Raw genomic sequence first — 119,087 nt, forward strand, 5'->3', positions numbered from 1 at the left:
CTTCTCTTTTCTTTTTTCTCGTTTCAGTTTTCATCCCTTCTTCTCATTCTTTCATTTTATTTCTTCCTTTTCTCATTCTTGATTTTTTTCATTCTTCCGTTTTTCATTCTTTCACTTTTTATTTCTCACCTCATTGCTTCTCTTTTTTTTTTTTTTTTTTTTTTTTCTTTTTCTTCTCTCCATTTTCTGTTCTCACTTTTTCATTTTTTTCTTTTTGCATCTTCTTCATGTGTTCTTTCTTTTCTTTTTTCCTCTCTTTTCTTTTATCTTTGCTTTTTTTTCTCTTCATTCCATTCATTCTTTTTTCTTTTCTTCACTTCTATAACTTATGCTTGCTCTACTCTTCCCTTCTGTCACTCTCTCTGTCACTGCTATATAATTATAATTATGTGTTATGATATTTGTTAGTTGTTGATAATCTTATGTTTAGTGCCTTTTTTTGCTCTCTTCTCCCTCCTTCTGTTCACTTTCTCGTTATCCACTCTGATATATGTTGCTCTTGCTGTCCTCGTCACAATCACTTCATCCCATTTTCTTCACTCTATACACCCCACACTCCATGTGGCTCTCTCTCCACCTTCTGTCACTCTCTCTTAGCATCACTAATCGATAAATGTTCTTCTCTCCCTGCTCCTATTCCTCTGTCACTCTATAATCATGTTGCCTCTTCTCCTCCCCTCTGTTCACTTCTACTCTTTTTTCATCTGGATATATGTTGTGCTCCTCCTCTCCCCTCCTCCTGGTCACATCTCCTCCTTTCCACTCTATATATGTTTGCTTCTTCTCAATCGCCATCTGTTTTCACTCTATTATTATGTTGGCCTCCCGTTTTGTTGTTTCATCCCTCTGTCACTCTCTCTTTCACCTTATATATGTTGCTCCTCCCCTCCTTATGTCACTCTTCTACTGGTCCACTCTATAATATGTTGTTTTTTACTCTCTCTCCCTCTGTCACTTCTCACTCCACTTTCCACTTTCACACACCCTCCCTCTCCCTCCTACTTCCCCGCTGTCAACTCTCATCTTTTTTCACTCGCGGATAATATGTTTGTGCTCTCTCTTTCCCTGTCACCTCTCTCGTCACTCTATTATAGTTTGAGCCTTCTTCTCTCGCATCTGTCCACTCCTCCCTCTTTCACCTCTCTATATAATGTTGCTCTCCCTCTTCCCCAGCTGTCAACTCTCGTCTGTCACTATAGATGTTCTTCTCTTCCTCCTCTCCCTCCTTCTGTCACTCTCTCTTTCAACGCTTATATATGATTGCTCACTCTCCTCTGTCACCCCTCTTCACTTCTATATATTTGTTCCTCTACTCTCCCTCTGTCACTCTCTCTTTCACTCTATTTTCCCTCTATTTCACTCTATATATGCTTGCCTCTCTCTTCTCCCTTCTTGTCCACTCTCTTCACTTACTCTATATATGGTGGTTTTGCTCTCTTTCCTCCCTCTGTCCACTTCTCTCTATTTCACTCTATAATATGTTGCTTCTCTTCTCCCTCTATGTCGGTTCACTCTCTCTTTTTCACGATCGATTAATATGTTGCTTCTCCTCTTTCCTCCCCTCTGTCACTCTTCTTGTCACTCGATTATAATTGTTGCCTCATCTCTTGTCTCCCTCTGGGCACTCTCTCTCTTTTCCTTTTTCACATCGATTATCATTTGTTTCATTCATCTCTCTCCCTCTGTCACACCTCTCTTATCACACTGCGTATATATTGTTGCTCCTCTGCTTCTCCCTCTTGTGTCACACCTCTCTCTTTTCACCCGAATACATTCCGATTGTTTGCCTCTCATCTGACCCCTCCATTGTCACCTCCCTCTACTCTCCTTTTCCACTCTCGAATATTATGATTTTTGTTTGCCGCTCGCTTCTCCTCCCCTCGCTCACCATCCTATCCTGACCTCTTTGCCCCGCTCTCTCTTCCAAACTCTCCCACTTTCTTCTGGGGGGGAATAATTTTCAATCTCCTTGCCATCCCCTGTTACCTTCGCTCTATCACGTCGATATATGTTGCCTCTCTCTCCCCCTGTATTAGGCTATTGCAAGACCGATTCTTCTGTTAATTTCACTCCATCTTCACGCGATTATATGTTGCGCTTCTCTCCGCCACCTATCTACGGGTCACTCTCTCTGTCAATACCACTCCTCTTACTATATGTTGCTCGAACCTCTCTCCCTCTCGTGTTCAACTTCTCTCTTTTTTTTTCACCTATATATTGTGTGGCTCCTCTCTCTCTGTTGTCACTCTCCTCTTTTTCACTCAGAGACAGAGACCGGAGACAGGAAGAGGCAGACCGCAAGAGACCGATGAGAGACGCAAGACGAAGTCAGAACGGAAAGAAACGATAAATATATGTCGTTTTGGCCTACTCTCCTCTACCCTCTGGTCTCATATAGCCTGTCACTCTCTTTCACGTCGGAGTAAGTTTTAATGAGCTTGCTCCTATGCCGATCCACGCCTACATCGATCAAACTACTATATTCATGTTGCTACATTTGCCAATCTACCTCCGCGAAATGATCTTCCCCATAATATGATCACTACTCTTCACTTCTTTCACTACTACATAGAATCTAATGGTTCTTGCTCTCTACATACGGCGGTCCACCCTCCCTCTCTTGTCACTGTACTAATATATGTGCTCTCCTCTCCCTCTGGTCACTCTCTCCTTTCACTCTATAGTATGTTGCTTCTAGCCTCGAGCCCTCCCTATCGCTACTGTCACTCTATATATGTTGCTCTTCTCCCTCTGCACCTTCTCTTCTTTCCTCTTCTATATATGTTTATGTTGCTCTCCCTCCCTCTGTCACTCTCTCTGTCACTCTATATATGTGCTCTTCTTCCCTCTGTCACCTCTATATATGTTGTCTCTCTCTCCCTCTGTCACTCTCTCTTTCACTCTATATATGTTCTGCTCTCTCCCTCTCGTCACTCTCTCTTTCACTCGATATATGTTGCTCTCGCTCCCTCTGTCACTCTCTCTTTCACTCTATATATCTTGCTCTCTCTCGCTCTGTCACTCGCCTCTTTCACTCTATATATGTGCTCTCCTCTCCCTCTGTCACTCTCTCTTTCACTCTATATATGTCGCTCTCTCTCCCTCTGTCACTCTCCCTCTGTGTATTCTCCGTTTTGCTGACTCCAGTGTATCACTGACACTTTGGTATTGCTCTGAGGTGTGAGGGGAGGAGGCAGACAGACAGTGTTGGTTGCTATCAGAGTGGTGTTTCCGTTTTGGAACAGCCTGTAAGAGCTATTAGAGCTGTGCAGTCAGACAGAGGCGGCTCAAAGGCATGTGAGTGGCTACTGATGAGAGAGAGAAGAGAGAGAGAAGAGAGAGAGAGAGAGAGAGAGAGAGAGAGAGAGAGAGAGAGAGAGAGAGAGAGAGAGAGAGAGAGAGAGAGAGAGAAGTACCTTGGCCTTCTCGAGCTGTGCCTGAGCCTGCCGCTCTGCCTCTCGTCGCACTGCCTCCTTATCCTCCTCCAGGGAAACATCAGAGTCTGATGGACGGCTGGTGTAGGAGTCCGCCGAACCCTGCAGAGTAGAGGGAAACACACATTAAGGAAAGATACATGACAGATTAACGCATCCGACCTCAATAACACACAACAGAGACTAACTCTTCAGCCCTCAACATCAAACAACATACTTACTCTTCAGCCCTCAACATCACACAACAGACTTACTCTTCAGATCTCAACATCAAACAACAGACTTACTCTTCAGATCTCAACATCAAACAACATACTTACTCTTCAGATCTCAACATCAAACAACATACTTACTCTTCAGATCTCAAAATCAAACAACATACTTACTCTTCAGATCTCAACATCAAATAACAGACTTACTCTTCAGATCTTAACATCAAACAACAGACTTACTCTTCAGCCCTCAACATCACACAAGAGATGAACTCTTCAGACTCACACTCATCAGACACACCAACACTCACTGTCACAGAATCTATACACCATGCCCCTGCTGTCAGTGAGGCATCACAGTTTGAAAGGTCCAGATTTGAAGACAATTCCTGGTAAACTAGTTTCCAATGGACATTGCTGCCTTGTTCAGCAGTGTCTCACTGAAACTCAAGCAGAATACCTATTTTTTTTTGGAGAGGGGTTTCTGTCAAAAACAAAAAAACGAGTAAAAAACACTATGAGACCACAAATAAAGTACTGACCACACTCAACGCCAGAGGTACAATGAATCTTCGGAGAGCATCAGAGCCTAGTTAGTGAACTTAGTGAACAGGCACACACGTCTAAATCACACAATGTTCAAACCCAGAGGGAGGAGAGGCAGAAAGAAATCACAATAGCTAATTGGATGCATGTTTCAAAATGGACATTCCCCTGCTTCTCATAAAGCAGCGGGACACCCACTATCTCACATAGCCTCAGGACACATCAGTAACTATAGTGTACTATAGCTGTAGGTTTGTCTTCCATGACGTGAGCTCCCTCTCTCTCTGTCTCTCTCTCTCTCTCTCTCTCTCTGTCTCTCTCTCTCTCCTCTCTTACTATTTTCTACATTGTAGAATAATATATATAGATATAGTACCAGTCAAAAATGTGGACACACCTACTCATTGAAGGGTTTTCTTTATTTTTACTATTTTCTACATTGTAGAATAATAGTGAAGACATCAAAACTATGAAATAACACATATGGAATCATGTAGTAATCAAGAAAGTGTTAAACAAATCAAAACATATTTTATATTTGAGATTCTTCAAAGTAGCCACCCTTTGCCTTAATGACAGCTTTGCACACTTTTGGCATTTTCTCAACCAGCTTCATGAGGAATGCTTTTCCAATAGTCTTGAAGGAGTTCCCACATATGCTGAGCACTTGTTAGCTGCTTTCCCTTCACTCTGCGTCCAACTCATCACAACCCATCTCAATTGGGATGAGGTCGGGTGATTGTGGAGGCCAGGTCATCTGATGCAGCACTCCGTCACTCTCCTTGAGCCTGGAGGTGTGTTTTGTGTCATTGTCCTGATGAAAAACAAATGATAGTCCCACTAAGCGCAAACCAGATGAGAAGGGGTATTGCTGCAGAATGCTGTGGTAGCCATGCTGGTTAAGTGTGCCTTAAATTCCAAATAAATCACTGACAGTGTCACCAGCAAAGCACACCCACACCATAACACCTCCTCCTCCATGCTTCACAGTCGGAATCACACAATTTATACACACAGGCAGACACAGGCAGGCACAGGCAAGCTGGAACACACGCACACGTTCAGACACACACATACACACACACACTCTGCAAAGCTACAACGCGGGCAGACAGCCCAGTATGTTTATAGCCCTGTTTTGTTATTGTCAGACTCAGAGGGGCTTTTTGAACAGAAGGAAGGGTGATGCATTCTCTTACCTGCACAGAGAGGCATGCCACTGCCAGCCACACAAGATCCTCACTGCACCATTACACTGCTCTCTGTTCTCCTCTGTCTGGGTTCAAAATAAAAAGAAATAACCTCAAACTCTACCAGGCTGATTTAAAACTACCCAAGCATCCCGTAACCCCCACAAAAAAATATCCATGAATTATAATCCACTTAATAATTGACCTTTCCTGTTGCTACAGGATCATTTTACTGCTGTAGCAAACTGGCTCACATCAAGATCCTTCATCTGTAGATGAGACACTGCTCATTAGCTATCCGTGTTTCCTCTCCTGCGTTGTACCTGAGACACCGTCTATAAATAACTCTCTACTCTTTATCTGAGACACTGCTTATGTTTCATGCATTTTGCTTAATGCTTTGGAAATCGGTGTCTTACCTCGTTCGTTAAAGCCTACCTAAAAATACTTTCAGTACCCACACCTCACCATCACAGAAGCTATGCACACACGTGTACACATAGTCGCGCACGTAAGCACGCACGCACGCACGAGCCAACTGCACATGGTTGTGTAGGTTACTTTCCAAATGTAATCCGTTACAGTTACTAGTGACCTATGATTACTCTCACTTACTTATGGATTACTTTCCCCTTCGAAGAAGACAAAAAAGGATCCATCAAACACATGTGGTGTGTCATTAGAGTGGTCTCTGGCTTGTGGTCAGACTCGTTCAGGCGGAACAAACGTTGTGCTTTTTTTCAATGCTGAATTGAATGTCATTGAGAAAACAGAAAGGTGTCACTACATTCGATTTGCAAACATCCTTTCTAAATGTTAAAGTAATCCAAGAAGTAATCTAGTTTTTCTAAAGTACCTGTAATCAGATTACAAAAGATTTGCTGGTAATGTAACTGATTACTGTTATAATTTTTTGGGTAATCAGTTACTCCCCAACCCCTAGTTTTTCAAAAGTATCTGTAATCTCATTACAAAATATGTGCTGGTAATGTAACTGATTAATGTTAGCGTTTTTTAGGTAATCAGTTACTCCCCAACCCTGCGCACACATGCACACAAACACTCGCACACACGCACACGCACACACACATGGACTAGGCTACAGTATAACATACAACCACACCAACCACACCAACCTCATGTATCCTTGTATCCTCATGTGACTGACACTGTTAAATCCATCATTCCCATTATGTCCAGAGTAAAGCAGGGGTCTGACCAAGAGAGTTACAGCACAGTGGGTCAGAGAGAGGTGTTGACATAATGAGGACTCTGACAGTGATGACGGACAGCCCACTAACCCTTGTCATCACTAACGCAGCATGACAATACCACCCCCTGACCCCTATACAGGCACGCACAGGTACATGCCATGATGTACATTCAGTACACACACCCACAGACACACACACAAACGTGCACACACACACAAAAACAGGAGATAAAGGAAGCATGCTTGAATAATCGGCTTACACAGTCATCGGAGCTCTTGACGCGACCTCCCTTGGATCTGCTCAGCAGCCGAATCCAGGTGGCCTTCATTAGTCACACTTGTCATTCAGTGTCCTGGGCCACTGTTAAGTATCCCTACTATGACTAAAGATACCTGGACTGCTATTGTTACGAATACCTCCACAGCTATGGCTACCTGTGCTGTGAAAGCTACCTTTGGTGTGGCTGCCAATACTGCAGCAACAGATGTGCTACCTTTGCTCTTGCTACTGCTGTTGCTACTGTTAGGTCAAAAGCTACTGATACATGTAATGCTCCAACTACCGTTATTGGTGCTGCTACGCTGTCCACATGAGCTCTCCAATCTCAGCAGCTGCCTGCCTTTCCTCTAGCCTAGTCTATCTGCCGGCGTTGGTGCTGAAGCCGCCTGGCGAGTGTGAGCTGGGCGGCCGCGATGCTGCTTCTCTCCCCTGCTTCTCATGCCTCAGTCCCCGAGCCCCAGCTCCAGCCCCAGCCCTGTTGTCCTTCGTCCACAGGCTGGGCTGCCATGCTCCTTCCTCGGGGACAGATAAGAGCACGCCTGCCTGGATCCTGGATGATCAGTGTGAGGATGCTAATTTCAATGCTACTGCTGCTACTTAGGTGGTGCCTGCTGCATGCAATCTCAGCTCTCCTTAGCCTGTAAAGATATATATCCCACACTCTCTCTCAACGGATTTCTTGCATTTTGTTTCTACTTCTGTGGTTCTGCCTGTCTCTCAGTCTCTTCCCCTCTCTCTCTCTCTCTCTCTCTCTCTCTCTCTCTGGCTCCCTTCCGTATCGCTCCCCCTCCCTCCTTGCTTGTTCTCTCATTTTCCCCTGTTCCTCCTCACAGTTCCTTTATCTGTTCGGGTGTCTCCGCTGTGATTATCGCTGCCCAATACAGAGGGCCTGTTTGCGTGCGTGTGTCATGTTTGTAAACTATGCATTGATCTATGCACAGATGCAAACATGAAATGTTGCACAGATATTTCAAATCAAATCAAATTGTATTTGTCACATGTGCCGAATACAACTGGTGTAGACTTTACCATGAAATGCATGCTTACGAGCCCTTCCCAACAATACAGAGTTTAAAAGTAAAATAGCAACACGAGTAATCAAATAAAATACACAAGAATGGCGCTATATACAGTTGAAGTCGGAAGTTTGCATACACTTAGGTTCTAGTCATTAAAACTCGTTTTTCAACCACTCCACAAATGTCTTGTTAACAAACTATAGTTTTGGCAAGTCGGTTAGGACATCTACTTTGTGCATGACAGAAGTAATTTTTCCAACAATTGTTTACAGACAGATTATTTCACTTGTAATTCACTGTATCACAATTCCAGTGGGTCAGAAGTTTACATACACTAAGTTGACTGTGCCTTTAAACAGCTTGGAAAATCCCAGAAAATGATGTCATGGCTTTAGAAGCTTCTGATAGGCTAATTGCTATCATTTGAGTCGATTGTAGGTATACCTGTGGATATATTTCAAGGCCTACCTTCAAACTCAGTGCCTCTTTGCTTGACATCATGGGAAAATCAAAAGAAATCAGCCAAGACCTCAGAAAAAAAATTGTAGACATCCACAAGTCTGGTTCATCCTTGAGATCAATTTCCAAACGCCTGAAGGTACCATGTTCATTTGTACATACAATAGTACGCAAGTATAAACACCATGGGACCACACCAGCCGTCATTCCGCTCAGGGAAGAGACGTGTTCTGTCTCCTAGAGATGAACATACTTTGGTGCGAAAAGTGCAAATCGATCCCAGAATAACAGCAAAGGACCTTGTGAAGATGCTGGAGGAAACAGGTACAAAAGTATCTATATCCACATTAAAACGAGTCCTATATCGACACAACCTGAAAGGCCGCTCAGCAAGGAAGAAGCCACTGCTCCAAAACCGCCATAAAAAAGTCAGACTACAGTTTGCAACTGCACATGGGGACAAAGATCDTACTTTTTGGAGAAATGTCCTCTGGTCTGATGAAACAAAAATAGAACTGTTTGGCCATAATGACCATCGTTATGTTTGGTGGAAAAAGGGGGAGGCTTGCAAGCCGAAGAACACCATCCCAACAGTGAAGCACAGGGGTGGCAGCATCATGTTGTGTGGATGCTTTGCTGCAGGAGGGTCTGGTGCACTTCACAAAATAGATGGCATTATGAGGAAGAAAAAATATGTGGATATATTGAAGCAACATCTCAAGACATCAGTCAGGAAGTTAAAGCTTGGTCGCAAATGGGTCTTCCAAATGGACAATGACCCCCAAGCATACTTCCAAAGCTGTGGCAAAATGGCTTAAGGACAACAAAGTCAAGGTATTGGAGTGGCCACCACAAAGCCCTGACCTCAATTCTATAGAAAATGTGTGGGCAGAACTGAAAAAGTGTGTGCGAGCAAGGAGGCCTACAAACTTCTGACTCACTGGGAATGTGATGAAAGAAATTAAAGCTGAAATAAGTAATTCTCTACTATTATTCTGACATATCACATTCCTAAAATAAAGTGGTGGTCCTAACTGACCTAAGACAGGGAATTATTAACAGGATTAAATGTCAGGAATTGTTAAAAACTGAGTTTAAATGTATTTGGCGAACCGGGAGGTAAACTTCCGACTTCAACTGTACAGGGAGTACCAGTATCATATCACTGTGGAGCTATATACAGGGAGTACCAGTACCAGATCAATCTGGAGCTGTATACAGGGAGTACCAGTACCAGATCAATGTGGAGCTATATACAGAGAGTACCATTACCAGATCACTGTGGAGCTGTATACAGGGAGTACCAGTACCAGATCAATGTGGAGCTATATACAGAGAGTACCATTACCAGATCACTGTGGAGCTATATACAGGGAGTACCAGTACCAGATCAATGTGGAGCTATATACAGAGAGTACCAGTACCAGATCAATCTGGAGCTATATACAGGGAGTACCAGTACCATATCAATGTGCAGAGGTACGAGGTATTTGAAGTAGATATGTACATGAAGGCAGGGTAAAGTCACTAGGCATCAGGATAGATAATAATAAGAGTAAAATAAAGAACAGAGCCCTAGCTTAGAGATGAGTTTGGAGAAGACTATAGTGTTGAATAGCTGTAGTCTATGAACAGCAATCTCACATAGCTATTTCCCCTCTTGTCCAGGTGGAAGAGGGAAGTGTGAAGTGCATTTGAGATTGTGTCATCTGTGAATCTGTTGGGGCAGTATGCGAATTAGAGTGGGTCCAGGGTGCCTGGGATGATGGTGTTGATGTGTGTCATGACCATCCTTTCAAAGCACTTCATAATTACAGATGTGAGTGCTACAGGCTGATAGTCATTTAGGCAGGTTACCTTGGAGCTCTTGGGAACTGAGACAAGGATAGATAAAAAATGTCTGTGAAGACACTTGCCAGCTAGTCTGCGCATGCTTTGAGAACGCGCCCTGGTATTCCGTCTGGCCCGGCGGCCTTGTGGTTATTAACCTGTTTAAACATTTTGCTCACACCGGCCACTGAGAGCGAGATCACACAGTCATCCGGAAAAACAGGGGCTTTCATTCAAGGCACAGTGTTATTTATATGCCTCAAATCGGGCATAGGAGGCATTCAGCTGGTTTGGGAGTTCTGCATCGCTGGGCAACTCATGGCTGGGTTTCCCTTTGCAATCTGTTATCGTCTGCAAGCCCTGTCACATACAACGAGCGTCTGAGCTGGTGTAGTAGGATGCAACCTTCCTCCTATATTGTCCTTTTGCATGTTTGATGTCTCGTCGGAGGTCGTTGCGGGCTTTCTTGTATGCTTCCATGTCAGTGTCCCGTTCCTTGTAAGCAGTAGCTCCAGCCTTTAGCCCAGCGCGGATATCCCAAAACATATCCCAGTCTGTAATAGCAATACAGTCTTGTAGCCTTGCGTCTGCTTCATCCAACCTCTTCCGTATTGAGCGCATCACGGGTACATCCTGTTTGAGCTGTTGTTTATACACAGGACGCAGGAGAATGGAGTCATGGTCAGATTTGCCGAAGAGCGGACGAGGGAGGGCCTTGTATGCGTTTCTGTGGGTAGAATTAAAGTGGTCTAGAGTTTTAGAGCCCCTAGTGGCGCAAGAGACGTGTTGGTTGATGTAAGGTAGGAGGGTTTTACGTCTCCCTGCGTTAAAGTCTCCGCCCACCAGAAACGCTGCCTCTGGGTGAGCGGTTTCTTGTTTCTTTGTGGCCCCATACAGGTCGTTGAGTGCCAGAGTGGTGTTGGCTTGGGGCGTGATGTAGAAAGGGGTGATAATTACGGATGAGATCTCTCTAATGGTAACTGGTTGAGTCAGAGATTGGAACAGTGAAACTGATCCAGGACTAACAGGTCGGCAACCCCATTATAGAGCAGGGTTACACTGTGTAACCTTGAGTGAGGTCAGCAGAGGTCAGGAGAGCAGGAAGAGGTCAGTGGTCCCCCCACCATGCACGTCAGCACTGAGATGGGTTTAGCGGTTTGTCTAATGGCTAGCAGTCATTCCCCTAGGGGACGCTAACCGCTAACCGCACAGCAATGGATATGACACGCGTATCAGTCCTGCTTATCATAACCAATCAATGACATAGTTCCATCTGCCCAGGGGTCACCTCAACCAGCTCTGGGTGTGCGTCCCAAAAAGCACCCTATTCCTTATTAAGTGCACTGCTTTCAACCAGGGCCCATCGTGCTCTGGTCAAAAGTAGTGTACTACAGTATATAGGGAATAGGGTGCTTTTTGGGACGAAGCCTAGTGTTGAAGATGACGTGCTGATTTAGCTGTGTCCTACAAGAAAAGAAAGGCTGGCGGAGAAAATAATATAATTTTAGCTCGTTAAGACCAATTAGCCTGTCGACAAAGGCAATTACCACAGTCATATTCAGATTTGGACAGACACAGATTGGAATGACTATGCAAGTAGCAAGTTTTATGTACAATTACAACATCCATTACAAATTGGCCTACTGTATGGAATACTTTCAAATGTAGCCTGAGTGCCAGTCTGTTTGTGTGATCATGTTTGGCTTGACAATGAGCAATGGCGATGGCAAGAGCACAAACGGATCTGGGACCAGGCTAGTTTAGATGGAGCGAATATAACTTGTAAAAACAGCTGAGAAAATATACAGTTACATGACAACAAAAAATATATAGTTGCCTAACTACACTGCACCTCAAGTGAAACAGGTTCCATGAAAATAAGAGCAGGCAGTACTGTTGCGAAAGCCTCTACCAAATGCTATTGCTGACGCTGAGTGTATCGTCTTAGGTGAAGCGACCTTCCAGGACATTGTGTCTGTCACACATGGCTTGAACATTGTCTAATCGGGGTGAGCTAGTGTGATGGGAAGTGTTCCTCGCCTCCAGAGCGCGGCACAGATGTTTTCCATGTAGAGCTAGGTGCCCACTGCCACTGCCCAGAGTAAGGGGCCCTCAGACCGGGCTTGTGTCAATCTGTGAACACTGGGCACAGTGGCCAGTGAGGGAGGTTGACATGGACTCAGTCTGACAGAGAGAGCCTCTGGCTTCATGACACAGCTGCCCTAAGGTCCTACTCACACACTGAGAATTTAGAGAACAGGGCATGGAGAGTTCACTGTAGCCACCCTGAGGACAGAGAGAGGGTAGGGAGAGAGTGAGGGAGAGAGGGGTGGAGGAAGGGTGGTTTTGTTTTTGTGCGCATACGTGCATCATGTGTGTATGTATGTATGTATGTGCGTGAGTGTGTGTGTGTGTGTATGTGTGTGTGTGTATCGCGATGGAGTCAATGTTGCTTTAGGGTCCCAGTGTGTGTGTGTGGTGTGTGGTGTGTGTGTGTGTGTGTGTGTGTGTGTGTGTGTGTGTGTGTGTGTGTGTGTGTGTGTGTGTGTGTGTGTGTGTGTGTGTGTGTGTGTGTGTGTGTGTGTGTGGGACGGCGGTGCTCCTGTGGTCTGCTGTAATGGACTTATTGATCCCCCTGGGCTGCTCTGCCTGCAAAGCCCCAAACCATCGCTACATATGGCGGTCACATGACGGTCAGCGCATTAGAACAGCACAAATCCCTAAGGCTAATTACATACATCGAACGGCTATTGGGCTGTACAGAGGTAGGTAGTAACCTCAGCCCCAGGGCAACGTCAGCATTCCCTTCAGAAGAGGGCATACACACATCACTGGGGAATCGCAATTGTTTTCTCTATGTTATAAGCATTGGTAGCTATTACCTGGAAAATAGGGGTTATTCTAGAAGGTGTACGCCGTTTAAAAATAGAGTTGAGGTACCATCATGTTACATCAAATGATTGAAAATAAAGCTTTGTTCAATAAAGGATAAATAAAAAATATGTCAAATGATTTAGTCTTCCTAAGCCAGACTGATCATGGTCCACCACTCCTTGTTCACCTCTCCACACACCTTAGCCCCCTCTCTTCCCCTTTCCCTGGCCCTCTGCTAGCACACTCTCTCCACTCTGTCTCTCTCTCTCTCTCACTTAAACTCATCTTCCATTCTCCCTCACATCCCCATCCCACTGCCTCTCTCTCCTCTCTGTCTCCCCCTCCCCTAGTTTCCGCATTCTCCCTCTCTCTCCCTCCAACTTTCCCCCTCTCTCTCCACCTTATAACACCTTCCCATCACAGCACTGCGCTCCCCTCTCCTCTCCTCTCTTGCGGGACAGTCGGTGGCTTTCTAGCCCTCCCAGTATTCCTCAGAAAGAGAAGAGCAGAAGGGAAAAGTGCATCTCTGGCATTTTCTGCTCATTAATACGCTCGGAATAATGTGTCACGCCAGCAGGAATGTATAACAATGCACAGATTTTTTATGGGGTTTCACTTTTAGCATGCATCACTAATGTAGCCTACCTGCAAGGTTAAGAATATAAGAATGCTCTGAGATAAGCTACAACTTATCATCTGCAAAGGTTAGATTGGATGTACGCAAAACAGACAGATGTATTGCAAAAGGAAATAGTAAAATGCTAGTGTACAGGAAAGATGGGTTAGTCTGTGGACATCTAAGAGTTGGAATCAAGATTGGAGTGGTTGATTGGTTGACCGATACACTTGGAGTCCAGTGCGATTAGGAAATAAACTTTATATACTGTATATGGAATTGTAATATTTTCCACCAAGTTCTCCAACCAGGGGAGACGGGGGTAGTGGCATAATAATAAATAAACAAATATATACAGTACCAGTCAAAAGTTTGGGCACACCTACTCATTCAAGGGATTTTCTTTATTTTTACTATTGTCTACATTGTAGAATAATAGTGAAGACATCAAAACTATGAAATAACGCATATGGAATCATGTAGTAAACTAAAAAGTGTTAAACAAATCCAAATATACTTTATATTTGAGATTCTTCAAAGTAGCCTTGATGACAGCTTTGCAAACTCTTGGCATTCCCTCAACCAGCTTCATGAGGTAGTCACCTGGAATGCATTTCAATTAACAGGTGTGTCTTGTTAAACGTTTATTGTAGAATTTCTTTCCTTCTTAATGCATTTGAGCCAATCAGTTGTTGGAACAAGGTATGGGTGGTATACACAAGATAGCCCTATTTGGTAAAAGACCAAGTCCATATTATGGCAAGAACAGCTCTAATAAGCAAAGAGAAATGGAGTTGGTTCCCCATGTGCTGCTAAAACAGCCTCCACTCTTCTGGGAAGGTTTTCCACTAGCTGTTGGAACATTGCTGCAGGGACTTGCATTCATTCAGCCACAAGAGCATTAGTGAGGTCGGGCACTGATGTTGGGGCGATTAGGCCTGGCTCGCAGTCGGCGTTCCAATTCTTCCCAAAGGTGTTCGATGGTGTTGAGGTCAGGGCTCTGTGCAGGCCAGTCAAGTTCTTTCACACCAATCTCGACAAACCATTTCTGTATGGACCTTGCTTTGTGCATTGGCATGCTGAAACAGGAAAGGGCCTACCCAAACTGTTACCACAAAGTTGAAAGCACAGAATCATCTAGAATGTCACTGTGTGCTGTAGCGCTAAGATTTCCCTTCACTGGAACTAAGGGGACTAGCCCGAACCATGAATAACAGCCCCAGACCATTATTCCTCCTCCACCAAAAGATATACTCTATATATACAAAAGTATGTGGACACCCCTTCAAATTAGTGGATTTGGCTATTTCAGACACACCTGTTGCTGACATATAAAATCGAGCACACAGCCATGCAATCTCCAATAACAAATATTGTCAGTAGAATGGCCTTACTGAAGAGCTCATTGACTTTCAACGTGCCACTGTCATAGGATGCCAGCCTTCCAACAAGTCAGTTTCTGCCCTGCTAGAGCGTCCCCGGTATATATATACTGTATATATATACAGTTGAAGTCAGCAGTTTACATACATCTTCGCCAAATACATTTAAACTCAGTTTTTCACAATTCCTAACATTTAATCCTAGTAAAAATTCCCTGTCTTAGGTCAGTTAGGATCACCACTTTTATTTTAAGAATGTGAAATGTCAGAATAATAGTAGAGAGAATGATTTATTACAGCTTTTATTTCTTTCATCACAGTCCCACTGGGTCAGAAGTTTACATACACTAAATTCGTATTTGGTAGCATTTCCTTTAAATAGTTTACCTTGGGTCAAACGTTTCATGTAGCCTTCCACAAGCTTCCCACAATAAGTCGAGTGAATTTTGGCCCGTTCCGTCAGGTTTGTAGGCCAACTTGCTCGCACAAGCTTTTTCAGTTCTGCCTACAAATGTTCTATAGAATTGAGGTCAGGGCTTTGTGATGGCCACCCCAATACCTTAACTTTGTTGTCCTTAAGCCATTTTGCCACAACTTTGGAATTGTGCTTGGGATCATTGTCCATTTGGAAGACACATTTGCGACCAAGCTTTAACTTCCTGACTGATGTCTTGAGATTTTGCTTCAATATATCCACATATTTTTCCTGCCTCATGATGCCATCTACTTTGTGAAGTGCACCAGTCCCTCCTGCAGCAAAGCACCCGCACATGATGCTGCCACCCCCGTGCTTCCCGGTTGGGATGGTGTTCTTCGGCTTGCAAGCCTCCCCCTTTTTCCTCCAAACATAACGATGGTCATTATGGCCAAACAGTTCTATTTTTGTTTCATCAGACCAGAGGACATTTCTCCAAAAAGTAAGATTTTTGTCTCCATGTGCAGTTGCAAACCGTAATCTGACTTTTTTTATGGCGGTTTTGGAGCAGTGGCTTCTTCCTTGCTGAGCGGCCTTTCAGGTAATGTCGATATAGGACTTGTTTTACTGTGGATATAGATACTTTTGTACCGGTTTCCTCCAGCATCTTCACAAGGTCCTTTGCTGTTGTTCTGGGATCGATTTGCACTTTTCGCACCAAAGTACATTCATCTCTAGGAGACAGAACGTGTCTCCTATCTGAGCGCTATGACGGCTGTATAAATCATGGTCCCATGGTGTTTATACTTGCGTACTATTGTTTGTACAAATAAGCGTGGTACCTTCAAGCGTTTGGAAATTGCTCCCAAGGATGAACCAGGTCTTGGCTGATTTCTTTTGATTTTCCCATGTCAAGCAAAGAGGCACTGAGTTTGAAGGTAGGCCTTGAAATACATACACAAGTATACCTCCAATTGACTCAAATTATGTCAATTAGCCTCTCAGAAGCTTCTAAAGCCATGACATCATTTTCTTGGAATTTTCCAAACTTCTTGAGAATACAGGGGGTGCTATTTTCCCATTAGCATAATTTGCTCTACAGATTAAACTGCCTCTTATTCAATTATTGCTCTTACTATATGCATATAAATAATACCATTGGAAAGAAAACAATCTCTAGTTTCTAAAACCGTTTCAATTTTGTCTCTGAGTGATACAGAAGTCATTTGACAGCACTTTCCATGACCAAGAAGAAAAAAGCAAGATGTGTATGCCAGCTTCAACGCTCTGCCTATATATGGTCGTGCCCCCTATGACCCGAAACACACCTCATTGGCCTTCCTCTGGGTGTCAAGAGGACGTCAGAGGAAAAATATCTTGTTTATCTGGGACTGACGTGAAATGAGAGCTAATTCTTTGGCGTGACCGACAACTTCCGCTTCTCTAAATCGTGCGACTTGTAGCTGCGATTGTCTTCTGTTGTGCGGCCATTATGGATGAAAACTATCTCCGTCTCGAAGTTTGTTTGATACATGTGACCAGATCATCGTAATGTATGTTTTTTCAATATAGTTTAATCAGATTATTTGAATTTTTCGGGAGTTTTGTGGTGTTCCGTTGTCTGATTTTATTTACGTTTGAGAGATCCGTGCCACTCGACCAGTACCTGTGCTAAATGGAGTGGGAAAGGAACAATTCTGAACGGAACCAACGACTCATCTTGACAAAGGACACTTTGATCAACATTCTGATGAAAGATCAGCCATAGTAAGACCCAATTTACGATGTTATATCATATCTGTTGTGCATGTGAACTGGCCGTGGGCGCCTAGCCGAATCTGCCTGGTATAGCTATGCTAATTTAGCGCTACATTTTGTTTTCGTTATAAAACATTTAATAAATCTGAAATATTGTTTGGATTCACCAGATGTTGGGCTTTCAATATCTGTACGCTGTGTATTTTTCTGAAATGTTTTAAGATGAGTAATTCGTTATATGACGTTGGTCTCTGTAATTGTTCTGGCTGGGTCAGCACTATTTCAGATTGCAGCTGCAATGTAGAACCTGTCTCTTATACACATCTAGATGTGTATAAGAGACAGGATCAGGGTTGGTGACTCGTGAGAAGTTAAAGGCACAGTCAACTTAGTGTATGTAAACTTCTGACCCACTAGAATTGTGATAGAGTGAATTATAAGTGAAATAATCTGTCTGTAAATATTTGTTGGAAAAATGACTTCTGTCATGCACAAAGTAGATGTCCTAACCGACTTGCCAAAACTATAGTTTGTTAACAAGAAATTTGTGGAGTGGTTGAAAAACAAGTTTTAATGACTCCAACCTAAGTGTATGTAAACTTCAGACTTCAACTGTATATATATTTATATTATTATTTTTATTATTCAGAGCCTGAATCTATGGATTCATGGACAATTTTTTTAGCGGACATAAAATTGGCAGATAAAATTGAAATATTTAAAATACAATTACCTGCATCATTTCTAATCACCTTCTTTTTTAAAATATATATATATCACCTTTTTTTATAAATATATATATATATATATACGGTATATAAAAAAAATATATATATTTTTTAAAGGTGATTAGAAATGATGCAGGTAATTGTATTTTAAATATTTCAATTTTATCTGCCAATTTTATGTCCGCTAAAAAAATTGTCCATTAATCCATAGATTCAGGCTCTGCCGCAGGTGGCCGTGACCGGGAGACCCATGGGGCGGCGCACAATTGGCCCAGCGTCGTCCGGGTTAGGGGAGGGTTTGGAAGGCAGGGATGTCCTTGTCCCATCGAGCTCTAGCGACTCCAGTGGCGGGCCGGGCGCATGCACGCTGACACGGACGCCAGGTGTACGGTGTTTCCTCTGACACGTTGGTGTGGCTGTCTTCCGGGTTAAGCGGGCATTGTGTCAAGAAACAGTGCGGCTTGGTTGGGTCGTGTTTCGTAGGATGCATGGTTCTCGACCTTTGCCTCTCCCGAGTCCGTACGGGAGTTGCAGCGATGAGACAAGACTGTAACTTTCAATTGTATACCAGGAAATTGGGGAGAAAAAGTCAAAAAAAAAAAAAAAGTCAAATCAAATAAACAAAAAATAAATAAAATAATAAAAATCCTATTCCTAGAACCAGTACTATGAAGATGGAAATGACTTTATCTCTGAAATATATTTTCCTGGTCCATTAATCAGATGTCCGTATCTTGGATTGTTGCTTTTTTTTCTAGTCTCCTGTGACAGACTGCAGTGTTGACATTCAGGAATACAGGCCAGCATCCCAAATGGAACCCTATTCCCTACATAGTGCACTACTTTTGACCAGATCCGGGTCAAAAGTAGTGCACTGTACAAGGAATAGGGTGCCATTTGGGATATASCCAGAAAGAAGAGAGCGAGTGGTTTGTTTGTGACTCATCCTGTAACTGTGTTCATTCTTCAGCTGGAACAAAAGGTTGCTGCTTCACAGCCATCTGCCTGTAAATGTCACATCAGTGACAGGAACAGAAAGTCTATCAAATCATCATCCTATACACTATGACTACTTTCTCCTTCTACTGCACAAAGACAATGGCACACAAAGAAAGACATGACAAAAGATGCACTGTTAGAACACTCGAACTGATAATGAAGTCCGGAAGCAGAGAAAAAAGGGGGTGTGTGTAAGAGAGAGGGAGAGAAAATTAGAGATAAAAGGGGAGAGAAAAAAAAGAAAATGTGAGCGGGCAATTGAGAGATTGATAGAGTGAGTGAATGAACATGTGCGCGTGTGTACGTGCGTTCCTGCATGCGCGTGCGTTTCCATAATCCATATGTGTGTCGAAGTGTGAGTGCGCGGGAGAGATCGGTCAGCACTGAAGTAATGGCTTCTCTGGCATGAGGAGCAGGATTTGCTGCTTGGACCTCAAGGTGACACTCAGGGAACAGGGAGGAACAGGGGATTGTGTTTACCCAGCATTCCACGTGCCAAGCGATTTCCTCTTAAATAAGTGCATCATCCCATCCAGGTGTTGGTATCTCCGGCTTTCGATAAAACCACACTGTCTCAGGTAGCAGGACTGTGTCTCAAATAGCACCCTATTCTCTATGTGGTGCATAGGGCTCGGTCAAAAGCAGTGCACTATATAGGCAGTAGGGTGCCATCCCCTGGTCAAAAGTAGTGCACTATGTAGGGAATATACTCTGCCATATCAGTCACTGGACCATGCAGGAACACGGCACTACAGAAAGCATAGAGGGAATAATCAAACCTTAATAGGCAGGAGCTGATGAAGGGATATGGTTTGATGAAGGGAATACGGTTAGGGAGAGACAGGAGGGCCATGGGGGGTGTGCCGCACTCGTTTACAGTGCTTGCATCATCAATATTGTGGCAGGAGCTGGGTGTAGGGGGCAAGCGGTACCTGTGGATGATTGATGAGCGCTGGGCTGGTTATGAGAGGACTCAAGTTCCATCCTCAGAAATGGATTGGGCATAGTGCAGTTTGGGCAAATGTCGGATGGGATGCTCCATCTTTAGCCCAGTGGGCCTGTCTAAATGTGTGTTTTTGTGAAGAATGATCTCTAGTAAGGATGGACAGGGAAGGACTGGGACTAGCAAAACAGCCCGGGCCCATATTTTTTACTCTCTCGGGGCCCCCTGAGAGAGTAAAAAGAGAGTAAAAAATATGGGCCCGGGCTGTTTTCTGGTCCCAGTCCTTCCCTGTCCATCCTTACTAGAGTAGCAGACAACACCAGGACCATTAGAATGACTGCCAGTACTGTGAGTGTCTGTCCTAGCAGTCTGGACAGTGTGAATTACACTCTGTACTCCTGCTGTTTAGGCCCATTCTGCTCCCCCGCAGCCGTGTGTGTTGTAACAACACTGTAATGTAATACGTATCCATATCAGCCATGTGTGTTGTAACAACACTGTAATGTAAAATACGTATCCATATAATGTGTGTTGTAACAACACTGTAATGTGATACGTATCCATATCAGCATGTGTTTGTAACAACATGTAAGTAATACGTATCATATCAGCCATGTGTGTTGTAACAACTGTAATTAATACTATCCATATCAGCCATGTGTGTGTAAACAACTGTAATGTATACGTATCATATCAGCCATGTGGTGTTGTACAAATGTAATGTAATACGTATCCATATCAGCCATGTGTGTTGTAACAACACTGTAATGTGATACGTATCCATATCAGCCATGTGTGTGTTGTAATATGATGTCAATATTGAAGAAGATGTTTTATTGTATGTGTTGTTTTACAGGGTCAAATAAGGTAGTTATCAGAGCTGGCTATTGATTAAGCAAGCTAGGTTAGCGTGAGCTAGCACCTAGCGAACTAACGTTTTACATAATAGTTACATAATAGCTACCAGTATAGTTTAACCAAGACAACTGTAGCTTGCTAGCTCAGTTAACGAGGGGTTAGTAGAGATGGAGGACTTGGAAGACCAGTATGACTGGGAGGGAGTGGCAGAGGAGTGAGAGGCAGGGTGAGAACAGACAGGGAAGGCTTTCACTGGGGAAGATGCCCTTGATTGAGATGGGGTGAGGGGGAGCCAAGAGAGATCAAACTACGAACTAAATAGCCAATATTGGAAACAGCTAATGGCATACTTTGAGACAGTCTATTTGAAATACAGATTTGATTACTTTTGATGACTTTTTAGGGGCTCCCGAGTGGCGCAGCGGTCTAAGGCACTGCATCTCAGTGCTGGAGGCGTCACTACAGACCCTGGTTCGATTCCAGGCAGTATCACAATTGACTCAGTGTCGTCCCGGTTAAGGTTTGGCCTGGGTAAGCCGTCATTGTAAATAAGAATTTGTTCTTAACTGACTTGCCTAGTTAAATAAAGGTTAAGTAAGACACTCTGGCAGTTACAATGAGAGAGAATGACATCTAACCTTCTTCTATGTGGTGAGGAAGTTGTTCTCTGCTTAGTTGATAGAGATAGGAGATACAGGAGTCCATTCTGTTTCAAGTACCTCGGGTCTCTTCTATGCACAGCACCCTGGGGACTTCCTGCAGGTGACCATGACTTCTATCAATTACCCCCGTAACTTAATCGTTGGTGGTACTGAGTTCCTCTAACGGCTTTGATGCTGTATGGAGGCATTGTTATGAGGACATTTGTCACGCAGAGAGGATGACATGTTATTGACTTTGACCAGCTGCTGTCTTTTTGGTTAGAAATATGGTTCTATACAGAGGATGGTTCTATACTGAATGTGTACAAGTAGGTTAGGTAAGGGATGAAGTGAAAACTAATAGGAGGATAGCTCCCCACGACGAGGGTCGGGCATGAAATGAAAGCAGGCTGTTCGATACTGAGCCATACTGACTGACGAGTGGCGTGGATTAATACAGCTTGGCTCAGTCCCACATTGTATGTTATCACTTATTTGGCTAAAATGTTATCCATAGTTGCTTCTTTTAATCCATCTGCAGTCTTAAAATGGATCGTAACCTTGAATGCAACGCTAAGATGTTAAAACTTTTCAACTCCAATTGAACTCTGTCTATTTGTAGTCTCTATCTGTTCCTTACAAAATGAATGGGGAAAAATATATGCCGATAGGTATGCTATTAGCAATAAGTATTATCACCTGCAGCCCATCTGATGCAGTATAGTGGCTATAAATAACTAGGCTGAAGCATGGGGTTGCCTACCTGCGTTTACCATTGTGCTAATCATTAGCTAGATCCCCAATGGGATATTTTAACTAGTTAGCATGTCCAGTGTTGATACATTTTATCTCCCCAAAAAACTTGTATAAATAATATGTAACTTTTTGGGCGACCTGACCAAATTCACATAGAAATGTGTGTTTATAGATCGGACATTGGTATTGAAAGCATGTCTATGTGCGCAATTTCTATGCTCCCCATTATTAAAGCTGCAATATGTTACTTTTTGGGCAACCCGACCAAATTGACATATAAAATGTATGTTATAGACATGACATTCTCATTGAAAGCAAGTCTGAGGGTGTTTTCACATATAGTCCTCTTTAAAAGAACCAAAATAAGTCCTCTTTAAAGTGAACTCTAAGGGTAAAAAAAAAGCGAAAGAACTCGGTTCTCTTTGCATTCACACTGTCCTTGCCTTTGAATGAGGACTCAGACCTCTTGCTGGTTTATTTATCCTCTGTTGAGGTCTCAGTCCTCTTTGCATTCACATTGCCATGATTCATGAGAACTGAGACCATTTACAGATGTGCATTTTGGGTAAGAGATGTGCATTTTGGGAATTCAAATCAAATAACATCTTAAAATGAAGCACATGAATCCGGCTTTACAAGGGGTGTAGAGCCTAACTGGCATACATATGCAGCGGGTGAGTTTCAAGATTGGGGAAGATAATTTAGATTTGCACATAGAAAAAGATGGCAGCCCCTGCTGGATTTGTTGTCCTTTCATCATTGCTTTTTCTATGAATTAAAAGCAGGGACAGGAAGAAGCTAAATCAGACTTCTCACATTCAACCTAAACACAAAATTTGCCTGCACCAACTGAGGAAGAAACAAGGTTGAAGATGGTTTTTGATGAACCAGAACCAAAAACTGTACAGACGTGATGCTGCTAGCAACACTGGCAGCCCAATGCTCTCCAGAAAGGAAGGTTAGCCAAGTAAAAGAGGCTCTCCTGATTAGAGCTTGTTTATTCTTATTAAATTATTTTTTATATTACAAATTACAATATTATTACATTCAATTGTTACATATTATAATGTAATTGCAATTATTAAATTATACCTAATTTCCTTCATGGAATAAAACAAACGAATGTTATTATTGTATATATGAGATATTACGTTTAGCATTCAGAACAGCATTCATGACATTACTTTGCTTACATTGAAAATACATTTACAGTTATATAATGAATATTGCTCTTTCAGATCATGCTGGACTGAAGAATTTGATCCACTATTTGGTGGGAGAGAACGGGCACCTGGATTGACAGACTGGCTGCGAAATGTTAAAATAAGCAGGGACACATTTCTGTACATCTGCAACCAACTGCAACATCACCTTGAAAGAAAGAGTACACGTTCTATTAGCCCGGAAAACACCATTATCAAAAGTGACCATAAATGTGATTACACATGTAATGCTTTTATTATAAAGGTACATTTTTATGGTGAACATTATCTTCCCCAAACTTGAAACTCACACGCTGCGTATGTATGCCAGTTAGGCTCTACACCCCTTGTAAAGCGGATTAATGTGCTTCATTTTAAGACGTTATTTGGCCACTTTAGTTGTGATTACATACCTTTTCAAAACATATAGGCCTATGAGATAGGCAACATAAGGTGTGCGACTATGATTTGAAGAAGTCGCAAAACAAAAGGCATGCACTGTTTCTTGCCTTAAGGATCGGTTTCCCGTCCATGGGACAGTTGAGCTAACGTAGGCTAATGCGATTAGCGTGAGGTTGTAAGTAACAAGAACATTTCCCAGGACATAGACATATCTGATATTGGCAGAAAGCGTACATTCTTGTTAATCTAACTGCACTGTTTAATTAATCTTGTCTTTATACAGTGCATTCGGAAAGTTTTCAGACCCCTTGACTTTTCCCACATTTTGTTATGTTATGCCTGATTTCCTCATCAATCTACACACAATACCCCATAATGACAAAGCAAAAACGAGATTTTAGAAATTTATTACAAAAACCCCCCGGAAAAATTACATTTACATAAGTATTCAGACCCTTTACTCAGTACTTCATTGAAGCACCTAGGGCAGCAATTACAGCCCTGAGTCTTCTTTGTTATGATGCTAAAAGCTTGGCACACCTGTATTTGGGGGGTTTCTCCCATTCTTCTCTGCAGATCCTCTCAAGCTCTGTCAGGTTGGATGGGGAGCGTCGCTGCACAGCTATTTTCCGGTCTCTCCAGAGATGTTCGATCGGGTTCAAGTCCGGGCTCTGGCTGGGCCACTCAAGGAAATTCAGAGACTTGTCCTGAAGCCACTCCTGCGTTGTCTTGGCTGTGTGCTTAGGATGTTTGTCCTGTTCAAGGGTGAACTTTTGCCCCAGTCTGAGTTCCTGGGTGCTCTGGAGCAGGTTTTCATCAAGGATCTCTCTGTATCTTTCCCTCGGTCCTGACTAGTCTCCCAGTCCCTGCCGCTGAAAAACATCCCCACAGCATGATACTGCCACCACCATGATTCCCCATAGGGATGGTGCCAGGTTTCCTCCAGACGTGACGCTTGGCATTCAGGCCATAGAGTTCAATCTTGCTTTCATCAGACCAGAGAATCTTGTTTCTCATGTCCTTTAGGTGTTTTTTGGGCAAACTCCACGCAGGCTGTTGTGTATTTTACTGAGAAGTGGCTTCTGTCTGGCCACTCTCCCATAACCGCCACATTGGTGGAGTGCTGCAGAGATGTTTTTCTGTCTGGAAGGTTCTCCCATCTCCACAGAGGAACTCTGGAGCTCTCTCAGAGTGACCATTGGGTTCTTGGTCACCTCCCTGACCAAGGCCCTTCTCCCCCAATTGCTTAGTTTGGCCGGGCGGCCAGCTCTAGTAAGAGTCTTGGTGGTTCCAAACTTCTTCCATTTAAAAATGATGGAGGCCACTGTGTTCTTGGTTAACCTTCAACGCTGCTGACATTTTTTGGTACCCTTCCTCAGATCTGTGCCTCGACACAATCCTGTCTCGGAGCTCTGCGGACAATTCCTTCGACCTCATGGCTTGGTTTTTGCTCTGACTTGCACTGTCAACTGTGGGCCCTTACAGTGAGGGAAAAAAGTATTTGATCCCCTGCTGATTTTGTTCGTTTGCCCACTGACATTGAAATGATCAGTCTGTAATTTTAATGGTAGGTTTATTTGAACAGTGAGAGACAGAATATCAACCAAAAAATCCAGAAAAACGCATGTCAAAAATTTTATACATTGATTTGCATTTTAATGAGGGAAATAAGTATTTGACCCCTCTGCAAAACATGACTTAGTACTTGGTGGCAAAACCCTTGTTGGCAATCACAGAGGTCAGATGTTTCTTGTAGTTGGCCACCAGGTTTGCACACATCTCAGGAGGGATTTTGTCCCACTCCTCTTTGCAGATCTTCTTCAAGTCATTAAGGTTTCGAGGCTGACGTTTGGCAACTCGAAACTTCAGCTCCCTCCACAGATTTTCTATGGGATTAAGGTCTGGAGACTGGCTAGGCCACGCCAGGACCTTAATGTGCTTTTTCTTGAGCCACTCCTTTGTTGCCTTGGCCGTGTGTTTTGGGTCATTGTCATGCTGGAATACCCATCCACGACCCATTTTCAATACCCTGGCTGAGGGAAGGAGGTTTTCACCCAAGATTTGACGGTACATGGCCCCGTCCATCGTCCCTTTGATGCGGTGAAGTTGTCCTGTCCCCTTAGCAGAAAAACACCCCCAAAGCATAATGTTTCCACCTCCATGTTTGACGGTGGGGATGGTTTCTTGGGGTCATAGGCAGCATTCCTCCTCCTCCAAACACGACAAGTTGAGTTGATGCCAAAGAACTCCATTTTGGTCTCGTCTGACCACAACACGTTCACCCAGTTGTCCTCTGAATCATTCAGATGTTCATTGGCAAACTTCAGACGGGCATGTATATGTGCTTTCTTGAGCAGGGGGACCTTGCGGGCGCTGCAGGATTTCAGTCCTTCACGGCGTAGTGTGTTACCAATTGTTTTCTTGGTGACTATGGTCCCAGCTGCCTTGATATCATTGACAAGATCCTCCTGTGTAGTTCTGGGCTGATTCCTCACCATTCTCATGATCATTGCAACTCCACGAGGTGAGATCTTGCATGGAGCCCTAGGCCAAGGGAGATTGACAGTTCTTTTGTGTTTCTTCCATTTGCGAATAATCGCACCAACTGTTGTCACCTTCTCACCAAGCTGCTTGGCAATGGTCTTGTAGCCCATTCCAGCCTTGTGTAGATCTACAATCTTGTCCCTGACATCCTTGGAGAGCTCTTTGGTCTTGGCCATGGTGGAGAGTTTGGAATCTGATTGATTGATTGCTTCTGTGGACAGGTGTCTTTTATACAGGTAAGAAACTGAGATTAGGAGCACTCCCTTTAAGAGTGTGCTCCTAATCTCAGCTTGTTACCTGTATGAAAGACACCTGGGAGCCAGAAATCTTTCTGATTGAGAGGGGGTCAAATACTTATTTCCCTCATTAAAATGCAAATCAATTTATAACATTTTTGACATGCGTTTTTCAGGATTTTTTTGTTGTTATTCTGTCTCTCACTGTTCAAATAAACCTACCATTAAAATTATAGACTGATCATTTCTTTGTCAGTGGGCAAACGTACAAAATCAGCAGGGGATCAAATACTTCTTTCCCTCACTGTATATGTCCAATCAATTGAATTTACCATATACTATAGGTATACTCCAAGTTGTAGAAATGTCATGCAACAATGGAAACAGCATGCAACTGAGCTTAATTTCAAGTCTCATAGCAAAGGGTCTGAATACTTATGTAAATAAGGTATTTCTGTTTTTGTGTTTTTAATACATTTGCAAAAATTCCAAAACCTGTTTTTGCTTTGTCATTATGGCGTATTGTGTGAAGATTGAGGAAAAATTGTATTTAATTGATTTTAGAATAAGGCTGTAACATAACAAAATGTGGAAAAAGAGGAGAGGTCTGAATACTTTCCGAATGAACTGTACATGTCAAAAAATACATGGTTAATTTTCCAGTGGTTAATTTTCATGCCAGCTAGGTAGGCTATACTCCTGTTGTAAAGAGAAGCAATGTGCTTAATATTAGAAAAGTTGAGAAATAAATAAAGTAGGTCTAGCCTATAGAAAGATGATGGGATCCTCCTCTTTTTAATAGAGGTCATCAAATAACATTTTATTTGTCACATGCGCTGAATACAACAGGTGTAGACCTTACAGTGAATTGCTTACTTATAAGCCCTTATCCAACAATGCTGTTTTAAGAAAAATACCTAAAAAAAAAGAAATAAAAGTAACAAATAATTAAAGAGCAGCAGTAGAATAACAGTAGCGAGGCTATATACAGAGGGTACCGGTACAGAGTCAATGTGCGGGGGAACACCGGTTACTAGAGGTAATTGAGGTAATATGCACATGTAGATAGAGTTATTAAAGTGACTATGCATAGATAATAAACAGAGTAGCAGCAGCGTAAAGGAGGGGGGGCAATGCAAATAGTCTTGGTAGCCATTTGATTAGATGTTCAGGAATCTTATGGCTTGGGGGTAGCTGTTTAGAAGCCTCTTGGACCTAGACTTAGCGCTCCTGTACCGCTTGCTGTGTGGTAATAGAGAGAACTGTATGACTAGAGTGGCTGGAGCCTTTGGCAATTTTTGGGGTCTTCCTCTGACACCGCCTGGTATAGAGGTCCTGGAGAGCAGGAATGTTGCGCAACTCTGTTTTCACTCTGTTTTCTCACGCAATTGCATAGCCTACAGAAATGTTGCACAACATTAGCTCATGGGCTCTCATGAAATGTTTGATTCGATTTTTGATTACATTTGCATTGATGTCAGAGTGATTAGAGGGACAATAGAGTGCTGAGTACCAGGCAGTTAGCAAGTTTGGTTGGCTACTAATGAGAATCAGCAGCACTAGAGCTTGGAGAAGCCTAATTACCATGGAATTTGACTGTGGTCATGACTCGTGACCGCCGGTGTGGCAGTGATAGCACGGTGTTCATATTTTATTAACCCCAATTACACTAACAACTTATTTTCAGTTTATGTCCAGATAGATTAGTTCACATTTTCACATTTATACTTGTTTTGACCCACTGAATACTTGAGTTGATGCACTGTAGACATTGTGTATGCTGACAGCACATGACTTTTATAACTTTTATGTCCGATGCTCGCCGTGTATTAGCACGGAACTGATTTACAAGTCCATGTCAAATAAAATCAGTTCAAGTCGTCATAGAGTTTGTTGAAAAGTTATTTATTCAAACAACTTCAATATTAACAAGACGTCGGGATTTCTTACAACTAAAAACTCGTCGTCTGCCATTTTACTCAAGCAGGACTCCGTTCCACTGCTCTTTCTACCTACAGTACCTATCACGTCAACGTCACAAAAACAACACAAACCAGTTAGCTGATCACAGTTAAACGAATTACAATTGTGTCAGCGATAGAATAACACAAACATTGAAATGCTATGTTGACCAACTTCAACACGAAGATTGAAATATTACGAACTCAAAAGTAATGGCAGTAACATAACATTTAAAACGTGTTCTGGTGGCATACGTTTCCTGACTATGACCTGTTGGCTGGTGCATGGGGGTAAGTCTTCAGTTAGAGAGCTTTGAGGAGGAACCATGTCATTTGGGTATTATGATGAAGTGGGATGAAGTGTGAAGAAACAACGGTGCTCATCACTTGAGTGAGCATCCTCATCGTGGCTGGGACATGTTTATCCTGGTTGCCGCTTTCCTTCCGCTTCCATCTGCATTCGGTACCTCTCTCCAGTTCCATTTCCTGGTGGTGCCTGGCATCTTCTTTGCGCCAAAATTCGTCATGAGTCTTTTCCTCTGTTTCGAAGACCGCTGTGATCATCCCTATGAGTTGTTGAAGATTGTTTTCTTGCCCCTTTTCCCTGCCGTCTTCGTCACTGGAGTCTGGGGGTGGGCTTCCACTGGAAATTTTCTCCCCACTCTCCTCTACAGTAGGCCCTTCACAGGTGCTTGAACTTTCATTGAGACGGCTGCTTTCCATGAGCTCTGAGGAGAGATAATTCAATGACAAGTGTTACAATTAATTCACACACAGCTTTGGATATTGATAGCTATATACAATATTTTGTACAGGTTGTCATGATTGCTAGCTAGTATTGGATCCTATTCACAGTCACACTAGATGGTGTTAGCTGCTAGTAGATCTTTCTCTCTGACACACACACCACACACACAACACCACACACACACAAACAACACACACACACACACACACACACACACACACACACACACACACACACACACACACACACACACACACAGGAACAGGCACCGCTATCCCCCAGAACTCCATTCATCCCCACCAGCTGGCCAGCTAGCTACTACTAGTAGTCCCCTTGACCCTGCAAGTAATTTTAGCATTGGCCCAAAGTTACTTTACCAGTTTGAGCCATGTCGCAGGTTCCTCCCTCGATGATGATTCCTGGGTCGGAGCAAGGACTTGCTCTGAGGATGTCGTGAAGTTTTTGGTAGAAAGGGCACTCATCTTTTACATCACCAGATTTTCCACTGCACCGAAGCATATCACAGGTTTTCATATATAGTTGGCGCATTAAAAAATATATATACAGTATATTGGACATTGGAGTTGGATCCTGTCAAAACCTAGGGCTTTCATTCTGAGTTTTTGAGTTTTTGTGTGTTGTTAAGAGCTGTTGCTTGATATTATCATCCCTCTGAAGGCAAACATGAAATCTGAAATCTGAATGAGGACACCGGTTTCCTCATCCGACCAAACAACCCCTCTTGCAGCCATAACAACTAGCTAGCTACGAATGAACAATTTCACAGTGTTCACTTCTTGTCAGAGCGCACAGCGGCAGCAGAAATGTATGGTAGGCTCAAAAGGTCAAAAGGGGCATAATGCAGTTCTCTTGACAAGTGAACCTGGAGAGCTTGGTGTTCACATTGTGCTAAAAAAGGGAGGCGAGCTGCGGACTTCAAGCGAACCGAACTCAGACCACCTCTTGCTTCGGGGGCTCTTTTGAGTGTTCACACTTGACAAAAATGTAATCAAACCACAGTGAGTTCACAAAAACTGGCTGAAAGGAACCAAGTGTCAAAACACCCTAAGAAGTGGTAGATCTGTTCTATGTGCACTATTTCTATGCCTCCCGTTCTTTAGTTTTGTTTTTGCCTTTACTTTTGGTTTTGTACACCAGCTTCAAACAGCTGAAAATACAATATTTTCGGTTATGGAAAATATATTTCACAGCAGTTTAGATGGTACAATGATTCTCTACACTATACTTGCTTGTTTAGTCACAAACTGAAATTAGGCAAACTATTATAATTTTACCAACCAGGAAATGGAGGAGCGATTTCTGCATAGTGCATCTTTAAGTCATTCCCCCCAAAATATTTTGAGGTAGGATGGCGTTGTATCCGAAGTTACCCTACAATTGACCCATGTTACATTTAGCCCCAATCTCCCCTATGCACTCAAGGCGAATTGCACAGCGGTAACGTGCTTAACCATGCCACTGCTAAAAACTGTGGGTAAAAAATATTTAGGAGTTGAAAAATAAAGTAGGAATGGAAAGCAGGGATCCACCTCTTTTTAACAAATGCCATTAAAACCGTGATTGTTGTGATCAATTGCTGTGTATTGACTGATTGTCAGAATGCATGTTTGTCTCCCTAGTAGGACACTCACAACTTGAATACGCCTTAAGAGGAATATTTGTCTCGCTTAGAATGCACAACAACACGCCGACTAGGTAAATTGATCAACTATTCTACTATGGGATTGTCTGGTTTTTCTAGTCATTGTTAGTTTTGCTTGCAGAGGAAAAGCACATGTGGACTGTTCTTGCATCTTCAAAGCGCACCTGGCAGAAATACTGTTTTGGGCTTGGTGGAAATAACTGCAGCGGAGACACTGTTGTGTTACCCACATGTTATTCATAACAATGGAGTCATTATATTTAGCTATATAAAATGATGTCCGGTAGCTAGTGTACAGTAGGATGAATTAACTTGTTAGATCACAGCCACATTATGTCCATACTACATCTATTATTTAATAACCTGGGGTTAACGCCCTCATATCAAGCAAACACATATCAGACACTTTATGAAAAGGTGAAGAAAAACAATTAGCTACTGGTGGACAATGGTGTTACTTAGCTAGAAGTAGGCTGGACAATAGAACGAGTCAGAATTCACCCAAGGCTGAAAAATGGCAAAAGAACGTTGGCTAAGCTGGAACACTAGCGCAAGCCTATAGCATATGAATGGAATCAAACGTTCACAGAGTCTGTTTAGACTGGAGTGAAGCTTAGAATTCCATTTTGACTAAATGGCACCAAGAAATGTATCCCTTTTTATTTTACCACTACATTCTGTTCTTAGGACGAAACTGAAAAATAACAACTTGTGTAGAAAGGAAACATCAGCACCTCGATGGTGCCGAGGGGGCTTATGTCTGCATAATGAGGAAGTAGGAAATAAATGGCAACTTCTGACCATTTCTAGTCTAGCGTTTGATGAAAACGGAATACAATGCCCAACCATACATAGTTAGAAAGAGGAGATTCTCATGATTAAAATGGTGTCCGACTTAAAAAATTTAAATATACAAATTACGAGATATTTGTCGATTTATACCAGCATACCAGCATAGGAAAACAATGGGTGGAGCTCAGTGTTCTAAGGGCAAAAGGTATTTTGTGGCTAGCGTTTGTTGACAACGGAATACACTGCCCAGACGTACATAATTAGAAAGGGGAGATTCTCATGATTAAAATGGTGTCCAATTTAAAACAAAATCTAAATATACACATTGCGAGATATTTGCCGAAATAGACAGACATACCTATATTTCCCTAAAGGAAACAACGGGACGACCTCAGGAGTTCCATGAGGAATTTGTTGTTGTTGTTTACATTTTATCTACAAACAACGTGGGCAGGTCTCATTGCCAACAATAGCAAAGCGGGCATTGTGACGTAGAACAATAAGCTGGGAATAGAACGTTCGGAAGGCAAGTTGGTGCCACGGTGCTCAATAGAACTAATAGGAGCTGGCAGGGTGAAAAATGCCCTAAAATAAGGTCTGTTTTTTCGCGATTACTTCAAAACTACAGCAAGTAGCTGGGACATATGGTAATATTATGAAACTGGGCTCCACGGTGGATGCAATGAACTAGTTTTTATCCGAAAAAAAGCATTATTAAAAATGTGATGTGTCCAGCCTACTAAATCAAATCAAATCAAATTTTATTAGTCACATACACATGGTTAGCAGATGTTAATGCGAGTGTAGCGAAATGCTTGTGCTTCTAGTTCCGACAATGCAGTAATAACCAACAAGTAATCTAACCTAACAATTCCACAACTACTACCTTATACACACACACAAGTGTAAAGGGATAAAGAATATGTACATAAAGATATATGAATGAGTGGTGGTACAGAACGGCATGGCAAGATGCAGTAGATGGTTATAGAGTACGGTATATCAATATGAGATGAGTACTGTAGGGTATGTAAACATAAAGTGGCATAGTTTAAAGTGGCTAGTGGTACATGTATTACATAAAGATGGCAAGATGCAGTAGATGATATAGAGTACAGTATATACATATGAGATGGGTAATGTAGGGTATGTAAACATTATATTAAGTGGCATTGTTTAAAGTGGCTAGTGGTACATTTTTACATAATTTCCATCAATTCCATTTTTAAAGTGGCTGGAGTTGAGTCAGTATGTTGGCAGCGGCCGCTAAATGTTAGTGGTGGCTGTTTAACAGTCTGATGGCCTTGAGATAGAAGCTGTTTTTCAGTCTCTCGGTCCCTGCTTTGATGCACCTGTACTGACCTCGCCTTCTGGATGATAGCGGGGTGAACAGGCAGTGGCTTGGGTGGTTGTTGTCCTTGTGATCTTTATGGCCTTCCTGTGACATCGGTGGTGTAGGTGTCCTGGAGGGCAGGTAGTTTGCCCCCGGTGGTGCGTTCTGCAGACCTCACTACCCTCTGGAGAGCCTTACGGTTGTGGGCGGAGCAGTTGCCGTACCAGGCGTGATACAGCCCGACAGGATGCTCTCGATTGTGCATCTGTAGAAGTTTGTGAGTGCTTTTGGTGACAAGCCGAATTTCTTCAGCCTCCTGAGGTTGAAGAGGCGCTGCTGCGCCTTCTTCACAACGCTGTCTGTGTGGGTGGACCAATTCAGTTTGTCCGTGATGTGTACACCGAGGAACTTAAAACTTTCCACTTCTCCTACTACTGACCCGTCGATTGGATAGGGGGTGCTCCCTCTGCTGTTTCCTGAAGTCCACAATCATCTCCTTTGTTTTGTTGACGTTGAGTGTGAGGTTATTTTCCTGACACCACACTCCGAGGGCCCTCACCTCCTCCCTGTAGGCCGTCTCGTCGTTGTTGGTAATCAAGCCTACCACTGTAGTGTCATCCGCAAACTTGATGATTGAGTTGGAGGCGTGCATGGCCACGCAGTCGTGGGTGAACAGGGAGTACAGGAGAGGCTCAGAACGCACCCTTGTGGGGCCCCAGTGTTGAGGATCAGCGGGGTGGAGATGTTGTACCTACCCTCACCACCTGGGGGCGGCCCGTCAGGAAGTCCAGGACCCAGTTGCACAGGGCGGGGTCGAGACCCAGGGTCTCGAGCTTGTGACGAGTTTGGAGGGTACTATGGTGTTAAATGCTGAGCTGTAATCGATGACAGCATTCTCACATGAGTATTCCTCTTGTCCAGATGGGTTAGGGCAGTGTGCAGTGTGGTTGCGATTGCGTCGTCTGTGGACCTATTGGGTCGGTAAGCAAATTGGAGTGGGTCTAGGGTGTCCGGAGGGTGGAGGTGATATGGTCCTTGACTAGTCTCTCAAAGCACTTCATGATGACGGAAGTGAGTGCTACGGGGCGGTAGTCGTTTAGCTCAGTTACCTTAGCTTTCTTGGGACAGGAACAATGGTGGCCCTCTTGGAGCATGTGGGAACAGCAGACTGGGATAAGGATTGATTGAATATGTCGTAACACACCAGCAGCTGGTCTGCGCATGCTCTGAGGACGCGGCTGGGAATGCCGTCTGGGCCTGCAGCCTTGCGAGGTTAACACGTTTAAATGTTTTACTCACCTCGGCTGCAGTGAAGGAGAGCCCGCAGGTTTTGGTAGGGGGCCGTGTCAGTGGCACTGTATTGTCCTCAAAGCGGGCAAAAAAGTTGTTTAGCCTGTCTGGGACAAGACATCCTGGTCCGCGACGGGGCTGGTTTTCTTTTTGTAATCCGTGATTGACTGTAGACCCTGCCACATACCTCTTGTGTCTGAGCTGTTGAATTGCGACTCGATTTTGTCTCTGTACTGGGACTTAGCCTGTTTGATTGCCTTGCGGAGAGAATAGCTACACTGTTTGTATTCGGTCATGCTTCCGGTCACCTTGCCCTGGTTAAAAGCAGTGGTTCGCGCTTTCAGTTTCACGCGAATGCTGCGTCAATCCACGGTTTCTGGTTTGGGAATGTTTTAATCGTTGCTGTGGGTACGACATCGTCAATGCACTTCCTAATGAACTCGCTCACCGAATCAGCATATTCGTCAATATTGTTGTTGGACGCAATGCGGAACATATTCCAATCCGCGTGATCGAAGCAGTCTTGAAGCGTGGATTCAGATTGGTCGGACCAGCGTTGAACAGACCTGAGCGCGGGAGCTTTGTTGTTTTAGTTTCTGTTTGTAGGCTGGAATCAACAAAATGGAGTCGTGGTCAGCTTTTCCGAAAGGGGGCGGGGAGGGCCTTATATGCGTCGCGGAAATTAGTATACAATGATCTAGGGTTTTTCCAGCCCTGGTAGCACAATCGATATGCTGATAGAATTTAGGGAGTTTTGTTTTTAGATTAGCCTTGTTAAATCCCCAGCTACGATGAATGCGCCTCAGGGTGTGTGGTTTCCAGTTTACAAGAGTCAGATAAAGTTCGTTCAGGGCCATCGATGTGTCTGCTTGGGGGGAATATATACGGCTGTGATTATGATTGAAGAGAATTCCCTTGGTAGATAATGCGTCGACATTTGATTGTGAGGAGTTCTAGATCAGGTGAACAGAATGACTTGAGTTCCTGTGTGTTGTTATGATGATCACACACGTCTCGTTAATCATAAGGCATACCCCCGCCCCTCTTCTTACAGAAAGATGTTTGTTTCTGTCGGCGCGATGCATGAAGAAACCAGCTGGCTGCACCGACTCCGTTAGCGTCTCTTGAGTTAGCCATGTTTCCGTGAAGCAGAGCACGTTGCAATCCCTGATGTCTCTCTGGAATGCTACCCGTGCTCGGATTTCATCAACCTTATTGTCAAGAGACTGGACATTGGCGAGTAGTATGCTAGGGAGTGGAGCGCGATGTGCCCGTCTCAAGCCTGACCACGAGACCGCCTCGTTTGCCCCTTTTACGGCGTCGCACAGGGTCGCCGGCTGGGATCAGATCCATTGTATTGGGTGGAAGGCAAAACACTGGATCCGTTTCGGGAAAGTCATATTCCTGGTAGGAACGATGATGAGTTGACGTTAATCGTATATTCAGTAGTTCCTCCCGACTGTATGTAATGAAACCTAAGATTACCTGGGGTACCGATGTAAGAAATAACACATAAAAAAACGAAATACTGCATATTTTCCAAGGAACGCGAAGCGAGGCGGCCATCTCTTTTCGGCGCCGGAAGTAGTGCTAATACTAGAGGCGACTGTCCGCTTTTCGTCTTACAGACAAACGTTGCTTGCTAACAAGCAATTAGCTAGCTAACTTACTTTAGCAAGTAGATTCCACTCACCTCAAGGTATAGTATAGCTAATTAATTTATGCTTATGTATGAAGTTGAAGCTGGGTTTCCCAAGTCGCTCGGTGCTTACTGTTCAAGCTGGCTAGCAAGCTAAACAGACAGCTCAGAAGCACATCTGTTTAATTGCATGCACCCAAAAAGACACAACCAATCACAAGATACAACACTGGATTGGCCAACGGTCATGGCTAGAAGGGATACATCTTGTCAAATGAACGTCAAAAATATCATTTTTTCATTTTAGCTCATTCTAACCCTAACCCTTTACCTAACAATAACCTAAATCTCCTATCCTGCAACATTAATTATCCTTACCTGCTGCATAAATTCTCCTAACCTGCTACGAAAAGTCTAATCTGACAAAAGCAGTATGCTATCTAGTCCACACCCTGGCCATGTGCAAGCATCTGTTAGTTCATCCATCACTGCAGTGAAAATGACCAATCTAAGGTTTCTAGACACGCACCTGCCTCTAAGCCCGCCCCCCACCAACCTGAAAAACAATCGAGAAAAAAGAGAACTTAAAACCCAAAGGTGCTAAGACTTGAGAGAGTGCAACTTGACAAATTGCGAGTGAAAAGTAGACAATTTGATGCTTTCACATGTATTTTTTTTTTCACATTTGAACCACGCTTCTTGGCTTGCAGTTCTATATTTTTGGATTCAGACGTTTTTATGTTCTGCTCACGGGACATGCTCTTCTATCTCGGCTAAGTTTCTTTGTGGACCCATCCTCTGCACTCTCGACTATCTGTTCGCTTCATCTTGCACGACAGCGGTATCATGCGCGCAATGGACTCTAGAGGCCGATTTGACGCGATACGTCCCCAGGACACATATTCCACACGGAGGCAGCGGTTCGATCCCCATTCCACCACTCACTTTCTCTGCTATATCCCTCTCATCTGTCCCCCCATCTACATATCTAAAATATGTGTGTCATTGGTATTTGCAGGCCAGTTTGAGTGGAACAGCAAACAGCAGCAGACTGGGAAGAGACAGCTGTTCAGGTACTCCCCTGTCTGTCTCCATCTCTCTCTTACGCCCCAAAGAGTCAACTAGGGAGCAGGAAGATAGACAACAGCATCTGTCACAGACACACACTCCCAGACTCATAAGGACAGACAGAGACAGAGGCACAGACACAGATACAAAACAAAGTAGCACAGAAAGGTAATAGATTTTTAGTGATGATCCAGTGTCAGTAATGCCTTTTAAGGCCAACCTTTCACATGGACAGAGTTAATTAGGAGTGCAGAAGTTGATGACAGCATCCCAAATGGCACCCTATTCCCTATATAGTGAGCCCATAGGGCTCTGGTAAAATGTAGTGCACTAAATAGGGAATAGGCAGACATTTGGGATGCATGATATCTTATGTGAGGCTACTCTTTGCAGTAAGATGGGTTATTAGAGGATAACACATGATAGCAGTGTGTTTATGTGACATGACCCCACACACACACACACACACACACATTCACATTCCTTCACACTCTTCACATACGTTGCTGCTACTCTCTGTTTATTATCTATGCATAGTCGCTATACCCCTAGCTACATGTACATATTACCTCAACTACCTCGACTAACCCCGTACCCCCACACATTGACTCGGAACTGGTACCCCCATGTATATAGCCTCATTATTGTTGTTTTACTGTGTTACTATTTATCCTTCAGTTTATTAAGCACATTTTTTCTAACAAATTGGTTAAGAAAGCATTTCACGGTAATCTTGTTGTATTCGGCGCATGTGACAAATCACATTTGACTTAGTGTCTATTTCTGACTGTCATCAACACACAGAGGGTTCTGCCAGCTTTCAGCACCGTATACTCACACACATCAAACACCATTTAATATATACACAACGCACACGCATGTACTGACATTTCTAAAACACACAAACGTGCACACACACACACGTGCACAGGATTGTGTCGAGGCACAGATCTGGGGAAGGGTACTAATACATTTCTGCTGCATTGAAGGTCCCCAAGAACACAGTGGTCTACATCATTCTTGAATGGAAGAAGTTTGGAACCAACAAGACTCTTCCTAGAGTTGGCCGCCCGGAAAAACTGAGCATGTTTTTCAGCGGTAGGGACTGGGAGACTAGTCAGGATGGAAGGAAAGATGAATGGAGCAAAGTACAGAGAGATCCTTGATGAAAACCTACTCCAGAGCGCTCAGGACCTCAGACTGGGGCGAAGGTTCACCTTCCAACAGGACAACGACCCTAAGCACACAGCCAAGACAACGCATGAGTGGCTTCGGGACAAGTCTCGGAATGTCCAGCCAGAGCCCAGACTTGAACCCCATCGAAATATCTCTGGAGAGACCTGAAAATAGCTGTACAGCGACACTCCTCATCCAACCTGACAGAGCTTGAGAGGATCTGCAGAAAACAATGGGAGAAACTCCCCAAATACTGGTGTGCCAAGCTTGTAGCGTCATACCGAAGAAGACTCAGGGCTGTAATCGCTGCCAAAGGTGCTTCAACAAAGTACTGAGTAAAGGGTCGGAATACATATGTAAATGTGATATTTCCGTTTTTATTTTAAATACATTTTGCAAACATTTCTAAAAACCTGTTTTTGCTTTTCATTATGGGGTATTGTGTGTAGATTGATGAGGAAAACAAACTATTTAATCAGTTTTAGAATAAGGCTGTAATGTAACAAAATGTGGAAAAAGTTAAGGGGTCTGAATACTTTCCGAATGCACTGTAGCTGACTAACTGACGTTCATTCAAGTAAACGGGTTTCAAACAAAGAGTTAGCTTAATGAACTAGAGTGTAAGAAATTCACGACAGAAGTTTTGCATGCACTAAAAGGATGTCAGTAAAGTCTCATCGAATCAAAACTATGTAGTAAACCTCGAAATGGTCCGTTCATGTTTTTTTTAAATCAAATTACTGTAGATGTTGCTTTAATAGTCTCCATGAAAGATATACAGTCAGACTATAATTAATATAATACGGAGATCTTTACAGTGAGACAGACTTGGATGAACAAACCGTATCGCTAGAAAGCAGAGGCAGAGAAACAAAATACAAGGAGTTCTGAACAGCGGCGGTTAAAGAAAGGGGGACTTTTGAAAGGCTTTACGTTCACTAACTAAACAGTCTCTGTAACCGGAGGACCAGGCATGTCCCATGTCCCAGGTGTTTATACACCAGCCATTAATAACTGACTCAGCTTTCCACCTTTGGCTAGTAACGTTGAGATGCAAATTCAGACAAGATGCCCAAACTACCCGCAAAATGACCTCCGTTGCACGCTACATAAGAGCCAGAGTCGCGACACTCTCAAGCAACAAACTGACTTCCAGGAAAAGTTCTAAGGAAACAAAATAGGAAGCCTAACATTACGCCCTTTGGAATTTGGTCTAAAAACAAAACTCTCCAAGATTCCAGAACTCTCCTCCATTGTTCAGAGAGGAGAGTGAGAAAGAACAAGATCAGTATTGCTGAATCTGTGCATCATACAGATTCAGCATATGTAGGCTAAGTATGTTTACAGTACGTGTCTGTGTTGTGAAGACTTTAAAGGACTTACCACGTCGGACTCCTCACTGCCAGAGAGATACATATCTGACCTAACCGGCTCTGCTGTTGCTCTGCTCTCCTCTGCCCAGCTCGGAAGAAAAACCCATCAACTGCTGCCCATCTCCTCCCAGACAGACAAACTCAGTACTCCTTGTCTCCTTTCAGTAAAACCCACTGAAACTACATAGAGGAGAGACCTCTTGCTCTTCCTCTTTCAAACTACAGTCAAGTGAACCACAGAGAGTTGGGAGTTTCAGCCCTTGTATGATCCCAGTCCTGTCCTGTCTTTCTCAAGCTGGGAGAACACTCCTTCGGTGCTCTGTGACCGTTCTCCAGTCCCGAAAACAAACCCCCCGCCCCTGAATCCTCCCTCCCTCACACACACACACACACACACACACACACACACACACACAACACACACACACACACACAACACACACACAACACACACACCACACACACACACACACACACACACCACCACACACACACACACACACACACACACACACACACACAGCTAGGAAGTAAGAACTCTGGCCAACAGGGCAGGCCTGAAATTCCAGAATGCAACAAAAGCAGCTGCAATAGCTGTGTGTGTGTGTGTGTGTGTGTGTGTGTGTGTGTGTGTGTGTGTGTGTGTGTGTGTGTGTGTGTGTGTTGTGGTGTGTGTGTGTGTGTGTGTGTGTGTGTGTGTGTGATCCTGAGAGATTACATGTGTTCGGCTATGTCTTGAAGAGGTTACACTTTTAGGAGAGGAAGGGTAAAGACTTAACCTAATGTACGTAGAGGCCCAACACATGTTCCTGAAACCAAACTTCAGGAAATAATTATCTTTACTATGTTGAAAATATGCCATTTACCAGAGGCTTGATCAATTTAGAATAGGACACAAAAACGGGTGAATGTCCTTTGAACATGTTTCAATCATCAAGATAATGAAATGTGTGATGGTTCTCAAAGAATTTGAGGAAATATTTTTAGAATATATAGCATATCTTGCTTTCTTTCATCAGAGTTAAAACATAGTTAAAACATAGTTCTAACAACCACCAATTGAGTACAAAATGTTCCTAACATACATGTATCCGAAACCAGATAGAGATCTATTGTTCTATTTAAATATTGTTCTATTACAGTTTGTAGTTAATCATCAAATTAAAGCTTATTTGTTTTATAAACAGATTTGCAGATATTAAAGCAGGCGCAGCAAAAACACATGTTTTATTGTATTTAACTAGGCAAGTCATAAATTCTTATTTTACAATCACCCCGGCCAAACCCTCCCCTAACCCGGACGATGCTGGGCCAATTGTGCGCTACCCTATGGGACTCCTGATCACGCCCGGTTGTGATACACCCTGGGATCGATCCAGGGTCTGTAGTGAGGCGTCTAGCACTGAGATGTAGTGACTTAGAACGCTGTGCAACTCGGGTGCCCTTGAAATATGTGAAATACTGGTTTCTAGCTCCAGCGATGCAGTAAATGTCTAACAGAACAATACTAGTACACAAATACCTATGAAATATTTAGCAAGAATCACAAGAGTGGGTGATATTGTAGTCAGTAAACAATATTGTATTCAGTCAATAGCTGACAGTCAAATTAGGTGATTGACAGTCAGTGTCCCAGCAAGAAAATCTGTAAAAATCTGCCTTTAGTTTGTTTTCAGTCTATAGTTTGGGCATGCCTTTAGTATTTTTCCTATTTATGTTTTGTCACCATCTGAACAAATAGTAATCTGCTTGGACTGGCCGACCAAGAGGTCAAGAAGGACCTGGCCCTGGACCTACGGTAAGGTAGCTGTCTCCTGGGTACATGTACATTCAAAACCTGGTCGCATATGCTTACTTCTCACATTTATGCACAGATCAAATCAGGTTACAGACCATGTAGCTAGGCCTAAAAAAGCAAAAAAGTGTGACACCAGATGAGCAAATCCCATGATACACCACTCCTCCTCAGCCTCCTGGCATTGCCCAGATGTTTGAAAGCCATGGAGAGAACCACGTGTTTGGTGGGTAAATCCTACTAGATTATGTGACCACGTTTGGTCTGCTTTAACCCCTTTACAAGGATTATAATCCAGAGTGTGTGCTGGGCACGTGGATCAGTGTTAGAGACTGTTGCCTTGTCAGGACAGTGATCCATGACCACCACCTAAGCCCCTTTTTGAGCCAGGAAAAACAGTGAGGTACTCTACAGAACACACCTGGTAACCTGGTTATATATCTGGAATAACACTTCCTGTTATACCAGATCTATGATTTGGATATTGTCTTCGTTCGCTAGTGCACACTAACAACACAAAGGTCTGCTCACATCGACTAGACACTGTTCCCCAGACTTAGGCCCTATATCTAAAACATCTATCTTAAAACAGTGCCATACCTCAACATATTGCCCTAGTTATCTCATGGTCAGAGGCCCACAAGCAGAACTAATAGTAACCTGGGGTGAGCGAGGGTGAATCTGCTGCTGGAGAGGAGAGCAGGGCCATGGCTAATTAGGCTCTATCTGCCCTCAGGTGGACCAGGTTTGTGTCCCAAATGGCACACTATTCCCTATGTAGTGCACTACTTTTACCAGAGCCATATGGGCTCTGGTAAAAGTAGTACACTCACTATAAAGGCAATAGGGTGCCATTTGGGACGCAGGGAAGGTCTGTTCACACATAGTGTGAAGACAGTAGATTGGAGGTGTGATCTGGGAGGTGAGTCCTCACTCTTAGCCATATTTTATATATTTTACCTTTATTTAACTAGGCAAGTCAGTTAAGAACAAATTCTTATTTTCAATGACGGCCTAGGAACAGTGGGTTAACTGCCTTGTTCAGGGGCAGAACGACAGATTTTTACCTTGTCAGCTCGGGGATTCGATTTTGCAACCTTCCGGTTACTAGTCCAACACCCTAACCACTAGGCTACCTAATTCCTGTTGTTGGAGTGAATGACTGCTTCATTCTCATACTCATCTCACGTAACATCTGTAGCGTTCCGATAATTTACCCCAAATTCCCAGGTGTTCCAGAAATCACAGTTGGAAGATTCTTGGAAGAATTTCCCTACCCTAAACATCTAAGAGTATGTAACATGTAGCTTATTTAGGATTACATTTGCCCCAGTGCCTTTCATGTGATAAAGAAAGAATTCTGCTCATTCTGTACATTCTCTTTTATTATTAGAAAAAAATGTATGTGAGTCATTCTTGGGTTTTTATTAGGAGGATGTGGGTGAGTTCTCTGTGATTGACTAACTAGTGGACTGTGTGTGTGTGAGTGTGATCGTGCCTGTGTGACATATATCAATCATCTGTGTGGGTTGAGCCAAACTTTGAATAGATCAATTGCCCACTCGCTCTGCCAGTGTCGGGTAACAAGTACCCTAGTTACCTTTGGCTTATTGATTCACACACATACTGATGCAGTGTCGTAAACAAGCATTACATGCATACAGCGAGGTCTCTCCACAACAGCTCATAAAAGAAAAAGGCAGACACTTTTATCCAGGTGAGTAGTGTGTGCATACATTATAGTATGGGTTGCCCCACACAGCTCATGGTGAATATTTACAAAATGTGAACTCTCACGAACAAACTGGCATAGCGTCATCCTCTCTAAAGTACCTGTAAAATAGATGGAGACCTGTCCCAGTTAGCCTACATCTGCATCAATACCGAGGCTGTGTCCCAATTGGCAGCCTATTCCCTATACGGTTCATTACTTTTGACCAGGGCATTAGGGTACAGGGAATAGGGTGCCATTTGGGACAGATGCTGAGAGAGTAGGTGACTGACTGGAAGGTGTGGTAAGTGGAAAACACACATTCCCACTCAGAATCCGGCTGCTCTCATTGGGTAAAATAATAATGTGGACAGGTGGCAATGCCCTGTGGCATTCCTCTACATGGCTGCCATTCCATCCCAAAAAAAACTACCAGGAAAAGATTGTGTCACCATCCACTGTGGAAAAGACACTGGTAATCAATATGAGTTACTGTATAGATCATGGAAGGCGTTTTTTGTACACCCTCTTTGACCTCAGAAGTTTACATATTGACTCAATATCCCAAAATTAGGGACAATATAGATTAAGCGTCTCAGAGTACGAGTGATGATCTAGGATCAGGGCCCCCCTGTCCGTGTAATTTTATTCATTATTATCTAAAAAGCTAAACTGATCCTGTGACGATTTGTGAATACGGACCCTGAACATACAAAATAAAATCTATCTTGTTTAACCACCCAAACAAGTCCAAAGAGCTCTAATTGACCAATTGCACATCATAATGAACTATTTGTTTTCTTCCATTGTAAATCTGTACAATCCCAGTAAATGAGAGTGGACGTTTTTATAACCAATGGTGTCATACTAATGGACTAGAAGAGGCCTCTATTAGATTATTGGAGAGTTTGCTCTCCTCTCTAGCACTGCTTCCTAGGTGGTTTCATCTTGCCAACAATCTTATTATACAAATTAAATGCTCCAAGATTACACTCTGTGCAATAAAGCTAGCAAGGGACGGAGAGGGAGGGGAGGGACACAGTATAGGCAGGTCGGCCACCAGGCAGATAGTAAGAACCGTGCACTATGCCTATCTGTATCTTGCAATGGAATGCTGTATATCGCAATATCTTGGCTTGCAATGTCTCGCAACTTCAGTAAAGCAGGGCCTATCATCAACGAATAGGCTAGGATATTCTACAGGCAACACACTGAATTTTTCTGAACATTAAGGATCCAAGTTTTGTTTAAACGTTTTAACGTTCACACCCGTAACTACTACACACTTCCCGGATCTTAACCTTTTTACGTGTGAGTTCCAAATATCTCTAACGGTCGCCCCAGCGTGATATTTTTTATGCGTGTCAGAATGCACTCACTATTCCAAAATGTGATTGTTACGCAACAGGACAGTTAACCCGCGTTGCCATCAAACCAAGGCACTGTCACGCCCTGACCTGAGATATCTCTGTTTTCTTTATATTTTGGTTAGGTCAGGGTGTGACTAGGGTGGATTACGCTAGTTTTTGTATTGTCTAGGGGTTTTTGTATTGTCTAGGGTTTTTGTATGTCTAGGATTTTGTAGGTCTAGGTATTTGTATGTTTATGGTTCCCAATCAGAGGCAGCTGTTTATCGTTGTCTCTGATTGGGGATCATATTTAGGTAGCCATTTCCCCTTTGGTGTTTGTGGGTTCTTATTCTATGTTTAGTTGCCTGTCTGCACTATTTCATATAGCTTCACGTTTCGTTCGTTTTGTTGTTTTGTTAGTGTGTTCAGTGTTCTTTCTTTATTAAAGAAGAATGTACGCATACCACGCTGCACCTTGGTCCGATTCATATGACGAACGTGACAGGCACGCTTCCTGCTAATTATCTATAGGCTATGTTTAAACTTGTCAATTTCAAATTATTTTCTACAGTAACACGTTTTATTTTCTAACAACAGTTTGAATTGAGGTGTGTTCCGCCTCCTCATCAATTCATATAAGAAGTAGCCCATTTCACTGTTGCGGACAATTTATGTTTGAGACTTTACTGAGCTAGAGAAACGTATATCTTTAACGCAAGCCCAAGCACTTCCTCAATGTTACCCCAGATCAAGTATGAATACATTGCGCATCTCTAGGCAGAACAGGCCTTGCACAATCTTTTTCCCCCTGGCACATCGTTGTTTTCCTAACAAATACTAACTGTGTGCGTACCTATCAAAGTAAGGGCCTTATTTTCTCTATATCGTGTTTCTACTGTAGCATACCGTGTGCATGTATGGAGCATAAAGTATTTACCGTTTTATTCACGTTTTCAAGTTCTGGTGACAAATCATGCAGGGCGATTCTTGCATAGATTGTAATGGACACATATGATGTGTGTAAAATACTTTTTTGAAGGTTGTACTGATTATGATGAGCAAACTCTAAGCTATTTGCCAGCTATGTGTGGCGCCATGTTTGTGGACATCATACAATGCAATCTGGTTGTCACGTAAGTGTCTGTCAGACCAAAGATGTTTAACAAAAAAGAGGTGAAGCGATAGTTCACTCGACTGACTTATGGTGCTTTCAAGACAACTGGGAACTCTGAAAAATGATCTTGTGATCAGTGATCTTCAGGTCGGAAAGTCTGAGCTATAGAAAGAGTTCCCGAGTTGGAATTCCGAGTTGGATGACCTGTCAAAACTATTTTTCCCAAGTTGTTTTGAACGTGGCATCAGATTGTAACTATGGTATCTCAGGGTTGCCAGCTCAGACCCTCCCTTCCCAGGGGTTTTATTTTTTCTCCTGTATTTGCCCCGCATTTATTGATAAATCCCCCATCATAGTAATATTTCCCCCCCACGATACCTTCCCACATTTCTACCGCGCATGGACTTGAAAACCCCCGACAAATGAAATTAACCTCCCCCCACAAACCCCCCTAAAATGGTTTCATCCCTGTTTAGCTTTCACGCTATGGTTAGGCTAGGCAGTAGGTTTGTATTTGGGGTGATGATCTGTGAGGTGATAACATTTGATTTGCTTTGTGATTTGTCAAAAACTGTAAAAGACTTGTCAAGTCATGTGCTCCAGTTCTAGTATACACTGTAACAAGTACATCGGAGATTTGTAATATGCTGAAAAGTGGCCAAACTAAGTTCATATTCTTCAGACAAATGGCGTAGCAATCTTTGACTTTGTTAATTTGCGTCTTACAGTGAATGGCATTCTGGGAATAAGGAGTTTACACTTATCAAACATAAACAAACATGGCTGCCATCATAACAAATGTAGCTGCTGTTAACTTAGCTGACACTAATCTCTCTTCTAAAAAATATTACATTTCTCCTCTGTGCTCACCAGAGATGTGGTACATTGTAAAGACGTTTAGGTGTTAGGTCGCTAACTTAGATTTCGTTTTTTTGTCAGCGCAACCTGTAATTCAGACTGGTTTATGGAATGGGTTTGGCTGTGGATGTGTTCCGTGTGATGCTTGGACGATGAAGTTCACATTTATCTTTTACAATAAAAGGTGAAATTGAGGAATAAAGTTGTGAAGACCTTCATTTCCCATCTGTACAAAACATTATTTTGATTCTTTTCAGACAACAATGCTGTTTAGATGCGTTTGTTGCATCATATGTTCTGTTGCTATGTTCCGATCACATATATTTTACTTTCCGCAAATACTTTCCGCAAACAGTTTTTTTTTTTAAACAGCATTGTAAGGGCTTGTAAAGTAAGCATTTCACTGTAAGTCTACACCTGTTGTGTTCGGCACATGTGACAAATAACATTTTATTAGATTTTGATTTCATTAGATTATTGATTTGATCTGAAAATAATATTTGTGATGGTACGCTGCAGGGACCACTCAACAATGATCACAAATAATATTGACAGTTGTCGCAATGACATCATGAACACATACTGACCAGCTCATGTTATAGACAGAAGCTTCCTACATGGCAGACCAATCCGAACTCCTCTCTCGGCATGTCCAGCCCATCCATTATCTCAGCCAATCATGGCTCGCGGGAAGTTTCCTATCTTTTCCCGTGGGTAAACCAACTAGGCTTGTAATTTAACAATTTTATTCATATTTACAGATGGCATACAAGTTTGTTATTAAGGCACATGAAAGTTCACATGTTCCAGAAGGCATTTCTGCCCAAAAAACGCATTTTGATGAAAGAAAAAGTACATTCAAATGGCTCTCCTGTGAAGTAGTGACACGCGACATACAACTAGTTTCATGAAACGAGTCACACACAGTACCAGTCAAAAGTTTGGATACGCCTACTCATTCAAGGGTTTTCTTTATTTTTACTATTTTCTACATTTTGTAGAAATAAAATGAAGATATCAAAACTATGAAAAAACACATATCAAATCATGCGGTAACCAAAAACATTTTAAACAAATCTAAATATATTTTTGATTCTTCAAAGTAGCCACCCTTTGCCTTGATGACAGCTTTCCACACTCTTGGCATTCTCTCAACCAGCTTCACCTGGAATGCTTTTCCAACAGTCTTGAAGGAGTTCCCACATATGCTGAGCACTTGTTGGCTGCTTTTCCTTCACTCTGCGGTCCAACTCATCCCAAACCATCTCAATTGGGTTGAGGTCGGGTGATTGTGTAGTCCAGGTCATCTGATGCAGCACTCCATCACTCTCCTTCTTGGTCAAATAGCCCTTACGCAACCTGGAGGTGTGTTGGGTCATTGTCCTGTTGAAAAACAAATGATAGTCCCACTAAGCGCAAACCAGATAGGATGGCGTATCGCTGCAGAATGCTCTGGTAGCCATGCTGTTTAAGTGTGACTTGAATTCTAAATAAATAACGGACAGTGTCACCAGAAAAGCATCGCCTCACCAATACACCTCCTCCTCCATGCTTCATGGTGGGAACCACACATGCGGAGATCATCCGTTCACCTACTCTGAGTCTTACAAAGACACAGCGGTTGGAACCAAAAATCTCAAATTTGGACTCATCAGACCAAAGGACGGATTTCCACCGGTCTAATGTCCATTGCTCATGTTTCTTGGCCCAAGACAGTCTCTTCTTATTATTGGTGTCCTTTAGTAGTGGTTTCTTTGCAGCAATTTGACCATGATTCTCGCAGTCTCCTCTGAACAGTTGATGTTGAGATGTGTTTGTTACTTAAACTCTGCGAAGCATTTATTTGGGCTGCATTCTGAGGTGCAGTTAACTCTAGTGAACTTATCCTCTGCAGCAGAGGTAACTCTGGGTCTTCTTTTCCTGTGTCGGACATCATGAGAGCTAGTTTCATCATAGTGCTTGATGGTTTTTGCAACTGAACTTGAAAAAACTTTAAAAGTTCTTGAAATTTTCCGTATTGACTGACCTTCATGTCTTAAAGTAACGATGGACTGTCATTTCTCTTTGCTTATTTGAGCTGTTCTTGCCATAATATGGACTTACAGGCATTAATACAGCGCTCGTGTCGCGTTCGGTGTTGTCAATTTAGAAATCTATGTTAGTCAATTATTGCACCCACACTGCTCGTGCGCGCCAACGAGTGCCTGCATTGTCATGGGCTAAAATAGAAATCAGTTCTATTTCTGACTCAGATTGTGCTGCACGTCCTGCCTCTCCCTTCACCTCATTGGTTTATAGAAGCAGGTACCCACGTGCCATCTCCTCATTGGTTATTCCCACGTGGGTGACTGAAGACGAACGAGGTCAGTGGCGGTAATGCACCTAATTTATGAATGTTGCCAATCGCAATATAAAGTCAAGAGAAGAAAAAGCCTGGAAGGATGAGAGATGACTAGAAACGATTTGTTTGACCGTTTTATGTGTGGATTTAATTAGTGGAGTAGAGGATCTTGTGCATTTCAGGTAAAATAACAACTCAATGTTTATATCCCAGGACAAATTATCTAGCAACAGCAAGCTAGCTAAAAAGGAAAAATTAGCTAGCAAGTGCAAGCTAGCTAGCTAAATTGCCATAAATGTTTAATGCTTTTCGACCTGTCCCCAAATTAATATAATTGGTTCAGAGTTTGTTTTGATATTTTAACCTGCATGTCGTGATCGCGTTTGGTGTAGGGGGACAAAATACATTTATGCACGATGGCGAACGATGGCGCACGCGCGCAGCCGGTTTGGGTTCCGTGTTTTTCTTTTACCAATTCGGCCTATCTGCTGTATACCACCCATACCTTGTTCCAACACAACTGATTGGCTCAAATGCATTAAGAAGGAAAGAAATTCTACAATAAACTTTTAACAAGACACACCTGTTAATTGAAATGCATTCCAGGTGACTACCTCATGAAGCTGGTTGAGGGAATGCCAAGAGTTTGCAAAGCTGTCATCAAGGCTACTTTGAAGAATCTCAAATATAAAGTATATTTGGATTTGTTGAACACTTTTTTGGTTACTACATGATTCCATGTGTTATTTCATAGTTTTGATGTCTTCACTACTATTCTACAATGTAGAAAATCGTCAAAGATAAAGATAAACCCTTGAGTTGGTGTGTCTGAACTTTTGATTGGTACTGTATGTGATCGTTTGACTGTTTTATGTGTGGATTAATTGGTGGAGTAGAGGATCTTGTGCATTTCAGGTAAAATAACAACTCAATGTTTATATCCCAGGACAAATTAGCTAGCAACAGCAAGCTAGCTAAAAAGGACAAATTAGCTAGCAAGTGCAAGCTAGCTAGCTAAATTGCCATAAAGGTTTCATGTTTTTCGACCTGTCACAGCGTTAAAGCTTAAACATTTATAACCTACACCCTTCACTGAAACATACAGAATCACTGTAACTTCCTTTGATCTTTCCTTTATGACATCACAATACATGAACCACATAACTAGAATTCCATTTCTATGTCATGAACAAATGGTTTCAGAGAGAATTTCCTAGCAGAGAGGGAGTAACAGAAAAAGAAAGCGCATGAAAGAGGGAGATAGAGAAAGAGAGAGAAATATATGGAAAATGGAGAGAGACCCAGCTGCTCACTGTGCTGCTGTCTCTCTCAGCTCTCAGTCACAGAAGAGCTGTGCTGCTGCTGCGGTTTCAGTACTCCCCCAGGCATCCTGCTAGCAAAAGCGCTAACTCACACAATCACACTCAACTTGGTAACAAATATCACATGTAGCATGCCAAAGCTCATCATCTGTCCAATCTTACCAAATAGAGCGGGAAAAAGTTTAAAATGTCAAATTACATTTACATTACACATACCATTTTCCAAATCACTTTTGGGTATTGATGCACTGTGCATTCAGCAAGGGCTGTCAAATCAACTCTATTCCCTTTATTAGGCCTACCAAAAAAGATCTGTGTTACCTCTCGAACAAACACTATGAAGGGGAGGAGAGGAAGAGAAACACGGAGAGCACACCTCCTGTAAGAACATTTGAACTCAACACGCCTGACAGGCTGTCTAAACCACATGTATTATTCTAGTGAATGTCTCGTCTATACATAAACTGGATCGGGTCCAATTCCAATTATCCTCAATACATTTCAATGGAATTGGAATTTCAGTTTACTTTCCGAATTGACGGAATTTAAATATGGAATAGACCCTAACCAGAAATGCCATACAAAGCTCAATACCTAGGTCCATTATGAGTTCTCAGAAATGTCCAACAATCAGAAAGAAAATCTTACCCTGACAACCAGCTGTTTGGTTCTTGGAGGCTTTGGTTCTACTGGAGGCTTGTCCAGCATCCCAAGGGAAATCAGAATCATGAGCACGGATAGGAGAGTTCCCCAATGCTTAATGACTAGAGACTAGGCTACTTACACTGCCTAAGCACAAGCACAGACTAGCCCAGACGATAGACTGCTATGCAGATCACTGCACCAGTGTGGCAGTGACTCTGTGCTGAACTGAACACAGAGTCACTTTACGCTTACTGAACACATCAACACATCGGCTGTCCCACATGGACTCGTAGGAAAAACTCTTCAGCCAGTAAATTAGTTGGGACTGCTGTCCCGATATAATCAGGCACGGGCTGGCACGCAAACAAACAAACACACTCACACATGCATGCCAGACAGACACACACACACACACACACACACACACACACACACACACACACACACACACACACACACACACACACACACACACACCACCACACACACACCACACACACACACACACACACACACACACACACACACACACCACACACACGCACACATACACAGATGCTACCATCAGACAGACAGACACACTCCTATCCTCCTAGTAGTTTGAGGGCAGGTTGCCATGGCACTGCCATCATTAATTAGCTGGATGAGTGGGAGGACTGTCTCTGTTATGCTGCTATGACGTGAAATACACACACTCTCACTCAAAAATGTAAGCACACACACACACCTGTGCACGCACACACATGCACACACACCAGTGGTGAGCGGGTCAGCTGTTTGTTCACCCGCACCTGCCCGCAATTGCTAGTAACCCATCTGCAACCGCCGGACTATATGTGATAAAGTGAAAATCTGAGGCTGCACCCAACCTTAACGCGCAAATATAGAAAATGCGATATATGACACAGTCAATAACTGCATAATGAATTTTTTTTTGACAGGGGGTGCAGGACTTTTTGTTGTTGTCTGATTTAGATATGTTTGTTCTGCTTATAATTTCCAACATTTTGGAAGGCTATTTGTTAGTCAACGTGTCTATAATTAGATACATGTAGCTTCTCTTTTGTCATTATACAATATGTTGTGCTAGAAGACCAGATAAACCCTCGCTCAACAGAATCATGTAATAGATTGATCAAATGAATGCTTCAATCTAGTTGACATCGGTGAAGTTATATCTGTCATCTTTCGCGGAGCAAAGACATTTTCTCCTGTATACAAAATAATTGATGCATGGCAAGCACATAATCTTAATGCAAAAAGGTACACTTTCTACTCGAACAGGCATAAAACAGTCTCACACATAGATTTCATACTATTATCTACACCTCTATTTTCTTGATTAAAGAATTTTGACATATGAGCCTGTCTGACCACCACACTCACCAACTTCAAATCTTACAATCTACTAAAAGAGCCACAAGATTGCGTTTCAACGTTTCATTACTATAAAATACTACATTCTGTGACAAATTTGAAATGTAACTAAATTAATTCATAATGATCAATACAAATTCAGTCGATGACCACCAGATTCTATGGGATGTCACCAAAGGTTTTACATAAAATAATGCGACTGCATTTGCATCTGGGTTGAATAAATCACATTTAAAGAAGTAATCATAATTGGAAATGTTGTTAACTGCAACAGAGCGTTCTCAACAAACACTATTTTCTGACCACGTACAGTGCTTTGCAAAAGTATTCATCCCCCATGGCATTTTTCCTATTTTGTTGCATTACAACCTGTAATTTTAAAGGATTTTTATTTGGATTTCATGTAATGGACATACATAAAATAGTCCAAATTGGTGAAGTGAAATGAAAAAAATTACTTGTTTTAAAAAATTTCAACTGAAAAGTGGTGCGTGCATATGTATTCACCCCCTTTGCTATGAAGCACCTAAATAAGATATGGTGCAAACAATTTGTGGAGAAGTACAGATCAGGGTTGGGTTATAAAAAAAAAAACGAAAGTTTGAATTGAAAATCCCCAGAGCACCATCAAATCCCTTATTAAAAAATGGAAAGAAGATGGCACCACAACAAACCTGCCAAGAGAGGGCCACCCACCAAAACTCACGGACCAGGCAAGGAGGGCATTAATCAGAGAGGCAACAAAGAGACCAAAGATAACCCTGAAGGAGCTGCAAAGCTCCACAGTGGAGATTGGAGTATATGTCCATAGGACCACTTTAAGCCATACACTCCACAGAGCTGGGCTTTACGGAAGAGTGGCCAGAAAAAAAGCCATTGCTTAAAGACAAAAATAAGCAAACACATTTGGTGTTCGCCAAAAGGCGTGTGGGAGACTCCCCAAACATATGGAAGAAGATACTCTGGTCAGATGAGACTAAAATTGAGCTTTTTGGTCATCAATGAAATAGCTATGTCTGGCGCAAACCCAGCACCTCTCATCACCCCAAGAACACCATCCTCACAGTGAAGCATGGTGGTGGCAGCATCATGCTGTGGGGATGTTTTTCATCGGCAGGGACTGGTCCGAATGGTTTAAGGGAAAACATTTAAATGTCTTGGAATGGCCTAGTCAAAGCCCAGACCTCAATCCAATTGAGAATCTGTGGCATGACTTAAAGATTGCTGTACACCAGCGGAACCCATCCTACTTGAAGGAGCTGGAGCAATTTTGCCTTGGAAAATGGGCAAAAATCCCAGTGGCTAGATGTGCCAAGCTTATAGAGACATACCCCAAGAGACTTGCAGCTGTATTTGCTGCAAAAGGTGACTCTACAAAGAATTGACTTGGGAGGGAGGGGGGGGTGAATAGTTATGCACGCTCAAGTTTTCTGTTTTTTTGTCGTATTTCTTGTTTGTTTCACAAAAAAAATATTTTGCATCTTCAAAGTGGTAGGAATGTTGTGTACATCAAATGATACAACCCCCCCAAAAAAAATCTATTTTAACTCCAGGTTGTAAGAAAACAAAATAGGAAAAATGCCAAGGGGGGTGAATACTTTTGCAAGGCACTGTAGCTATTACTCTTTCCAAAGTCAAGACAGAACTTCATTTATTGATAAGACAGAGAGCAGAATTTGCCATCCATCGAGTTAGGCTCAACCATTACTTCCATGGTAATCGTCCTAGTCGTTTACTGGCAACAAGCTACGCAGTACTGATCAACTAGCTGATGTAGCAACTATTGAATCTGGAATTACTATCTGAAAAAGGGGAATTACTATCAGAACCCAAATAAATCAAAGATTCTCCCGCGTCTATAAAGAACTGTACATCTCTTTCAAAAATAATTAAGAGCTCCTCCTCTCTGAACAGAAGAAGCCACCTCATCGGTAGCCCAAATATCTCTCAATGAACTCAAAAGGGCATTTGATAGCATGAATAAACAGAAATCACCTGGACTGGACAGTATTCCTCCTGAGGTCTATTTAACATTTTGGAATCAATTAATAGATGAATTGGGAATCAACAAACTCAACTCTGTCGTCACTTCCGTCACACTTCTGTGTTGACTCTGTGATCCTGTGCTGTTTGTTGCTACTTGGCTACCTGCCAAACGTTTAGCTTTTTACTTTTTAATAACGTTTAATCAAACTCTGGATTTAATAAGTTTACCAACGTCTTATTTTTGTACTCAGATTAATCACGTTTTTTTCTGATATATCTCTTGACACATTCACGAATATAGTCATGGCCTCTAAACCGTCCAGCTGTCTACTGGACCCTATTCTAATTAAACTACTGAAAGAGCTACTTCCTGTGCTTGGCCCTCCTATGTTGAGCATAATAAAGGGCTCCCCATCCTCTGGATGTGCATCAAACTCACTAAAAGTAGCAGTAATAAAGTCTCTCCTGAAAAAGCCGAACCTTGAACAGGAAAATCAAAAAAACTAAAATCGGCCTATATCGAATCTCCTATTCCTCAAAGTTTTTTGGGGAAAAAGATGTTACTCAGCAACTCACTGCCTTCCTGAAGACAAATAATGTATACGAAAAACTCTAGTCTGGTTTTAGACCCAATCATAGTACTGAGGCCGCACTCGTGAAGGTGGTAAATTACCTCTCTGTGCTCCTTGACCTTAGTGCCACTTTTGACACCATCGATCACTACATTGGGCGGCAGATAGCCTAGCAGTTAGAGTGTTGGGCCAGTAACCGGAAGGTTGCTAGATCAAATCCCCGAGCTGACAAGGTAAAAACTCTGTTGTTCTTCCCCTGAACAAGACAGTTAAACCACTGTTCCTAGGCCGTCATTGTTAGTAAGAAGTTGTTCTTAACTGACTTGCCTAGTTAAATAAAAAATACATTATTTTGGAGAGATTGGAAACCCTAATTGGTCTACGCGGACAAGTTCTTGCCTGGTTTAGATTTGATCTGTCGGAAAGATATCAGTTAGTCTCTGTGGATGGTTTGTACTCTGACAAATCAATGGTAAGTTTCGGTGTTCCTCAAATGTTCTGTTATAGGACCACTATTGTTTTCACTATATATGCTACCTCTTGGTGATGCCATTCGGAAACACAATTTCAACTTTCACTGCTATGCAGTCGACACGCAGCTTTCCATTTCAATTAAACATGGTGAAGCCCCAAAATTGCTACCCTGGAAGCCTGTGTTTCAGAAATAAGAAAGTGGCCATTGGCAAATGTTTTACTTTTAAACTCGGACAAAACAGAGATGCTAGTTCTAGGTCCCAAGAACCAAAGAGATCTGCTGTCTGATCGGACAATGAAGGCCTCCTTGTTGTTCCTAGAATTTCTAAGCAAACAGCTGGAAGCAGAGCTTTCTCCTACAGAACTACATTTTTATGGAATGGTCTGTCGATCCATGTGAGAGACGCAGACTCGTTCATAACCTTTAAATCTTTACTGAATACTTATCTGACAAGGCAGCAGCTACTCTTCCTGGGGTCCATCAAAATTAAGGCAGTTATACAATTTTAAAAACTTTACAATACATTCACAACAGATTTCACAACACATTAAGTGTGTGTACTCAGGCCCCTACTCTACTACCACATATCTACAACTCATAATCCATGTGTACGCGCGTGTGTAGTGCGTATGTTATCGTGTGTGTGTATGCATATGTCTGTGCCTATGTTTGTGTTGCTTCACAGTCCCTGCTATTCCATAAGGTGTATTTTTATGAGATTTTTAAATCAAATTTTACTGCTTGCATGAGTTACTTGATGTGGAATAGAGTTCCATGTAGTCATGGCTCTATGTAGTATTTTTCTGGACATGGGGACTGTGAAGAGACCTCTGGTGGCATGTCTTGTAAAGAAGCCGGATGTGGAGGTCCTTGGCTGGCGTGGTCTGCGGGTGTGAGGCCGGTTGGACATACTGTCAAATTCTCTAAAATTAAGTTGGAAGCAGCTTGTGGTTGAGAAATGAACATTCAATTATCTGGCAACAGCTCTGGTGGACATTCCTGCAGTCAGCATGCCAATTGCACACTCCCTCAAAACTTGAGACATCTGTGACATTGTGTTGTGTGACAAAACTGCATATTTTAGAGTGCCCTTTTATTGTTCCCAGCACAAGGTGCACCTGTGTAACGATCATGCTGTTTAATCAGCTTCTTGACATGCCACACCTGTCAGGTGGATGGATTATCTTGGCAAAGGAGAAATGCTCTTTAACAGGGATGTAAACAAATTAGTGTACAAAATTTGAGAGAAATACACATTTTGTGCATATGGAACATTTCTCGTATCTTTTATTTCAGATCATAATACATGGGACCAACACTTTAAATGTTGCGTTTATATTTTGGTTCAGTATATAAACCTATTTTAATATTTGTTACTTTCTTTGCTTTCAGTCCCACGGGAAAGGGGTGGTATGGGGAGTGGTATTTTCTCTGGTCGCCGGAAGGGGGTGGGGTGTCTGGGGGGTGACTGACGAGCAACCCTAGTTGGGGATGGGAAGCATCAAGCAAAAATACATGACACAGAAGATGATACACGGCAGTGTGAAACTCTAGCCTCTGTAGAAGAGTAACACCCCACATAATACACAACACCCACGAGCGCAATTGCTCCATGTCTATCTGATCCCCTTCTCACTTTGTAATGATTGCTTCTCGGTAAGGAGATTAAAAGCGGCTTGCACCAATCCAGGATTTACAGAGAAAGAAACCACTGCCATCCTTCTTCTTGAAGGACAAACACTGTTCTATCGATGTTTTGGTTGGCAAAGACACTTTTGATCAATTTAGCATAAAACAAGCATAATAGAGGATTATATCAAATATAATATCAAGTCCAATGGTGATGTTATGGAAATAACCATGAAAAGGCTTTGGTTCAGCTATAAGACAATACCCAGTACTTCGCGCTAGATAGAAATGGAAAGATGAGCCTACAGCTCATCTTTCAGCCAAAGAGAGGTCTCATTCATACCTGGGTCGTATTCATTAGGCACCAAACGGACGAAAACGGACTGACACAAGGAGGGACTACATGGATTTGTCCAATAAGAAATGATAATTTCCCTTTTCTGTTGCAAAAATGTTTTCCATTGCATTTAAAAGATAGAGTTTACACACATTCTAGCACCACACACACACACACACATGCATACATCCTGGCCAAACTCAACAAAAGCTAGGTACTGAAACACAAAACATATGAAACAAAGAAGTGTGTACTAAAGTAAAGTAATGTAGTAGTGTGTAGTAATGTAAACCTAACAAAAGAGAACATAATTACTTATCTCGGTAAGAAATTAATCATCCCACCAACATAGATAGACGTATACAATTCCGAATAGCTGTTGTTATTTTACCTTAGGCTTCTTTGACATGCTCGTTGTCCCAGACTGCCAGAGACACCTGTGTCCCCTCTCTGTTCCAGCGCGGCTGCAATGAATTATGCAAATCCCCTGGATTTGTTCAGAGTACCATGACCCATGGGTAAAAGCAGCTGACGCCTTACATAAAAAATACCCAACCTATTTACCCTCAGTCAAATCGGAATCAAACGCTCAAAACGTAACGTTCTGCTGACAAGTGGTTCTCCATTATAACAATCGACCAATCCCAAAACTATGGATGCTCTGCTGTCTGGGCAGTTCGCTTCCATAGTACCAGAGGGGATGAGACGGGGATGGGGTCAGCCACGGTAAGGTCCGTTCTCAGGAGTGTCTCCAAATGGAAATGACATGCCTCATGTTGACGGAGCCCATCTGAGGATCTCTGGGGCAGATGCACACACACACCGCAGGGCAGGCGCCTCTGTTCAGTGTGCGTGCACACACCCATACACACAAACACACACACACAGAGCTGGGCAGACGGGACAGAGAGAGAGAGAGAGAGAGTGTGGAGGGAGGGAGGGAGGATCAGCGGTGTAATGGTTTGCTCCAGAGTGTTTTTCTTCAGCTCGCTGGGCATTAGGCTTTAATTTGATATTGTGACATCTGTCGCCTGGGCTGGAAGGACACACTATGACCTCAGGCTGACCGCCGGCCTGCACTGGGATGACTTACTTCACACACACACACACACACACACACACACACACACACACTTAATATGTTGTGAATGTATTGTAATGTTTTGAAAAATTTTGCTGGACCCCAGGAAGAGTAGCTGCTGCCTTGTTTGTTAATTTCTCTACCATAAGCCACCTCCAATGACGTTTTACAGAATTTGGAAGTACGTCCAACCGGCCTCACACCCGCAGACCACGTGTATAGCGTAGTGTGGGCGAGCGGTTTGCTGATGTCAGCGTTGTGAACAGAGTGCTCCATGGTGGCGGTGGGGTTATGGTATGGGCAGGCATAAGCTACGGACAACGAACACCATTGCATTTTATCTATGTCAATTTGAATGCACAGAGCTATCGTGACGAGATCCCGTGGCCCATTGTCATGCCATTCATCCTCCGACATCACCTCATGTTTCAGCATGGTAACACATGGCCCGATCCCACAAGGATCTGTACACAATTCCTGGAAGCTGAAAAGTTATTCCATGGCCTGCATACTCACCAGACATGTCACTATAAAAATCCATTAAAATTACAGGTTGGAATGCAACAAAATAGGCAAAACGCCAAGGAGGAAGAACACTTTTGCAAGGCACTGTATATGCAGGAGTATTTGTACATTGTATTTGGAGAAAGTGACTGGCAGCAGGATAAATAATAATAATAATAGACAGTACAGCGGCAAAAAAAAACGCTTTCAAATGTGGAAAATCACATGATTTCACATGATGCACAGTCGATCGACGTGTACCACAGCGTGTTCCAGTTCCCACCAATATCCATCAACTTCGCACACCCATTGAAGAGCAGTGGAAAAACATTCCACAGGCCACAGTCAACAGCCTGATCAACTCTATGCAAAGGAGATGTGTCGCGCTGCATGAGACAGATTTTGATCACACCAGACACTGACTGGTTTTCTGATCCACATCCCTACCTTTTTTAAGGTGTCTGTGACCAACAGATGCATATCTCTATTCCCAGTCATGTGAAATCCTTAGATTAGGACCTAATACACTTATTTTTATTGACTGATTTCCTTCCTAATATGAAATTGTTGCATGTTGTTTTTATATTTTTGTTCAGTACAGTATAACTAATAAAACGTTTAAATAAACACGAGAAATAAGCAATAAGAGATGAAGCTACAGTGCCTTGCGACAGTATTCACCCCTCTTGGCATTTTTCCTATTTTGTTTTCTTACAACCTGGAATTAAAATTGATTTTTGGGGGGGTTGTATCATTTGATTGACACATCATGCCTACCACTTTGAAGATGCAAAATATTTTTTTATTGTGAAACAAACAAGAAATGACAAAAAAGCGGAAAACTTGAGTGTGCATAACTATTCACCCCCGCAAAGTCAATACTTTATAGAGCGACCTTTTGCAGCAATTACAGATGCACGTCTCTTGGGGTATGTCTTTATAAGCTTGGCACATCTAGCCACTGGGACTTTTGCCCATTATTCAAGGCAAAACTGCTCCAGCTCCTTCAAGTAGGATGGGTTCCGTTGGTGTACAGCAATCTTTAAGTCATACCACAGATTCTCAATTGTATTGAGGTCTGGGCTTTGACTAGGCCATTCCAAAACATTTAAATGTTTTCCCTTAAACCACTCGAGTGTTGCTTTAGCAGTATGCTTAGGGTCATTGTCCTGCTGGAAGGTGAACCTCCATCCCAGTCTCAAATTTCTGGAAGACTGAAACAAGTTTCCCTCAAGAATTTCCCTGTATTTAGCACCATCCATCATTCCTTCAATTCTGACCAGTTTCCCAGTCCCTGCTGATGAAAAACATCCCCACAGTATGATGCTGCCACCACCATGCTTCACTGTGAGGATGGTGTTCTCTGGGTGATGGGAGGTGTTGGGTTTGCGCCAGACATAACATTTTCCTTGATGGCCAAAAAGCTCGATTTTAGTCTCATCTGACCAGAGTACCTTCTTTCATATGTTTGGGGAATCTCCCACATGCCTTTTGACGAACACCAAATGTGTTTGTTTATTTTTGTCTTTAAGCAATGGCTTTTTTTCTGGCCACTCTTCCGTAAAGCCCAGCTCTGTGGAGTTTACGGCTTAAAGTGGTCCTATGGACAGATACTCCAATCTCCACTGTGGAGTTTTGCAGCTCCTTCAGGGTTATCTTTGGTCTCTTTGTTGCCTCTCTGATTAATGCCCTCCTTGCCTGGTCCGTGAGTTTTGGTGGGCGGCCCTCTCTTGGCAGGTTTGTTGTGGTGCCATATTCTTTCCATTTTATAATAATGGATTTGATGGTGCTCTGTTGGATGTAAAAAAAAAATTTTTTTTATATAACCCAACCCTGAACTGTACTTCTCCACAACCTTGTCCCTGACCTGTTTGGAGAGCTCCTTGGTCTTCATGGTGCCGCTTGCTTGGTGGTGCCCCTTGCTTGGTTGTGTTACAGACTCTGTGGCCTGTCAGAGCAGGTGTATATATACTGCTGCTCATTGAACATCTCAATCCAAAATCATGGGCATTAATATGGAGTTGTCCCCCCTTTGCTGCTATAACAGACTCCACTATTCTGGGAAGGCTTTCCACTACATGTTGGAACATTGCTGCTGGGACTTGCTTCCATTCAGCCACAAAAGCATTAGTGAGGTCAGGCACTGATGTTGGGCGATTAGGCCTGGCTCGCAGTCGGCGTTCAATTCATCCCAAAGGTGTTCGATGGGGTTGAGGTCAGGGCTCTGTGCAGGCCAGTTAGTGCAAAAATGTCAAAGAACCAGTTTTCTCTTTGTTATTATGGGATATTGTGTTTAGATTGATGAGGAAAAAACTGTACGCAACAAAATGTAGAAAAAGTCAAGGGGTCTGAATACTTTCCGACTGCACTGTACACCCTTTAATACCCACCAAAAGCAGGTCTTAACGGTAACGCAGTTGGTAATGGTATGGATTTTGAGAGAGGAAGCGCACCCTATCCAACCGTGACACACAATACCCATGGAACGAGAGACATGCCTTTTGTGCTGGTGAATCTCATATTCAGAAACATAAAAAACTATTGGTTTCCTTCAATTTTGTTTAATTTGAATAAAAACCAAGCATAGCCGACCCTCCCCTTAATCAATCATGGTTTAGCTGCTTCGCATAGGGGCGTCTTTTTATCCTGGCCATGCATTAGCAAAATTAGTCCATGAATAAAGGGCTTTTAATGGTCTACTGAGAGTGCCTTGAAATATTTGAGGTTTTCCCCCTAATGCTTGTTCATGATTCATAATTCCCACACCTGCATTATATTTGGGAGCAGTCCCTTTATATTGAATCTTTGTCCAGCTCCTGGGAAAAAAACGCCTCAATAGTCTACCTTAATATTACAGTGCCTTCAGAAAGTATTCCTACCCCTTGACTTATTCAACATTTTGTTGTGTTACAGCCTCAATTCTAAATGGATTAAATATTTATTTTTCAGTGTACATTTGGCCTTGTGGTTTAGGTTATTGTCCTGCTGAAAGGTGAATGTGTTTCCCAGTGTCTGTTGGAAAGCAGACTGAACCAGGGATTCGTCTAGGATACTGCCTGGGCTTAGCTCTATTCCGTTTATTTTATCCTACAAAACTCCCAAATCCTTGCTGATGACAAGATACCCATAACATGATGCAGCCACCACCATGCTTGAAAATATGAAGAGTGCTACAGTGATGTGTTGGATTTTCCCCAAACATAATGGTTTGTATTCAGGACATGAAGTTAATTTCTTTGCAACATTTTTTGCAGTTTTACTTTAGTGCCTTATTGCAAGCAGGGTACATGTTTTGGAATATTTTTATTCTGTACAGACTTCCTTCTCTTCACTCTTTCATTTAGGTTAGTATTGTGGAGTAACTACAATGCTGTTGATCGCTTCGAGGCAAGTAACACTGAAACATGCATGAGAGCATCAGCTGTTCCGGACGACTGTGTGATCACGCTCTCCGCAGCCGATGTGAGTAAGATCTTTAAACATGACCTCTATACCAGGCGGTGTCAGAGGAAGGCCCTAAAAATTGTCAAAGACTCCAGCCACCCTAGTCATAAACTGTTCTCTCTGCTACTGAATGGCAAGCGGTGCCGGAGAGCGAAGTCTAGGTTCAAGAGGCTTCTAAACAGCTTCTACCCCCAAGCCATAGGACTCCTGAACATCTAATCAAATGGCTAACCCCCCTCTTTTACACTGCTACTACTCTCTGTTATTATCTATGCACAGTCACTTTAATAACTCTACCTACATGTACATATTAGCTAAATTACCTCGACTAACCGGTGCCACCGAACATTGACTTTGTACCTGCTGTACTTGGCGCATGTGACAAATAAAATTTGATTTGATTTGTTCCATTCTAAGTTTTCTGCTATCACAGCCATTAAACTGTTACTGTTTTAAAGTCACCATTGGCCTCATGGTGAAATCCCTGAGTGGTTTCCTTCCTCTCCGGCAACTGGATACGCCTGTATCTTTGTAGAGACAGGGTGTATTGATCCACCATCCAAAGTCTAATGAATAAATTCACCATGCTCAAAGGGATATTCAATGTCTTCTTTTTTTGTACTCATCTACCAATAGGTGCTCTTCTTTTTTACATTGGATAAAAGCAGAGACACAAAACTACAAAATGGTATATCATACACTGCATTTGAGGAACAATGGGAAAGTAATTCTGCTTTGAAAGTTGATAAACTTGTAACCTCACGTTTGAGAAAATGGCCTTGTTTGTTTTGGTACCTACTAGAGAGCTCATCTTTGTCTACACCCATTTAGCATCATTCACACCCTCTTAAGCTTTAGCTCCACCAATCTCTTTAAGGGTTGATCCGAGCATTCTGTCCTAACTGCAGCAGTCAAGCACCCCAGCTAACTGGCTAACAGTTGTTGCAGTGACATTCTATTAAAACAGACACTTGCATAGCGCTGTATTTTGTTGCGACATGTAGCTAGCTAGCTAAGCAATGAACCATAATCCCAGCTCATGATGTTACTACCCTGCACGAATCTGCAGGTAGCTAACCAATCAGGTTCAATGTTAGCTAGCTAACACTAGGCTATAACAAGCAAAGCAAATGGCTCTGAGATATGAATAATAAGATCATACACGTAACGTTAGCTAGCTAGCTAACAGTACACTTTAACTTGAAACGAAAATACTTTATGTCAAAATTAGAAACGTGTAATATCTGAAAATGTAGCTAGCTAGACTATCTTACCCGTGGTCTGAAATTGGAGTAGATGGCCAGAGTGAATTTACCAGCTACGTCTATCAACAGTTGGCACAGTGACATTCTATTGAAATGGATAATTGCATAGTGGAGTCTTTTGTTAAGACAGTTGCATAGTGGAGTCTTTTTGTGAGACAAGGATGCAGCTTGAGCCCCACACTTCAATATATATATCAATGAATTGGCGAGGGCACTAGAACAGTCTGCAGCACCCGGCCTCACCATACTGGACTCAGAAATCAAATGTATACTGTTTGCCGATGATCTGGTGCTTCTGTCCCCAACCAAGGAGAGCCCACAGCAGCACCTAGATCTTCTGCCCAGATTCTGTCAGACTTGGGCCCTGACAGTGAATCTCAGTAAGACTAAAATAATGATGTTCCAAAAAAGGTCTAGTAGCCAAGACAACAAATACAAATTCTATCTAGACTCTGTTGCTCTAGAGCACACAAAGAATTACACCTACCTCCGCCTAAGAAAAAAGGAAGGTAACTTCCACAAAGCTGTGAATGATCTAAGAGGCAAGGCAAGAAAGGCCTTCTATTCCATCAAAATGAACATAAAACTCAACATCTCAATTAGGATTTGGCTAAAAATACTTCAATCAGTTATTGAACCCATTGCCCTCTATGGTTGTGAGGTCTGGGGTCCACTCACCAACCAATTATTCACAAAATGGGACAAACACCTAATTGAGACTCTGCCTGCAGACTTCTGCAAAAATATACAAAATCCCAAACAATTCATGCAGAGAAGAATTAGGACTATACACGCAAGTTATCAAAATCCAGAAAAGAGCTGTTAAATTCTACAACCATCCAAAAGGAAGCAATGCCCACACATTCCACCACAAAGCCCTCACCTACAGAGAGATGAACCTAGAGAAGAGTCCCATCAGCCAGCTGGATCTGGGGCTCTGTTCACAAACCGACCCCACAGAGCCTCAGGACAGAAACACATTTGGACCCAACCAAATTATGAGAAAGCCAAAAGATAAATATTTGACCTACCAGAAAGAATCAACCAAAAAACTGAGCAAATTGAAATGCTATCTGGCCCTAAACAGAGAGTACACAGTGGCAGAATACCTGACGACCGTGACTGACCACAAATTAAGAAAATCCTTGACTATGTACAGACTCAGTGAGCATAGCCTTGCTATTGAGAGAGGCCAAATGTGTGACCACATCAGAGACACATTTCCTACAGATCACACAGACCTACAAATAATTTGAAAACAAATCAAACATTGATAAACTCCCATACCTCTTACGCAAAATACCGCAGTGTGCAATCACAGCAGCAAGATTTGTGGCCCGTTGCCATGAGAAAAGGGCAACCAGTGGAGCACAAACAACATTGTAAATACAACCTACATCTATCTGATTATTTCTATTCCCTTTACTTACTTCAACTACTTGCACATTGTTACAACACTGTACATAGCCAATAATATAACATTTGAAATGTCTATATTCTTTTTTTTTTATGTGAGTGTAATGTTTACTAATGTTTCCCTTGTTTATCACCCTTTTGTTTATTGTCCATTCCATTTGCTTTGGCAATGGAAACATATGTTTCCCATGCCAATAAAGCCATTTGAATTGAATTGAGAAAGAGAGAGAGAGCAAGAGTGAGAGAGAGGGGGGGGGGAGAAAGTGAGCGGGAAAGAAAGAAAGAGTCTGAGGAAACAGAGGCCCAGACTAAGCCACTCCCCCCTCCCCAACTAGTTGATTTCATCTGAGTAAAACCACTCTCTCTCTCTCTCTCTCTCTAATCTCCCCTGATCCATCTGCACTGGCCCAGAGTCAGAAATGACACTCCCACACACACGAACATAATACAGAGACACATTTTTGTAAATCCATATTCATATAACAATTGTAATACACACACAAATACAGTGCAAGACTATCCCTAAGGTAAATCAATTTAAATGTAAGCTAATAACAAGCTAACACGTATGTAACAATGTAACGATTCACCGATACGCATCGGTCCTCGGGTTCAAATGTTTAAGATGTGAGTGCATCTGTCCGTGAGACCCCAAACCGATCCAAACGCAGCATGCATCATCAGAAAATCGATTCAAACGTTACGAATCAACGGTTCACAAATTGTTTTTGCTCATATTACTTTCTTTCTACCTTCCCGAAAATACCTCTCATCTTTTGGGACAACTGACGCGTCTTCTTATTTAGTGTTAAACTAAACATGTAACTGTTGACAGTCATTGATCAACAAGTCATTTTGCATGCCGAACAACCCAGGCAACATCAGAACAACCCATGCAATATCAGAACAACCCAGGCAATATCAGAACAACCCAGGCAATATCCGAACAACCCAGGCAATATCAGAACAACCCAGGCAATATCCGAACAACCCAGGCAACATCAGAACAACCCAAGGCAATATCAAACAACCCAGGCATATCGCGAACAACCCAGCAAATCAGAAACAACCCAGGCAATATCGAACAACCCAGGCAAATCGAGACAAACCCAGGCAATATCCAGAACAACCCAGGCAATATCCAGAAACAACCCAGGCAATATCCGAACAACCCAGGCAACATCAGAACAACCCAGCAAATCAGAAAAAAAAAAACCCAGGCAAAACCCAGGCCAATATCCGAACAACCCAGCAACCATTCCGAACAACCAAAAGGCAATATCCGAACAACCCAGGCCAACATCAGAACAACCCAGGCCAATATCAGAACAAACCCAGGCAATATCAGAACAACCCAGGCAATATCCGAACAACCCAGGCAACATCCAACAACCCAGGCAACATCCGAACAACCCAGGCAACATCAGAACAACCCAGGCAATATCCGAACAACCCGCAACATCAGAACAACCCAGGCAATATCAGAAAAACCAGGCAATATCAGAACAACCCAGGCAATATCAGAACAACCCAGCAATATCGACAAGCCAGGCAATATCAGAACAAGCCAGGCAATATCAGTACAAGCCAGGCAATATCAGTAGCCTAATCAAACTGTTCACTGTCACCTTCAGTGTTCAAATTTTGCGCAATATTAGGCTTTATAAGTCGAGTGACAACCAATGTAATTTGGCTAGGTCATTGTTATTAAATGCACTGTTAAAATGACGTTTACATGGAATGAAGTAGCCTAAGCAACCGCCTGCGACATGACTCTCCTTTGGCTATATGTTGATCTGTCAGTAGGCTAAATAAGATTTGTTCAGTTTCACCATCAGAAATAGTTTCGGTAATTTTGCTTTAAACAACAGTGTACGTGGTCATTTTTAGATAAACAGCTAAAGATGATTCATCATAACGAGGAACAACAATCAATCGACAATCACTTTTTCTACCCGCACTGCAAGGTCGAAGCAGCAGGAACATTTCCACTCAGTGGAATCCAAAGTTGTGCCGTATCATTTAAAGATACATTTTTTTTAAAGATAAATATTGATACATTAATAGCTCAAAACTAATTAGTGGTGTGATGATGATTCAGATCAAAATTGGGGGACAAAGAAGCAAACATTACCCCCCTTTTGTGATAGTGGGGTGGTAAATGCCAAGTTTTCCCTTATGCCTCAGCTCAGGTGCCTAGATACAGCATTGACACACACACACACAACACACAACACCCACCACACACACACACCAACACACACACACACACACACAACACACACACACACACACACACCACACACACACAACACACCACACACACACACACACACACACACACACACACACACACACACAGAGAGATGGATGCTCTTCGTGGTTGGAATCCAATGCCTTACATCTGTCTCACACGAATTATATAATTAAATATTAAATATCTTTAATTACTATGTTGATAGACGCATGCACATACACACATGCGCTCCACACACACATGACACACCCACAACATGCTCTCAACACACACACACACACACACACACACACACACACACACACACACACACCACACCACACACACACACACACACACACACACACACACACACCACACACACACACACACCACACAACAACACACAACACACACACACACACACACACACACAAGCTTTAGGAAGGAAGTCAGCTCAGACAGAACCAGCTCAGAGAGGCCCAGCTCGAGAGCTCCCTTTAGAATGGAAAATGAACGTGTGAATGCAGCAAATGTTAGTGCATCGTATCGTATCTTATCATATAGCATCAAACTAAATCACATGAATTTGTCTATATTAAATTTCATGCCGGACTGAGTTCTTTGAAAATAAATACAAATAAAAAAACGTTTGCCGACCGCTCACGCCCCCTCCACAGTTTGGGAACAATCGATGTACACAAAGTTGCAAACATTTCACAGAATTCCCATGAATCACATGACTTGATCATCATGAGGCTCATGGCAAACTTTCCACCTCCCTACCGAGTAAACTCATTAACTAACGGAGCCAGTGCTTTTCCCACAAAAACACACACGCATCTACAATGTCATTGACTTTCAAGTTGACGTTACACTCTTTCGCAAACATCGCCGTCATGAAAAGACAAAGTAGTGGACTGATAAAGTGGGTATGTAGTAGTTATATAATTCCAAAATCTCTAAGCCTCCCCTAAAATAGCCATTGGATGGGCTCAGGAGCAAACCAAAACCACAGCTATCTATCCCAGGCTTTAGTACCGCCACTATCAGCTGCCTTCAGGGAACCAGTGGGAATCTCAACATTCTCCTTCAGATCAAGTCAAGTCCAAAGATTATAGAAATGCTTGAAAAATCCCAAACACAAATGTTATTGTTGCTTGTTACTTGTCATAACCATAATCTGGGCTAGAAGACTTAAATAATAACTATGTCAACTGTGGAATGCTTTTTTCATTAGTACTACATGCTTAGATAACAGCTGGCGATGGACGGACTGGACTACATGCAAATACTATGATTTCAGCAATAGTGCTTTTTGAATAGGTTAGGTAGGAAAATAAATGATTACAACTTGCAGTTCCTTATAACAAAAGAGCTGAACGATCTGCTTTATGAATTTTTTACAACACCTTTAAACACAATTGACTTCTGCTTAGATGTAGAGGTTCCATAACAAACTCTCAAGCACCGCTTTTAGAATGAACACTAAATGAACAATGAACACTGTCCTTACAATTCATTCTCTCACAATCTAGATTTAAACACTTTCTAAATATCCATTTTCACCTATTGCTATGATTCAATGCGATATCTGACAGAGCAAATGTAGAACAAGTGATTGTACATGTGTTTTAAGAGTGCCTAGATAAAGCACAGAGATGGGTAAGGTGCCTTGCATCACCATCCCCACCACACCCTCCCCCCGCTACCCCATACATCCCAGAGCACCTCCTGCACATAACCCACTTACCCAGGATACATTCTTATTCTTGGGTGGTTTGAGCATGGCAACAGGAGCAGCCTGGCAGCATGGATGGGGAGAGGAACCCTTCCTCAGTGACTCTTAGCCCCACAGTCGGTGCCTGTTCGGTGGGCAGGTGAGAGCGGGGCGGGGGTAAGGGCCAAGGGGCCACGTTGGAACTCAGCCATGGGTTCTCTGCAAACTGTCAAATCCAAATCCTTGTCCGTTCTAGACGACTCCAACATCTGTCAGGAGTGGCGGACACATCCAATCTCAGTACCGCAAACAGAAAACAAGGTGTCAACACCTTCCTGACTCTCCAAGTGGTGCGATTGTTGCCATTATCAAAACCTGAGAAAATGTAGATAATTCCTTCAAAAAGTTATACTTCTTCTTCTTCTTCTTCTTACTCCTTCCGGTAGTTCTGAGTAACCTCCAGGACTGATTATGTATTTACACTGGCTATGAATATGCAATGCAAGTTTAAAACCCGCCCTCCTGCTGTGGTCGGAGCAAACGTCCAATCGCTGATCAGGTCTTTGCCGGTGGCTCCCGCGGGTAGGCTTATGGAAGTATTATGAGGAAAACACTGATTCTGCTGGTAACAGAGACGGTTTTATGGAGTTCTCCTCAGACAGGCAGATCAGAGATCAGCAACACTCCCAGATAGGGTTGCAAAATTCCTTTCCCAAAATGCAGAGGTTTTCCAAAATCCGGAATAAACCAGGAAATCTGGAATCCTAAAACCAGAATTTCTGTAAAACCTGGGAATTTGGGGGAAATTACTGGAATTTTGCAACCCGACTCCCAGAGTTCTGAGAGGGTTAGAGAGTCGAGAGAGTGTCCGCTGGGGATGAGACACCATATCTGCTGACTCACTATGGAAATATATTGACAATTCTGTGTCTCTTACATCTTTCTTCTTCTTCTCTCTTTCTGAAGTAATCGCTCATTCTCTTTCAAGTCGATCCTCATCCTACCTTGTGTTGCTGAAGCTCCTCGATCACATCTCTTTTCTCTCTCCTCCTTCCTCAATCTTTCTCTTCCTCCCTCCTCCCACATCTCTCTAAGGTATTGGATGTGCTCTCGCCTGGCTGGCACCTGTTGTCACGGCACCCCAGCATAGAGACAGGTACTCTGACAAGCCAATGGGGAGGGGGTAAACCACTGGGAATTAAATGTTATTTTGTCTTCCCTCTTCATTCCTAACACTTCGTCCTTTCCCTTTTCTTATCCTCTATCCACACAATTACACTCACTCCCTCCCACTATCTGACCACAATCTGGTATCTCAATTTTCTATTGACTCTTTCCCCCCCGCTCTCTCACTTTCAGTCCTTCTCTTACTCAATAAACCTCTCTTCTCTTTCATGCTCACAATTTCTCTCACTCAACCTCCCGCCTCTCTCTTTCCCTTTGCAGTCTGTCTATTTGTTTATACAACATGTCAATCCAGATTAACTGAGAAGATTGTCGCTGAGTTTTGCAGCTATCACTGCTGATTTGCGTTAGGTCATTTAGATTGGATAGTGTAGGGTCTTAAGTTACCCTCTATAGTGACATGCATGGAAGTGCACGCTCTCACACGCACACACCTTCCATAATGCCTTCTAAACAACCTAGACCTACTGTACATAATCATGAGCAAACAATTAAAACCCCATCCCATAAACGTATGGGTTCAGGTTTAATGGTAGCCTTTATGTAACGTTTTATGTAGCCCTAATACATTTCTAACGTCTGTCACTAATTAATTGTGCTCAAGGATCCATATGGGTTAATGAACCTCTCCCAGTGCATGGAGGAGAGGGAGTCCTCTACATCCCCACCCTTAATTGGATGCTCAGAAACATCTGTTCCCTTTTTATGTGATGCTTGACTTAGTGTGGATGCTCAGTCGGTCTGAGGTGTCCGTTATTAAATGAGCATGAGCCGTGCCAAAGAACTGCTATGCTGCTGGGTTTTTCCCAGGTGTATCAAGAATGGTCCACCGACCAAAAGATATCCAGCCAACTTGACACCACTGTGGGAAGCATTGGAGTCAACATGGGCCAGCATCCGTGTGGAACGCTTTCGACACCTTGTAGAGACCATGCCCCGACGAATTAAAGGGGAGGGTCCGGGTGGGCCTTCTTAACGGTGGCGGCTCGGGTGCGGGACGTGGACCCCGCTCCACCTCAGTCTTGGCCCACCCTCACAGCGGGCCCCAGACTGAAGACCCTCGTAGAGGGCCCCGAATAGACGGGAGACTCCGGCAGCGCCGGATAGGCGGGAGACTCCGGCAGCGCCGGAGTGAAGGGCGGCTCCGGCAGCTCCTGACTGATGGGCGGCCCCCGGCAGCTCCGGACTGACGGGCGGCTCCGGCAGCTCAGGACAGACGGGCGGCTCCGGCAGCTCCTGACTGACGGGCGGCTCCGGCAACTCAGGACAGACGGGCGGCTCTGGAGGGAGGAGACGGGGAGACAGCCTGGTGTGTGGGGCTGCCACAGGACCCACCAGGCTGGGGAGACATACAGGAGGCCTGGTGCGTGGAGGAGGCACCGGATGGACCGGGCTGTGGGGGAGCACTGGAGATCTAGTGCATACTACTCGCACCTCTCCCTTAGGCTCAATGCCCACATTTGCCCGGCGCGGGCGGAGCGCAGGCATAGGACGCACTGCACCCTCCCAGCGCCCCGGAGACACAGCATGCAGAGCCGGTGCAGGATACCCTGGGCCAAAACGGCGTACCAGAGACCAGACACGCTGAACCGGCACAACACGGCCTGGCTGGATGCCCACTCTCGCATGGCACTCGCGGGGTTCTGGCCTATAGCACTCCGGGCAATGCGCGCGTACTGGCGACACCGTGCGCTTGACCGCATAACACGGTGCCTGACCAGTACAACGCTGCTTTCGGTAAGCACGAGGAGTGGGCTCAGGTCTCCAACCTGACTCCACTACACTCCCCGTGTGCCCCCCCCCAATTTTGCCTCTCGTGCTTGTCGCGCTGCCGTGCTACCTCCTCATATCGCCGCCGCTCAGCTTTCGCTGCCTCCAGTTCTTCCTTGGGGCGGCGATATTCCCCAGCCTGTGCCCAGGGTCCCTTGCCTTCCAGTATATCCTCCCTAGTCCAGGAGTCCAGAACCCTCTGCTCCTGGTTACCATGCTGCTTGGTCCTTTTTTGGTGGGTGATTCTGTCACGTTCGTCATACGAAGGAGACCCAAGCGCAGCGTGATGTGAATACATCTTCTTTAATGATAACGAAGAACAATAAACAAACTAATACAAAAATAACAAACCGAACGTGAAGCTAAATATAACGAGTGCAGACATGCAACATCACATAGACAATCACCCACAAACCAAACTGGAAAATGGCAACCTAAATAGGATCCCCAATCAGAGACAACGATAAACAGCTGCCTCTGATTGGGAACCAATCCAGGCCACCATAGACCTACGTATGCCTAGACTACACACACAACCTAGACATACAAAACCCTAGACCAGACAAAAACACACATACCACCCTTGTCACACCCTGACCTAACCAAAATAATAAAGAAAACAAAGATAACTAAGGTCAGGGCGTGACACGGACTGAGTTCTTTAATTAAAAATTAAAAACGTTTGCCGTTTTGGGAACCAGTGATGTATGCAAAGTTGCAACATTTCTCAGAATTCCCATGTTTGTTCCCTCCTGATTCCAGGAATCTTCCAATCGGGATTTCTGAAATACCTAAGCATTTTAGGAATAACTGGAATTTTACAACCCTACCGCAAAACTCACAGAAATGACAACAGTGTATACATATTCATAAATGACCACGAGCACTAGTGAGTATATTCTAAGAAAAAGCAATTTAAGGACGAGTTGATGATATTATCAAGGCACACGGTGAGACCCAACTGCAGACACAGGAAGCAGATGGTTGGAGCCTTACAATGTTTATTAATCCAAAGGATTAGGCAAGAGAATGGTTTTGGACAGGCATAAAGGTCAAAACCAGATCAGAGTCCAGGAGGTACAGAGTGGCAGACAGGCTCGTGGTCAGGCAGGCGGGTACAAAGTCCAGAACAGGCAAGGGTCAAAACCGGGAGGAGAATGCAAAAAGCAGAACGGGAAAAACGCTGGTTGACTTGGAAACATACAAGACGAACTGGCACAGAGAGACAGGAAACACAGGGATAAATACACTGGGGAAAATAAGCGACACCTGGGGTGGAGACAATCACAAGGACAGGTGAAACAGATCAGGGCTGGACAGATATAGGAAAGAGTGGGAAGCTGTGTTTTGAGAAGAGCCCGACCAGACACCACCAGTATGCGATTACATATTACAAGTTCAGCATCAATCTCGTAAAAGCCGAGCCAAAGGAGAGTGGTGCCACTTCGCCATCATCATTACTCCACTGTTTCCAGGGTTGTATTAATTAGGAACCAAACAGAAGCAAGCCAACATGGGGAGAGGCCGACCTGAATTAGTCCACTAATGTATACGACCCAGGCCTGTAGCGCTATTTACAAAGCAGCACCTACAGACAGATCCCACTGATCCAGGATCTGTCCACATCACACTCACACCCACTCTTAGCGAGGTATGTTACACACACAAGGCCTCCACAGACATATATCACAGTTTCCACTAGTCCGAGGGTGAGATGATAGATTATGTAAAAAGCCTGTAAAAACTGTGAAACTAAGACATTCCGTTAGGAGTCCCGTTTTACTGGATGTTTCCCTACTCCACTCTGGAAAAGTGGAGGAACGCACATCCACTGCCAAGAAAGCCCAGCTCCAGACAAAGTGTCCACAGTGGCCCAACGTTCCGGCTCTGGGCTCTGATCACATAGCCTGGAAAACTGGGAATTCCAGGCCACACACTCACCAGGGGAGATTAGCTCACAGCTAGCATTCATGAATTTAACTGCAGTTTCAGTTAAAATTAAGTATTTTTTTAAATGCTCTGTCTCATTTACATTGTGTAATTTATTAACGGTCCCTAACTAGCCCCGGAGATAGGCTATCCAAAGTCAAACCAATTTTTCTACGGCAGCACATCAGCCAGTTGAAGCTAATTGGCAAAAGAATTTGGCTAACTCTTAAGAAGCACACACACAAAACCAACTCACGTTTGAATTCAGTCATGGCCGCTAGCATTTCTTAATGAACCAAATCCAAAAACGAGGCAAATCAGGAAGTTCAGCCACCCTTTAAAAGCACAAGCACACACATCAAACCACCTACAGTATCAAACCCCACACTTCCCATGAGAAAGTAAGGGGTGGTTTCCTAAACACAGATTAAGCCCCTGAAATAATAAACACTTTCAATGGAATGTCACCTAAAACCCTCACAAACTTTTACAGATGCACAATTGAGAGCATCCTGTCGGGCTGTATCACCACCTGGTACAGCAACTGCACCGCCCACAACCGCAAGGCTCTCCAGAGGGTGGTGCGGTCTGCACAACGCATTACCGGTGGCAAACTACCTGCCCTCCAGGACACCTACAGCACTCGATGGCACAGGAAGGCCAAAAAGATCATCAAGGACAACAACCACCCAAGCCACTGCCTGTTCACTCCGCTATCATCCAGAAGGCAACGTCAGTACAGGTGCATCAAAGCTGGGACCGGGAGACCGGGAAAACAGCTTCTATCTCAAGGCCATCAGACTGTTAAACAGCCATCACTAACACAGAGAGGCTGCTGCCTACATACAGACTTGACAGCATTGGCCACTTTAATAAATGGATCACTAGTCACTTTAATAATGCCACTTTAATAATGTTTACATATCTTGCATTACTTATCTCATATGTATATACTGTATGTTATACCATATATTGCATCTTGCCTATGCCACTCTGTCAAATCTCATCCATATATTTATATGTATATATTATTATTCCTCCCTTTAGATTTGTGTGTATTAGGTAGTTGTTGTGGAATTGTTTGATGACTTGTTTGATATTACTGCACGGTCGGAACTAGAAGCACAAGCATTTCACTACACTCGCAATAACATCTGCTCACCACGTGTATGTGACCAATACAATTTGATTTGATTTGATTTTCTCCCTTAGTCCAGGACTAGGCTTAAACTGTGTCCAGGAAACAGGCCTTATGAGTAGTTTCTACTCTGTTGCTGCTACGCTGGTGTCACGTTCCTGACCTGTTTTCTGTTAGTTTTATGTGTTAGTTGGTCAGGACGTGAGTTTGGGTGGGCATTTCTATGTTTTCTGTTTCTATGTTGGTTTTGGGTTGCCTGGTATGGCTCTCAATTAGAGGCAGGTGTTTGACGTTTCCTCTGATTGAGAGTCATATTAAGGTAGGCTGTTCACAATGTTTGTTTGTGGGTGGTTGTCTCCTGTGTCTGTGTATATGTTTGCACCTTACGGGACTGTTTGCGGTTTGTTCATTTTATGTAGTCTGTTCCTGTTCGTTTCGTTCTTCACGTTATATGTAAATTCGTCGTTCAGTTCTGTCTGCATCGTTTATTTGTTTTGTTAGTTTAATCAAGTATAGTTCGTTTTCGTCTTTGTCTCTTTTGTTTATTTAATAAAGCATCATGTCATTTCACTACGCTGCGCCTTGGTTTAATCCCTGCTCCTCCTCTTCGGATGAAGAGGAGGAGGAAAACCGTTACAGCTGGCCTGGTTACCGTCTCTGTTCAGCGATTACATTCCACTCCTTGCCACTCCTGTCATTTGCCAAAGAGGCTGGCCTATCAGCAATCTTCAAATATGAACATTCTATCATGAATGAGCTCGAGGAGATTTGATCCTGATTCAATATCCCTCAGAGCTATCATCCAATGACAATGTTCATGCAAATGAGACTGTTAGGAAACGTTCTGACATAATACATGTCGTTGTAAACATAAACATTAGACGCGAGGAGAAAAGAGGATTCCCGTTTATTGCATTTTTACCACCAGCCAATTTGATCACAAATATATATTTTGGGGGGATTGTTCAAAATAAGTGACCAAATTATAGTTTATTTCTACTTCTGGGACACGCATTTGGTTAGGCTACTGGTTCAAGAGCTATAAAAGGGAATACACAGTGGATGGAAGAGAGAGAGGCCAGTGGAGATGCCAGGTTAGATGGATGAATTGCGAAAGAAGTAAACAGAGAAGACATGTGTAAGTTAGAATTTCATTTATTCAGTAGGTTGGGCTATTAATCCACCATTTGTATGCTAGCCAATATATTAGGCCCAGCCTCCTACAGTGAATTTAGGTGACCGACTCCACCTTTGCTATGCAAGCCAGAGATAAAACAACATGTCTGAATTATGTTTCGTGCCAATTAATTGAAGTTGAACATTGCTAAATGTGTCAATTTAGTAAAATAAATGAAATTTAAAAAAAGTATAGTGCCTACTGTCTAGGCCTATTTAATGAAACCCTGGCTGTTGACGTAGGGAACAGATTGCAAAGCAGGCAATCACCGATTCCCCTCTGAGCTACTTCTCACGTTCTCATCCATAAACACATCATGTGCAAGTGTGCTGTCCAGCAGCTCACAGCAGGATGGCCTTTTCATTAGGAGGGGCGTCAACTATGGATTGAAAAATAATGATTATGATCACATTACCTCAATTTATGATGTTGAAATATCTTCGTGCCTAGAATAGAAACGACTAGGTTTCCATCATAGACTCAATTGAATGTTTTTTTTTTATAATTACAGTGGGCAGAAAGTATCCTAAAGTATCCTGTCTGGACTCCAAGGTAGGAGGGACAAATAATATAACTGAAATGAGCCTAACAACATTTCAGAAATGTAAGCAATTCATTAATGGTACGCAACTGAAGCAAACCTATCTCGATTGAATCTTGCAGGCTAATATTTTCCGTGTCATTATTTATTTTTCTCTCATTTACAGTCCTCTCTTGCCACTTTGATCGACATGATCTTGCATTGACACTGCCTTCTCACAAGGGAATGGCCGCAGCAGGTCGTAACGGTATTGTTTATTGTTGTTCTTAAAATTATAATTCTAGATTGCGACAAATTTGCACACAACTCATGTTCCATTACGTTCCATAACGTTGATTTACGGCGCGACAGCGCCGTAAATCTGTCTGCATATTGAACGTTGAGATTGACAAAAGGCCAATGTCTTTGGCAAATGACAAGAGTGGCAAGGAGTGGAATTCTAGCTAAAAAGACCAGTACCCAGACTACTGCTACTCTGAATGTGCTGCTAAGCTCTTATACAGGCTACAAATGCACTACTCTCCAGTCCCGTTGCACGATGGGAACCAGTAAGAGCGAACAAAACAGTTAGGCTGGGCCTGCTGTCTTCAATTAGCCCAGTTTCCGTGCCGAGTGTCTGAGACTGACATGCTCCTTTAGTCTGCTGCTTGTCAGAGTCAGAACGAGTTCCATTCAGCAAGGTCTCCCTCCGTGCTCTAAATATCCATCGCGAGCGGAATTGTGTTCCGCCCCATTTCCGACGTGAAACAGTGGTTTGGGCCTCCATATTGGAAACATGTGAGAGGAGTGTCATAGAAAGAGTGGTGTGTCACGGAAGGAAGCAGTCTCAGAGTTCAAAAGCAGATAGAATCACACGAACGTGCTCGGGCTCTTACCGCACCATATGCACCACATACTTCATACTTTTGGCCATAGTGTACACGGAATATACAAAACATTAGGAACACCAGCTCTTTCCATGACATAGACTGATCTGGTGAATCCAGGTGAACGCTATGATCCCTTATTGATGTCACTTGTTAAATCGACTTCAATCAGTGTAGATGAAGGGGAGGAGACAGGTTAAAGAAGGATGTTTAAGCCTTGAGACAATTGAGACATGGATTGTGTTTGTGTGCCATTCAGAGGGTGAATGGGCAAGACAAAATATGTAAGTGCCTTTGAACAGGGTATGGTAGCAGGTGCCAGGCGCACCAGTTTGTGTCAAGAACTGCTACGCTGCTGGGTTTTTCACGCTCAACAGTTTCCCAGGTGTATCAAGAATGGTCCACCACCCAAAGGACATCAAGCCAACTTGACACAACTGTGGGAAACATTGGAGTCAACATGGGCCAGCATCCATGTGGAACGCTTTCAATACCTTGTAGAGTACATGACCCGCAAAAGGGGATGCAACGCAATATTAGGAAGGTGTTCCTGGTCTGCTTGGGAGGGAATATACACGACTGTGATTATTCTCTTCGATCATAATCACAGTCGTGTATATTCCCCCCCAAGCAGACACATCGACGACCCTGAACGAACTTCATTTGACTCTATGTAAACTGGAAACCACATATCCTGAGGCTGCATTGATTGTATTCTTTGTTTTTCTAACTTCCGCAACGCATATAAGGCCCTCCCCCGCCCTCCTTTTGGAAAAGCTGACCACGACTCCATTCTGTTGCTCCCAGCCTATAGACAGAAACTATGTAATAAATTTGTCACTAGCCACTTTAAACAATGCCACTTTATATAATGTTTATATACCCTACATTACTCCTCTCATATGTATATACTGTACTCTATACCATCTACTGCATCTTGCCTATGCCGTTCGGCCATCACTCATTCATATATTTTTATGTACATATTCTTATTCATTCCTTTACACTTGTGTGTATAAGGTAGTTGTTGTGAAATTGTTAGGTTAGATTAGGCTACTTGTTAGATATTACTGCACGGTCGGAACTAGAAGCACAAGCATTTCGCTACACTCGCATTAACATCTGCTAACCATGTGTATGTGACCAATAACATTTGATTTGATTTGATTGAATGTTTTGCACACTCAGTGTATACACAAACGAAATCATTACATTATATATTCGTTTCACCCTTCCACAAGGAATGCCTTTAGCATGTTTAAAAGCATCCCACACACAGAGAGTTCTTGGCCTCTGCTCAGAGCATCCTGCAGAGTAGGGACGAGGACAACAGCCATCTCTCCAGCTGTACAAGGGGCAGTAAGCCTAAACCCTGCCTGCAGTCATGCACTAATCCACTCATCACTCAGATTAAAATCCACTCTTTTGTAAATGTTAATCCAGACCACAGCAGCATGAGTGTGCATGCCGCTCAGACATGGTCAAATTGACTTAGACAGAGACCACTGAGGAAGAGCGGTAATGAGGATTTTGTTGTTGTCGTTGCAGTGGATAATTTACAACCATTATGTCAGCAAAAAGACTTAAGTTGTCTGATATAACAGCTGTACTGGGAGCACATTGCATGTGCTGTATGCTGATTGGACTGGAGTAATTTGTCCATCGGATTTAATGTAGAACCTCTATGGCTTTGTCCTAAATTATACCCTATTCCCCATATAATGACTAAACTATACTAAATAGGGAATAGGGTGTAATTTGGGACGAACACTGTATGTATGTAGCCTACTGTAAGCACTTAGATATGGTTGGCTCTGATTTGGACCAGTGAAAGCATCATAACGGAACGACATACTATAGGCCAATTTGAAGAACATTCTATTCACATTAACAACCAAGCTCTGTCTGAGATCTGGGGTGACATCATAATTCATACAAAGGTGAACCCAATGGAACGTCACACCTGCACTATTGCATCATGAGTTGATTATAGTAACATAAAAGCTGCGGTACTAGGTGCATGTGTAAAATGTGTGTGTGTGTGTGTGTGTGTGTGTGTGTGTGTGTGTGTGTGTGTGTGTGTGTGTGTGTGTGTGTGTGTGTGTCTGTGTGTGTATAAAACATCTAATCTGAAAGGTGCTATAGGGGCATCTAGTGGTGACAGTAGTCATGCAATAAAACGGTGATCTCTGTTATCTCTGCAGTCCTTGTGTTATAAATGGTGTGTGTCCCCGTGTGTGTGTGTGTGTGTGGCAAAAACAGTTGCTACTGTGTCAGAGTATACTGTTCAGGCCCAGAGACTTCTATTTCTTCTGTCTATAACTTGGCATGAGTCCACCCAAACACTCATTCCATGACAATCAGATACTGCTAGAGACATGAACCAGCCCAAAGTCAAATTGTGGGGAAAAAGCAACACAAATGGCCGATATTTAAACATTTTGGTTGCACCTCGTCTCATGTTGACCAAGTCTGCCGCTGCCCTGCCATTCCCCCACTTCGGCAGACATAAATGCCAGGGAGGAGGAACCCTTGAATGTTTCTCTCACTGCGCTCTATTAGGCTGAAGTACAAAAGAAAAGCCTGTACCCCTTAGAATTAGTTTATCTGTCAGACAGCATTACAGCCCAGACGCTCACAAACAAAGAAGAGAGGTGAAATAAACGGTGTAAAGTCCATTAAAAACTCTGCCGTCAGCCTAGCACGAGCCCGGACTCTGCAGCCATGTGGACATCGCTCTGTGCCACCCACTGACTGCATCCTAAGCTCTCTCCGTCCATCCCCATATAAACATGGGATAAAAGATCAATCGACTGCCTCTTAGTGTGGTTGGCTGGCTGGGCGCACGTGATGCCAAACAGCGGAGTTCTGTAGAGAGAGCTGCCGGTCCGATAGAGAAAAAAAATGGTCTCGGTAAAACCGTGTAGTCTCAGACAGGGTGCAGAGAAATCTGCAAGGTTGCAGATAAACAGGTGTGTGTGTGTGTGTGTATGTGTGTGTGTTTACTCTTTCAGGCAAACATGTACATACATACACTCCGAAAACAGGTGCATGTGACTGCATGTACACACACGCATGCGCACATAGACATGACTTTTGAACGAGCTACAGGTATTCCTAGAAAGAGTCATTACATGAACAGTTTCCTCAGTGCATCTGTCGTTGACAACAGCAGAACATTACTAAGACTCATGCAGTATGCAGTATGCCTCCGGAGTTCCCTCTCTGTCTCTGTCCTAAATTGAGAGAATTAGGCAGCAGACTCACGTATGGAAGCTGTGCTCTCCGGCGATGGCCCAGCCCACAGCACGGCATGAAGGGAACCAGGGGGGTTCAGGAACGGACGGCAGCCGCCTCACAAACACCGTGTCAGGCAGCAGCATCCACTCAGCCTCGGTCCATGGCTTTACACTCTGCCCGCAGGGTGGAGCAGGAGAGGAGGGGCGGAGGTGGAGGGAGAGAGAGCGAGAGAGAGAGAGAGGGAACGAAGGAAGGAGACGGAGGGACGGAGTAGCAATAGAGAGCAGAGGAGACGTATCCACGCCGAGCCCCCCTCCTCCCCCTCCACACATGCACTTAGATCCTCACAGACAGACCCAAGCTCTATCTAACTCTCGGCAGGGCATTTTCCCCGGTGAATTCGACTCAGTGCCTCCTTAGCCCTCCAGCCCGCCCACATGTCCCACAGCACAGCAGAGAGGCAAAGAGAGTAGAGTGCCTCTGAGTGAGGCACAGGTCTGTTACAGCACTGCCAGTTACCCCACCTTAAATCCTTGTTCTCTTCAGCACCCCGGGGTTGCTCCTCTGTCTAGCTTTAACCAAATCCTCTGCAGTGCTGCTGCTGTTCAGCTCTCTGCTGTGGCTGGCTGGCTCCCTTGGTTCTGGTGTGTGTACTGTGACACTGTCCTGTAGAGGCTCCTGGGGGACACACGGTGCAGACAGGGGTTCTGACTCAGACGCGGAGGTGGAGCTACCGGTGTCCTTTATTGACCGCTGTTCTTCCTGATGGGGGGGGCGCCGCCTTCGCCACGTCTCCCTCTCTGCCACCTTGGGTTCAGTCAGATGGATGGACAGGAAAGAGTCAACGGGGCTCTTTCGCTCTCTTCTTCCTCTTTCTCTCTCTTCTGTAGAAAGTGTTTTGCTGACAGGGAGAGGGCAGTGGTCAGGGGCTCAGACAGAGAGCTGGCTGCTGGGCTGGTTGGTGAGAACAGAGACTGTGTGTCTTGTTGTGTCTGTTTGTCTGGTGCAGAGAGCAGCAGCAGTAGCAGGACTCTCTCTCTTTCTCTCTCCCTGTGGTGCAGAGAGCAGTCACAGATTCTCTGGCTCAGTCATGTCTGAGCACTGAGTGGAACGCTGGCTTCATCGCTCCTCTCCCCCCCCCCCCCCCCCCCCCCCCCCCCCCCCCCCCCCCCCCCCCCCCCCCCCCCCCCCCCCCCCCCCCCCCCCCCCCCTCACCGAAGGTTAAACCCCCCACTTTAATAGCCCCACTGTGGGACCGTCTGTGGATCAACCCTCCACCCCCCTGCCCCCCCCCCCCTCTCTCTCAACCTACCCTTCCCCCGAGAGGAGAGGGGCATAACAGAAAGATAGGGAAGGAGACGGAGAGAGGAGCTTAGAGAGGAAAGGGGCATAACAGAGGGATTGGGAAGGAGAGGGAGAGAGAGACTGTTGCTGTGCGTTTCTCCTATCTTTACCATTGTCTCCTCCCTGCATTGAAGAGACACAGAAGGAATTTCAATTGGCCACCGGCACTACCAGCTTATAACATTAGCTTTACCCTCACGTTCTCTCCCTCTGCCTCCATCAACCCTGACGGCACACACCAACTTTATTTCTTTATTTCTCACTCCCTCTACTATCTGTCTCTCCCTCATGCTTGTTCCCTCCCTCTCTCTATCTCTCACCATCTCTTTTACGCTCTCTCCCTCACATTGATGGGAATTCTCTCCCTGTCGGCGTCTCAAAGGCTGGTATCTATGAGTACATTCGCTCTGCCTTTTCCTCTCCAGGGGGGAGAGCTGTGCTGTTAACATCATACACTTTCGGTAAGCAACAGCATTTCTCCAGACTCTCTTCATTCTACAGGATACCTCTGTGTTTTTATTCCTTCTGCCAGGGAGTCACTTCAAATCCAAATGAAATCAAATCAAAGTTTACTGGCCGCGCACACAGTTTAGCAGGTGTTATAGCGGGCGCAGCGACATGCTTATGCTACTAGCTCCGAACGATGCAGTAAAATATCAACAAGTGTCTTCAGTGTCTGCCGTCCTCATAGCACAACGTTGCTCTTTGTTTGATTCCGCTAATACAGGCGAATGTATTCATTGTATGCAGAGATGACATCTGCTGTGCTGTGACTAAAACAGACAGCGGTGAACACGGGTGTCCCCTACACCGCTCCACGGGGAAAGGGCAGCCACTGACGGTGTGTCTCTCTCTCCTCTCCTCCACTGCTGCCGCTAATATACAGCGACTTCGGAAAGTATTCAGACCCCTTTACTTTTTCCACATTTTGTTACGTTACCACATTATTCTAAAATGGATTAAATAAAATACATTCCTAAGCAATCTACACAAAACACCCCACAATGACAGAGCAAAACAGTTTCAAAAAAAAATTATAATACAAAAAACTGAAATACCTTATTTACATAAGTATGCACTTGAGCTCATAAATTGTGCTAAAGTGCATCTGTTTTCATTGATCCTCCTTGAGATGTTTCTACAACTTGATTGGAGTCCACCTGTGGTAAATTGAATTGATTGGACATGATTTGGAAAGGCTCACACCTGTCTATATATGGTCTCACAGTTGACTGTGCATGTCAGAGCAAAAGCCATGAGTTCGAAGGAATTGTCCGCAGAGCTCCGATACAAGACTGTGTCGAGCACAGATCTGACGAAGGGTACCAAAACATTTCTGCAGCATTGAAGGTCCCCAAGAATGAAAGAAGTTTGGAACCATCAAGACTCTTCCTAGAGCTGGCCGTCCGGCCAAACTGAGCAGTCCAGGGAGAAGGGCCTTGGTCAGAGAGGTGACCAAGAAACCGATGGTCACTCTGACAGGGCTTTAGAGTTCCTAAAGAAGCTTCCAGAAGGACAACCATCTTTGCAGCACTCCACCAATAAGGCCTTTATGGTAGAGTAGTCTGACGGAAGCCACTCCTCAGGAAAAGGCACATGACAGCCCGCTTAGAGTCAATGTAAATAGTATGGGTGGCCATTTGAAAGATTGTTCAGTAGTCTTATTGCTTGGGCGAAGAAGCTGTTAAGGAGCCTTTTGCACCTAGACTTGGCGTTCCGGTACTGCTAGCATAGAGAACAGTCTATGACTTGGGTGACAGGAGTCTTTCACAATTTCTTTTGACACCGGATCGTATATAGTTCCTGGATGGCAGGAAACTTGGCCCCAGTGATGTACTGGGCTGTACGCACTACCCTCTGTAGTGGCTTATGGTCAGATGCCGAGTAGCTGCCATACCAAGTGGGGATGTAACCGGTCAGGATGCTCTCGATGGTGCAGCTGTAGAACTTTTTGAGGATCTGGGGACCCATAACAAATCTTTTCTTCACGACTGTCTTGGTGTGTTAGGACCATGATAGTTTGTTGGTGATGTGGACACCAAGGAACTTGAAACTCTCGACCCACTCCACTACAGCCCCATCAATGTTAATGGGGGTCTGTTCGACACTCCTTTTCCTGTAGTCCACAATCAGCTCCTTTGTCTTGCTCACATTGAGCAAGGTTGTTATCCTGGCACCACACGGCCAGGTCTCTGACCTCCTCCCTATAGACTGTCTCGTCGTTGTCAGTGATCAGGCCTACCACTGTTGTGTTGTCAGCAAACTTAATGATGGTGTTGGAGTCATGCTTGGCCATGCAGTCGTGGGTGAACAGGGAATCCAGGAGGGGACTAAGCCTACCCTTACCACCTGGTGGCAGCCTATCAGGAAGTCCAGGTTCCAGTTGCAGAGGGAGGTGTTTAGTCCCAGGGTCCTTAGCTTAGTGATGAACTTTGTGGGYGCTATGGTGTTGAGCCTGAGCTGCAGTCAATGAACAGCATTCTCACATAGGTGTTCCTTTTGTCCAGGTGGGAAAGGGCAGTGTGACGTGCGATTGAGATTGCGTCATCTGTGGATCTGTTGGGGCTACCGACGTGAATGCTATGGGGCGGTAGTCATTTAGGCAGGTTACCTTCGCTTTCTTGGGCATTACAAACTCAGTCAGGGAGAGGTTGAAAGTGTCAGTGAAGACACTTGCCAGTTGGCCAGCGCATGCTCTGAGTACACATCCTGGTAATCCATTTGGCCCCGCGGCCTTGTGAATGTTGACCTGTTTAAAGGTCTTGCTCACATCGGCTACGGAGAGCATGATCACACAGTTGTCCGGAACAGCTGGTGCTCTCATACACGCTTCAGTGTTGCTTGTCTTGAAGCTAGCATTAAAAGGCGTTTAGCTCATCTGGTAAACTCGCGTCACTGGGCAGCTCGCGGCTGGGTTTCCCTTTGTAGTCCGTAAAAGTTTGCAAGTCCTGCCTCATCCGACGAGTGTCAGAGCCGTTGTAGTATGATTCAATCTTAGTTCTATATTGTTGCTTTGCTTGTTTGATGGTTCATCTGAGGGCATAGTGGGATTTCTTATAAGCATCCGGATTAGTTGCCGCTCCTTGAAAGCGGCAGCTCTAGCCTTTAGCTTGGAGTGGATGTTGCCTGTAATCCATGGCTTCTGGTTGGGATATGTACACACGGTCACTGTGGGGACGTTGTTGTCGATGCACTTATTGATGAAGCCGGTGACTGAGGTGCTATACTCCTCAATGCCATTGGATGAATCCCGGAACATATTCCAGTCTGTGCTAACAAAACAGTCCTGTAGCGTAGCATCCGCGTCATCTGACCACTTCCGTTTTGAGCGAGTCAATGGTACTTCCTGCTTCAGTTTTTGCTTGTAAGCAGGAATCAGGAGGATAAAATTATGGTCAGATTTGCCAAATGGACGGCGAGGGAGAGCTTTGTATGCGTCTCTGTGTGTGGAGTAAAGGTGGTCTATAGTTTTTTTTCCTCTGGTTGGACGTGACATGCAGGTAGAAATTAGCTAAATTTGCCTGCATTAAAGTCCCCGGCCACTAGGAGCGCCGCTTCTGGATTAGAATTTTCTTGTTTGGTTATGGCCTTACACAGCTCGTTGAGTGCGGTCTTAGTGGCAGCATCGGTTTGGTGGTAAATAGACGGCTATGAATAATATAGATGAAAACACTCTTGGTAGATAGTGTTGTCTACAGTTTGTCATGAGTTACTCTACCTCAGGCGAGCAATACCTCCAGACTTCTTTAATATTAGAAATCGTGCACCAGCTGTTACTGACAAATAGACACACACCCCCACCCCTTGTCTTACTAGACATAGCTGTTCTGTCCTGCCGATGCATGGAATACCCAGACAGCTCTATATTATCCGTGCTGTCGTTCAGCCACGACTCGGTGAAACATAAAATATTACTGTTTTTAATGTCCCGTTGGTAGGATAATCTCGAACGGAGATCATCCAGTTTATTTTCCAGTGATTGCACGTTGGACAATAGAATGGATGGTAGAGGTGGGTTACCCACTCACTGACAAAGGCTCTTCTCCCCCAATTGCTCAGTTTGGCCGGACGGCCAGCTCTAGGAAGAGTCTTGGTGGTTCCAAACTTCTTCCATTTAAGGATGATGGAGGCCACTGTGTTCTTGGGGAACTTCAACGCTGCAGGAATGTTTTGGTACCGTTCCCCAGATCTGTGCCTCAACACAATCCTGTCTCAGAGCTCTACGGACAATTCCTCATGGCTTGGTTTTTGCTCTGACATGCACAGTCAACTGTGGGACCTTATATAGACAGGTGTGTGCCTTTCCAAATCATGTCCAATCAATTGAATTTACCACAGGTGGACTCCAATCAAAAGTTGTAAACATCTCAAGTTGTACATTTGAGATGTAAACATCTCAAGGATGATCAATCGAAACAGGATGCACCTGAGCTCAGTCTCATAGCAAAGGGTCTGAATACTTATGTAAAAAAAAAAAATTCACCTTTATTTAACCAGGTAGGCTAGTTGAGAACAAGTTCTCATTTGCAACTGCGACCTGGCCAAGATAAAGCATAGCAGTGTGAACAGACAACACAGAGTTACACATGGAGTAAACAATAAACAAGTCAATAACATGGTAGAAAAAAAATGAGAATCTATATACAATGTGTGCAAACGGCATGAGGTAGGCAATAAATCAGAAAATTACAATTTAGCAGATTAACACTGGAGTGATAAATCATCAGATGATCATGTGCAAGGAGAGATACTGGTGTGCAAAAGAGCAGAAAAGTAAATAAAATAAAGCAGATGGGGGGTGAGGTAGGTAAATTGGGTGGGTAGTTTACAGATGGACTATGTACAGCTGCAGCGATCGGTTAGCTGCTCGGATAGCAGATTTTTAAGTTGTTGAGGGAGATAAAAGTTCCAACTTCAGAGATTTTTGCAATTCGTTCCAGTCGCTAGGCAGCCAGAGAACTGGAAGGAAAGGGCGTCAAAATGAGGTTTTGGCTTTAGGGATGAATCAGTGAGATACACCTGCTTGGAGCGCGTGCTGCGGGTGGGTGTAGCCATCGTGACCAGTGAACTGAGATAAGGCGGCACTTTAACCTAGCATAGCCTTGTAGATGACCTGGAGCCAGTGGGTCTGAGCGACGAACATTGTAGCGAGGGCCAGCCGACTAGGGCATACAGGTCGCAGTGGTGGGTCGTTATAGTGCTTTAGTAACAAAACGAATGGCACTGTGATAAACTGCATCCAGTTTGCTGAGTAGAGTATTGGAAGCTATTTTGTAGATGACATCGCCGAAGTCGAGGATGGTAGGATAGTCAGTTTTACTAGGGTAAGTTTGGCGGCGTGAGTGAAGGAGGCTTTGTTGGCGGAATAGAAAGCCGATTCTTGATTTGATTTTGGATTGGAGATGTTTGATATGAGTCTGGAAGGAGAGTTTGCAGTCTAGCCAGACACCTAGGTACTTATAGATGTCCACATATTCTAGGTCAGAACCGTCCAGGGTGGTGATGCTAGTCGGGCGTGCGGGTGCAGGCAGCGAACGGTTGAAAAGCATGCATTTGGTTTTACTAGCGTTTAAGAGCAGTTGGAGGCCACGGAAGGAGTGTTGTATTTAAATGTTTAATTTGTAATAAATGTGCTACAGGTTCTAAAAACCTTTTTTCACTTTGTCCTTATGCTGTATTTTTTTATTTAATCTATTTCAGAATAAGGCTGTAACGTAACAAAACGTGCAAAAAGGGAAGGGGTCTGAATACTTTCCGAATGCACTGTAACAGTACGTACTGATAACCTCCAGTAATGCTTTCACATCTATTGTAATCAATCAATACATATTAATCCCCTATCTGGACTGGGTAAACCTTTTTAGAGCTCACTCGTCAGAATTAAACACGGCACATTCTTTCCTCGATGCGTTGACAAATCACGTCAATGCTTCATTCTGTGGCAGGTGTAGCAGGTGTCACTGTTCTGATGGAGGAGGATCATTGCAGGCAGAGACCTCTCGACCTTTCAGAGGCAATGGGAGGAGGGTAGAGGAGGGGGGAGGAAGAGGGGGGTACTTTCACATTCTATCAGAGAATTGATCATCACTCACTCTCTGCTGACACAGTGACCATGACAAATAGCTGAGGGTCGTGATACACCGCTCTGCAACACAGTCTGTACTATCTGAATGAGAACACATGCAAATGAGTAGCGTTTTAAGGGTGCAGAGTATCTTTCAGGGACATGGACCTAACAGGACATGGACCTACTATACCACTCGACGCCACCAGTTACAGTTGAAGTTGGAAGTTTACGTACACCTTAGCAAAATACATTTAAACTCAGTTTTTCACATTTCCTGACATTTAATCCTAGTAAAAATTCCCTGTCTTAGGTCAGTTAGGATCCCCACTTTATTTTAAGAATGTGAAATGACAGAATAATAGTAGAGAGAATGGGTCAGAAGTTTACATACACTCAATTAGCATTTGGCAGCAATGCCTTTAAATTGTTTAACTTGGGTCAAATGTTTCGGGTAGCCTTCCACAAGCTTCCCACAATAAGTTGGATGAATTTTGTCCCATTCCTCCTGACAGAGCTGGTGTAACTGAGTCAGGTTTGTAGGCCTCCTTGCTCGCACAAGCTTTTTCAGTTCTGCCCACAAATTTTCTATAGGATTGACGTCAGGGCTTTGTGATAGCCATTCCAATACCTTAACTTTGTTGTCTTTAAGCCATTTTGCCACAACTTTGGAAGAGTGCTTGGGGTCATTGTCCATTTGGAAGACCCATTTGCGACCAAGCTTTAACTTCCTGACTGATTTCTTAAGATGTTGCTTCAATATATCCAGATACTTTTCCTGCCTCATGATGCCATCTATTTTGTGAAGTGCACCAGTCCCTCCTACAGAAAAGCACCCCCACAGCATAACGCTGCCACCCATGTGCTTCACAGTTGGGATGGTGTTCTTCGGCTTGCAGGCCTCCCCCTTTTTCCTCCAAACATAACGATGGTCATTATGGCCAAACAGTTCTATTTTTGTTTCATCAGACCAGAGGACATTTCTCCAAAAAGTACGATCTTTGTCCCCATGTGCAGTTGCAAACCGTATTCTGGCTTTTTTATGCCGGTTTTGGAGCAGTGGCTTCTTCCTTGTTGAGCGGCCTTTCAGGTTATGTTGATATAGGACTGGTTTTACTGTGGCTATAGATACTTTTGTACCTGTTTCCTCTAGCATATTCACAAGGTCCTTTGCTGTTGTTCTGGGATTGATTTGCACTTTTTGCACCAAAGTACGTTCATCTCTAGGAGACAGAACGCGTCTCCTTCCTGAGCGGTATGACGGCTGTGTGGTCCCATGGTGGTTATACTTGTGTACTATTGTTTATACATATGAACGTGGTACCTTCAGGCATTTGGAAATTGCTCCCAAGGATGAACCAGACTTGTGGAGGTCTTGGCTGATTTCTTTTGATTTCTTTTGAAGGTAGGCCTTGAAATATATCCACAGGTATACCTCCAATTGACTCAAATGATGTCAATTAGCCTATCAGAAGCTTCTAAAGCCATGACATCATTTTCTGGAATTTTCCACGCTGTTTAAAGGCACAGTCAACTTAGTGTATGTAAACCTCTGACCCACTGGAATTGTGATACAGTGAATTATAAGTGAAATAATCTGTCTGTAAAAAATTGTTGGAAAAATTACTCGTGTCATGCACACAGTAGATGCCCTAACCGACTTGACAAAACTATAGATTGTTAACAAGACATTTGTGGAGTGGTTGAAAAAATGAGTTTTAATGACTCCAACCTAAGTGTATGTAAACTTCCAACTTCAACTGTATGTATCAATACTACAAGCTGCCAAAGGTTTAATGAAAATACCAGCACACCACTATTTATCAGAAATCCAAAGTAATGATTCACAATGATAAAAAAATACACTGACACAGAGGATTCAGATACAAGGATGTCATTGTCTATTATTCTGAGGAAAGTACAAAGCGACTTGGCAGGTTTCAGTCAATGTCTGTCCTGCAGACATTCTCAATCAATCACTGAATATGCATCCCAAATGGCACCCTCTTCCCTATACAGTACACTACTTTTGACATGATCCCATACGGCTCTGGTCAAAAATGCTGCACTATATTGGGAATAGGGTGCCATTTGGGACGCACACATCCTGAAACAGCGGGTGCCTGAAGATAAAAACTGCCCTGCGTATAACAGAGGGCACGGTTCTCCAATGCTTCCTCTCCTGACAGGACAGAGGAAGGAAGGAGAATGTGTAGGCCTCCATCTTACATTTTGCACTCAGATAAACAAAACATGGTTACTCCTGGATATATTACCCTGATTCTATGCAATTCATTGGCCTGAATGACCGTACTATTAACATAGAAACAATCTACTCTAATACTGCAACAGAAACAAAACATTTTCTATTTTAATTTTGTCTCCTAGATAGTTTAGTACCTATTCACAGTGGCGACCTGTCATTCAGGGCAGGTCATTCAGGGCCTGTTTTGAATGAACTGTTCGCTGCCAGACATGGCTCTGCTGATGTAGCTGTGGTAAGGTGTTGGGACTGCTGTTGGGACTCTGCTGTTGGGACAGCTTTATGTAGGCCCTAACAGTTTGTGGGCACCGTTTGTCACCATTTTAGTGCAATTAATGTATTGTTTAGGGTTGTGTTGTGTAGTGGCTTTTCTGCCATGCATCCCACATTTTTTGTTTGTTTGCCCCACCAAGACATAAATGCTAAAATGGCCGCTGCCTATTCATATAACTTCAACTCTAAGGATAGGTCAAACATGCATGCAAACACTGACTGACAGTCATTAGCTCATAGTCATGATGGATATATAACTCTCCTTATTTCTTACCACCTGATGGCAGTCTTGCTGTTCTGTGCCGGTAGCTTAAACTGTCAGAGGAGCCAAGTGAAATGACGTGCTACCGTAAACCGGCTTGCAGCAGCCAGCCCATCCGTCCTTCCCTAAGCCATTTATTTAGTATTCATGTGCATTTAAAATAAATGGTTATTCTGTTATTATGATAAAAACATAAACACTGCATATGTAACCAACAAGAAGCATCATGCTCGAGTCAGTTGTCTTTGGCTCATAGATCACAAAAAATAAGTACAGTTGGAGACTTTGGTACATTCTCTCCACATTTGGTGTATCCCTAAACATTGTCAGCGGGGCTCAGGTCTATAAGGTTGTCAGTGGCCTGAACAGAGGTGACTAGGTTACTCCATGCCCTGTCTGTGTCCCTGGTATCCATTACCTAAAACCCCCTAGGGTTGCCAGATCTGATAAGGAAAATAGCCAATACGTCGCTTACGTAACCCCTTCCCCCCATTAATGGGAGAAAACATAATCTGGCGGATGAAAAGAAAAGAAAAAAGTCTGTAATCAAGATAACGAAAAAGGGGTTTCCTGCGACCACACCACACCCTGCCTTTTAGACACCCCACCACCACTACCTCCACTCCTATCCGTATGGAAAGAGGATCAGCATCCCAAATGGCATCCTATTCCCTACTTACATAGTGCACAAAGTATTACCAGGGCCCATAGGGTGCATCATAGTGCACTATATAGGGCACTTTGTAGGTTATAGGATGAAATTTGGGACGCATCCTGAGAATCATTCCATTTTGGACGGACAAAGGGCCTAAAATCTCAAACAAATTAGACTGCGATGCCCTTCAAGCTTTTATCCCTGTGATTATACAGTATCAGTTACCATCCCCTCAATGACATTCAGCTCGGTTCCACTTTATTTATGTAGTCCATAACGCAGTTTAGTCCTATAGAAACTACTCCTTCTTCCCCCAGAGTTGGGCTGTGAGTTAAAGCAGATAGTGACCACACCACTACTACTCCCACTGCTGACTGAGTGATCCAGACCGCCACTGCTCTCCACTTCCTCCATCCTATACTGTAAACCCCATGGGCAGTAAGAGTCACAGGGCACCTCTTTCTTTCTTTCTTTGCCCTCTCGCTCTTCTCTCTCTGTCTCACACTGTCAATTCAATTCAATTCAAAAGGGGCTTTATTGGCATGGCAAACATATGTTTACCAATAATATATACACTAGATGACTGACAGGGGCACTGTTTTGAAGCCAACGCGCCTCCATGTTGGTACTCCTCCTCCGTTGTAAAATAGATTTTTGAAGCTATAGAAATGCATTTATTAATGTCTACATTCATTTTGCCACGTTTGTTCTATTACAGACGCCTTAATGTATACGTTTAAATTATATGTGAGCTAAACATAACATTTGTTAATATATAAAATGTTACTGTCCCCACTACAACAACAAAAAACTGTAATACGTGTAATTTAGTCCTTGAAACATTTAATTGAAATACTGTAGAATTCCATTTATTCTGAAGAGCTCAAATATGGCCAACCGGTGGCTTCAAAGCCTCTTATTGGCCAATACATAGCATCGGAAATCTAGTTTTTATATGCATCATTGATTGTTTACATTGCCAAAGCAGGTGAAATAAACAAACAAAATTGAGAAGAAACAAAAAAACTACAATAAAAAAAAACGATTTGAAATTAACAGGAAACATTGAACTCAAAAAGATAAAGACATTTGAAATGTTATTTTATCAGCGGTGTAAAGTGGTTGAACAACGTGCAAATAGTTGAAGTACGAATAGCAAGGAAATATAAACAAAACCGATAAATATTGGTGGTAATTACAATGTTGTTTGTGCTCCATGATTGCCCTTTTCTCTGTCTCTCTTCTCTCATTTCGCCCACTCTCTCTGTCTGCCCTCTCTCTGTGTAAAAAATGTGTCAAGGAATACTGTTCTTATAGAAGCAGTTTGACTGCAAGAACGAGAGTTGAGAGCGGTAATGGATCGATCGTACAGTAACCAGGATGAGCCTCCGATGTACTGAACACTCGCCCACGTGAATGCTGGGATTGAGTCACCATTGCAACAGGTGTGGTGTTGAGGGAGATGGGAGAAGAGTAGAAGGCACTCAACCAACTCAACCAAAGTCAGACAAGTCGCAACCCAAAATAATATGAGCATTTGGAAGGAATAGGAGAGACTCCCCACTTGGCACACAATGGTTGAATCAACGTTGTTTTAGAGCTTAATAGATAAAAATCCATATCGCAATAAATTGACCAATGTTTTTGGCTCTAGACACATTTTTCTCCAGCGTCAAGTAAGACAACTGAAATGGTAAATAAGCTACACTGAAATTTTCCATACGCACAAAAAGCGTATTTCTCCAAAATGTTGTGCACAAATGTATTTAGATCTCTGATAGTGAGCATTTCTCCTTTGCCAAGATAATGCATCCACCTGAAAGGTGTGGCATATCAAGAAGCTGATTAAACAGGTACACCTTGTGCTGTGGATAATAAAAGGCCACTCTAAAATGTGCAGTTTTGTCACACAACACTATGCCACAGATGTCTCATGTTTTGAGGGAGCATGCAATTGGCATGCTGACTGCAAGAATGTCTAACAGAGCTGTTGCCAGAGAACTGAATGTTCATTTCTCTACCATAAGCTGCCTCCAACGTTGTTTTAGTGAATTTGGCAGTATGTCCAAGCGGCCTCACAACCGCAGACCACGTGTAACCACGCCTGCCCAGGACCACCACATCCGGCTTATTCATCTGTGGGATCGTCTAAGACCAGCCACTCGGACAGCTGATGAAACTGAGGAGTATTTCTGTCTGTTATAGAGCCCTTTTGTGAGGAAAAACAAATTTTGATTGGCTGGGCCTGGCTCCCAAGTGCCCTCCCAGGCCCACCAATGGCTGCGCCCCTGCCCAGTCATGTGAAATCCATAGATTAGGGCCTAATGAATTTATTTCAATTGACTGATTTCCTTAAATGAACTGTAACTCAGTAAAATCATTGAAATTGTTGCATGTTGCACTTATATTTTTGTTCATAATAGATGAAAACAGTACTGGTTGATTACTTTTTTCAAATCCAATGTATTTTCCACGTCAGGGCCAGTTCCAGGCATAAGTGACAAAAGCAGGGGTCGCTTAGGATACACTAGGTGCAATTTAGAAGTTTGTTTGAGAATCAGCAGTTTTTCTCTTGTTATGTCTGTCACTGACAGTCCCTCAATTAGCCATGTCAGCTAACAATTTTTTGATTGGTAGTTAGTCTAGCCAGCTTACTAAACTTGTAGTAATCATGGCCGAATACCGACTGGGCACGTTGCCTTGGCCTCCAGGTGGCCCCCCATGACTTTGAGAGTCATTCTCACTCAGATATCATATTTATATGGCATAAATCACAAAATGTACCTCAAACTATTATTATAGTCTTAAAAAGATATCTAATTTCAATATGTATACATTTGGGGCTGAACATGGTGAGAGTCCTGATAACAAAGAGGGAAGATGATTAGACAATTAAAAAAATGTCGGAGAAGATTAAAAAGGAACTTGACAGCTTGATGAATAGGCTAGTGAAACAACACATTTTCCTCCTCATATTTGAAACCTAGTTCCCAGTATGGTGTTAGTTTAAAGTTTTAAACACTGCAGCCTCATACTTGTGTGAGAAGTGAAAATAATCATGTCCAACAAGATGGAGAGAGTGAGGAGGAGGGAAAGAAGGTCAGCTTAACCACTGTTATGATAAAACAATTCAAAACTGTGTATTTATGTTAGTTCCTAACAGAGTTCCTGGAATGGCTGCTATTCCCGGGGTCCTCTTCCAGCAAACATCTCAAAGGGGATACTGTGTCTGCTCTTCGCTTTGCCCGTCCGATCTTGTTAGAACCTTTCTGGATTTTTTTTATTTCTCTCTCTACTTTCCTCTCACTCCCCATCCTACTTGCTACATCATGTCTGGGTATCTCTCTCAGTAGGGTTGTGTCTCAGATGTACTGCAGTTGCTTGTCTGACCCCTCTTACTGAGCAACATTCCTGTCTCTCTCTTTTTTTTTTTTCTCTCTCCTACTTTTCTTTCTTCTTCCCTATCGTAATTTCCACTTAGATCCTGGTATCTCCTGCAGTGTTGTGTCTCAGATGTAAGTTACTGTAGTTTCTCTCCGTCTAATTGAGTTTAGCCACGATGACTGAGAGATGTTAAAGGGGGTGGGCCTAATGAGCCTGTTGGAATACCCAGGGGGACTGTGGGAATGGACGTGTGACAGCTTCACAGGACCAGTCTTCCGGGGGGGTCGAGGGGGAAGGGCATGACATATCACTGCCGAGAAGACCTTCATCACCACCCCCTAATCTACCCAGCAGGTCCTCACTGATCAGCTGTCAGTGCAATATAAACACATGGAAAAAGCAAATGCGAACATCTCGTAGCCTCAATTCAAACACCTTTACTGTCTGAGAGAAAGGAGGCGGCAATTCCACAACGTGCCATATTGGTCCGATCCACTTCGATTGGCGACAACGAGGAGGCGATCTTAATCTCCTCCAAAAAAGGCAGAAATATTTCGGCAGAGGCGCCTGTCCTTAACCCGGTCTCTCCCACTCTGTCCCTGCGGGTCCGCTGCTCAACAAAGACCAGACACGGTGAGTGCTTCACATACACACTGTGTAGCTCAGAGGGTCTGCTTTATAACAGGCCACAGTGTCAGCAGCCACTCTCAAGCTGACTGCAAAGCTAAAGAGCCGCCTGCAGTTCACAGAGACCATTAACACACTGAACCCAAGCTATGTTTATAACGGGGGCTTTCATTGCAACATGCGTTGATTTATATCAATGACTTTGCATTTTTTGCTCTTACGCCAGTCTGAACATCCTGGCTATGTATAAACCATAGAAATGGAATGTTCTAATTGCAGTATATGCTGTAAACCTCCAGTGCAGACATGATGTGATAAGTGTCCGATGAACGGTTATTGAATCATATATGCTTTGAGATATCATCACATTCATTCCATTAAGGTTACACTCACGGCCCCATCTCTAACACAGTCACAGTCAGATCCCTCTCACACCACACACTCTCACTTCAGCTCAGATTCTCACTGCCCACAATTGAAATCCCTGCCTTTACCGAAAAGCATAGACCCCCAAGATACCCAGGTGGTAAACGCCTTGTAAATGGAATGTGTCTTCCCTTTAGATAAGCCGAACACAATGTGCTACTGCTTCCCTTACCTGTCGCACAAAGCTGTTGGTTGTTGTATCTGAAGAGGTGCTGCCGTCTGATCCTTTGAATCTGCCTTTTCTCCGTGCTCCTTTTCCATGTGACTTCGGCAGAAGGAGAAAACAGACAAATAACACGAAAGGACCATTATCAGCAGGTAACACCGTGCTATGAGCAAAGATTCGGGTGATGTTGAGACTGGTGTTTTGCGGGTACTATTTAATGAAGCAGCAAGTTGAGGACTTGTGAGGCATCTGTTTCTCAAACTAGACACTCTAATGTACTTGTCCTATTGCCCAGTTGTGCACCGGGGCCTCCCACTTCTCTTTCTATTCTGGTTAGAGCCAGTTTGCGCTGTTCTGTGAATGGAGTAGTATACAGCGTTGTATGAGATCTTCAGTTTCTTGGCAATTTCTCGCATGGAATAGCCTTTATTTCTCAGAACAAGAATAGACTAACAAGTTTCAGAAGAAAGTTATTTGTTTCTGGCCATTTTGAGCCTGTAATCGAACCCACAAATGCTGATGCTCCAGATATTCAACTAGTTTGAAGAAGGCCAGTTTTATTGCTTCTTTAATCAGAACAACAGTTTCAGCTGTGCTAACATAATTGCAAAAGGGTTTTCTAATGATCAATTAGCCTTTTAAAATGATAAACTTGGATTAGCTAACACAACGTGCCATTGGAACACATGAGTGATGGTTGCTGATTATGGGCCCCTTTACACCTATGTAGATATTCCATAAAAAATCTGTCGTTTCCAGCTACAATAGTCATTTACAACATTAACAATGTCTACACTGTATTTCTGATCAATTTTATGTTATTTTAATGGACAAAAAATGTGCTTTTCTTTCAAAAACAAGGACATTTCTAAGTCACCCCAAACGTTTGAACAATAGTTTACATATTACCTCAATTACCTCGACTAACCTGTGCCCCTGCACATTGACTCTGTACCGGTTCCCCCTGTATATAGCCTCGCTACTGTTATTTTACTGTTGCTCCTTAATTATTTGTTATGTTTATTTTTTACTTATAGATTTTTTACTTAACACTTATTTTTCTTAAAACTGCATTGTTGGTTAAGGGCTTGTAAGTTAGCATTTCACTGTTGTATTCGGGACATCTCACAAATACATTTTGATTTGATTTGACTTATCGGGAATATACCGTGCTGTATTACAGGGATGAGGTGCTCATGTTGCTAGTARCAACTGAAAAACACCCAACCATCCCAAAGCTGCTTTTTTTTTCATTCTCACCCATTCCCACAGGACATGTAAAGGATGAATATAAAAATAAAACTATTATGTTGGTTACTTAGAAACCGGGTATGTATGTCTATTTACTCGAAAATACCMATTTTGCTGTAGGCACTCAATACGCAGCGATGTTAGGCAATGCTGAATGCCATTTATAGTGCATATATTTGCTACCTTTTTTTAAGAGTAGTASTCATTGAAAATTATGAATTGAATTCATTACATTCATAAAGAGACAGGCAAGTAGAAATAGTGCAGCTTCCAGTAGGCTACTTCCAGTAATTTGCTCATTGTACCACTGACCTGGTCAAGACCATCTATTTACTTAATCCAAGCATGGCTGGGAGACAAACCTCAGTTTAGCTGTGGATCAACACCAACCCCTAGGCTAGTGTAGCGGACTAAACGGCAMTCCGTGGTGAAGGAAGTTTCTGATGAACTTCACCAACGGCATGGAGCCGAAACCAGGCTTTRTGGAATCTAGCTCCGACTACATCGATAGCCCAAAAAAATGTCAATTATGAAACGACCACTTTGTAACTATATTTGTCCTCTGTAGTCGCAGTGCGTTTCTTTTTTTTGTTTGCTGAAAGACATACTTTTTCAATAAACATTAATTAAATACCACCACTGACTGTTTCCTTGTTGAGATTCAATGAGATGGCACCTTAAGCAAACAGTCGGTGGTTGTCTTTGAATAATGTTTATTGAAAAAGTATGGGTTTCAGCAAAAACTAAATACAACTTGTCCAAATTACAGTTATAACTGTGTAACATGCCTGAAACAACTGTAACCTAGCTGTTTCACATCACAGAAAAACATTCGTCCTTATTAGCAGGTTATACCACCTGACGTAACGCAGACTCCACCAACTTCCGGTTGGAGTTTACTTTATGGCGTTACATTTGTCGCCAAGACGAGCGAAATGGAAATTARGTATTTGCTGCTATTTAATACCATACACATGCGGACTAGGCATAGAAATCACAAAATACAACAACTGTGCATACTTGCAGTCCAGGGTTTTCGAGCGAATCCATGTGTCTGTCCAAAAGTGAGTGCGTATTTTGCAAGTTATTATGGACCATTTGACATCCAACCGTCGGTCTTTCGTTGAGATAGAAAATACACCTTTTCAAGGGTCGGTGGTCATGCGTGACTCCCCGATCTCTTCAAAATGTAGAGCCGATTTTTGATTGACACGAAGTAATCTCCAAATTAATAGAATAGTTGTGTGAAAGAGACTTTGGTGGCGCAGAAGTGAAGTGACTCGCTCCTATTTTTCTCAGCCTCTGCTTTGCAGTCTTAAGTTTGAGTCGGACCACAATCGGAAAGGCTTGGGAAGGAGGAGCAGTTTGCGTAAAACGCTTTTTCCTAAAGGATTTGTTTCCTCCGCTTAGGTGCACAAATAAAATATGACTGCATGCCATTCAAAAGCTCAGTCCCTTTACCGAGTCTCTGCCCCTCCCACGTTATCTCACAGMCGTTTTTTCTCCAACTGATAATAGCTGCTGGAAGCAGGTAAATTCGCGCATATCCAGTAAAGGCACAGCCTATTCGTTGTCTCGAGCTACGGTAAGTATGACTAATCATAGCTGCTGGAGTTTTTAGTATAACAATAGTTCGTTTTATGATGGGGTTGAAACCAAAGGAGGAGTTTTATGATGGGGTTGAACCCAAAATGGGTTGATAGGTGTGTTTGTAGCCTAATTAATCTTGTTGACCAGACACTTCCKCCAATGGACAATTACACTGAACAAAAATGTAAATGATACATGTAAAGGATTGGTCTCATGTTTCATGAGCTGAAATAAAAGATCACAGAAATGTTCCATATGCACAAAAAGCTTATTTCTCTCAAATATTGTGCACAAATGTGTTTACATGTTAGTGAGCATTTCTCATTTGCCAAGATATTCCATCCTCCTAACAGGTGTGGCATATCAAGAAGTTGATTAAACAGCATGATCATTACACAGATGCACCTTGTGCTGGGGACAATAAAAGGAAACTCTAATATGTGCAGTTTTTGTCATCAAAACACAATGCCACAGATGTCTCAAGTTTTGAGGGAGCATGTAATTGCCATGCTGACTGCAGCAATGACTCCAGAACTGTTGGTAGATAATTTAATGTTAATTTCTCTACCATAAGCCGCCTCCAATGTCGTTTTAGAGAATTTGTTATTATGTCCAACCGGGCCTCACAACCGCAGACCACCCCTTACAAAAAATTATTGCCATTTTGAAACTGCAGTAAAAGTGCAGTAACTGCAGTCGACTGTGGAATTTTGGAAGTAGCAATTGCAGAATAACTGCACTCTAACTGCAGTTACACTGCAAAATTCCTGCTTAAAAAAATTGTTTTAGATGCAGTATTTGCAGAATAACTGCAGTGTACTGCAGTTGAACTGTAGCTATACTGCACTCTAACTGCAATCTTTTTTTCCGTAAGGGACGTACGTGTATGGCGTAGTGTGGGCGAGCGGTTTGCTGATGCCAACGTTGTGAACAGAGGGCCCTATGGTGACGATGGGGTTATGGTATGGGCAGGCATAAGCTACGGACAATGAACACAATTGAATWTTATCAATGGCAATTTTAATGCACAGAGATTCCATGCCAAGATCCGGAGGCCCATTGTCTTGTCATTCATCAGCCGCCATCACCTCATGTTTCAGCATGATAATGCACAGCCCCATGTTGYAAGAATCTGTACACAATTACTGGAAGCTGAAGATGTCCCAGTTCTTCCATGGCCTGCATACTCACCAAACATGTCACTCATTGAGCATGTTTGGGATGCTCTGGATCGACCTGTATGACAGCGTGCGTGTTCCAGTTGCCACCAATATCCAGCAACTTCACACAGCCATTGAAGAGGAGTGGGACAACATTCCACAGACCACAATCCAACAGCCTGATCAACTCTATGCGAGCGAGATGKGTCACTCTGCATGACGCAAATGGTGGTCACACTGACCAGATACTGACTGGTTTTCTGATCCACGCCACTGTGACCAGCAAATGCATATCTATATTCCCAGTCATGAAAAAATCCATAGTTTAGGGCCTAATTCATTTATCAGTAAAATCTTTGAAATTGTTGCATGTTGCATTTACATTTTTGTCAGTATAGCTTGGGGACAAGGTTCATTGCACCATCAGTGCCATTGAGGCCATCTCCATTTTGTAGTAGTCAATATTCTTCTTCTATGAGTTGGTAAACAAACTGAAAGGGTGCATACTGCCACCTGGAGTGTGTTGTTTGAACAGGTATAAAGTAGGGCTTGGCGATATATCGCGTTGTACAGATGGCTTCTTTACGTTTCTACCATTGTAGCTAGATGAAGTATGCCTACAGCTCCATCTAGTGGGCGCGTCGGGGACAACAGTAGTTGACAACTGCAGCATTGTAGCTTTTTTTTCACCTTTATTTAACCAGGTAGGCCAGTTGAGAACAAGTTCTCATTTACAACTGCGACCTGGCCAAAATAAAGCAAAGCAGTGCGACAAAAGCAACAACACAGAGTTACACATGGAATAAACAAACGTACAGTCAATAACACAATAGAAAAAAAGAAAAATCTATATACAGTGTGTGTAAATGTAGTAAGATTAGGGAGGTAAGGCAATAAATAGGCCATAGTGGCGAAATAATTACAATTTAGCATTAACACTGAGGGAGATATAAGTCTCCAGCTTCAGTGATTTTTGCAATTCGTTTCAGTCATTGGCAGCAGAGAACTGGTAGGAAAGGTGGCCAAAGGAGGAGTTGGCTTTGGGGATGACCGGTAAAATATACCTGCTGGAGCACKTGCTACGGCAGGTATATATATGTTGCTATGATGACCAGTGATGAGATGAGATAAGGCGGGGCTTTACCTAGCAAAGACTTATAGATGACCTGGAGCCAGTGGGATTGGCGACGAATGTGAAKTAAGGGCCAGCCAACGAGAGCATACAGGTCGCAGTGGTGGGTAGTACATGGGGCTTTGGTGACAAAACGATGGCACTGTGATAGACTACATCCAGTTTGTTGAGTAGGGTGTTGGAGGTTATTTTGTAAATGACMTCGCCGTAGTCAAGGATCGGTAGGATAGTCAGTTTTACGAGGATATATTTAGCAGCATGAGTGAAGGAGACTTTGTTGCAAAATAGGAAGCCGATTCTAGATTACATTTTGGATTGGAGATGCTTAATGTGAGTCTGGAAGGAGAGTTTACAGTCTAGCCAGAMACCTAGGTATTTGTAGTTGTCCACATATTCTAAGTCAGAACCGTCCAGAGTAGTGATGTTAGTCGGGCGGGAGGGTGTGGGCAGCAGTCGGTTGAAAAGCATGCATTTAGTTTTACTTGCATTTAAGAACAGTTGGAGGCCACGAAAGGAGTGTTGTATGGCATTGAAGCTCGTCTGGAGGTTTGTTAACAGTGTCCAAAGAAGRGCCAGAAGTATACAGAATGGTGTCGTTTRCGTAGAGGTGAACCATGAGAAATAGTTTCTCTATTTCTGAGAAATAGTTGGTGAACCATGCGAGGCAGTCATTTGAGAAACCAAGGCTGTTGAGTCTGCCGATAAGAATGCGGTGATTGACAGAGTCGAAAGCCTTGGCCAGGTCGATGAAGACGGCTGCACAGTACTGTCTTTTATCGATGGCGGTTATGATATCGTTTAGGACCTTGAGCGTGGCAGAGGTGCACCCATGACCAGCTTGGAAACCAGATTGCATAGCGGAGAAGGTACGGTGGGATTCAAAATGGTAGGTGATCTGTTTGTTAACTTGGCTTTYGAAGACTTTAGAAAGGGTCTAGAATGCCTCCCCCTTAGAAGAGGGGGATGACCGCGGCAGCTTTCCAATCTTTAGGGATCTCAGACGATACGAAAGAGTTTGAACAGGCTAGTAATAGGGATTGCAACAAGGGTCCAGATTGTCTTGTCCAGCTGATTTGTACGGGTCCAGATTTTCAGCTCTTTCAGAACATCAGCTATCTGGATTTGGGTGAAGGAGAAGCGGGAGGAGCTTTGGCAAGTTGCTGCGGGGGGTGCAGAGCTGTTGGCCGGGGTAGGGGTAGCCAGGTGGAAGGCATGGCCATCCGTAGAAAAATGCTGATTTGAAATTCTCGATTATCGTGGATTTATCGGTGGTGACAGTGTTTCCTAGCYTCAGTGCAGTGGGCAGCCGGGAAGAGGTGCTCTTATTCTCCATGGACTTTACAGTGTCCTAAAACTTTTGGGAATTTGTGCTACAGGATGCAGATTTCTGTTTGAAAAGCTAGCCTTTGCTTTCCTAACTGACTATGTATATTGGTTCCTAACTTCCCTGAAAAGTTGCATATCGCGGGGGCTATTCGATGCTAATGCAGTACGCGACAGGATGTTTTTGTGCTGGTCAAGGGCAGTCAAGTCTGGAGTGAACCAAGGGCTACATTTTTTGAATGGGGCATACTTATTTAAGATTTTGATGAAAGCACTTTTAAAGAATAACCAGGCATCCTCTACTGACGGGATGTGGTCAATATCCTTACAGGATATCTGGRCCAGCTCGCTGAAGTGTTTTAGGGAGTGTTTGACAGTGATGAGGGGTGGTGGTTTGACTGCGGACCCATTACGGACGCAGGCAATGAGGCAGTGATCGCTGAGATCCTGCTTGAAGACAGCAGAGGTGTATTTAGAGGGCATTTTGGTCAGGATTATATCTATGAGGGTGCCCGTGTTTATGGATTTGGGTTGTACCTGGTAGGTTCCTTGATCATTTGTGTGAGATTGAGGGCATCTAGCTTAGATTGTAGGACGGCCGGGGTGTTAAGCATATCCCAGTTCAGGTCAATTAACAGTACGAACTCTGAAGATAAATGGGGGGCAATCAATTCGCATATAGAGTCCATGGCACAACTGGGGGCTGAGGGGGGTCTATAGCAAGCAACAACAATGAGAGACTTATTTCTGGAAAGGTGGATTTTTAAAAGTAGAAGCTCGAACTGTTTGGGCACAGACCTGGATAGCATGACAGAACTCTGCAGACTATCTCTGCAGTAGATTGCGACCCCTCCCCCTTTGGCAGTTCTGTCTTGGCGTAAAATGTTGTAGTTGGGGATGGAAATTTCAGAATTTTTGGTGGCCTTCCCAAGCCAGGATTCAGACACGGCTAGGACATCAGGGTTGGCGGAGTGTGCTTAAGCAGTGAATAAAACAAACTTAGGGAGGAGGCTTCTGATGTTAACATGCATGAAACCAAGGCGTTAACGGTTACAGAAGTCAACAAATGATAGCGCCTGGGGAATAGGTGTGGTACTGGGGTCTACAGGGCCTGGGTTAACCTCTACATCACCAGAGGAACAGAGGAGGAGTAGGATAAGGGTACGGCTAAAGGCTATAAGAACTGGTTGTCTAGTGCGTTGGGAACAGAGAATAAAAGGAGCAGAATTCTGGGCGTGGTAGAATAGATTCAGGCGTGGAGTGACGATGAGAGAGGWTTCATCTCTGGTGGGACCAGCTAAGCCTAACCCTAACCCTTTTCCTAACCTTATCCTAACCTGCTATGTTAATTCACCTAACCTGCTGTGTTAGCGCTCCTAACCTGCCACGTTAATTCACCTTACCTGTCACTTGAATTTTCCTAACCAACTATGTTAGTTATCCTAACCTGCTATGTAAGCAAACCATCTGTGGCGACAAGTCATCAGTATTACCACACCCACACACACACCAAGCCCCTCCCCTTGTCATTATTTTACGATTATGCAGAACTTAACCTTTCTAATGACTGGCCAGACTCGTATTCGTAATCGTATCCGTAGATCGACAGTTGATAGTCGGATTGGATCGGATGATACTCGTGAACAGAAAGCACAGAAGTGTTTTAACATGCTTAAGTAGGCTAAATGTTGGCAGAATACTGCACAGTTATAGAGCAAAAAAGGTGCAGATCTCGACAGCGGGCAGACAAGTTYGCTGTCACTCAGTCAGAATGCGAATCAGTGTTTCATCTTTTTCCCCTACCCTCACCCCGTTTGTTAGATGCTATGCACATGGATAGCTTRAGGCAAACGTCCTCACTACTATTTATCATAGTAGCAGGCTAACAGGAACCAGCAGCAATCTAAATGAACCCGACCAAAACATGCAAGGAGAAGTGATCGGGTGAATGAAGCAAAGCGAGTGGATGGAGAAATACAGCTTCGCCCTATCTAATCAGAGCAGCAGGATCAACGTACACCCCACCCTTCTCTTTACAGACTGGAAAACTAGCCAGTTGAGTTATTTAGACCACGTAGCACCTTGCACTTGATTGAAAGATATTAGGAAAACATACTCCGATCATAATCGTATCAGGACAATTACCCATAGCCATTATGATACTCGTTTTGTCCGACTACTCGGCACAAGCCTACCACTTATGTCTTAGTTCCCAAAATTGCACACAGAGCAGACTACTAAATGGGAGTATCAATTAACATTGATTAACATTGAAAAATGCTGAGTTTCTGTCAGCACTGCATTAAGGTACCACAACCTACCGCTAGCAGCATTTTAGCGACAGAGTGTTATGCGCTAGCTGTTTACTCTGTGTTTTATGCATTTGTAATGAGCTTTAAAAAAAATATTATATAAGGAATTGGCAACTCGTTATTCTTCTGAAAAATAAGCATCTTCTTATCCAGGTACAGTGCCTTCAGAAAGTATTCATACCACTTGACTTATTCCACTTTGTTGTGTTACAGCCTGAATTCAAAATGGATTAAATAGATTGTTTTCTCACCCATCTACACACCSCATAATGACAAAGTGAAAACATGTTTTTAGACATTTTTGCTAATTTATAAAAAATKAAATAYAGAAATATCTAATTTACATAAGTATTCACACCCCTGAGTCTATACATGTTACAATTATCTTTGGCAGCGATTAMAGCTGTGAGTCTTTCTGGGTAAGTCTCTAAGGGCTTTGTACACCTGGATTGTACAATATTTGCACATTGTTATTTTTTTTATTCTTCAAGCTCTGCCAAGTTGGTTGTTGATCATTGCTAGACAGCCTATTTAAAGTCTTTCCATAGATTTTCAAGCCGATTTAAGTCAAAACTGTAGCCAGGCCACTCAGGAACATTCAATGTCGTCTTGGTAAGCAACTCCAGTGTAGATTTGTCCTTGTGTTTTAGGTTATTGTTCTGCTGAAAGGTGAATTTGTCTCCCAGTGTCTTGTTGGAAAGCAGACTGAACCAGGTTTTCCTCTAGTATTTTGCCTGTGCTTTGCTCTATTCTGTTTCTTTGTATCCCTTGTCTCCCCCCATGTCCTTGCCGATGAAAAGCATACCCATAACATAATGCAACCACCACCATGCTTGAAAATATGAAGAGTGGTACTCAGTGATGTGTTTTGTTGGATTTGCCCCAAACATAACGCATTGTATTCTGGACATAAAGTACATTTCTTTGACATATTTTTTGCAGTTTAACTTTAGTGCCTTATTGCAAACAATATGATTTTTTTTTAAATATTATTTTATTCTGTACATTTCTTCTTTTCACTCTGTCATTTAGGTTAGTATTGTGGAGTAACTACAATGTTGTTGATCCATCCTCAGTTTTCTCCTATCACAGCCATTCATCTCTGTAACTGTTTTAAAGTCGCCATTGGCCTCATGGTGAAATCCCTAAGCGGTTTCCTTCCTCTTTGAGTTAGGAAGGACACCTGTATCTTTGTAGTGACTGGGTGTATTGATCCACSWTCCAAAGTGTAATTAATAACTTCACCATGCTCAAAGGGATATTCAATGTCTGCCTTTTTTTCCCCCATCTACCAATAGGTGCCATTCTTTGCGAGGTATTGGAAAACCTCCCTGGTCTTTGTGGTTGAATCTGTGTATGATTCAACTGCTGGACTGAAAGACCTTACGGATAATTGTACGTGTGCAGTACAGAGATGAGGTAGTCATTCAAAAAGAATGTTAAACACTATTATTGCACACAGAGTCCATGCAACTTATTATGTGACCTTTTAAGCACATTTTTACCCCTGAACTTATTTACTCTTGCCATAACAAAGGGGTTGAATACTTATTGACTCAAGACATTTCAGCTTTTCATTTTTTATTAATTTGTAAACATTTCTAAAAATATAATTCTACTGGCATTATGGGGTATTGTGTGTAGGCCAGTGACACAACATCTCAATGTATTCAATTTTAAATTCAGGCTGTAACACAACAAATTGTAGAAGAAGTTAAGGGGCGTGAATACTTTCTGAAGGCACTGTAGGTAGGCCACTTGATTTCAACATCTAAACTAAGTGATCAATCTACACTGTAAAACATTTCCTGTAAAATGTACAGTAATTTACTGGTAGCAATTGGCCAGTAAATTACCGTAATTTATTGTATAGTCCAGCTACTGTAATACATTTTATGGTAATCCATTTTACGGTACCATAAATATTACTGTAATCTAATTTGCAGTACTGGAATTACCCATGCAGCAACATATTACCCAGTGTTCTTTGCAAGTTCAAATTTACACACTTACATTTTGGGCATTTAGCAGGCGCTTTTGTCCTTAGCAACTTAGTCAGTGCATTTAAACAAGGTTGATAATAAAACACATATGACAGTCATAGCAAGTAAAACGTTTCTGTTACTGTTACTGAAAATGTTGTTGTCGTTAAGGATATATTGGTCTTCAAAATAATTGTAATTACAACAAGAAATCTTATGATATATCTCTGATTGTCTCTGGATAGTGCCAATACAATACTGAGATATTCACAGTAACTTGATGCCAGTAAGAGTTACTATTAAACTATAAGAATTGTCTTMTACAGTATTTTATTGTAATTACAAGGGATTAGAGCAAGCAGGGTGGTTGTAGGCATTTGCATATTACAGCATATTAYTGAATACTTGGTGTCTTATATCTACACTATATATACATAAGTATGTGGACACCCTTTSAAATTAGTGGATTTGGCTATTTCAGCGAAACCAGTTGCTGRCAGGTGTATAAAATCGAGCACACGGCCATGCAATCTCTATAGACAAACATTGGCAGTAGAATGGGCCGTACTGAAGAGCTCCGTGACTTTCAACGTGGCGGACCGTCATAGGATGCCACTTCCACAAATAGTTCAAGAAATTTCCGCCGCTGCTAGCTTCCCGGCAAATCAAGTTATCTTATAAAGCCCTTCTTACATCAGCTGATGTCCACAAGTGCTGTACAGAAACCCAGCCTAAAACCCCAAACAGCAAGCAATGCAGGTGAGAAGCCGGTGGCTAGGAAAAACTCCCTAGAAAGGCCAAAACTAGGAAGAAACCTAGAGAGGAACAGGCTATGAGGGGTGGCCAGTCCCTCTTCTGGCTGTGCCAGGTGGAGATTATAACAGAACATGGCCAAGACTGTTCAAAGTTCATAGATGACCAGCAGGGTCAATAATAATAATCACAGTAGTTGTCGAGGGTCCAACAGGTCAGCACCTCAGGAGTAAATGTCATGGCTTTTCATAGCCGATCATTCAGAGTATCTCTACCGCTCCTGCTGTCTCTAGAGAGTTGAAAACAGCATGTCTGGGACAGGTTGCACGTCCGGTGAAACAGGTCAGGGTTCATAGCTGCAGCAGAAAGTTGAAACTGGAGCAGCACACGCACGGCCAGGTGGACTGGGGAGCGGATCATCAGGCCAGTAGTCTGAGGCATGGTCCTGGCTCAGGTCCTCGAGGAGAGAGAGAAAGAAAAAGAGAGAAAATTAGAGAGAGCATACTTAAATTCACACAGGAGAAATACTCCAGATATAACAGACTGACCCTAGCCCCCCGACACATAAACTACTGCAGCATAAATACTGGAGGCCCCGGTCAACTGTAAGTGCTGTTATTGTGAAGTGGAAACGTCTAGGAGCAACAACCTCTCAGCCGCGAAGTGGTAGGCCACACAAGCTCACAGAACGGGACCGCCGAGTGCTGAAGYGCATAACCCGTAMAAATTGTCTGTCCTCGGTTCCAACACTCACTACCGATTTCCAAACTGCCTCTGGAAGCAACGTCAGCACAAGAACTGTTCGTCGGGAGCTTCGTGAAATGGGTTTCCATAGCCGAGCAGCCGCACACAAGCCTAAGATCACCATGCGCAATGCCAAGCGTTGGCTGGAGTGGTGTAAAGCTTGCCGTCATTAGACTCTGGAGCAGTGGAAACGCGTTCTCTGGAGTGATGAATCACGCTTCACCATCTTGCAGTCCGACAGAYGAATCTGGGTTTGCCRAATGYCAGGAGAATGCTACCTGCCCGAATGCATAGTGCCAACTGTAAAGTTTGGTGGAGGAAGAATAATGGTCTGGGGCTGTTTTTCATGGTYCGGGCTTAACGCGACAGCATACAATGACATTSTAGACAATTCTGTTATTCCTAATTAGTGGCAACAGTTTGGGGAAGGCCCTTTCCTGTTTCAGCATGGCAATGTCCCCTTGCACAACGCRAGGTCCATACAGAAATGGTTTGTCGATATYGGTGTGGACGAACTTGACTGGCCTGCACAGAGCCAAGACCTCAACTCCATCGAACACCTTTGTGATGAATTGGAACGCCGACAGCGAGCCAGGCCTAATCGTCCAACATCAGTGCACAACCACACTAATGTTCTTGTGGCTGAATGGAAGCAAGTCCCCGCAGCAATGTTCCAACATGTATTGGAAAGCCTTCCTAGAAGAGTGGAGGSTGTTATAGCAGCAACGGGGGGACCAACTCCATATTAATGCCCATGATTTTGGAATGAGATGCTCGACAAGCAGGTGTCTAAATACTTTTGGTCATATAGTGTATATGAACAAAGGCTTCCAAACAGATCAAATGAACATGGGTAAATATCCATCCATAAAAACGTTTAACCCTTACAGAAAAACATATGAATTTCAAATGCTCACATGTGATCTTATTTAAAGTTAATGTGATAACATCTAAAATCAACATGCGAAAGCCACACATGACAGGCGCAAGCGCATACCGGTGGGWAACATAGGGAGATAGAAGCTCTGTTTTGTWCTGTCAAAACTGATAATATGTACAAGCCAGACAACATAGTTTAAATTAAGCCTTTAATTAAGCCTTTAGATCATTATATCCACAAGTAACCAGGAGAGAGTGAGCGGTCGGTTATACACAACAGCGAACCAATCTGTGAGTAAAGCAATGCTGAGACTAGAACCCAACACTCCATGGCTTCCCGAAGAGGAAAAGACAAAGRAAACTTCCAGATGTAAATGAGAGCAACGAACAGCTGAAGAACATCCAGGAATACATAGCTAAACTTCTCTCAATGYTCACCACAACAAACAAACTGTTACAATCTCCCGCGACCGGGGGACCCTTGGGGTGGCGCATAATTGGCCCAGCGTCRTCCGGGTTAGGGGCGGGTTTGGCCGGCAGGGATGTTTTTGTCCCATCACGCACTAGTGACTCCTGTAGCGGGCCGGGCCCGCTCAAGAAGCACTGTGGCTTGGCTGGGTGGTGTTTTGGAGGACGCACGGCTCACGACCTTCGCCTCTCCTGAATCGTACAGGAGTTGCAGCGATGGGACGAGACTGTAACTATCAATATGATACCACAAAATTCGGGAGACAAAGGGGTTTAATATACTTTTCTTTTTTTTATATAAATATAAAAATAAAAAAAACAGTAGATTTACCCAAAAGGAAAGAGTCTATCATGTCAGATATCCATATACAGGGCAGGAACGTGGACGAACAAGACAACAAAATTGTCCTTCTGGAAACAGTTGCAAACTTAACAAGATGAACTCGATCAGCTAGAAAATAGGGAGAGACAAGATCATTTGAGAATGTTGTCCTCACCGGAGGACGAGGAAAAAGGGGACCACGTGATCAAGCTGATATCGGAGGAGCTTGGCGTAGATGTGTCTCCAGAGGATCTGGAGCGATGCCCTTGCATGGTAATCTTTAAACTGTGGGAACTATCAGAGCAAAGTCAACATTCTGAGGGCACAGGGGGGAAAGGAGATCCAGGGCCAGGACCAGTCATTCGATTTGTTCAGGACCTGTCTGTCAGACAGGAAAAAACACCAGCAATTAATTCCGATCAGACAGTCACTGGAGGAAAAAGGAATCAAGTCTCAACTCCGATTCCCGGCAGTATTGGSGGGTATGGAAGGGAACACAGAGAATGGAGTTCACAAGCGCTGATGAATCCCTAAGCAAGCTGYAGGAAACATTTCCAATTGAAAGAGAGCCCAGTGCCCTGAGGAGAGGCAGATGTGGAAAAAACTGATAAGCACACTAGGCTACATATAGTGATGCCCAAGTCCACCTTATCGTAAAGTTAGTCAATACTCCTTCCCCCACAATACAATGGAGATTCTATTGTCCCTAAGTAACTGTTCTTCTCTATGAAGTAAAGATCKAATTAGCCGATGCCAATGAGATACATGGACACTGAAAAAACAATATAAATGAGGAATTATATACTGAACAAAAATATACAACACTGCAGAGCTTCCCCTGTCCTCTGCCGTGCCTTGATTGTATTACTGTTGATGATATCTGGAAATGTGCATGTACACCCTGGCCCATCTACAGTTGCTAGCCCCAATTCTGACTTGTACTCTGATATCTGTTTCACTGATTTCTGCTCTCGTAAAAGCCTGGGTTTTCTGCACGTTAACACTAGAAACATATTACCTCAAATGGATCAATTGAAAGTGTGGGTTCACAGCTCCAATCCAGATGTGTTGGTCATTACTAAGACGTGGTTAAGAAAAGAGTGTTCTGAACACTGATGTTAACCTTTATTGTTAGAACCCTTTTCGGCAAGACAGATCTTCCAAAGGTGGTGGAGTGGCAATCTTTACCAACGATCACCTTCAGTGCTCGGTTGTCTCCACCAAGTCTGTCCCCAAACAATTTGATTTGCTGGTTTTAAGCATTAAACTTTCAAATAGCTCTTCGTTGACTGTTGCTGGGTCTTAATTGTCCTCCATCAGCACCGGCCTGTACCCTACCTGCCCTAAGCTCTCTCATGGCCCCTTACACTAAGTCTGAATTTGTCATGCTAGGTGACCTAAACTGGGACATGCTTAAACCACCTGACCAATTCCTAAAGCAATGGGACTCCCTAAATCTTTCTCAGATTATTACCAATCCCACAAGGTATGACTCCCAAACACACAGAAAAGGCTACTCTCCCCGATGTTATCCTCACAAATAATCAGTTGTGGCTGATTTGCATGACGTATTGTTGTCTCTACCTTTTTGCCCTTTGTGCTGTTGTCTRTGCCCAAGAATGTTTGTACCCTGTTTTGTGCTGCTACCATGTTGTGCTGCTGCCATGTTGTGTTGCTACCATGCTGTGTTGTCATGTGTTGCTGSCWTGCTATGTTGTTGTCTTAGGTCTCTCTTTATGTAGAGTTGAGTTGTCTCATATTTTTATTTAATTTATTTTAATTTTTAATCCCARCCGCCGTCCCCGTAGGAGGCTTTTTGCCTTTTGGTAGGCGGTCATTGACTTGCCTGGTTAAAGAAAGGTTAAATAAATAAAAAGTAAAGTGTTGGTCCCATGTTTAATGAGCTGATCCCAGAAATGTTCCATACACACAAAAAGCTTATTTCTAAATTCTTTGGGGCGCAAATCTATTTACATCAGCTCTCCTTTGCCAAGATAATCCATCCACCTGACAGGTGTGGCATATCAAGAAGCTGATTGAGCAGAATGATCATTACACAGGTGCACCTTGTACTGGTGATAAATAAAGGCGACTCTAAAATGTGAAGTTTTGTCCCACAACACCATGCCACAGATAACTCAAGTTTTGAGGGAGTGTGCAATTGGCATGCTGACTGCAGGAATGCCCACCAGAGCTTTTGCCAGAAAATGTAATGTTGTTTTATAGAATTTGGCAGTACATCCATCTGGCCTCACAACCGGTAACCACGCTAGCCCAGGACCTCCACATCCAGCTTCTTCACCTTCCGGATTGTCTGAAAACAGCCACCTGGACAGCTGATGAAACTGAGGAGTCCCGTGTGGCTCAGTTGGTAGAGCATGGCGCTTGCAATGCCAGGGTTGTGGGTTCATTCCCCACGGGGGGACCAGGATGAATATGTATGAACTTTCCAATTTGTAAGTCGCTCTGGATAAGAGCGTCTGCTAAATGACGTAAATGTAGGAGTACTTATGTCTGTAATAAAGCCCTTTTGTGGGAAAAACTGATTCTGATTGGCTGGACCTGGCTCCCCAGTCGGTTGGCCTGGCTCCCAAATGGGTGGGCCTACGCCCTCCCAGGTCCACATATCGCTGCGCCCCTGCCCAGTCGTGAAATCCATATATTAGGGCTTAATGAATTKATTTAAATTGACTGTTTTCCTTATATGAATTGTAACTCAGTAAAATCCTTGAAATTGTTGCATGTTGCGTTTAAATTTTCGTTCAGTATAAAACACAGGACAAACTGAATTTTGACTGTACTTGGCCTTTAATAGACCAATAAGAAAGTTCCAAACCTCTGTCAATAAGAGCTAAACTTCTGTTTTGCCCTCCCCACTCAAACCACTCCCAGACATTCCGAGCAAAATTCTTTGCATGAGAAATTGCTTTTTGGTAAGAAGTTAAATTCAGCAAGAAAAGAAACGTCCTCTCACTGTCAACTGCGTTAATTTTCAGCAAACTTAACGTGTAAATATTTGTATGAACATATCAAGATTCAACAACTGAGACATAAACTGAACAAGTTCCACATACATGTGGAATGGAATAATGTGTCCCTGAACAAAGATGGGGGGGGTCAAAATCAAAAGTAACATTCAGTATCTGGTGTGTCCATCAGCTGCATTAAGTACTGCAGTGCATCTCTTCCTCATGGACCCTACCAGATTTGCCCGTTTTTGCTGTGAGATGTTACACCACTCTTCCACCAGGGCACCTGCAAGTACCTGGACATTTCTGGGGGGAATGACCCTAGCCCTCACCCTCCAATCCAACAGGTCCCAGACGTGCTCAATGGGATTGAGATCCAGTCTCTTCGCTGGCAATGGCAGAACACTGACATTCCTATCTTGCAGGAAATCACGCACAGAAMGAGCAGTTTGRCTGGTGTCATTGTCATGCTGGAGGGTCATGTCAGGATGAGCCTGCAGGAAGGATACCACATAAGGGAGGACGATATCTTCCCTGTAACGCACAGCGTTGAGATTGCCTGCAATGACAACAAGCTCAGTCCGATGATGCTGTGACACACCGCCCCAAACCATGACGGACCCTCCACCTCCAAATCGATCCCGCTCCAGAGTACTGGCCTCAGTGTAACACTCATTCCTTCGACGATGAACGCGAATCCGACCATCAAGAGCACTTTTTGCCAGTACCGTCTGGTCCAGACTTCACCAACAACAACGTCGCATATGTGTTTGTGCCCATAGACAACGTTGTTGTCGGTGATGTCTGGTTAGGACCTGCCTTACAACAGGCCTACAAGCCCTCAGTCCAGCCACTCTCTGTATTGTCGCCACTCTAAAGAGGCCACTGAAGCGGGCAATGACTATGGTGGAGTGGCGAAAATCTGTCTGTCTGATCCTCAGTTAACAGCTCACACAGAGGGACGCTTTCCCCAAAATATTACACAAGTTACTGCTTTGGGTATCCACTCTGTCGAGTTTCTCTGGCCATTTTGCACTTGTATCATTACCAACATACTCTAGCAGGCTCTGTCCATATGGACCAATTACTGTTTTAAACTCAAAGCCCTTCCCTCYATGCTCTCTCCCCTGTCYCCCTCTCACCCCCAATCCCTGTCCCCCTCTCACCCCCAATCCCTGTCCCCAGTTCTCTCTCACTTGCTTGCRCTAATTCCTTTGTTGTGGAGGACTGGGGGGCCAGAGCTTTAGGCTGACTGGTCATCCCTGTGTGGTGGTGACTAATTCGGGTGAAGGGTGCCCTGACAGCCCATTTTTTGACCTCAAACTGTTACTCTCTATCTGTTAAGGGTTTATATGCATAACCTACTAATTAGTGAAAATATGTAATAAGTAACAGCATAACTTCTCTAATTCTTTAAAATAACAAATTGATTTGCACTTTCAGGTGCCTTAAACAAAGCTTGGAAAAGAGACCCTTAAASCRAGAATTGGGACCACACACCCATTCCACTGAATAGCAGGCTAGTGATCGCTTTGCAATGCAGTTAGCCACTGATTCCTTCCAAACCACTCATTGTTGAATTTGCGATTTCCWACTCGTTGTGTAATATTTATGTCCAATGGCCGRTGAGCACCGATACGTTTGATCTATTATTTATCTTCATATGACAAGGATTAAAAAGGATTTGCCAGTAGATTGTCGACTTGATGATTCTTGATGATGACTGTAGCTAAGATTTTGAAAATATGATGTTGACATGATCAATAACTCTATGGCAGCACCCAAGGTGCTTGAATATTTTAGCTCTACCCTTAGATTTGGCAGTGATGTAGTGTCCCCATGAGTGACAGAACACTGAGACAATCATGGCGCAACTAAAGAACATTACCAACCCCTACACACTGTATTTTCCGCTGGTTACCCCACTACCACAGAAAGCACTGAGCTAGGCTGAAACACCTGCATTTTGGAGCTGCCTTACTCAAGAAAGCAGAAAAGAGATCATGTTTTTATGGAGGCTTTATTAACTCTATTTTTTACATTGTTTGCAAACTGATATGTGACACGTATTAATGCCAAAATAACATGCAAAACAGACTGTTTTCAGGCTGGTTGTATTGTTGCTAGCTAGGTACCCCAGAAGTTGCGGTCGAACGAATAATACCTTATTACCAACGTGGTATTGTAAAMACATCGTTTRTGACCAGTGTGTGCTTGTTTGAAGACTTTTTGTACAGTTTTGACAGTGCTACTGATAGTAGTGGTGGCGCTTGGCTTGCACGTGCAAATTCATCACACACAACATTSTATAATAGAATTGTGTTATTTGACGTGTCAAATTMTAAGCTTATTTAACGCGTCAAATAGTGTTATTTGACGCGTCAGATAGTGTTATTTGAWGTGTATCTTTTTTGACACGTAAAGACCCAAACGGCATTCCATAATGATACTGTGATGTGACTTGCTAAATGCATAGCCTCTCCCTAACGTGTAATGTGAGAGGGAGATTTGCATAGCTAACGCTGCACCTGAAGCTAGGTTTGATCCCTGCTAGCTCATTTTAGCTAGCTATTTGKCTCATAATAAAGTAAACCTGACGACATGTTTGGCGCATGTTGCAAGCTTTTTTCAATGTTTGAACTCGAACTGGCTAACTATTGTAAGATCCCTGCTAAATAATCAAGCAAACTAGCTAACCCCCAAAAATGATACCAACAATCAACAATATTATTGTGTACAGTATTTTCTGGGCCAAAAATAATAATGACAGATCACCAAATAAGGAAGCAGTGGTCAGACACCAGTCCTGTTTGAGAGTAATGGAGGACATAACCACCATTGAAAATGTAATCAGTGCTGTTTGTGTCTTGTATGTTGTAAGGCGATTCCCCCCATCTATGGACTACTTCTGGGCCAGGGTGAGTAATGACAAACAGTCCGTGCTATGCTGGAACATATCCCTTGTGAATTAGCTGTGATTCATAATCTCTGATTGACTACGTTGAACCATGTATTTTTGTTGGCTTCCATGACTGTATGGTGACAGTCTTTCTCTCTCTCCCTCTCTTTTTCTGTGATTGGAGCTGGGTTGGAGCCGTATGTCAGGCTCCTTCGTGACCAGTATCCGTGACGAGGGGGGCTTGGAGCTGATCTACCGTCGCTGGCGAACACCTGAGAAGGGTGATAGCTAATAAGACAGGACATCACAGGTGTTTAGTAATATCAGAATCACATTTTTTCGCCAAATACATTTGCATGTACAGGAATTTGACTTGTTGAAATAGTCCTGCCACAATAAACAGATTTTACAGACAGACAATAAAATGCATATATGGACACGATAACATCATCCTTTCAATACATGTGTCACTCATCAACTTAATCAAATTTTTCTACAGATGGAGGACAGGAGAGAGGCTTTCAGTCCTCTGACTGAAAGACAGGTTGACACHGATGTCTGAATTTGGAAAGACCTTGTACTGAGCATTAAAACTATACAAGACACATAACTTTTTGTCTTTTGTTTTTTGTTATTGTTGAATAGAATGGTACTATCAAAGGGGGGGGGGTGTATGGGACACCATACAGGAAGGTCTGACATCTGACATGTTTGGCAAGGTAGCCCCAGCACCACCAGACAATGTTGATAGGTACAGTATCTATCGGTTGTGAATGAAAATAAAATATGAAAGACAAGTGTAATATTTGCATATTGTTATATTAGCAGAACACTGCGTGTGAAATATGGTTTATTCTACATGGAACTGTTACACTTGAAAGTTATCAAAACACTTTCTTTAAAATATCTACATACGTTAAGCAATTACATTCTTCTCATATTACGCTATAGGTCTTAGGTCAGGGGTCTCCAACAGGTAGATCACGAGCTACAAGCAGCTCTCAGCCCACCTATGAGTAGCTCTCAGCCCACCTATGAGTAGCTCTCAGCCCACCTATGAGCAGCTCTCAGCCCACCTATGAGTAGCTCTCAGCCCACTTATGAGTAGCTCTTAGCCCACCTATGAGTAGCTCTCAGCCCACCTATGAGTANGAGTAGCTCTCAGCCCACTTATGAGTAGCTCTTAGCCCACCTATGAGTAGCTCTCAGCCCACCTATGAGTAGCTCTCAGCCCACTTATGAGTAGCTCTCAGCCCACCTATGAGTAGCTCTCAGCCCACTTATGAGTAGCTCTCAGCCCACCTATGAGTAGCTCGCCAAACTATTCTGAAAGAGCATACACTTTCCATGGGTTCCATCAAACGGTCATAAACACATCTCACAAATATCAGCCACTGCAAGCTCCCTGCTGCTAGCCAATCAAAGTCACATTGACACAATCGCTGGTTAGACACACTATCGGCTTAAAAAGACAAACATAACAATGTATCTGTCAATAAATACATTTACAGCAATATCGCCCCTGACTGTCAGTGTTGGCTTAATTCCAACTGTCTTGTGGGTAGACAGAATTGCTTTCCCCAGAATCTTCTCAATAAAATGTTAACTACAAAGTAGGCCTACCTGACAGAATGATAGCATGCTTATTTGTATCAATCCAGTTCACATTTGTTTTGCAAACTCTGCCATGATGATGTGCAGTAGAGAAATATTGCAAGCCAAATACTATCACAACTCAAGGATATGACCCAGATGCAGACACAGGAGGTGGATAGTTTGCTTCTCAGAATATTTATTATAAACAAAGGGGCAGGCAAAGGGCAGATTGAGGGCAGGCAGAGTTTCGTATTCCAAGGTAGAGTCAATCAGAGACAGAACGGCAGGCAGACTCAGGGTCAGGACAGGCAGAAAGCTCAAATCCAGGAAGACTCGAAAACAAGAACTAGAGAACTGGGAAACACGCTGGTAAGACCTGACAAAACAAGACGAACTGGCAAAAGACAAACAGAAAACGCAGCTATAMATACACAGGGGATAATGGGGAAAAATGGGAGACACCATGTGGGGGTGGAGACAAGCACAAGACAGGTGAAACTGATCAGGGTGTGACAAATACAGTCATCTCTGACTAGGTCCGCAATTAATGGGGAATTACACTCAAAAAGCTAGAAATGTTTTGGTTTTTTTAAGCTAGAAATGTTTTGCCATATTAGTATAGACATCAGTCAAAACAACTCTAAACAAGACATGAGCTGTGTTCGAATATTCAAACTAATTACACTAACTGTACTATTTGTGACTAAATTGAGTATGTAGTATGCTTATTGGTCATAGTATGGATATAGTTAGTATGCCAAAAATTCCCGGATGTCGTACTACATTTGCCAAAATCCAAAGTATACAAGAGAGTAATGGAGGACGATTTCCGTGCTTTTAGGGCCCTTTTAGGGCCCATAATGCAATTCTTCATAAAATGGGCGTGGCTTCACAACATTTTCAGATTTAAGAAAATGGCGGTATATATGCTGCYGTAGTCCGACGAGCGTGGATAAAAATTMATTGCTTTAACTAATTATGACAAATGTTAAGAAAATGTTGAGCAATGTAATAAATTAATGACTTTTCAAATAAGTTACGTGACACRTTATGTTGGCTGACGGATTTGTTAACTATGCTAGCCTTACGAACCGCGTAGCATATCATTACAGCAGTTGCTTTTATGTACCATTAGTTGGCTACTTATACATCGAACATRCCAGTATATTAACTATATGCTATCTAACTAACTACCCAACGTTTATTGACTTGGTTACACTTAGCTAAGTGGTACAGTCGTTGTGCRTTCTCAATGGACATTGTTAATGAAGTCGTACGATGTCTAGCTAGTMATTTGTTAGCTATGCTAGCAAKAAGTTGCATAGCAACAGCATCAACTTCGAGGGTGACTGTTGTTTGATGTGTGCAGAAGGTCCTGGTTCGCGCCGTGTCGGGGCGAGGGGGTGGTCTAAAGTTATACTGTTTGTTTGTTGTGATTGAATGGCAAAGACACAGACATCAACCACATCCCCAAGACATCTTGTTTGCTCTCAGTCATGGCCGCTAGTATTTCTTAATGAGGATTGATGAAAAATTAGGCCAAATCAGGAAGTGCAGTCACCCTTTAAGGGCTTGACCCCTATGGCTTTAGAGGTCAGTCAAATTGACAGATTGCTCTCTGAAGTTTTTCGGGGTTAACG

The 119,087-nt window shown here is 43.2% G+C and overlaps 2 protein-coding genes across 2 annotated transcripts in view; one reads left to right on the forward strand and one right to left on the reverse strand.

Moving 5' to 3' along the window:
• Positions 1-3,107: 3,107 nt before the first annotated feature.
• Positions 3,108-98,892, reverse strand: LOC139029013 (voltage-dependent L-type calcium channel subunit beta-2-like). The gene is made up of 4 exons (XM_070447751.1): positions 98,339-98,892; positions 96,074-96,166; positions 3,417-3,536; positions 3,108-3,173 (listed from the first exon to the last, which is right to left on the reverse strand). The coding sequence occupies exons 1-4, from the start codon at positions 98,414-98,416 to the stop codon at positions 3,108-3,110; spliced, it is 357 nt and encodes a 118-aa protein (XP_070303852.1). The 5' UTR covers positions 98,417-98,892.
• Positions 98,893-117,728: 18,836 nt separating this feature from the next.
• LOC111977270 (zinc transporter ZIP12-like) overlaps positions 117,729-119,087 on the forward strand; it is a 13,893-nt gene continuing 12,534 nt past the window's right edge. The window contains exon 1 of the transcript XR_002879025.1: positions 117,729-117,816. The gene's annotated coding sequence lies outside the window, so the exon portion shown is untranslated. The remainder of the gene's footprint in view (positions 117,817-119,087) is intronic.

This window comes from Salvelinus sp. IW2-2015, linkage group LG17 (assembly GCF_002910315.2).
Source record: "Salvelinus sp. IW2-2015 linkage group LG17, ASM291031v2, whole genome shotgun sequence".
Taxonomy (NCBI): domain Eukaryota; kingdom Metazoa; phylum Chordata; class Actinopteri; order Salmoniformes; family Salmonidae; genus Salvelinus; species Salvelinus sp. IW2-2015.

What these genes read in the sequence shown, in the direction of transcription:
- LOC139029013 (XM_070447751.1), bottom strand. Translation starts at nt 98,416, where the DNA reads ATGGTCCATAATAACTTGCAAAATACGCACTCACTTTTGGACAGACAC. An exon ending in CCAACAGCTTTGTGCGACAG is followed by an intron (nt 3,537 to 96,073) that starts GTAAGGGAAGCA and finishes TCTACTCTGCAG; the next exon opens with GGTTCGGCGGACTCCTACAC. An exon ending in CACAGCTCGAGAAGGCCAAG is followed by an intron (nt 3,174 to 3,416) that starts GTACTTCTCTCT and finishes CTCACACCTCAG; the next exon opens with AGCAATACCAAAGTGTCAGT.